General features: G+C 40.2%; 12 protein-coding genes and 4 long non-coding RNA genes across 20 annotated transcripts in view; 4 read left to right on the top strand and 12 right to left on the bottom strand.

Annotated features, from left to right (window-relative positions):
* Window positions 1-548, bottom strand: part of LOC122784503 (potassium voltage-gated channel subfamily H member 5-like) — a 6,055-nt gene extending 5,507 nt beyond the window's left edge. The window contains exon 1 of the mRNA XM_044049804.1: window positions 531-548. Within this exon, the coding sequence (XP_043905739.1) occupies window positions 531-548 (18 nt within the window). The remainder of the gene's footprint in view (window positions 1-530) is intronic.
* A 113-nt stretch (window positions 549-661) lies between these two features.
* LOC122784501 (lysosomal cobalamin transporter ABCD4-like) lies at window positions 662-3,390 on the top strand (the record flags this gene model as incomplete). The annotated part of the gene is made up of 10 exons (XM_044049800.1): window positions 662-834; window positions 946-1,035; window positions 1,381-1,586; window positions 1,847-1,938; window positions 2,049-2,085; window positions 2,338-2,387; window positions 2,495-2,547; window positions 2,626-2,702; window positions 2,836-2,951; window positions 3,109-3,390. Coding segments are annotated over 10 exons (1,005 nt in total), but the record flags the coding sequence as incomplete, so codon positions are not given.
* A 139-nt stretch (window positions 3,391-3,529) lies between these two features.
* On the bottom strand, window positions 3,530-14,344 carry acss1 (acyl-CoA synthetase short chain family member 1). The gene is made up of 14 exons (XM_044048718.1): window positions 13,871-14,344; window positions 13,588-13,684; window positions 12,333-12,532; window positions 11,423-11,598; window positions 11,111-11,263; window positions 10,158-10,305; window positions 9,506-9,643; window positions 8,842-8,934; window positions 6,370-6,482; window positions 5,726-5,852; window positions 5,522-5,649; window positions 4,859-4,922; window positions 4,199-4,320; window positions 3,530-3,936 (listed from the first exon to the last, which is right to left on the bottom strand). The coding sequence occupies exons 1-14, from the start codon at window positions 14,154-14,156 to the stop codon at window positions 3,769-3,771; spliced, it is 2,013 nt and encodes a 670-aa protein (XP_043904653.1). The 5' UTR covers window positions 14,157-14,344; the 3' UTR covers window positions 3,530-3,768.
* A 2,542-nt stretch (window positions 14,345-16,886) lies between these two features.
* On the bottom strand, window positions 16,887-24,196 carry LOC122783832 (visual system homeobox 2-like). Its single transcript, XM_044048719.1, has 5 exons — window positions 23,345-24,196; window positions 22,650-22,740; window positions 22,037-22,160; window positions 19,055-19,235; window positions 16,887-17,857 (listed from the first exon to the last, which is right to left on the bottom strand). The coding sequence occupies exons 1-5, from the start codon at window positions 23,817-23,819 to the stop codon at window positions 17,505-17,507; spliced, it is 1,224 nt and encodes a 407-aa protein (XP_043904654.1). The 5' UTR covers window positions 23,820-24,196; the 3' UTR covers window positions 16,887-17,504.
* Window positions 24,197-26,259: 2,063 nt separating this feature from the next.
* On the bottom strand, window positions 26,260-32,815 carry LOC122784198. Its single transcript, XR_006362149.1, has 4 exons — window positions 32,729-32,815; window positions 31,354-31,514; window positions 27,740-27,787; window positions 26,260-27,409 (listed from the first exon to the last, which is right to left on the bottom strand). It is a non-coding gene; the product is annotated as an uncharacterized LOC122784198 (long non-coding RNA).
* A 31-nt stretch (window positions 32,816-32,846) lies between these two features.
* LOC122783790 lies at window positions 32,847-37,773 on the bottom strand. 4 transcript variants are annotated; one of them, XR_006362087.1, is made up of 6 exons: window positions 37,208-37,372; window positions 36,802-36,866; window positions 34,450-34,794; window positions 34,153-34,240; window positions 33,706-33,783; window positions 32,847-32,878 (listed from the first exon to the last, which is right to left on the bottom strand). It is a non-coding gene; the product is annotated as an uncharacterized LOC122783790 (long non-coding RNA). The 4 variants fall into 4 exon arrangements; XR_006362088.1 differs by lacking the exons at window positions 36,802-36,866; window positions 37,208-37,372 and adding an exon at window positions 37,379-37,773; XR_006362086.1 differs by lacking the exons at window positions 36,802-36,866; window positions 37,208-37,372 and adding an exon at window positions 35,026-35,428.
* Window positions 37,774-40,561: 2,788 nt separating this feature from the next.
* On the bottom strand, window positions 40,562-43,328 carry eif2b2 (eukaryotic translation initiation factor 2B, subunit 2 beta). Its single transcript, XM_044048560.1, has 8 exons — window positions 43,076-43,328; window positions 42,222-42,342; window positions 41,874-42,025; window positions 41,476-41,639; window positions 41,269-41,364; window positions 40,979-41,116; window positions 40,828-40,894; window positions 40,562-40,753 (listed from the first exon to the last, which is right to left on the bottom strand). The coding sequence occupies exons 1-8, from the start codon at window positions 43,245-43,247 to the stop codon at window positions 40,596-40,598; spliced, it is 1,068 nt and encodes a 355-aa protein (XP_043904495.1). The 5' UTR covers window positions 43,248-43,328; the 3' UTR covers window positions 40,562-40,595.
* An 866-nt stretch (window positions 43,329-44,194) lies between these two features.
* Window positions 44,195-49,496, bottom strand: tmed10 (transmembrane p24 trafficking protein 10). The gene is made up of 5 exons (XM_044049729.1): window positions 49,227-49,496; window positions 47,567-47,687; window positions 47,200-47,273; window positions 45,902-46,028; window positions 44,195-45,498 (listed from the first exon to the last, which is right to left on the bottom strand). Exons 1-5 carry the CDS (start codon window positions 49,401-49,403, stop codon window positions 45,377-45,379), a joined length of 621 nt encoding a protein of 206 aa, XP_043905664.1. The 5' UTR covers window positions 49,404-49,496; the 3' UTR covers window positions 44,195-45,376.
* Window positions 49,497-54,976: 5,480 nt separating this feature from the next.
* LOC122784300 (proto-oncogene c-Fos-like) lies at window positions 54,977-57,533 on the bottom strand. The gene is made up of 4 exons (XM_044049504.1): window positions 57,230-57,533; window positions 56,532-56,759; window positions 56,318-56,425; window positions 54,977-56,199 (listed from the first exon to the last, which is right to left on the bottom strand). Exons 1-4 carry the CDS (start codon window positions 57,362-57,364, stop codon window positions 55,522-55,524), a joined length of 1,149 nt encoding a protein of 382 aa, XP_043905439.1. The 5' UTR covers window positions 57,365-57,533; the 3' UTR covers window positions 54,977-55,521.
* Window positions 57,534-62,797: 5,264 nt separating this feature from the next.
* LOC122784299 (proto-oncogene c-Fos-like) lies at window positions 62,798-66,294 on the top strand. The gene is made up of 4 exons (XM_044049503.1): window positions 62,798-63,050; window positions 63,408-63,629; window positions 64,403-64,510; window positions 65,047-66,294. Exons 1-4 carry the CDS (start codon window positions 62,919-62,921, stop codon window positions 65,764-65,766), a joined length of 1,182 nt encoding a protein of 393 aa, XP_043905438.1. The 5' UTR covers window positions 62,798-62,918; the 3' UTR covers window positions 65,767-66,294.
* A 2,908-nt stretch (window positions 66,295-69,202) lies between these two features.
* On the bottom strand, window positions 69,203-80,827 carry LOC122783929. The gene is made up of 3 exons (XR_006362115.1): window positions 80,664-80,827; window positions 77,543-77,627; window positions 69,203-69,291 (listed from the first exon to the last, which is right to left on the bottom strand). It is a non-coding gene; the product is annotated as an uncharacterized LOC122783929 (long non-coding RNA).
* Window positions 76,799-87,982, top strand: LOC122783927 (jun dimerization protein 2-like). 2 transcript variants are annotated; one of them, XM_044048896.1, is made up of 5 exons: window positions 76,852-76,916; window positions 78,035-78,087; window positions 85,737-85,954; window positions 86,581-86,685; window positions 86,879-87,982. In XM_044048896.1, exons 3-5 carry the CDS (start codon window positions 85,760-85,762, stop codon window positions 87,068-87,070), a joined length of 492 nt encoding a protein of 163 aa, XP_043904831.1. In that variant the 5' UTR covers window positions 76,852-76,916; window positions 78,035-78,087; window positions 85,737-85,759; the 3' UTR covers window positions 87,071-87,982. The 2 variants fall into 2 exon arrangements, with proteins under 2 accessions (XP_043904832.1, XP_043904831.1); XM_044048897.1 differs by lacking the exon at window positions 78,035-78,087 and having other exon boundaries at window positions 76,799-76,916.
* Window positions 87,983-88,927: 945 nt separating this feature from the next.
* LOC122783928 lies at window positions 88,928-91,482 on the bottom strand. Its single transcript, XR_006362114.1, has 3 exons — window positions 90,605-91,482; window positions 89,872-90,082; window positions 88,928-89,191 (listed from the first exon to the last, which is right to left on the bottom strand). It is a non-coding gene; the product is annotated as an uncharacterized LOC122783928 (long non-coding RNA).
* A 1,030-nt stretch (window positions 91,483-92,512) lies between these two features.
* Window positions 92,513-101,115, bottom strand: LOC122783926 (dihydrolipoyllysine-residue succinyltransferase component of 2-oxoglutarate dehydrogenase complex, mitochondrial-like). Its single transcript, XM_044048894.1, has 15 exons — window positions 100,956-101,115; window positions 98,782-98,815; window positions 98,061-98,103; window positions 97,663-97,727; window positions 97,325-97,399; window positions 97,106-97,161; window positions 96,900-97,008; window positions 96,366-96,506; window positions 95,443-95,516; window positions 95,241-95,338; window positions 94,963-95,093; window positions 94,759-94,832; window positions 94,592-94,675; window positions 94,339-94,506; window positions 92,513-93,577 (listed from the first exon to the last, which is right to left on the bottom strand). Exons 1-15 carry the CDS (start codon window positions 101,016-101,018, stop codon window positions 93,443-93,445), a joined length of 1,350 nt encoding a protein of 449 aa, XP_043904829.1. The 5' UTR covers window positions 101,019-101,115; the 3' UTR covers window positions 92,513-93,442.
* Window positions 101,116-102,013: 898 nt separating this feature from the next.
* On the top strand, window positions 102,014-106,441 carry LOC122784500 (prospero homeobox protein 1-like). Its single transcript, XM_044049799.1, has 4 exons — window positions 102,014-103,177; window positions 103,360-103,461; window positions 103,726-103,920; window positions 106,274-106,441. Exons 1-4 carry the CDS (start codon window positions 102,014-102,016, stop codon window positions 106,439-106,441), a joined length of 1,629 nt encoding a protein of 542 aa, XP_043905734.1.
* Window positions 106,442-106,711: 270 nt separating this feature from the next.
* ylpm1 (YLP motif containing 1) lies at window positions 106,712-126,780 on the bottom strand. Its single transcript, XM_044048893.1, is given in 24 exon segments — window positions 106,712-109,102; window positions 109,600-109,791; window positions 109,951-110,078; window positions 110,645-110,696; window positions 115,266-115,340; window positions 115,439-115,522; window positions 115,592-115,675; window positions 115,756-115,932; window positions 116,054-116,173; window positions 116,310-116,372; window positions 116,474-116,619; window positions 116,793-116,983; window positions 117,092-117,115; window positions 117,213-117,393; window positions 117,492-117,581; window positions 117,673-117,817; window positions 117,919-118,042; window positions 118,287-120,658; window positions 120,660-120,993; window positions 122,517-123,031; window positions 123,298-123,486; window positions 123,915-123,953; window positions 124,850-125,068; window positions 125,895-126,780. Coding segments are annotated over 23 exon segments (6,102 nt in total). The 5' UTR covers window positions 126,498-126,780; the 3' UTR covers window positions 106,712-109,102; window positions 109,600-109,644.
* Between the last annotated feature and the right edge of the window lie 13,183 nt (window positions 126,781-139,963).

The raw sequence follows: 139,963 nt of genomic DNA, 5'->3' as shown, positions 1-139,963 counted from the left end.
TCATAGTCTAGTATGTCGTCCAAATATTGACAAAAAAGTCATAGGTTAGTATGTCGTCCAAAATGTGACAAAAAAGTCATAGTTACTTTACCCCACAGAGTGGTAGTGAAGTATTGTTTCTAGTGGCTCTGTTTGTCTGGCTCTTTGTTTGTGTTTCCACACTTGCCAATATGACCAACAGAGGCCGAAACAGTCTTGTTTTGTGAATGGGGTGAAGTCTGCCATCTCTGATTGCCTTTTTAGTTTGCTCTGTTTTCACCAGGCATTAAGAAATGTTTTGAAAATGGGAACTGCAAATGAAGGAAACTGAATCATGTGATCGATGATGAAATGTTTTCAGGAAGCCAACATGATGGAAAGTACCAGCTACGCCTAAAAAATAAATGTTGACACATGCTACTGAAGATGTGCAGCAATGACTTCTTTCATGTGCATAATATATCATCAATCAAGAAAGTTTCCATTACATAACCTCACAGTAAATGTGAGTATGTTGCTAATGTAACCACTAGGTGGCAGCAAAGGCCTACAAAACAAGAAATATACATCCTGACCTCAAATTCCTTCTGTTGGACTAAGATTTCCCTTTTAAATATCTTCAGAGTTTAATATAGTAGCTTTACAACACACACAGAGGCAAATCATTAACAAGTATTAAACTATTCCAGTGTACTTTGATGTTAATGATTGTGTATTGTATTTTCTCTCTGCTCTGGTTCTCCCTGTCCTTGATCATATTCAGAACGCCTTTGTTTGCATCTACTTGATTAATGGCTTCACACAGCTAATAGACCTGTCAACCACTCTATCAGACGTGGCTGGATACACCCACAGGTACACACACACACACACACACACACACACACTGAACTCCAGGAGGACAGATAGGACAGTAGCATTGGTACATGCCATCCTCCACTATCTCTGAATCTGTGTGTGTGTCAGGATCGGGGAGATGAGGGAGGTGATGGACGACATCCTACACACGCAGTGTGACTATGACCCAGCGTCGGGAGAAAGCTATGACTTTGACAGGTTAGCATGTGCACTTTGACACAGATCTCTGCTGCAGACATACATATATATGTATTATATGTATATATATATATATATATATATATATATATACATATAATACATACTATAATACAAGAAAATTATTATTATTATTTTAAGACATAGGACATTTTAGAACAGTGTTTCCCAATCCTGGACCCTTGTCCTGCATGACATATTACCATAGATGCAGGAGAAGACCGAGTCATATGACTTGTAACGGGTTAAGATAATGTGCACAAGATTAGATTAAAATATAAAGATGAATGTCCATAACAGCCTCCAAAAGTGTATTATTTCCATTCATTTCGTCTCTCTTCACAGTGACTTCAACATCCACGCAGGCCCAGTGGACACTGCCTTCATCCTGGACCATCTTTCATATAAATCCCCTTACTCTGATCAGCTGCTCGTGGAAGAGCTCAGTCTGAAAATCAGTCAGGGAACTCATCTGCTGGTGGTGGGGAACACAGGCACGGGCAAAACATCCCTGCTCAGGGTCCTTAACCGACTCTGGGAGGCACACAGTGGTGAGCGAATGTAAACCCCTGACTGGAATGAATGTGTGTGAGATTAGACAAAGACGATAAAGATAAGCAAATCTAGATTTAGATCGAGAATTTTTCTGGGAAAAAGAGCCGGCAGAACTGCTGTATACTTCACCTGAAATGATGAGAATTTTAAATCGAGCTATGATTCCTGCAAAAAAAAGACATTACAACTAATATATATGTATATATTATATCTGTAGACGAGTAGATTTATGACACTTTCTCTGTGTCTTCTTCAGGTTTTGTCCAGATGACGACGTGCTTCGGGCCTAGAGGAACACTCTTCCTGCCTCAGAAACCGTACCTGACCGATGGCACACTGCGTGAACAGGTCGCTCTCTCCATCATGTTTTTCTATAAAAGAATTGCAAATGTTATAAAAATGCTGGTATATAATTATCAAAATACCAGTTTACTCACCTGAACTCTCTTTTCCAATAGGTCATCTACCCACTGAAGGATATTTACCCTGTATCAGGTATCCAAATAAACTTTTATTTAAAGCCAAATGTATTCATTCTGGTGGAACCAGCATGAGATCTTTTGCAGCACAGTGGCTTTTAATCAAATTTAGTGATGCAATAGTGATAAAAAATACCAGCATGAGGGATTGATGTTTCTAATCTGGATTTGGTCTTAGTTTTCCCTGCAACTTTGAATCAGAGCTGCTTTTGTTAAATGACTTAAACTGTTAACTTAATCTGAGTAACATTCATGCTGCAAATTTCAGGGTCAGTAGACGATGACAGAATTATACAATTCCTGGAATTAGCTGGAGTGGTGAGTGACTTTATTTCACTTCTTACTGCATTAACGAAACAATGTGCATCTGTTTTACAGTGGCGCTTCGTCACCTTGTAATAATTTGATTTAAAATGTTTTTCCAGTCCAGTCTCTTGAAGCGCACAGGTGGGCTGGATGAAAATGTGGACTGGAACTGGTAAGAGTAATAAGAAGAAGGGTTAAAAGTAATTACGGTGAGTTGCTGTGCAGAGTAAACGCCATGTTCTCTCCGCAGGTATGACGTTCTGTCTCCGGGTGAAATGCAGCGTCTCTGCTTTGCACGACTTTTCTACCTGCAGCCCAAATACGCAGGTGTGTTTAAAACTGATTCTGACACACAAGTTTGGAGCTAATCATTTAGCATTTAGCAGTTTGCTTTTTATGTTACAGAACACTCTGCTGATGCTTTCTTAAAATAGCATTTTTTTTTTGTTTTCCTCTGCAGTGTTGGATGAGGCCACCAGTGCTTTGACAGAGGAAGCAGAGGCACAACTGTACAAGACCTGTAAGCAGCTTGGTATGACTTTGATCAGCCTGGGACACCGCAGCAGCCTGGAGAAGGTAGATTGATGTTTGTCCCTGACCAGGTGTCTTCAAGACATATAAGGAATGATTGTTTTTGTCATTTTCTCTAATTATTTGTTGTCCAAGTCCCAGTTTTACTATGAGATTAAAGCAAAAAATAAAACAAATCAACTTTTTGTTTGTTTTCTAACAGTACCATGATGTCCAGTTGAAACTGTGTGGAGGCGGCAGATGGGAGTTAACCCAGTTAAAAGGAGGCAGCAGCAGCAGCAGCAGCCTCAACCACAAAGATGAAACCATGTGATCATTTCTATGAAAACCAGAACGTAAACAATCCTGTATTCCTCAGTTTCTGACACTCAAATGCTCTTTGAAAGATTGTTTGTATTTTATATGTATTCACAGGTATTTAAAGGGAACGTCGTTTTATCCCTTGTTGGTTTGGGAAAAGAAAATAAATGGGTGTGGAAGATTCTGTGGAATGCAATTACAGACCCAGAGATAAATGAAGGGTTTAGATAAGTGCAGTATGTATCTAGCAGATAACGGCAGTGTGCAACTATCAGTGTGAGGTCAATGAAGGACAGAAAACTCATGACTCAGTCACTCTCCTGTGCGTTGTAAAAATCACAGTGGTTTATTGCACAGTAGGCTGTGTAATTTGAGTTTGAGAAGACAATAGCTTTGTGTCAAGAGTAGTAGAAAAAACTTCATTTGTGCAATAAAAACAAGAAAACATCAGTCGAACGTCTCGATACACAATCACAATCTGTTTAAAGTGAGACGCAGAACAGTTTTTCACGTGACTCTTTAAGACTTTTTAGAGAGAGCGAGAGAAAAAAAAGTGCTACGGTTACTGTTTGCGGAAGTGTTTGTCGTGACTCTGGATGATCTCTTGAATGACTGCGGGGTCGTCGACTGTGCTGAGGTCTCCCAAGCCGCTTGTGTCGCCCTCCACAATCTTCCGCAGCACCCGACGCATTATCTTACCAGAACGTGTCTTAGGCAGACGCTCGACAAACTGTGACAGAGAGAAGAGACTGAAAGTTAAAATACTGGAAGTTACTATTAAGTGTCTGTCTGTGTATATATATAGTATAAACATAAAATGATTCCCAATCTGAATACATGCCACCAACATAAATCTAAAATCTCATCATCTTCCTATTTTAAGGCAATTATTTAAGTTCAAGAGTAATAAGAAAAATGAAATAAAACAAGAAAAATAGAGGTTAAGAGCCCCGGTGGGGGGGTGGGAGTGTTCAACCAATAGAAATAAATACCTGGATGCAGTCTGGACTAGCGTACTTGGCGATCTTCTGAGAGACCAGGTCTTTGAGTTGCTTGGACAGGACTCCCTCTTCGGCCTCTACGCTCTTTTTTAGCACCGCAAACGCATAAACACCTGACAAAGAAAGCCGTGAGACGGAAAAACTCGCAGTTAGATTCTCATCCAGCCCCTGTGAGCAACGTGTATAATAATGTTATATTTATACAGAGTTAAATCTTTAGATTCAGTGCATAAAATGCTTGAAATACTGATCTTAATCTCTCTCACAGTGATTTGAGTCTGAATGAATGCTTCATTTGTATGTTTGACTGTGACATTTAATATGATTTAAAAAGCAAAATAATAATGTATATTATATATTATATTATTATTATGTCTGTATTCCTATATATGTATATATGTATGTGTATATATATATATATATATATATATATATATACATGAATGTGTGTGTTTGTAATTTACCACAGCTGTAAGATACTGGAAAAGCCTGGAACTGACCCTGATTATCACTCAATAAATGCCTGATTTTTATTTTTTTTTCAATGATCACTACATTATTTCTTTATTATTATTATATATTATAGTTTTTGCGTAATCCTTCTAACAAAGAGAAATCCACCTCTGGAAACCATAACAATGTGTCGCTCACCTTCTCCTTTGATGTCGTGCGAGTATCCCACGACAGCAGATTCAGCCACCTCTGGACACTGATTCTGTTCAAACAAATCACCATCGTCCATGTTAGGATTTAAAGTTCCAGATGGAAATGTAAAGAACTTGGATGATGTCTCTTTGTTTCAAACACAAAGCGACGACCTGAAGTCACTTTTAATCCTGTTGAAACTATGCACAGTAGTTTATGAGACCACCAAAACATTCATATTTTTGAAATCTTTCAAAGGCTTGTTTAAAACTGTAAACGTTACTATTTATTTGGCAAATAACAAACTGAATTCACCTTTTTTATACCCACATTTGAGCCGGCTCACTGAGCTTCTCTGCGAAGTCAGAAATTCATCTAGCATAACCACTAAAACAAATTTTGAATAACTATAATTCAAGGGTTTTTTTAGTAAAAGAGTAAATTCATGATTAATGATAATAATTATAGTTTAACATTAAAAATATCATTTTGATTAAAAAGCTTCTACATACTGGTGTGTTAAAGGCCCACTTCACCCAAAAAAAACTGGGTTTTTTTACAAATTTCCTGAGATAAATGTGTTTTCCATCATCAGACAGTGGATCTGAGATACAAGTCATCAACAGAGGACGTGCATTTGTAAAGCACTGTACATATTTAGACACTCACCACTACATCCTCGATCTCCGCTGTCCCAATCCTGTGACCGCTCACGTTGATGACATCATCGAGGCGTCCAGTGATCTGGTAATATCCGTCCTTGGATCGATGGGCTCCATCACCCGTGGAGAAATAACCTGACGTGAGAAGAGAATGTCAAGTCAACCAGAGGAAGTAGAGAAACACGGGAAGCTCCACCGTGAGGATCTGTACCAGGATACTGCTGACAGTAGGTGTCTTTGAACCTCTCGTGGTCGTTGTGAATCGTCCGGGCCATTCCAGGCCAAGGCTGAGCTATGCACAGAGCTCCGTTCGCGTCGTTGGACGTCAGAACTTTGCCCTGGAGGAAAAATCATCCAAAAAAATGAAATGTTTATTGACCAGATTAAACACTGCAAGTCAGAGAAACTGGTTACAGTCAACAACACATTTGTGCTGAGTCACTTCAAAGACACAATCCTCCAGCTGTGTAACAAATATTGTTGACTCAGCTAAAATGCTTTTGCTGATTTTTATTTATATTTTCACAGTCTGTGCAGAGTGAAGCATGCCACATTTTCGATTTTTGGATTGTATCGGATTTTGCTGATACCGATTCCCGTCCCTAGGGGTCAGAGGTCAGCTCAGACACACTGTCCAACTGTCTGTGGACAACACTCTGAGAATCTGTGTCTCAGTGGAAAGAGGAACTGCACTAAGCACAAAGCAGCAGGACAGATTTTGTTTTAAAAAAGGGAGGGGGGTTTGGCACTGGTGAGTGGGAGCAGAGTGGCTATCAAAAGTGACACAGCTGGTGACTAGTTTATAATCCTAATCTGACCCTTTCCACACACATATGCAGGGTTTAAGCGCCGTACCTTGCTGTCCATGAGCACTGGCTTTATGCCAAAGAAAGGTCTCATAGCCATCCCTGGAATAATCTCTGCGTCTGGTTCTGAGGGCCTCGGGGCGATGCAGATGCCACCTGTCTCTGAGAACACGAGAGGACAAAACAAAAAAAAATAAGCCAGATTAAATATACACAGTGCTGTGTGTACATCATTTATGAAAACAACAACAAACTATGTATATATATATATATATATATGGGTTTTATACACAAAAGATAATGAGGGCACTCAGCAGTCGTCTGTGGCCTCTACAGCCGTGTGTAATCTCAACAGACCATAATATTTGTCAGATTAAAAGACAGATTTGTGAGTGAGTGATAGAGAATAGATCTTATACACATACACATGACTAATAAATATCAAAGAAAACAAAAATAAGGTAAAATAATAACCATTCATTCATACATTCATTCATTCATTCATTCATACCAACCGGGTTAACAGCCTATACTTTCTTCTTTAAATTACCAATTGGGACCAAGTGTGTAGATTAAATGACAGACTTATTTTTTTAATTATAGTCAATTAAATAACTAGTTAATTGAATTAGTTAGTTTGTTTTTTGCCTCAGCGAAGGTAAATCTGCCGGGTGTCGTTGTTGGTGCTGGAAACACTCGTTACAAATTAGGACACAACAGATGATCCACAATAGCACCAGCAACTGTCGTCCATGTTCAGTTCAACTGTAAGCGAGTGTGAGGTGTTTGCTTTTTGTTTTTTGTTTACTTCAGACAGGTTACAGTTACAAAACAAACACACACAGCCAACAGGAGTCGCCATGTTCTCAGCATTAAAGGTGCAAAAGGCCGATTTATTTTTAGACTTTCTTTAGTAACGGGTGGAAAAATCCAGGTATTGGCTGTTTGACAGTTGACTGGACACCTGTCATTAACGGTGTCATTATATTAAAAACTGCAGGTCGTCCACTCCCCTGACCGAGCATAAGGTCACTCGGTTCACCCTGAGTGTGATGGAAGGTCACGTGACACAACTCCCCTGCTGTAAGAGTGGTGCTGTGGCTCCTTTAAGGACCATGTTGTGTGTGTATGTGTGTCTATATATATATATATATACATACACTGGATATGAATCTGACTCTTTCTTTCTTTCTTTCCCTGGGATCACACCTACTGCAGCTTTAAAATCCAAATCTAATTTCCCCTCTCAACAGGCTACTCGCTCCCAGATTAACCAAATGACATTCATGAACACTGCCACAAACTGGTCCACTTAAATACAAATAACAACATAATCCTTTTAACTGACGCCGGGCCATTTGGGTCATATCTGTGTGTGTGTGTGTGTGTGTGTAATTCTCATTCTCATGATGTTTAAAAAGTGTCAATTAATTATATCGTTTTATGGTAATTAATGCAGTTTTGTGCCATTTGGTCAGTGCTAATCTGTCAGTATAAGGACTCAGTCACGTCCTGTGTTCTTCCACAGAATCCCACTGCTTTCAAACATGCTGTTGTCCCATTATCAGCCGCTGTGGTAGCAAGAATAGCGGTGGTTTTGAGGCGACTTCAGTTAATGTTGAAAGCTCCTAAATTCGGGAGTTAAACCCTAAAATAGTCCAGATGGTATATGAGACTCTTTTATGAGTATGTGTTCATGGTGTTACATAACTCTGCGATTGCTTTAAAACCCAACTGTCAGGCTGTTATTACACAACCTGCAGACGTGGCTGAGAGAAAGTTGAGAACCAGCATGAAGCAGCGGGTGAAGTGCGGCTGAAAAACTGAGCGACACAGAAGTGAACCGATCTGCACATTCTACATGGTATATAGATAACAGTATAGGTCACAGTGTACTTTAGAGGTCAAGAGTGAAGTGCAAACATGACAATACGACACAAGAGTAAACATTCACACACTGCTCTGTTTGCCCGACTGCTTCGATGAAAGGGCGGCGCCGTGCAAACAAGTCGAGTGCTAACCCAACGTGTCAGTCAACAGTTTAACAGGAACTACACCTTTAATCCAAACAACCAAACTTCATGTGCTCATTATCACCTCTACAGGCTGCATGAAAACACCATGGAGAACCAGATAAGACGACAATTCCCATGATTCCACGCTGCTTCCCAGCGTCATCGAGCGAGGTCTTTTGTTATTGTGTTGATTAAGAGCCCCGTAGCAGCAGAAATGACATACTGTGCATTTAAAAGAGAACATGTGATAATTATCCATTAACCATGGGGCTGAATATTGTTTTAAACGAATGGTTGAATGAAACAAATATATTCTTAAACGTAGTGTCAATTCTAGACTGATTTTTCCATCAAATTCCATCTTTGAAAACCTGACAAATCTGAGTTCTTGATCCAGACTATACTGTACAACTGTCTTCACATCTGGAGACAATCATCACAAAACATATGGAGAAAAAATGTCTCCTGCAGCTTCTAGAGTAAAACAACAGCGTGTCCACAGTTACCTGTTTGCCACCAGGTGTCAACGACAGGACACCGCTCGCCTCCGACCACGCTGTAGTACCACTGCCACGCTTCAGTGTTGATGGGCTCACCCACTGCAAAAGGACAACAACAGCTTTAGTCCTACATTGTTTTTGTCTACTTCATTAAATGACTTTACAGTTAAAGGAGTGCAGTATAAAATTACCTAACAACATAAGAGTATGAATAAACAACGCTACATCGGAAACGTTATAATGTGGTAATAGTGCCCAGAAAAAGTCAGAACTTCTTATAGTGTCATAAATCGTCACACTGAATTGGCAAAAAGATTTTTTTTTAAAAACATACAAAAACATTATCATATGACAAAAGCTTACAATGGTACTGAAAACCCTAAATACTAAATACCCCACAGTGTCGTGTTTGGTTACAACACCTAAATATCCCATAATATAACATTAGCTAATAATGCCATTGGGTGCCAGTGTGTGTGCGCTTGTGTGTGTGTTCATCCAGGAGAGAAATTCCTCTGGGACCTTCCGAGTACATACTGTGCTATATGCAGTTAGTGTAGTCAGTGTGACACAGTGAGCCTGAAGGGTTTGTATTTATGAAAACAAACAGAAACATGGTGCGTGGTGTTCAGTGGCTCATATGTGGTCACGCTGTTTCCGCCTGGCATACCAGTGCCCAGGGTTTTGAGGCTGGAGCGGTCGTATTTCTGCACCCACTGGTCTCCGTACTTGAGCAGCAGTCGTATCGCTGTGGGCGCCCCATAAAACTGGTTAATCTTCAGCCTCTGAACCATCTCCCAGTATCGTCCTGTGAACAAACACAGATTATGTGACCAAAATCCAACAGTCTGACCTGAAGAATGAGCATAAAAACATCTGCGGTGTTGCTGAAAGCAGGTTCACCTTCGTCCTTACAAGGTTTGATGACACACTTGTGTTTACACATAAACCTGTGGTTTTAGTGTTGGAGGGTGAGGTTGAGTTAAAGTTCAACTATAAACAGCTTTTCATAGACGGAGACACAGGAGTGCAGAGCAGTGGACACAGAGACTTACAAGGTGTTGATTTACATTAAAAACCATGATACCATTATAACTTGTAAGTAGAATTAACACCGGCTTATTATAAACCTTTGCTGACCGATGCAGTTTCTGTCTGAACGTAATTATTTTGCTATTATTTATCAGTTCAACTTTGAGTCTGAATGAGCCACATGTCACTGGTGTGGAGACAATATAGCACCATCAAAGTGCTTATTTGATTATTTATGTACCAAACCGTCTGACACGTTCATTCATGCATTCACACATTCATTCATGTACCTGGGTCAGGGTAAATGGGAGTGCTCTCAAACAGAACAGTAGTTCCGCCGTTGGCCAGCGGCCCGTACACAGCGTAACTGTGTCCTGTGATCCAGCCGATGTCCGCCACACAGCCGAACACGTCTCCGTCGCTGTAGCCGAAGACGTACTGGGGACAGAAAGTGGAAGTGATGAGATGATGATCACGTTAAAAAAAACACACGGAAGATCAGCGATTGCTTGTGGAAGAAAATTGAGTTTTTAAAAGCGAGCCAGTTTATCCTTACAGGCATGGTTCTGATTTTAGCCACTTTACAAAAGACTCACTGCATAAATTCTACACCAGCTCACGTCTCTGAACAATAATAATAATAATAATAATACATCGTATTTTTGAAAGCTTAAGAATATGTTTGCCGGTTTATCTCAGCAGTGGACGTCACTGAAGTTTGTAAACTGTTCACTCTCCCGAACCAAACTGCACGATAAAGATAAGCATTTTTTAGCTTGGTTTAAAAACACCTAAAGATATAATATATATATAATATAGATATAGCATAATATAACATTGACCAACAATGCCATTGAATGCCCGTGCGTGCGTGTGTTGCAGTGTTCTTGACACTTCTGTCATGTTGAGTCTGTGTCACTGTGGTTTATCCAAATAAAGGATTTGAAACACTGAAGTCAGACAATAACACATTTGAACTTTACTGACGGTTTTCAGTTTTGGAAAAGGCTTTCTAATGATGAGAGAAAGCAGCACATGTATTCTTGTACCTTAAGTGGCATATTTCTTTTTATTGGGTGGGCCTTTTGTTTATTGCCTGGAGTGTGACTTCTCAGAAATGGTCCCAGCATGTGAGTGGAGTGTGTAATCTCCAGTGAACTGACAGGTGTTTCCTCTACAGTTGGCGAGCCCCTCCCACACTCTGACACATTAAACTCCACATGCCCACTTGTGTCTGACTCACCCTGTGTGTGACAGCAGCGTACAGCAGATATCCGGCCTGTGTGTGCACCAGTCCTTTGGGCTTCCCCGTGCTGCCAGACGTGTAAAGCATGAACAGAACGTCCTCACTGTCCATGGCAGCTGGCTCGCACACCGCGTCCTCCTTCAGCATCTCCTGCAACATACGATGGGACTTTTTTATAGAGAACATTTTCAGCAACTGCAGAATAAATAACTTTCTATCTTGTTGTTGGCGGTGTGTGACGTGTGCAGTATCACAGTGACAACAAACAAACATTTATGTAATGGTATGAATGGTTTTCTAATCCCTCACCTCCTCCATGTCAACGTCTCTTTCCGTCATGGCGACCGGATTCTCTGTCCTCATGCTGACAAACACGTGCCGTACGTTGGGGCAGCTCTGGACCGCTGTGTCCACCGTCTTCTTCAGCTGTGTGAGTTTACCGCCTCTGACGCCCTGATTCACTGTGATGACGATGCTGGACTGCGCTGGAAATGCGATGTACATTAAAGTCAGTGGGTTCATACGGAGATCTATGCGAGACTCAACTCTGTTTACTTTCAAGTAGCAACCAATCATGACATCGCTCCTAAGAATCTGTAGTGTACTGATGATGCCAGCTGTCCGTCACACTGCTGTCCGCTCATTTTATCATCTGTTTTCATCAAATGGGAACGCAATTTACAAAGTGCTCCCATAACAGACTGGAAACTAGTAACTGAGATCATTAACGCATCAGGAAGATGATTGTTTCACATAATTATTCTCTATGGGTTCTTCACTACAAGTGGCTACTTTAATAAACATGTAATAATTTGATCCTTTGCCAATATACTGGTTAGTGCATCTTTAGTATGTACGGTGTAAAGCAGTGGTCTCAGATGTGCCACTACAATCGATTTCATCTGGTTCGCCACTTAAATGTTTGTTTTTGATATTTATAGATTTATTTTGCATCACAAATAAGTTCTTTATTGTGAATCATAAGTCGTTTTATATCAAAACAAACACCTTTGTTTTGAAATTATGTAAAATATGGTCACAGATGTTGCTTCATGATGTAATATTGTGATATCATGTTAAGCTAATCTCGTCCACCCTGACTGAACAGGTGTTTTTCCCCCACACAGTTGGACTATTCTTCACTTGACCTGAAGCACATGTGGCCCCTCAGGTCATTTGAGTTTGAGACTCATGCGTTCACGCTGCTCTGCAGTCTCACCGTCTCTGATTCGCTCTGAAAGTGAGTCCGCACTGAACCCAGCAAACACCACGTTGTGGGCCGCACCAATGCGGGCACAGGCCAACATGGACGCCACGGCCAGAGGGCAAGGAGGCATGTAGATGGTGACACAGTCGCCCTTCTTCACGCCGCGCCGCCGCAACAAATTGCCCAGGCGACATGTCATTTCCAGCAGCTGCCTGTAGAGAGAGAGAGAGAGAGAGAGAGAGAGAGAGAGAGAATCATAGTGTCGGTTTGGAGCTCGTCCACAGGCTTTCATCCCCACTGCTGTTAGTGAAGTTTGTATTTTTTATGGAACTTTACACGGGTATACAATCAAAAATAGGTGCACAAATTAAAAACAACTGCAGGTTTAAATAAATTAGAGGGATTCCAGGTGTCATACATACAAAATGCATGAATGATAAAAATAAATAAAAGCATTAAAGCAGATTTAAAGTGACAGGGGAAAAGAGGTCAGTAATGTACCGTAATGTGTTGTGACTGTAATATTTTTTTAAACAAGATTTTAAAATGATTACAGAAATCAACAGTGTAAGAAGGGTACAAGTGATGTAATATTGTATTTTCTTTCTTTTTAAAAGCTGAATTATGGGCAGTTTGAAGATGGATTACAGTGTTTCTATAGATTTATACGTGTTTTTCCCTGTCAAATAAACATATTATATATTATATCCATTATTTCTGTGGTACAACACTTTTTATGCTTCATTCTCTAGTATATAGTGTTATATAACATCTATTTTATTTAGCTCATCTTTGCTCTTTATCTTATTTTATTGCCCATTCTAGTCCTATTTTGTACTTGTGCCTCTTCTACCTCTGACCCTCTAGAGTCAACTCTAATCTAGTCTAATCTAATGTAATCTAATCTAATCTAGTTGCTGATCTTCACTCAGGTACATGACTTAGGAACATGCACAATTCTTACAGCTGTCTTACAGAGAACACTGTTGACATCATACATTCACTATCCTCTTATCAGAACCTTCACCATCACAACTACATGCCTAAGCATAAACCATTAATCTAAACCTAAGTCTAACCTTAACGCTATAATATTAACCATTAATCTAAACCTAAGTCTAACCTTAACACTATAACATAAACCATTAATCTAAACTTAAGTCTAACCCTAACACCCTGAGGAAGCCCTTTAAATTTGTGAGGACCTGCTCATGACTGAGTTTATCTTGGTCCTCACAAAGACACACAAACACACAGAAGAGCTAACCTGTAGGTGACTTTAACCTCTGACCCTGGCTCATCTTTCTCCCAGATCAGTGCCACCTTCTCGGGACATGTTTGCACGTGACGGTCCAGACAGTTTACTGTTCGTTTCCACGAGGAAAGACAAACACACAAAGAGAAAGGGAGCGGGACACAGAGGGGGAGAGAGGTGGGGGTTGTGGAAATTTGATCCAAAATGGTGACGCAGATATGATGAGCGGACCGTTCACAGCATTCCAGTCACTTGCTGTAAACGTATCCGAATAAAAATGTGACGCGAAACTTACCGGAGACGTTCAGCTTCCCCCCCTCGAACCAGCGGATCCTTCCCCGGCTCAGGTCGCAGTCGTGGACCGTGTGGAACGGACTCATCCAGCTCAGTCTGTGGCGCGCTAACGCGGCCCAGAAAGTCTCGCTGTTGGACACGGAGAACTCGTGCAGGGCGGAGCGGCTCGACACTCCGTCGAAGCCCGCAGACTCCGGCATGAACGCCGCTGTGCTGCATCCTCTTCGACCCAAAACATGTAAATAATAAGACCGAAAGACGCGACTACCGAAGGAAATAAGCGACATGCTGGTGGTGGTGGTGCTGCTGCTGCTGCTGCGAGCGCACGGGGCGATCTGAGGCGTCTGCCTTTACGCAACAGACGATGGGGCATTTAGGGCAATTGGGGAAGTTTCACTGCTCATCTCAAAGGCAGATGAAAAGTTGGAAACTCCGCGGGAGGGAGGAGGGAGGGAGGGCCTGTGGCGTTAAAGGGCCGTGCGTCTACAGATTTCCACGCAGTGTGAAATTGGACCGAGGTTCAGGATCTGTTTATTCAGCTCATGTAGAAAGTGAAAGTAAGTGAGTTCCGATTGGCTGAGTCTTTCTGGGACAAAGGTGAAAAACACTAACCGTACACGTGTTTAAAGATACAGGGTTTATTGGCAACAACAACAACAAAAAACAACTGAATAAAGTTTCCATCATCGAAACGTTTGTATGAGACTGTAATTGCTGTAATAATAAATAATAATACTTGTTTGTAGCATTAGAACAGGAGTCTCAAGGTTAAATGACCTAGGGGGGCACTAGGGAGTTTATAGTTTGGTCAGTCGGGAAAAAAAGCCCAACTCTTTCTTTTGCAGCATGAAGAGAGTTTGGGTTTCCAGTTTCCTCCCATAGTCCAAAAACATGCAATATGGGGGTCAGGTAAAACCAAAATTGACTGTAGGTGGGACTGAATGGTTGTTTGTCTCTATTATGACCCTGTGATGGAGGGAAGAAGCCTTTTATATGCTCATCATGCAAAGGGCCATATTTCAACAACAAACGAGCCCGAGGGGTTTTGTATTTTAAATACTCAGAGAAGTTTAGAGAAGCTTTACAATGAGCCGTTTGCCTAATTCAGACAAGGACGTTGCTTTACGGAGGCCGCAATATTGCGCACTCTGGGATTTTACAGCAGCCCATAAAAGAAAAAAACAACAACCAGAGTGTAAACAAAGAACGGCCTTCTCTCTAGTACATGAAGTCCACCGTCATTTCCTGGTACACTCGTTTATTTGAAGGGAGTACTTTGTTTGTTACCATCTGCAAATACTAAAATGAGAGTGTTTATAATCCCCCATTTCCACAGTTTACAAATCATGTTTAATCCCATCCCTGGTTTAAACCTCATGCTTCATTCTGGACGTATTTTGTCCAATTTGGGCAAATTTTTCCTCTTTAACTGGCCACCATTTTTTGCTGAGCTGGTGCATATGGCTCAATTTTTTTTCTTTTTCTAATAGATCAATAGAACACTGAAAAAATGTTACTAATCTACTTTAACATTACAGATTCATTTTTCTTTTAAATCTCTTAAATAACTTCAGCCCTGCTCAAAACTACCAAACACAAAATCACTTTGAGGATTTGAACCCTTTAAATGCCAGGTTGATTACATGATGCTATATAATATTTTTTTATGAAAAAACGCACACAAAATTAATTTAAATGGAAAAAAAACAAATTATTTGTTATTTAAAAAAAAAAATCTATATACTGTATGTATACACACACACATATACATAGTGTATACATATACTGTACATACATATATGTACATAACAGTGCCATCAAATAATCAAACTGTTTGGTAGTTTTGAGCAGGGCTGGAGTTTAAGAGGTTTATGCAGAAAAAAGCAGTACAAATATTAATCTGTAATGTTTTTGGAAGTAGACGTTTTTGTCCTTTATGACTTAAGAAGGAAGTAAATTAAAGTGATGCCTGAGCGTTAAATGGGGTTTTCACCAGTGGGAATGTGTTGAATGAGCATTCACTCCCACGTTAAATGACTCTACTATGCAGTGAGATCCTGGTGAATATGCTAATTTATTCTTCATCTGCTTTTTTTTTGCCAGAAAATGCCATTGCATTCCATATCATTTACACCACAACATTACATCTTCTGGCCATTAGCATAGTTATTAGCATTAATGTATTAATGTAATCCTCACTTTTCAAAACTTGGCCAGAGCTAAGTATCATTTATTTCATAATTTACTTTTTTTCCCATTCATCTTGGGCTATTAAAAGTTCCCACCAAGTTTTGTGAAATTTGGTGCAACTTAATCTTGGCTTGCTCCATCCATGTTTCACCTTAGGGGGAGCCATAGAGCCCTGGTGCAACGCAAGGCTCAGAGCCCCATGTCAGTATTGTATTTTCACCAGACCTGACCTCAAGAGTCAGTCAGACTGTAAAACTAACTTCATCTATATTGAGTTTTTGACTGAATGGTCTAGTGTGTAACATTTAGGAGAGTTTAGTGGTAGAACCTGAATGCTCACTATGCAAATGAAGGGGAAAAACAAAGAACATCATTTCTGAAATGGGAAGGCCTACATAGTTGCCTAGGGAACAGGAGCAGTGAGTGGAACAGTCCTCTGTCTCTACAGCAGGGACCTCAAACTCAAATGACCTGGGGGCCACATGAGCTTCGAATTTGGTCAGGAGGGACAAGGGTCAAGTAAAAAAAAAACATCTGTTCTCTATGAGCTCAATGTGTCATCATGATATAATTTCAAAATAAGAGTGTCAGTTTTGTGACAGAACAATATATAGTTCATGATAAAAAACACATTTATGATGTAAAATTTATCTATAAATCCTAAAAACGGATAATGAAGTGGCGGACCACACAACCTCAATTGGGGGGGCACATGTGGCCCTCGGGCCGCGGGTTTGACACCTCCATCTACAGTCTCACCATTAGATGTGACTAAACTGAACGTTAAAGCTGATGACAATAAGCAGAACACCTTGTCTGAGAGCGTGAAGACTTTAAATATTAATTTTTAATAGAGCTACACTTACATTTATACAAGGACAGACGTAGATGATGGACGAGACCTTTACATAATTGTACAGCTGGTTTTTGTGATTGGACATTATACTTCTTAGTCTTTACATCACAATTAGTGAGAGAACAGGACTGAGAGAAGACGCAGTTTAACGTCTCCGTCGTCCAAATTGAGAATGTGTCGTGGAGGAGGGGTCAAAGGTCAGTGTCGTGCTCAGCAGACACACAGTTACGAGCGAGTGAGACGTCAGTCCGTCAGACGCTCACAGTTGGGGCTGGTTACTGATAAATGGTATTGATATAATATGCTGCATGGGAACTGAAGTTTGACATCGAGTGACAACACAGCTTTGAAGTTTTGATACCACATACAGAGAGTACTGAGGTGGTTTATCTGTACAAATATTTCCACTAGCAGAAGAAACAAGTAATAAACAACAGCCTCTTATGTCTCCTGTCAGGTTAACTGAAGAACAGGATCTTTTTTTTAATGATTACATTTAAACTGCAGCTTTAAAACTACAGTATGAGTTCACCTTGTGTATTTCGCCCTCCACTGAGGTTAAAGTTAGTCTGAATCCCGTGTCCCCTCCTCAGTCTCTTGTCTCCACCTCCTCCTCCTCCTCCTCCTCTGCCGGGTCCTGTTTTGTCTCCTGATCGTCGGCTGCTTCTTCTTCTTCTTTATGCGTGACGTGGACATTGGTTCTGTTCGAGACGCTGCCGAGCATCTTGGCGCTGTGTTGCTGTGCCTTTGCTCGCAGGACGGCAATACTGTTCTCTCTCAGTTCCTCTCTGGAAATCGGGACGTCGGTGTCCTCCATGTGTTCCTCGTCCTTGTCCTCCATCACCTTGCCCACTGGTTTATCCTGTGCTGGTGTGTGGGGACTTGTGCAGCCGGGCTTTCCTGGAGAAGTGTGCGAGGGGTCGACTGACTTCTTGTGCATACCTAAAGGAAACACAGTGACACAGTGTTTTGAGTCAGACCAACAAACATGTGTTTGGACCCATTCCTTTTCATTTATTATGTACATAAATACAGTAGCACACTCCAGAGAGTAAAACATTCCTGTAATAAATGCATAAATCTATTATATAAAGACGATTTTACATCATACATTTTAATGGAATCCTTTAGGTTCACTTAATCAAAAAGCCGTGTGAAGTCTCTTGAGATAATGTATGATATTTGGCACCTTTTAAATAAGTAAATGTAGAAGAAACATTGCAGAGCCTGATCACTGTATCTTTATATGCATAGCCTAAACACATATAAAGACATGATATCATTGTCCTTACATGTGTTTGTGCTACATCTCTGATGGACAAGGACACTCTGAAAGACAAACCTTTACAGTGTTACAGTGATTTAATGATTAGAATGGAAAATGAATGTTAAAATTGGTTTAACACTTTGTCCTGTACTGTAGGACAATAAAAAAATAAAGAGTGTGTCGGAGAATAAAGAGGGAGGGGAATCTTATTCAATTAGAGTCACCTAATTGATTTCAAATAATCAATTGACATGAGGTGAGAGAGGAGATTTGGTCTAATCTGTCCTGATGAAGTAGGATTATCGCCGTATCGACTGCTGCCTTTTATTGACACACAGACACTTTTACTGGCTTCCGATCATGAGCCGGGCTTAACTTCAAAATTCCCCCTTTTGTCACCGTGGCATGTTCTCACACACGAGCACTGAAGTTGACCAAGAAACTTTTAGTTCCTTTGAAAACCAAAGCTCAGCAGTAAAAGTGTGGGCCAACACGTCTTGAGTAAAGGAAAAAAGGGATTACAAAAACTCTTCCTCTTACTCCAGAGGATCAGGGAGATTTCAAAACAACGACACACACACACACACACACACACACACACACAAGGTTTTGAAACACAAATCTTTCTAAATGCTCACTGATGAGACTGCGGCAGGTGAATTACAAATTCATGCATCTTATTTTGCAGCTCTGCTAGAGTTTGCCTCTATAAAACAATAAAATATAAAACAAATATCTCCATGTGTCATTGTGGGCAAAGTACAGGTGACACTTGGGACAATAGCTGTCTTTTATTCACGCAGAGACGACACCATCCCCGTCTCAGCTGTGACATGTCAGTGAGTGTGTGACACACGTCTGCTGCAGCTCACCTAGTAACCACGGCGCGTACGACTCTGTGACGCCCTCCTTGGCAGACTTGAGGATGGAGTCGGGCAGAGGGATGGAGTGTCGCACCATGGCTCCGTACAGGCCGTACTCGGCCATCACACTGCTGCGACCCCAGCACTTCTCCTTCTTCCTCCACTTAGCTCTGCGGTTCTGAAACCACACCTGCAGAACAATAAAGGATTTAAGGATTTCAGTGTGTGGGTGTGTGTGTGTGTGTGTGTGTAGTGTGTGTGTGTGTGTGTGTGTGTGTGTGAAGCCAAACTTCACTTTCTGGTGCAGTGTGTAACATTTAGGAGGTTGTAAGTGTAATACTAGCAAACAAATGAGAATGTAGGTCAATTCTTCCATACTGGATCTTGACATTTAATATTGCAAAGTCCAATTTCATAATATTTGCAGGAAAGGCGATTGAGATGATGATCTTAGCAGAGAGAAAAGATTTCACTCAAGTCTCTCTTACTCATTTCTTAGATTTCCTTGTTGACAAGAAATGAAACTGGAAAAATCACATAGATTTCCATATGTAATAAGAGATCAAGAGGGATCATTAGCATTTATTAACTTTATATTATTCTCTTACTCTTCTGCGAAAACGATTAACGCTTTAACGTCTTAACGTTTTTGCCTCCATCCTTACCTTCATTATTTAATCACTTCTTCATATCTAATTCCCAGAGAGACTTCATTTTCCTTTTTACAAAACAACAAAACAAAACATGGACAGTTTTCACTTCAACTCTAAAATTAATTTAGCCAAAAGATCATCTTTGTTCTTTTTTTCTTTTTTTTTGCTGTATTTATGGAACAGTAAAGATTTTTGTACTTTACAATTTACTGATTTTTTTTGTTTTGTTTATATATTGTGCTTTTAGGTACTTGTTATAGCTTTTCTAATTGTGCAAATTATTTTTTTTTCTTTACTTTGTTTATTATTTTTATTTTCCTTCTGGATTTTATGTTTTTTTTGTGTGTAAAATAAAATAAAATAAACCATAAATCCTTTCAAAATGTATCTAAGAGCACAAATTGTCCATTATCAGCATTATCAAGTCTAACTTATAACTGTGATTGTGTCTTAATTATAAATAGAACTTAAAGAGTTTGGTTCAGGTTTTTTAAAGTACAGTGAACCTTTAATTTAATGCCTCAACTGTGCAGAAAGAATTCACAACCAAGCTATAGACACAGTTCAATATGCAGCTTTGAGGATTTATGGACTGGCAGAAGGAGCAGGGGTCGTGTTTCATGAGGAGCTTTTTTATGGACAAAAACATAAAGTGAATTATTATTATTCAAAGGAGGTGTAGCCATGTGTGGAGGAAAGCTTTGATATATTGTAAAACTCAGATGAAGGATTAACTTTCTAACTTCCTTATACTCCTTATTGTGTTTGCACCATGCGACTGGAACCTTTTATTACCCGTTAAATAATGACATCTACTGGTAATTTAAAACAAGACTGCCTTGACTTTATAAGAGGATTTTTTTAGTGATTTAATCATTGTTCTTTGGCAATTGGTACAGACACTGTGTGTTCCTTATTACAAATCCAAGTATTGTGCGTTGTTAAAAACAGGTGGCCTTCAAATTTAGTGTTTAATAGGCCATATTTATGTCATTTAAAAAATGTTTCTCTTTGCTGTCTCATTGCTATCTCTCTTTATGTGTGTGTGTGTGTGTGTGTGAGAGAGAGAGTGTTTATTTCTCTCCTCCATGCTCCTCAAGTACCTAAATTGATTTCCACCATGCCAGAGCCTGTAACAGCCTCAGCACGCTTGTGAATATGGATGAGGGAAAACAGGAAATGAGCATCCTAAAAGAGGAAGCTGGATGAGATTGCCAGTGTGTCTTGGAGTGCGTGTGTGTGTGTGTGTGTGTGTGTGTGTGTGTGTGTGTGTGTGTGTGTGTGTGTGTGTGTGTGTGTGTGGCGTGTGTGCATATGTGTGTGTGTTTTTCAGACCTGGAATTAAAAACGATCAAAGCCGAGCCGAGGAAGCTATTCAGGTAGATCTGATGATAACCTCCATCTCATAAAAAACCTCAGCCTCAGATGAGCAATCATGCTCTCTGACAGCAAATGTGTGTGGGTATGTGTGTGTGTGTGTGTGTGTGTGTGTGTGTGTGTGTGTGTGTGTGTGTGGTGTCTCCTGCAAAAGGTGACCCCGGGGGCGAGGAGGCTGATTGAAAAATAAGTTAATTTCCAAGCCCGATCGATGGGAGACTGGAGCTCAAATATCTTGGGAAATTAAAATGCCGGTAGCAGCCAGGCAGGCAGAGACTGCAGCTCAGCCACTGACCTCTGCTTATTAATTCCTGTATAGTTATCATTTCATTTTCAGGGCTGCGGCCCGAATCCCTCACAGGGAGGGAGGTGATAAGCTCTCCTCAATTAACTAATTACACTGCGAGGGTGAATTGGCTGCTAATGTGAGAGCAGGAGGTTTTGTGAGGATGATGATGATGATGATGGAGCAAATGACCAAAGGCTCCACCTGTCTGTCCACCTCAATTCTTCCTCTGTGTGTGTGTGTGTGTGTATGTAAATCTGTCTGCACCACTTTATATGATTTTTTCACCATGCACTTTATCTTCATGTGATTCTAAATTTGATGCATCAACTCCACGCAGACAATTTTCCTTTTAAAAATAAGGATTTTTCAGCCTTTTTTTCATCCACCTCAGTACATTTTGACAATGGAAGCATCAGTGTAATATCTCATATTCTATTTGTTCCTGTATTTGTATGTTTAAATGGTTTACATTATCTTTAGCACTACATGTTTACGTTTACATTACATATGTTAGACTCCTTATTATTTCATTGTCTGTGTGTTTCCATGTTTTATGTTTTATCTCAGATGTACAGCACTTGGTTTCAGCTGCTGTTTCTTTATAAATAAATAAAAAAAGATATATTTCCATCCTGCACAGACATTATGACACATAACACTGATAGTACACACCTGTATTCTGTCCTCGGGCAGCTCAGTCTTCATGGAGAGCATTTCTCGAGCATAAACATCAGGATAGTGAGCTTCATTAAAAGCTTTCTCCAGCTCCTCCAGCTGATACGATGTGAAAATGGTTCTGCACAGAGAGAACATTTACATTCATGTGTATAATTAAAATAAATACTATGACTACATTTTCTAAAATACAATCATTCTCTGCTATGAATTTGAAAAGAAGAAATAGAAATTTCATAAAACACAACTAAACTAAATATATAAAATAAAATACGATTTTACTTTATAAAAAAGAGGACATGTTTTACAGAGGCAAGTTAGGTTGGTCCATAATAAATAACACAAGAACATTTTTTTTATTATTTTCTCTCTAATAAATAAAGAGCTTTTGAACATATTTGATGTGATTTTTGGTTCATCACTACAATAATAAGTTCACTGTTAAAACTGAACCTTTTTATCAAATCAAACTATATGAACATTAAAGAGACACATTATAGGACTGTTTTTGTTGTTTGGAATTTCATCACTGATGACAGCAAATAAAAACAGTCTATCTTTTTTTTTTATCTTGTCATTTGTCTTTTATGTTGTGTTTTTGTTTACATACCTGTGTCGTCTTTTCTTTCTTTTCTTGCTCTGATTTGAGGAGGATTTGGAGAATTTCTGGTCACCGGAGGAGAGACTCATGTCATCGGAATCTGCGAGGGAAACAACAACGAACGAATTCAACAACAGCAACAACAACGTATGTTGTGATTTTGACGCCAAACAAATGAATGAAATTGAATTGAACAACACTAATAACAATAATAATAATAATAATAATAATAATAATAATAATAATAATAACAACAAAAACAATAATAATAATAGGAATAATAGCATCATGTAACACTCGGGCGTCATTTGTTTTCTTGATGTAACATGTTTGGCCCTCGGTTTTTCTGCATTGCGCACATTTGTCCAAAAACGATTATATTATATTAGATAGTCTAAAAACGTTACTACGAAATTTACGAAATCGAAATCATTTGCTTTAATTGTCAATCTTTTACAAGACTCAATTCAACACGCTTTTCGTTATCCTGAAAACAGAGGCTTTATAAAATAAGTAAAAGATGTATTTTAAAAGAAAGAAAACTATTTTTATTCTACTTATATTTAATTTGACTGTGAGTCAGTGTTGGTCCATCACAATAAACACTTCCACATGCACGAGTTCATTTAGAATAAACGTAATAACTGTTCATTTATTCTCACACGTCTGTTACTTGAGGCCTACAGTTAACTCCACACACTCACCGGAGCTGGCGGAGTGCTGCGCATCTATCTGCGCCTCCATGTGCGCGCTTCTGTGCAGCGGCTGCAGGTGCACATTCTGCGCCTCTGACAGCACCTGCTCCAGAAAAGCGGGCTGACTGTAAAACGAGTGTATTCCCTCTGGTCCGAGAAAACCCACACCAACCCCGAGTCCTCCGTGGCCGAGGGCCGACCGCGCGGCCAGGAGGTGCGCTCTGTGCGGCAGAGCCTCCAGCGGCCGCCTCGGTGCCACCGCCACCGGAGGCTCCTTGTTGAGGCCGAGCAGCTCCTGGATCCCGAAGCCAGTGCGTCGGTGCACAGTGGGGGGCATCTTCCAGCCCGGAGGCTGCTGGTGCTGATGGTGCTGATGCTGGTGGTGCTGATGGTGGTGGTGGAGTCCGTGGTTCACACTGACTTGAGAAGCTGGTTTTTGTTCATTCTCAGAGTCTGAAAGCACAGTTCCCTCCTTCCCCGTCATGACTGAGTGAATTCACTTTTTCACCCTGCTGCTGGTGCTGCTGCTGCTGCAGAAAAAAAGAAGACAGCCAGAGTTCCCGGTGCAGTGACACACTGATGCTCCTCTTTTATCTCTGCTCTGCTTTTTATTCAACAGGCAACAGGCGTCAGCCAATCACAGCAGAGGAGAGACAACACACTCAAGTTTCCCTCAGCCTGTTATGAGCTTCATCTGAGCACAAAGCAAACATCTGACCATGGAACGAGACAAAAGCACACACATAAAGACACTTTTACCTTTTTGTCAATGCATCTCTGAGGTTGTGTCTGATTTTATTGACAAGTAATAATTAGTATGATGACTTATTTCAATATAATATATGATTATATATTGTTTTATTTTAAGGGGAAAAATGCTTTTGTTTACAGTTTTTTTTATTTCAATTTGATGAAATTTAAGGCAACCTTCATGTAAATGTTTGGGTTCTAAAACTGATGCGCACAAAAGCACCGAGAGATTATACTTTCACTGCAACTTCATCCACTCACGGTCCCAGATTAAATCAGACAGATTAATCTCTCGACACGAATTAAATCAGTGTAATCCATGGCTCGTTTGTCTGCACTGCACCGAAGGACAGGTTTGATATTTACATTAATATATGGTGAAAAACAAACGACACAGACAAAACAAATCAGAGGTTATTCGAGTGAAAAAAAATCGATGCTGCTGATGAATAATAACAGTTTGTTATTAATAATCCTGTAGTGATGTGTTCAAGTAAATATACTTACTGTTTCCTATCTTACGATCATGTCCTTATCAATAAATATACATAAAAACTAAGATTTAATCGATCATATTAACAGAAAAGATTATAAACTCACATTAGCCAATTTCTCTGTTAATTAATCAATCAACCGGCTTCCGTTAGCAGAACAGTTTCCCTCCCCAAACGGCCGATATAACTCAACACGTGATTTGCATATTCTAATTAGGTTTGCGCACTAAACGTTTTGTCTTTGCGGACAGTCTGCGCATCTGTTGATAGGCTATTAAGCTTTTTTTTCCCCCACAATCTTTGACGGGTCACATGATAAAGAATACAATGTCCCACTTCAGTGTATTTAGGACACACCGGGGACGTGATTACAGATACGAGACAAACAGGCACAAAATGCCGGCGCACAGTGCGGCAGCAGATTTATTTATTTATCTATTTGGCTCCTGGGGTTCAAGTGTGTTTTTTGCGGGAGGTTTTGGTAACGAATGCAACACATGGGTCTGTGGCGCAGACTGAACCTGTTCCAGCGCATCAATCCGATTTGTGAAAGTGAGAGTGAAGTCAGTGAGGATGTGAGAGGAAAACCACTTCACATCAGCAGAGCATCAAACTCAAACCCAGCGGAATGTGAAGTGAAGCAGCTCTGATGTCTCTCCACAAATCTAATCCTCCATAATCAGCCATTATTCAATTATTGCGCATTTTCAATCGTTCGGACGTAATGTGCGGCACACTTATGGACAGCTGGAGCTATAATTACGCGCCGGAGAGTTTATGGAGATGAGAGAGAGAGGACGCGCGCGATGGAAGCGGAGATATGGGCGACTGTCTTCATCAATGCGACATGTGGTGATGAATAAATAAATAAAGAGGTGGCTCCCGTGGGAACCTTTGGCACCCGTGCGTCAGATTGTCAGTGGTGGTCAGATTTAGTGCAGCACGTTTGTTATCTGAGCTGTGATCAGGAGACGCGCAGGTCACGTAGAGGCTTCTCTGTTGTTCGTGCATGCGCGTCATGTTGCGCTAACACTGAGCAGTGAAAGAGGGATGAAAAAATGAATGACGAATGATACGAAAAATCGAGTATTTTGCTATAAATTGAATTCATTTAAATGATTAAGCATTTATGTTTAGTGTGAAAATAAAACTTAAATGAGGGTACACCTATTCTATTTAGCTATACCAGGGGTTCCAGACTCATTTTAATTTAATATTTGATTTGAAGTGGGCCAGACCAATAAAATAATCTAGAGTCTAATAATGTGATTTATTTTTACTCCTCTAACTATCTTTGTTACTCGTTACTACCAAATAAAATCAGAAGAAGAAGAGTTGGGAATGGTCTGTGTTTCTATAGCACTTGATGAGCTGCTTTACACTATCACACATCTTTCATTCCCATTCACATGCTTCAACATGGGGTTGTGTCTTGCTCAAGGACACATATAGACTAGCAGAGCCAGGAATTGAACGCACAACCTTCCAGCTGAAAGACAACTTGCCCTACCACTGAGCCACCATGGCTCAATCTATAACTCCTCACTTTTTTAATGCATTTACGTCTAAAACTTAAGTACATTTTAAATCAGAAAATGACTTTTGACACTTAAGTACAGTAAGTGTCATATACTTTTAGACTTTTACCAATATTATAAAAAAGTGACTTCAACTTCAAAGTAACTTTCTTGTAACATACTTTTACTCAAGTATCCCTTTTACCTACTTCATACAAGACGGGTGAATGTAACAAGTATCTGTTCATAAAACACCTACATGACTAAAAAGTCCTGTCACATGTCATCAATCAATGAACACAGAAAAAAACACAATAAGTTAAGTTAATTTATGTGGTGGAATCAAAAATTAAACTGTCCACAAACCCTCAAACACACTCAACAGTGTCCAGTATAAAATAATAGATAACATATTGTGGGTCAGTCATATTTATGCAGAATGTCTGAAGCACTTTCATGTGACGCTGCATGTCTGATCTATCTCTCCGCCTTTGTTTGCGGCTGCAGAAATGGCTCCGCTAATCCAGCTAATTGCGTTTCCCAGGGCTCAGGGTTTTTTTAGAAGAGGAGCTGGGTCACCAAACAGCCGTTGATCAAAACATCCTATTAAGGGTATAGAAACAAAAGGCTCTCACGGTCCCAACAATGTGCCACAACAGTTTGCTCTGGGGGCACAATGCATTAATTAGGGCAATAACTTCATGCTATTGCCGTTCTATAGTCTCCATTTCTGTATGAGTGCATCTATTTATGCTCTGAAGTTTGCCGGGGACTCTGACTTGTGTGCGTCACATTTCCCCCTGTTGCATGTGCAGATGTGTTTATTTGGCGTAATGAGAGGGAAAAGACTTTGGGAAATGTGGGAGAGAAAGAGAGAGAGACGGAGAGTCCCCCCTCCCTCCTCCCACTGCACAGCACTAAAACTTTCTTGACAAAATAATATTCTTCCGTGTGGCTACTTGTAACAAGAATTGACATAATTACTTGAGCCCATTTCTTGTCTAATTAGCAAACTTCCAGAGTGGACAGGGACTCGCAGTCAGGGCAGGAGAAGGGAATCGGACAGGCATGGCAGTGGCTACACAAAAAGGGGCCCCTGGTTTCAGCATAATTAGGTGAGACAATGCCTCTGACTGTTTTGAGCCATGGCAGCGACTCAGAACTGGGGCCGAGCAGGCGAGTGGACGCCCTGAGGTTCATCTCCCCGAGACCCTAATAAGCCCCTAATTGTCCTTTTTGGATTCACATGGGCTGCACCAGCAGACACGAAGACAGTCCACTCCTGGTCTCCTGCAGAGACTGTTGCTCTCGTCCTGCAGAAAGACAGAGATGTGAGTTGACTTGCTGAAGGCCCTCACTGTTTGGCCCCTGGAACTCCAGAAAGCTTGAAGGCCCAGTGTAATGTCTTGTGACAGTGTCCCAAAAAGTTGGAGACATGCCAACACGCTGAGAGCAGACACGCAGGAGCAGCTGGGCTTTTTAACAAACAGCCGTGATGTCATTGATTCACAGAACTTAGTGGGACTAAATTTAACTGTCCAGTACAATCATGTACCTGTAATTACAGATTTAATGGTTAGAAACTCGCAATTACGACTGCTTACACACTAAAATTAACAATAACACACAGGATTTAGTCTCACCTATGATCCAGTTGTTTAAAGACGGCTGTCAGGTGTGAAGACATTTGCCTGAAAACATATTAGAAGAAAAGTAGACATGTTAAAGTTAATTTCGATTATACTATTGTGTTATTGGTTCAAACTGTATCACAGTGTACTGTATGTAATTGCCCTATAGTAACACCTGTCCAGGGTCCATCACTGGGAAACATAGTGACAAACAATCATCCACTCTCACACTCACACCTAAGGTCAGTTCACCTCATCCCCAAATCTGCATGTTTTTTGGACTGTGGGAGAAAACCAGAGAAAACTGAGTTCAAACAAACAAACTGTGACATTATAGCATTTAACTTTGCTCAGTGAACACTTGTTTAACTTCTTTTTAATGCAAATATGTCATCATCCAACCACATGACACCAGCTCACCGCCCAAACAACCTGCTGAAGTTGGAACTGAAAATGGTCCTAAAAAGAGAAAAACATCCAGTGAGCGTCAGTTAACCCTGGGTGAAAATGCCTTGTTACGGTCAGGGGTCAGAGGTCAGAGGTTAGGTATCCTGTCTACATCATAAAACAGCCAATGAGTGTATATTGTTCTTCTGTAGCACTGTGCAGTGAGTTTGCTTGAATTCAGGGTCCAAATCTACATGCGCCGCACAGTCGTTTAAACACTCAAACACAAACACATCGATCCATATGTTTGAGGCCACTTGTAACGACAGGTGGTTCTCAAGCGATTCAATATGTGACCACTCCGTCTCTCTAACATCCCCTGCAGCCGAGGCCTCACAGTTCAGAGGGACGTCAGTTTGATGTGCCCTCACTCCTTTAATTAGCTGTCACTTAGTGCAAATGAATCAACTCTTCGCCTAATTAAGCAATGCCACCAGGCAGCTCCCATATACAGGCCATTGTGAGAGCAGCATGAGAAAACCACAGCCAGCAAACTCGCTTTGGATCACGGGTGCAACTTAGCGATTCAGATTCTGACACACTGGGTTCAGGGAGCCTCGTGAGTGTGTGTGTGTGTGTGTGCAATATAAGGGAATTGCAAAGTCTCAACAAAAAAAAACATATTTGCACAGATTCTCTACACAAACACATTGTGTTTGATGTTTCTCATCTTCTGACCGACAAAATATCTTTGAGTTTCCTACAATTTCACGTTTGATTCAGATGTGGGTTTTTATGTCAGTGATGCAAATAGAAATGAACGATTTTTTGTAGATATAAAAGACAAACCAGTGTGCTTACTGGTAGCAAAATGGTTGAAGTGATTAAAAAAATAGTTAGTGCAGTTAAATTGGATGAGTTGAATCATAGTTTGTTTTCACCAAAAAGTACAATTAGTTTTTTGTTTTTGTGCAAGCAGGTTCAGGTTCAGGAGTTATTAGCTAATTTAAAAAATAGAGTGTGATAAGAAGCCTTGTTATAAGTAAAATTGTAAAATTGTCCCTGTTAAACAAAAATAAACTAAACTATTTGAATATGCAGTGCAGTGTGCAAAACTCCCACAGGCTTAAGGTGTTTTGGGGGAAACAAACTTGGTGTCCTCTCTACACGTGGATTATTATTATTCTCTACTTGCCTTTCAGAAGATGGTCTGAGGTGTTTAATTAACCAATTAAGACATAAATAAAACATGTACTGTCTCTCTGTGGACAGCTATTTTTGAATAGTAGCATTCATAAATGCATGTTTTTTTAAATTTAAATTCATAGTTTTCATTGCTTTAAGACGTGTGTGCTTTCCACTCCATTTCCTCCAGAAAGTGATTTTTTCCCCCCCCCATGCAAACCACATATTTCATTTACAATCAGAACACACAACTAATCTCTACAAACATCTGTTCACTTCTCACTCTCCACTCAAGCTGCAGGAGTTCAGACACAGTGTCATTAAATGTCTACACGTTGACTTGTACTTTAGAGTATGAGTATAGTTTATAGTTTTTTTGTTTTTCTTCCATTCATGATGAAACACGTCAAACATCCAGTTTCAAACGAACATATGTTTTTTCAAAACACGGAGGAGTGTCGTGCACTGATGGGCTATTTAACACATGTGAACATGAATATTGATGAACGAAGCAAATCTGTTCGGATGTTACAAAAGGTCAAGTGGCGTACTAAATAAACCATCTGCACCGTGTTGTGGTTTCTCTGTGTGAAGGATTCCCCGTCATGTGACGTGATCAGGTGACCAGGACAGTTCACCATAAATCAATTAAAGACAAGATTGTAGTCAGTGGTTTTTAAAATAATGTTGTGATGAGTCAAAGTTCACCTGCAACAGCCTTTTATTGTGAATTTAGTGCAGAGTGTCTCTCAGTGGGGTGGATTTCTTGGATTGTGTTAATCCAAACAACTTTTTGGAGTTGTTTGGATTAAATTATAGTTTAGGTCCTAAACTATAATTATTAAAGGGTTGTTGTTAAAGAAAAATGCAAAAAATATGGCTTTGTTGCTTCTTAGGGCCTTCAATCTTTTGTAGATTAGATTATCTTCTAACAGATAATATTAATAACTTTGAGATCAGGACATGAACAAAATCTGAGACAGTGCTGCAACCAGGTTCTTGGATTCTGTCTTATTTGACATGGACTGACTCTTTATCACTTTATTTACACATTTAACAGGTTAACTAGTTAAACTGTTTGATTAAACACATGTATTTAAAGCTTATTGTGTATATGATAATATTGATAATGTTTAAATGTCTAAATAATAATAATAATACTAATATGTTGAATCAAGTATAAAATGTACATACAATGAAAAAATTAAAATATTATTGGTGTAGGGAGAAGGGGTGGTGCATAATTTAGATTAAGTCAAGTTTTTTTTTTTGTCATTTCTATTCTCAAAATAAATCATCACCATCAAATATTTGGAGATAAAATAATCCGCTTCAGTGAAAGTCAGCCTCTGTCAAATGTTACACTCAAATAAAAAAATTTTTAACACACAGGTGTCTTTTAATATATATTCATTGAATGTGAGTCTTGCATACAGGTGCATCACTACATGACGGCCTGACAGAACATTATTAAAAATTATTTTTGCTTTTCTAATAAAGTGAATCCAGACTGTTTTTAAACTGAGTGGAATAAAACCAGTTGTGTTCAAATCCTCACTGACCACAGTGTCAACAATGACCACTACATGTTTGTATTATATGTAAAAAAAGAAAGTGCATGTTTCCACTCTCAGAGCTTCGCTTTTTTAAACAGTCTGGTGGACGTGTGTGTGCGTGTGCGTGCGAATGATTTGTGCCATGAAGAACTAATCTCACTGACACGTGAGTGGAGCAGCCATGTTGCCTCCCCCTTCCTCCCTCCTCCTCCTCCTCCTCCCCACCAGCCACTCTGGACCATTTCAGGCAGTAATTGTTATTTAATGGATTAAACATTTATCCTTCCTGTGCAAACCCCCCTGAGGGCCAGATGACAGCATCACCATGTTCACACAGCTAAACATCCCCCCATCACACACACACACACACACACACACACACACACACACACACACACACACACACACACACACACACACACACACACACACACACACACACATACACATCAACGCTCATTTGATGGCTGTGTTTGTGCTTAAAATTCAATTACCCACTTATTGATAGTTCTCTTGGGTGCTAAAGAAGTGGACAGTGTGCGGCTGGAGGTGTGGATGATTTCCCAGGAGGTGTCGGTCTCCTCTGCTCATCTCCAGCTGGATCTATTTCATGGCTTTACTCATCACATGCAGATGGAGCAGCAGCAGCCGTCATACACCTGCACACACCAGCGCACGCACACACACGCATGACAGCATATACACAAACACACACACACACACACACATAGTCATATATAGGTCACTTGTGGGGACCATAGACTTGTATTTGTCTCTTGGATATTTACACTAACTCTTCACTAATATGACATAAAAACACACAAAAGACACAAAAATACTGGCAATCTCTAGTTTGCTTGCAAACATTATTGTAAGATATTAGTGATTTTTAACTGTTTTGATAATAAAAATGAATAAAATGAGATTAAATGTCGCTGAAGTATACAGGGATACTTTTTATTTAATATGTTTTAATAAAAGTGGTGAAGCAAATAATTCTTACTTTCACTTATTAAATAATATATATATAATATATAATGTATATATATATATATATATATATATATATATATTAAAATCAACCCACTCACCATTTACTTTATGAAATACCACATAAAGTTCATTTTAAAAAAAAATCTTCAATGTCTTGTTTAGTCAAACAGATGGTCCACAACTAAAAGATATTATTGTACATTTGATGTTTCATGTGCTTTAGAAAAGCTTATTTAGGTTTACATTATACGTCACATAAAAGCATTTTTTTTCCACTAAAAATAAACTATTTTACTTTCCATAATAAATTTGTGTCAATGACTCTTGAATTCTTGTTTATTTAAAAAAACTTGTTTATTATCACTGATCAATAGGACTTGTCACAGCAGACATTTTGACTGAACAAGATTAAAGCAAGTGTCAATGTTTGCATTTGCCTTCCATGAAAAACAGCCTTTTATTCACTCTCGCTCTCTGCACTTTCTCCAAAACAATCTCACTTTCATTGTTAAAAAAACAAAAACAAAGCATCACTCCACAGAGCCACAGGTAGTGTCCCACAGGTTAGACACGTGTCTCAAAGTCCCCTGAGGCCCCCGGGGGCCCCCCACACAGGAGCATGCAGCCTGCTGCTGGCCTCATTTCCCGCTAATTACAACACTCGTCCCACTGCTGTCCCATGAGACGCCACCACACTGATGACAAACGCCACAGTTTGGAGCTCTGCATCAGTGTGCAGCAGCTGGGGCCGACCCATGGCGGCACGTTAATACCCGGGGGAAGGGGTTGTGTGTGTGTGTGTGTGGGGGTCAAAAGGAGCAACAATGGCATGTGTGTGTCTGATAGAGAGTGTGTGTGTGTGTGTTGTAGTAGTACTAACTTAGGTATATCTGTGTCCAAACTCATGTCATCTTCCACTGCTTTATTCTCCACATGAGGGTCGCTGGAGTCGCTGGTGCCAATCCCAGCTGACATAGGTCCAATCTTGCATAATCCCTCAAATCTGCATGTTTTTGGACTGGGAGGAAACCTGGAGAAAACCCACACACACAGGGAGAATAAGCAAAAATTGAATAAGCTGATTTAATATATAGACATTAATGAAAGGCCTTTTTATCTGGAAACATACTAATACTTGCTCTACCCAGTGACTGTGTGTCACTGTGTGAAAAAAAGGACAATTGTTTGTTTATATTGTGTCTTTTTCATTTACATTCTACATGTTTTAATTCAAATGATTCTCCTTTGAGTATGATGGTGGGATAGGGAGGCATCTGTATGGTAGTGTTTTTTTTTTTTAACCAAAAATGTGAAAATAAAATGGACTCTATTGTGCACAAAAGTGTAATACATGAATTTTCCGGCTTCATTGTCAAATTGTGTCAAAGTGCAGCTCAGATGTCTCTGAGGACATGAGTGGATCGATGAGCTTGGTACATACTGTACTCCTGTCTCTCTCTCTCTCTCTCTCTCTGTGTGTGATTGCACTGAGTGTTCATTAGTACAGGCTGCTGAGCTTTAATGGCCTGCACACTTCTGACAGCCGTAAATCTCCAGACTCCACCCAGGTTTGCTCTGTCCCATCAAAGCGCTGTGAAGAATGAAGTCAGCGTGATGAAAAACACAGTGAGATTTATCTGCTTCCTCCTCCTCCTCCACACACCGAGATGAGCTCATGAGTAGAAAGAAATGACAGGCGAGACCTCGTTGAGACACATCACCCCTGAGTGTGATGGTGCCACTGAATGTGTCTGAGATGCTGATGAGGCCAAAGAAAAGAGCCTCATCTGGACTCTGTTCTACTGACGCAGGTTTGGAGGTCAAAGGCAGAGCAGGGAGGATAAAAGTGAGGTTCACCTGAAAAACGGGGGTTCAGACGAGAGTGTATCAGGAGGCAGACCGGAACAAAGGCCAGCAAAAGGTGATGGGCAGGACCTGTGTGAGAGTGGTACAGTTCAATAACAATATTTATCATGATAGAATTTCAACATCAATATAACAAAGGCTGAGTATGTATATCAAATAATGTTTACATCATTTATTTTAAATGTTTTTAATTGTGAGAGATGTGTTTTCCATCCGTAAAGTTTCACCTAGGGGCAAATAAAATCGACCTTAAATAAATCTAAATACAGTAAATATCTGACATTTTAAAGTGACAGTTATCTCTACATCGACTGAAGTAGAGTTCATCGTGGTGACTTTGTTTAAAAAATGTTAAAAGTTCTTCTTTAAAAATCACATAAAATACAAGCATGTCATGTTAAGTATAGTTCACTTGTGTATGAGTATGAGTACACTCACCGGCCACTTTATTAGGCACAGCATGCATCTAATAAAGTGTGAAGAGTTGGGACCAACAAGGCCTTGTTTCTCGTTTTTGTATCATTATCTGTAAAAACAAAAAACAGATGCGTGTAGATCTAAAAATGCATTCATTTGCTGCTGCTATGTAATTAGCTGAATAAAGTGGCTGGTAAAATGACATATGGCATGAAGATATCAAAGTCTACTTAACGCCACTCTAAAACAATAGCACAGATGACTGGGTTTAATGTTGCTTGCAAGTGTTTTAAATGACATTACATTTGAACCTCGTACCTGTTTTATCATGATAGGTGTCATTTCAGCTTGAACACATTTGTTTTTCACACAAACTGAGACCAGGTACAGACGGTCAGCTGCTCACAGGTGCTGCCTTTGCTTTCCTTGAGCAGAGCAAATTGTTATGAAATCAACATAATCACAGTTATAACAGTAACAGTAAAAACAGTTGGGTGATGTCATGATCATGACCAGTGTGTGAAGCCATTCACTGTGACCTTTTTGTCTTTGCAAGTTCCACATCAGGAAATGTGGGTCAGAGAACAATGCACTCTCTCTGTTGGACTGTAGCAGCTCTGACATTCATCTCTGCACACTCTCACGTCTATCTTTTCATTGGGGCTACATTTTCAAATCAAAACACCACATCGTTAAAATATTAAAAAGAAACACATTAAAGAACACATTTACACATCTACTGGTTTTGTTAAAGTGTGTGATCTTTGTTATTTTGAATGGAATTATTTGAATAAACGACTCTAGTGTGTAAAAACAGTTTCCACCTGGAATGTGTCTGTTGTTTTCAATACTACAGACACATTTCCTGTGTTTTCTGGATGTATTTATATTTACTGTGCTGTTGTAGAGATTTCTGAGGTATTTGAATCACACATCTTGTTCAGGTGATGATGACGTCACGACAGTCAGGTTAAGACCTCGGTGAAAGCATGACGCTCTCGCCGGGTGCGGTGGCGCGCGCCTGTAATCCAAGTTACTGGGAGGCTGAGTCTGGCGGATCGTTTGAGCTCAGGAGTTCTGAGCTCCAGTGGACTATGTCGAGCGGGTGTCCGCACTAAGTTCGGTATCGATATGGTTCCCCTGGGGGAGCCCGGGATCACCAGGTCGTCTAAGGAGGGGTGCACCGACCCAGGCCGGACACGGAGCAGGTCAAAGCCCCCGTGCCGCTCAGTAGTGGGATCGCGCCCGTGAATAGACACTGGAGAGCAGCCTGAGTGAGACAGCGAGACACAGACTTTTTACATCATTATCACCTTCATCTCTCATGCTTTACATTTTTATTCAACTAAACCTACACCACTGTTTCTCAATCCTGGAGACACACTGTCCTTTACCTGATTCAAATGAATGAATCATTACCAGGCTTTTGTTGATGATCATTTGAATCAGGTGTGTTGGAGCAGGGAAACGTGTGGCAGTGTGTCGCTAGGACCAGGACTGAGAAACACTGTACTACACCACACACTAACACAGTACCAACACTGCTCCTTTATGATTTTAAACTGTATGATCGTTCAATAAGTGTAAAACCATAATAATACGCCTGAGGATTATTATGAATGCTGACTGCTCTAATCTTAAATCTAATCAGACACTAACTGCAAATCAACAGTAAAATCTTCTCTCACTGATGAAACAAGTGACACTCCTCATTTGGTATTTTACAGTGTTGTGAATGTAGTTTTTAAGTCACCTTTCATCAACAGCTGACAAAAACGTATCAGCTAAATGTACCACTTCTGCTTTTTCCACCTGCAGAAGAGGAGCTGTGATGAGAGCGGTTGGTGTAGTAGCTGCTGTCCTCCAGGTGGAGGCGCTGTAGGCCTACACAGCTTTGTGTAGGCTGATGTGAACAAAATGAAAGAACACGGTTAACAGCACAACACACAATGTGTGACGTGTAGACGTGATAATGATGTGTGTGTGTGTAAAAAGTCTATGTCTCGCTGTCTCACTCAGGCTGCTCTCCAGTGTCTATTCACGGGCGCGATCCCACTACTGAGCGGCACGGGGGCTTTGACCTGCTCCGTGTCCGGCCTGGGTCGGTGCACCCCTCCTTAGACGACCTGGTGACCCCGGGCTCCCCCAGGGGAACCATATCGATACCGAACTTAGTGCGGACACCCGCTCGACATAGTTCACTGGAGCTCAGAACTCCTGAGCTCAAACGATCCGCCAGACTCAGCCTCCCAGTAACTTGGATTACAGGCGCGCGCCACCGCACCCGGCGTGAACGTCACACTTTCTCAGAGATTTTGATTTTCACTGTGGTGACCTGATCATCACAGAGAACTATGCAGCGACATCTCGTGGCATTATGATGGTCTCTGTTTCAATATAAATGGATATCCAATCCAATGTTCATTTTGGCTCCATTTTCGTCAAAACACCAAATGGTTAAAACATTAGGAAATTAATATGTTTACACATTCAATCCTGTGCAATAGTCTTAGGCCACAACTAGTTTTGTTAAAATGTTTGTTCAATTTTGCGATCTTTTGAGTGGAATTATGTAAACAAACAACACTTTAGTCTGTAAAAGCAGTTTTCAACTGGATGTATATTGAAAAATAATTATAAATGTCATTATAGCAGAGGTCTCAAACTCACCCAACGTATGTGGTCCATCACTGTATATGAAGTTATACCGGGAACTGGCCCTTGACCCCCTCTATCTGTACATTATAAACAGAATATAACACTTAAAATGGTGGTTAGTTATTGTCAGAAACAGTGATCAATATGTTTATTATTATTATAATTATAATAACAATAATAATAATACATTGGGCTATATGTATCATATTTAACATTCAATTCATATGAGCTTGTTTAGTGTTTTTATTACAGCTGCCCATGTTATTTACTAAACGTTTGATTTTCATAAATGTTTTTTATTGTCAACTTGGTAACGTTCATAACTTTACTTTGTAATTCTGTGAAATATCATCATTAATATTGATGTAGTTTTATCATGATGAAATATTGTGATGTAATTTAAGCTCATATCACCCACCTCTCATGTGCAGTTGTTGTTGTTGTTTTCATATGAGGGGCCACTCATGACGAGACTGGACACTCATTGGCCCCCAGGTCATTTGAGTTTGAGATCCCTGCATCATAACATTATTTAAAAAAACTAATCTAATAGTGGCTGAATAGAGAACAATGTGCTCCACATATTTACTGTGCTGTTGTAGAGATTTCTGAGGTATTTGAATCACACATCTTGTTCAGGTGATGATGACGTCACGACAGTCAGGTTAAGACCTCGGTGAAAGCATGGCGCTCTCGCCGGGTGCGGTGGCGCGCGCCTGTAATCCAAGTTACTGGGAGGCTGAGTCTGGCGGATCGTTTGAGCTCAGGAGTTCTGAGCTCCACTGGACTATGTCGAGCGGGTGTCCGCACTAAGTTCGGTATCGATATGGTGCTCCTGGGGGAGCCCGGGGTTACCAGGTCGTCTAAGGAGGGGTGCACCGACCCAGGCCGGACACGGAGCAGGTCAAAGCCCCCGTGCCGCTCAGTAGTGGGATCGCGCCCGTGAATAGACACTGGAGAGCAGCCTGAGTGATACAGCGAGACACAGACTTTTTACATCATTATCACCTTCATCTCTCATGCTTTACATTTTGGATTCAACTAAATCTACACCACTGTTTCTCAATCCTGGAGACACACTGTCCTTTACCTGATTCAAATGAATGAATCATTACCAGGCTTTTGCAGAGCTTGTTGATGATCATTTGAATCAGGTGTGTTGGAGCAGGGAAACGTGTGGCAGTGTGTCGCTAGGACCAGGACTGAGAAACACTGTACTACACCACACACTAACACAGTACCAACACTGCTCCTTTATGATTTTAAACTGTATGATCGTTCAATAAGTGTAAAACCATAATAATATGCCTGAGGATTATTATGAATGCTGACTGCTTTAATCTTAAATCTTCTCTCACTCGTGAAACAAGTAACACTCATCATTTGGTATTTTACAGTTTTTAAGTCACCTTTCAACAGCTGCCAAAAAAACTTAAAATCCAAAGACAGCTAAATGTACCACTGTGCTGGTTACTGATTCCACCTGCAGGAGAAGAGGAGCAGTGATGAGAGTGGTTGTTGTTGTAGTAGCTGCTGTCCTCCAGGTGGAGGCGCTGTAGGAGCAGCAGAGCTGCAGCTTTGTGTAGGCTGATGTGAACATAATGAAAGACCACGGTTAACAGCACAACAGAGTATGAGTGATGTGCAGACGTGATAATGATGTGTGTAAAAAGTCTGCGTCTCGCTGTCTCACTCAGGCTGCTCTCCAGTGTCTATTCACGGGCGCGATCCCACTACTGAGCGGCACGGGGGCTTTGACCTGCTCCGTGTCCGGCCTGGGTCGGTGCACCCCTCCTTAGACGACCTGGTGACCCCGGGCTCCCCCAGGGGAACCATATCGATACCGAACTTAGTGCGGACACCCGCTCGACATAGTCCAGTGGAGCTCAGAACTCCTGAGCTCAAACGATCCGCCAGACTCAGCCTCCCAGTAACTTGGATTACAGGTGCGCGCCACCGCACCCGGCTATGGATCTTCTCCTCCACAGAGGTTTTAGCCTGACTGTCGTGACGCCACCATCATCATCATCAATTGGACACCATCTGATTAGTTTTTTTAAACAAAACAACGCTATGGTGACATATATCATTATTTCTCAATCTCACAGGAGGTATGTCTGCAGTATTGAAAATAACAGACATTTTGCAGGGGAAAACTGCAACTAAAGTATCGTTTATTCCCATAATTCCATTAAGAAAATGAGCGATGGCCTAAGATTATTGCACATGATTGTATGTGTAAATGTAATTATTACCTAATGTTTTAACCATTTAAGGACTTGATGAAAATGTAGCCACAATGGACATTGGATGGATATAGATGGATTTAGTATATGACAGATTACAACATTTCTAAATATTATTAATCTGAGAGATATGATGCTTTATCATCAGTGATCGTGAAGTCTTCCTGTCTGCAGTTTTATCTACCACCACTAGATGTCACTGTAGAGTTATATGTGGTGAGAGAGTTAAAACCTCTGTGAAATTGTAACATTATAGCCGGGTGCGGTGGCGCGCGCCTGTAATCCAAGTTACTGGGAGGCTGAGTCTGGCGGATCGTTTGAGCTCAGGAGTTCTGAGCTCCACTGGACTATGTCGAGCGGGTGTCCGCACTAAGTTCGGTATCGATATGGTTCCCCTGGGGGAGCCCGGGGTCACCAGGTCGTCTAAGGAGGGGTGCACCGACCCAGGCCGGACACGGAGCAGGTCAAAGCCCCCGTGCCGCTCAGTAGTGGGATCGCGCCCGTGAATAGACACTGGAGAGCAGCCTGAGTGAGACAGCGAGACACAGACTTTTTTCACACGTCAGCACTACACAAATCATTACGTCTGCACACCACACACATCTCTCATGCTTTATATTATTATTGAACAAAACCTACACAACGCTGCAGCTCTGCTGCTTCTACAGCGCCTCCACCTGGAGGACACCAGCTACTACACCACACACTACCAAGCCTATGATCTTGCAATAAGTGTATTATTTCAAGTGAGGCTATTTAGCTGATGGCTAGAGATTAGCCATTAGCAACTGAATTTGCACGATTTAAACTGAAGACATCTAACTGTCATCAAATCAAAAAATCATACTGTGAGAGATCCTGACGAAAGAGCTTGTAAAAGTAAAAGTTAGCGCAGGGGTTTGGAGGCAAAGGAAGAGTCCTGCTCATGGCTTCATAGCAGTTCTCAAAATGCCATACTTTTTTACAAATTATGCAAACCTGCATTGAAACACAGGTTGTGCTTTTGAACGAAAGGCTGCAACCTTTAAGAGATTGTGAATCAATTATCATTTTGATAATCAGTTCATCAGTTTGTAATATTGATTATTAAAAACTGAATACTTTTCATTTGTGGACAAAATGACACATCTGAGAAAACCACCATTACAAGGTTTGGGAAAAACCAATCAACCTTTTTTTAATATTTTTGATATTTCATTGTCCAAAAAATTGACATACTAATTGATTACGAAAATAACTATTAGTGGCAGCTAGAACAAAGATCATCAAATCATCAAAAACAAACTACATCAAATGCAACCTTTAACTTTACTAAAGAACCTATGCATTGCAGTATCTGTAATGAATATTCTTGGGCAGATAAACTATCACTTTTCTTAAGATGTTTCCTCTAGGACAAAATCAGGATTAAAGTAGAGGAGATCAATAAATCACACTATGAAAGGATAATTATATAAGTGTCCAACCAATGATCCCTAGAGAACAGGTATCAGGTTATAAATATAAAGATGACTCCCAGTCTCATGGAGATTTATTTAATTTATTTGTTAATGAACCTGATTAAAGTTCGTGGTCTTCTGGGTGGTAAAGTTCGCTCATCAGTCGGTAGATATATGACGGCGCGTGTCCTCCGATGTTGGAGATGAAGAGTGTGATGAGCTCAGGCGGGACATAGTCAAACACCGGACAGTGCACGTTCACCTTGGAGAGAATCTCACCTTGAAAACGAATGGTAAAATGTGAGTAACTCATAGGATTACATTTATTTTAAAAGCAGTTCTGAGTGTGTTACCTTCAGTGAAAGGAAGCACCTCTTGTGGAGAGACAAACTTGTGGAAAGTGTCCTCTTCGTTTGGGAACTGAGGACACACAATGATTCCCGTCAATATTTATTCTCAATGGAAGAGATGGGAATAGGACTCAGCAGACTTTTCTTTTCTTACCTGAGGCGAGAGCTTGAACATGGGAGCACAAACAATCAGAGGTGTCGAATGGTGCTTGGCCGCGAGAGCCAGTGTGTGTGTGCCATTGACGGCCCTGAGACCTCCGTTAGCTAGAACTGTCTGTGTCCCGATGATGACCTGAAATGATCACAACCACTCAGATTAACCCATGTGCTGTGAGGGGACAGGTTATTTTTCTCATCTTTAACAGACGTATAACATACAAATGCTGAATGCTACCTTTTCTAATCCAAGCTGTGACGGGACGTGATTTCTGTGGTGCTTTTTACCTTATTAACACGGGATATAACAGCAAATATGGCAGCATCTGCGATGACGGTCGTCTCGATGTCAGATTTGGAGAGACTGGTGGCCATTTCATGCCCCTGGTCAAAGGGAAACACGTGAGATCTTAATTATTACAACTTTATCTCATTTTGGTGTCTTGCTAATATTAAAATATAGTTTAATATGACACATTTCTTCTCTTTGGGTACCTGGCAGAAGGGGGCACACTCTGCCACAATGACGTGAAACTTGCGTTTGCGTGCGGCGTCTTTCAGGAAGGCCTCCACGGTGCGGGAGCGACCAATCGTCATGATGACTTCATTAGAGTGAATGTGTTCCAGGGCCTGCATGGCAATGTTGTCAGTTGTTCCCTCTGGAAATGTAAATGGTGTGGGGAGGGAAAAAAAGACCCCGTAAATGGACAAATTAAATAAAGAGATCACGGCTAGATCACGAGACAAACCATTACATCTGCAGATGCAGTAGTCTACTTCTGTCTCAGGTCAAATGAATTACATTATGCTTAATAATGTTCAAAAACCTTGCCTACCATACCTTGTATTGACAAATATAGCAAGATGTCTATTATTTCTTTTAAATAATGTACCCAGCTCAGTCAGCAACTCATTTATGGCCTCGATGACGTTGGCTTTGAGGGCGGCAAAATGCTGTCTGAAGTTGTCCTCGCTGAGTCCTCCAGAGGTGAGCAGCTTGTGAAGGGATTCCTGCTGGTCTGCCTCCTCACTCCTGCCTCGAGATCTTAAGGAAACACAAACAGCACACTGAGCCAAATCATACCAGCATAAAAACACAGTTAATTATTTGGATTAACACTCTTTCTGCTACAGAATTCTTCTATAAACATGGCCCCGCTTTTGTATTTCTAGCAATAGATAGCAAACGAGTACAAGAATAATCAATGACATCAGCACACTTTCAACAGCTGTTCAATCACCTGGCATATTCCTCCCGGATGATCTTCAGGACTCGTCTGATCATGTTACCAACTGTGGTCTCCGATGGCTGGGCTGCAGACATTCTTCTCCCCTCTTTACGGATTATTTCCATCAGATCCCCTAAGGAATAAAATAATATAGCGACACTTAGATGATGAAAGTGGTGGCTAATTCAACCCAGGGTGGTTAACTCATATTCCCACATGTCACTTTATTTTATTCTTCCTCTTCTGTTTTAACTTTATATCAATCCTGGGACTATGAGGGGTCAATGGGGAGCTTCAGTGTCCTTCACTGCCCTCTCTCTTCCATGATTACATACTGCATATCTGTAGAAAACAACTTCAGGACCACAATGTTGAACCAAAATGGAGCAGATGAGGTGAGGTAGGAGTCCCAAACAACTGCGCTATGTATCTCCCCCCTACTAAATTTCACTGACAATCATTCATGTAAACAAACTTCTTTCTTTTTTTTTTAAAGCCACCTCAGTCTCTTGTTCCCTGTGCCAGGACAATTGTAGGTCAGTTAAAAAACGTTATGAATCATCCTACCACAATAACATGTAGAAATTGGCTAAGAACATTGCCTCTGACCCTGAACCATGAATGCAGACTATTATCATCCGGCCGGAAGTACAGGGTTCCACAGATTAATAGGGATAAACTGAAAAACGGCCAGTCAAACTTGAAACTAAACATAGAAAGTTAAGCAGCCTTAAACAACAACAACAACATCTGCTCATCATTCAGAAGTGTCTCGTGACATCAGAAAACAAGGGGACAACATGTCAGTCTTCGTGGTAAAAGTTTACACTTGTATATGAAGTGAGGGGTCGATTAGCATAACAGACCTGCGCTGCTCCAGCGGGCCTGTGCGGTGATTCTGCGGAGCAAAGCTGTCGTTTCTCGGGCCGTCTCTGCCGAACCCCGCAGCGGTCCTGACCCGCTGCCTCCACGCTTCAGGTCGGACAGAAACGCTTCGATTCTCTCCGTCAGGTCGATTTCTTTGTCTGGACCCGGCATGATGATTGTTGTAGAGAGAGCAAACTATTCCACAGCCTTCCACCATGCAAACGTTTATGTGCGGAAGGACTTCAGAAGCACTTCCGGATGAATGAGACAGCGTTCTCATTTGATTGGTGGAGCGTTTCCGGACATGTTGCATCATGTTTCCTCGGTCAGCGTGTTGGTCGAGTGAGGTTGTACCAAAATAATGCAAAATATGGTGTTCAAATATTTAAGTTTTGTCATCATTTTCAGGTCACACATTAAAATTATTCAAACTCCACCCATTTAAGACTACCCTGATAATGTAAATCTTGTACTGTATTTATCTGTAATACTTATTAGGATGAGCAATAAATCATGTATTGTCACATCTATACTACAGGTAAGTTTAACTTATAAAATTAATTTACTGGGTAATTGAAACTTCAACACTGCTTACAGTAATAAAATAAAAGTGAATTCAGGTGTAGATATTTACCTATTGTCTCCAAACTTCAGACACTATCTCTTGTTGCTTTAGGGAGATTTTCTACATCCATCCATCCATCATCTACCACTTTATCCTCCACCAGAGAGTCACGGGGGTTGCTGTGCCAATCTCAGCTGACATAGAGCGATAGGTGGGGTATACCCTGGACAGTTTGATTGCTGAAACTAAAAGCTTACCCTAAAATGTATTTGTACCAGGTAAAATTCTTTAGGACAAATTGATCATAAAATTACAAAATTACAGGGGTACCATAATCTTGTGGAAAGTACATTTATAGATTTAACAGTATTGATTATATACACAATAAAAAAAATGCATTTTTCTCTTCTCCACACAAAATGCATTTCTTCTGAATGTAAATGTATCACTTTTTGTCTGACTGTGCACATGTGCAACTATTTTTAAGAAGTCCACAATTGCCCTTAGACCAGAATAGCATCCACATGCAAGAAATGTGTTGACTACACATAACTAATGTAAATTCATCCAATATTTTATTGAATAAAAGCCCAACATAAATTTACAAAATGTATCAGTTAACATAAAAATCACTGATTGCGCACATAGCGCATGTTCCTCGTTAAAAATGTACCCACAACAGATGCCTTAATTAACCCCCAGTCCAAAACAATCGGAATATTAGCAACTCCCCTCACGCTCATGTAACCCAAGCCTCATAAGTATTTTCCCACAAACACAAGCACACTTAATGGATCTAGAATTACTGTAATTTTGAAGTTATATTTTGAAAGATAAATTTCACCAGTGTGTAAAGAAAAGTAGTGCATAACTGAATAGATTTTTGGAAAGCCTACTTTATACTTCCAGTCGAAAGCACCACTGCAGTCTGCAAGGAAAGAGAAAAACTTGCTCACAGAAATCAAGTAATGACAAACGATGCTGCAAAGTCCTGCCATGGAGGCAAATTAAAGACAAAACTAGAGTGAATAGAAGTGACCTAATTTGTAAGAGAATATCACGCTGACTTACAACCCCCCCAAAATATAGCTGAAGAAGCAACTAAATAGCATTTACAATATGAAAACAAAATAAAAGACACTGTTAAATTTAGCAACCAAAATAGGGACGCAAATTAAGCGACATAAATACAGATGTGCAGTGGTTGACAATTTTCCCAAAGTAACAAACCACTTTTTCAAAACAGCCTTCACTTCACTTGCTTGGCATGGCAAAGAATGTGTACATCAACAGAAGGGTGAGAATACATTCACTCATGGCACATCCATTCAAACTAAGCACAAAAATCGTCACTGTTCAACTGATTGAAGGGACACATTCTTATTCAGTGAGCTGCAACATTATAAACAGTGCAGAGAGAAATGTTAAGTACTGTGGGAGAAAGACATATCTCACCAATTGAGTGATGTATGTCTCACAGTTTATTTCCCTCTACAGTGCTTTTCATGTTTCAAACTCCAAAATAAGCAGGTGAATCTTTTTTTTTCTTCTTCTTCTTCTTCTTCTTCTTCAGTGGTCAACCTTGGTACTCTCTTACAGCGGCAAAAACTAGAATTTGAACCCCTCAGCCCCACTTGCTGTTGTTTGCTGAAGCTCGTCCAAGGAGGGTGGATGTTGGGATGTGTTAGCTGACCAGCAAGTAGTTTCTTCAAAAGGTAAAGAGCTATGAGCCACTTTACTCGATCAGCTTCTTTGCCTTGAAGAAGCGCCTCAGGTAGAAGACCTGCCATGTAGCCAGTCCAATGAGACAACACATGGAGAATATGCTGAAGTACAGCACACGTGTGTTGGTGGACTCTGGAAAGTGGTGAAACAAAGAATGTTAGAAGGGAAACAAATCTGAAACATTACATATTTAAAACGTGTTGCCTCCAAGAGAGCTAGAGTTTGGCTTGGGTCATATTTCCAATTGTCTATATGTCCACGGTGGTCTACTATGGTCCATGTGACATTACTGTCGTCATCACCCACCCATATCTGCGTGCACCTTCACATTTTGTGACAGCACAACCTATTCACACATATGAAACATGTTCCCTGTAGCACAACACTTACTTAAGACGGTTGCTTGGGGTTATATGAGGAGATCTGCTATTATCAGCACATGTACAACAATGACGGAAACAATGACCCAGGCATGAGTAATTAGCTTCATCAATTTACTTCTTGTGGTTACTTAGATTATGCGTTGTATTCTTACCATTGGTGTCCCGCATCTCCTCCTCTCTCTTCTTCATGTAAGCAAAGTCATTGACAATGGACTCTGACAAGTCCTCCAGTCGCCTCAGCTCAACCTCAAGAGGCTTCAGCTTCTCCACCTTAGCGATCTGTGGGGACAAAACAGAGGCCACTAAATCTTCTTGAATGTGATGCCAGAAAAAAACCTAATGGGAAAGAGGTAAAATTACAATTGAAGCAGTGTTGTTGCAAAGTTTGCTCAGCAGATGTCACTCTTGACCATGTGAACACCTTGCATTTACACCACCTGTGTTTGGCCATGCACTTATCTTGGGTAGACAGGTGAGAATGAGTCCCTTTGGACTCTGAAGTAGCTGAATCACATAATGTAAGATCATTATTAAAAGTCTGGTGTAAGCAAGGACAGTGACCATTGCATCAGCATCATAGATATTGCTTAATAAAGTCAACCAGACATGTAAATGAACCCTGGTGAGCAATCAGTGAAGAAAAACTGGATTCGAGCTTCAGCCAAGCACACATTCTCAAAACCAACAGGGCGCAGGGATCCAGTGAATTAAAAAAAACAAAAACAACTGGCACACCTGCTCATATTAACACACTCCTCTACAAAGGTTAATATACACACCTTTCTGCTGACTGACATAACCACCTCACATCTCATTCAATATACACCCACGTACACACTCAGCATAAAAGGAACATCATGGTCAATGCACCATGTGTGGAAGGAGGGGCAATTCTCAGCTAACAGACTTTATCACTTCGAATGAAGTGTTGCCCAAGACAGCCAAGTTGTAGAAGAACTACTAAGTAATGATGCACAGTAATGTGTCCTAAAGCAGTGAGATACTAAATGATGTGTGGGCAATGATTCACAGCCATTAATTCTACTCTTTATAAAGTAGCACACCTTGATATTGGAAATTTTTCACAATTTACTCCTGGTAATGCCACTGGTAAAGCAAAACATATCTGCATTGTTGCTTTTAAGAACTAGAGTTTAGTGTGGCGTGAACAAAACATACTGGATCTGGAAAAGTCCTTCACAGCTCAAACTGATTTGTTCATTAGATAAAAATTACAGGTGAAGGTTTTGCATATTACATGTCATTTTATTATATTAATTTGAGCTGTCTGGAAAATGTAAACGTCTTTTTTTAAGACAATTAACTGAACATATGATGCAAAACTTCTGCTCCAGGACCACTGTCATACATCCGCCGTAAAGAAGCTAGAAGAAGATTCCCTCTACATAATATTTCAATCTCCAAAGGCACGCATGCAGCTTCAACTTACCTCTTCATAGTTTTTGGCTTCCACACCATGTTTCATGTCCAGATTGACCAGCTGGTCAGGCACTCGTCCAGTCCCTGATTAAAAAAAGCAGAGCTTTCTAACATCAAATAAAACTACCTGAAATAGAAATTTTGATTTTTGGCCACTCGGTCTATTTCAAGAGCTATTGAAGGAATTGACTGATATTCATATACATGCCAAAAAGACTGTACATTATTAATCAATATATATTTTTATACTTATTCTTCATGTGTGGTGACAACAACTGCTTCATGATTTATGTACATATTTTTTCAGTGATTTGCCTCTCAAAATGAAAGGTTCTTTGAATAAGTAAACTTAATGTCTGCATGAGTAACACACTTACCCAAGGGTGATTTGCTTTCAAAGCACACCTCAAACATGTCGTAGTCCTCTGTGGTGAATGCAAACTTTCCTTTTGTTGCATCTTCCTTGGAGTAAAGCGTGTGACTAGAGGAATCTGTGATCTACAAAGTTGAAAAATATAATTAATGAGTAATTATTGACTAAATAAGATGCTAAATATATATAATAGGCATGGCAAACTATTGACGAAAAAATGTGTGATTCCTATGACAACTGTAATTAAAAAAATAAATGAATAAAATCAGCTTCTAAGAATGACTGGAAAGATGCTGGCACACCTTATGGCACTAAGTCACTAGAACTGTATTATGACAAGGTAGAGAGCAATTTTAGATCACTCGTTAAATAATGATTTTACTCCTTGCACAATTACCGCATTGATGAAAATACACTACAATCAACTTATGAGTGGAGGGTTTTAGCAATGTGTGATAACATCGTATATCTTCCCATGTCTTATTTGTGAATGAGTCTTTAAATATTTAGTGGGAGGGGGAAGAAGCCTTAAGATGTTTGTTTCACAGACAAGTTGGGGCATCTTAAATTTGATAATTTGACTTAGATTTGCTGCTTTACACCAATTTAAATTATGGTTCAGTGAAGTTTACAAGCTACTTAATGAGTTTTAAAGGGAGTTACAAGGGCAACAACAATCAACTGTATATGAAAACTACACATCAATAGTCAGTAGTAACAGCTGGTGCAAAAAACAATATATATTGTGACATTATTTTCCTTCAATAACAAAAAAGAGAGATGTTGCCTCCAGTGTCATACGTTTCTCATTCTATCATTTGCCATTTACTAAAAGTTAAAAGCCACAATTAACTTCCACAACCTTTACAGTAATATCATCCAGCCCTACTTAAAATAAAATAATAATATTAATCAGCACCAAGGAACTGCAGTCTATAAGACTAAAATATTTATTTAAAAACAATAAAATAAATGTACTATTCTGGCAAACCATTGATGTTGTTCTCTGATAGCTGTTACAACATTGAAACTGCGTTGATAACCTTTTAAGCAAATAACGTACTGGTCAGTTGGGAATGTGAGGGCAAACTCCCCTGAATGGTGCACGAAGTTATACTATACATGTGTTATTATTTCTTTATAAAACATGGAGCAGAAACTGCACAAAACTGAAGAAGGCTAATGTGCTAATGCGGCTAGCGTGTGAATGCCAGCTGAATGGAGGGTTAAGACTGACGTGTAATAGCAGCAACGCCGAACAGATGGTCTCGTTTCACATGAACATAACACACAGCTGAGAAAAAGACACACACACTCAGTGACACAACAAACCTTAACGTGTGACAGAGAAGTCTAACTTTGTGTCAAAATACCAACTGTGCCTTTAAATACACTAAATATTGATGTTAACGCATCCGTTAGCTAGCCGATTAGCTACCTCAACCAGGAAGGCGAGCTTTTCCGGGGCCTACGTTAGCTATCATATGCTAACGAATTTGTCCCAAATTACAGCCGAATGGCAAACGTGTGTGATATTAAGTGCGAATTTCACTTTTCACTGCTGCCTTGGCTAAACAGATGCCCATATAGGGAAGTAAATTCGACTTCGACACAATCCAGACCAGGCTTTTAGCCGCAGCTTTAGCCGCAGGTTGAGTGCTCACCTTCAGATTAGTTTTTGTGTTCGACTGTTCGGTGATTTCATACTCTCCCGTGACCAGGACGTCTTTGTGGATCTCCTCCCGTAAACACTTTCTTGAGTTGACCGGTAAAAAGAAAGAGATGGAAAATACAGATTCAATAAGAACCGGTAACAGCAGTAGCGCAGCGAGTCGAGCCATGGCTGCTGTCCCTCAACCAACCAAACCGTGCCAGCCCACAGGCTTATGCCGAGCTCCAGCTCACACAACCGGTCTGACTGGGCACTCGAGCACCGCCACTGGCCTGGAGGTAAAACTGCGTGCCAGACAGGGTTCTCACTCTCCTAATGAGGTTACGATGAGGTCGAATTATTTGCATGGAAGGAGAAAAAACCTGTTCGCGTGGCAGGTTCTCTGCCTGTCAAGTCAGTGTTGGACTATGATCAGAGCTTTGTACTTGCTTTGTACTTAATGCTTGATCTGTAAGCTACTGATTATCCACTTAACCACAGACATTCCTAATTACCTACCTACTGACCGTTCAACCTACCTTCCTACTTACTGACCATTGGACCAACGGATAAAACTACCTTCTTAATGATTACCTTCCTGTTCAACCTATCTTCCTACTGATTACCTACTAACCTACCTGACTACTTACCGATTATATACATGCCTTAAAGAGCACAAACACAGCTCCCCCTGTAGCCACAGGTTCTTATGTCAATGCATTTTACAGATTTCTTAACATACAGACACCCCATATTATTGCACTGTCTAACATTACCAACAAAATTCACTATGGTAATCAAAGTTTCTGGGACCCACTTGGGACCTAAGGCCATCTCGTGGGTAAAATCAGCCATTAGACCATTCAAAATGCACAGTGTGGAAAGACTTGTGTGAAGGTTGAAGTTTAGTGTCATTAAAAACAACATCAGGTTGACCAAGGGCTTCAGAATTTAAATTGCACACTGAGTTAGGGTGGGGAGATATTTTTTAATGCGGATTGACAAACAACTGCCCCTTTTTCTGGTTCTTAACTCATGTGATGCAGCCAGGTTCTTTATGACCGAACGTTATATGGCCTGTTGTTTATATTTTGTGTCATAGTTGTCAGCTTCTTTCAAGATTGAATAAATAATAAAACTAAGTAATGCTTTTATAAGATTAGAAATCATATATTTTTTCATATTGTTCCTATAACTGTTCACACTTAGCTCACAATTAGATTTATATCTAATATTTCTTCAATAGTATGTGAACGTTAAATCCAGATTATCAAACAGACATATCATACTCCATACTGGCTGGGGTGCTCTGAAAAACCCCAAAAGCTATTATTTTTCTGTCAGCAGCTCAAGGATTACCCAATTACTTATGACAGAGCTGTCCAGTTTCCAGGGAAACATCCTTGTTGCTGATCCTATGAGACGCGAACATGCGGCTGAGTGGGGAGTCTGGCACTAAGTGAACAGTAATTATTGGATAGAGAAATCCCTCAAGTACTGTAGCTTAGTGCGTCAAATAACGTCTAAGAATAGTATGTTACACACTCCACCTCCTCCATGTTACAGCGCTTTAAGACAAAAAAACTTTATATTCATAAATGGCTAATTAACATTTTCACATACATTCATTTATGAATGTCATACCTTCTCATTCAATATTACTCGGTTTATTCAAACATTGCTTTCATTCCTTTTCAAGGGCAGTATAATTGCAGATTAAATAATTCAAGGGTTGACACACAGACAGACAGTGAGCTACTTGGAAATCTGATTCAATAAAGCGGCCATTGATTAACTAACCTTTTCGTCACCTCTGGGCACTGGTTTGGAATTGTGTGTCATTTATGACCGTCCTACATTACGGATGTCCTTAAATGAGCGTGCATGCCGATGCCAGTGTCTACACGCCCTTCAGCTGACATCTGTCTGTCTGTATGTGGGCTGCTCTTGTTACTACTTCTGATGAAATTGCAAATACAATGCTGATTATTAATACATAGTGTCAAAGCCAGGTTTGATTTGTCATACACTGTTGCACACCCATGAGCCATTGAAAAATAAATTTCATAGTACAAGCCCCACTTTGTCTGTTGGTGCATTGTCTGTTCAATATGTGCCTGTTTGTGGGGTTTTTGTTTGTTTCAATGGTCACATTTTTACATCACACACAAGTACAGATATTGAAATAATTAAATAATAATGACATTTTAAGATAACGACAGATTGTAATAATTCAGTCGGCAATGTGTGAGATGAGTCGGAAGTAACTCTTTAAGCTATATATCTGTCACATTTTCATTGTCGTTATACAACCCGAAATTGCGAGGTCAGATGAAGGGTCGATCACCCACCACAAGACAGAGACCCCGGAGGAAACCCATGAACCAGCTTTATCCAGCCCACCACGTCATCATGGGTTACTTCAAGTTGACGCTTGCTCAGCTTTCCAGACAGATCTAAGATGTGATATTAGCAGGTGTGACGATGGAATCAAAAACAGAAAAATGGTCGAAATCTGTTCAAAGTCTGATATGGTGAGGCATGACGAGACAGAGTTACTGCAAACACAGACCACACATTTCAGTTTCACACATTTAACTAGTGAAACACGGTCAGACTTTTTATTTAAGTCACAGGACAGAGAATCTATCAGTGAGATTACATTATCACAACAAAGAAATTGTATTCTCACAGCATTTTGACATTTAAAATGTAAATTCCATGCAGGTTGCACATCTATTCTTTCTTTTACTTGTAACCCTTCACTTGCTTCACCTCTGTGTTGTGTGGCCCTCTGGAAAAACACTGTTGCCCACACCTACTTTACCAAGTAACGTGCCAAGTCTGAAGCCGTTACAGGCAGACAAGACAGACAGACATCCCTTGCATTAATAGATCTATTCTGTGTCTCTGCTGGAGCTGACATGTGCGATAGAACACACAGACACATGGAGAACGGCGTGTGCTTTGTCGTTTGCTTAATTAAATATAATTTGGCATAATTGTAGATGCACCACTGCATATCTGTATCACTCTGTCGCTCCGTCACGGGGGGGGAAGAAAGACATTTCAAGCAATCTTTCTTTCTTTAGACTCCCGTATCCTTGACAAAAGAAAGGTATCAGGGGACGAGTTTCTCTGAATTCGGAGCCAATGCCACACTGATTTCTTGTTGTCGTGGCACTGAGGCGAACTCAGCTGTTTCATCATCACTGTGCTCACAATTAAACCCAGGGAGGGATCTCTGTCTGCCTCTCCCTCCCTGCTATCCTCATACACTCATCATTTTCTCTTGTCCTCCCACTCCTCCTCTCGCTCTCGTTTCCTCCTCTCTTTTTCTATCAGGCGAACGCTGCCTGGTTCCTCCCCTGGGTTGCAGCATTGACGCAGGTTGGCGTCATAGTGGTCTAATTTTACCGCTGTTGATGCTGATGTTAAAAGAAGCAATAGGCACCTGCTATTTCTGCTGCTACCCCATCTCCCTGAGGCCGGCAGAAAGGTATTAATAGACAGCATTATTAGGGCCTGCATGGTCGCACTTAGGGGCTTAATTGAGGAAAAGGGAGCCTTACTAATGTGCACAGGAAAACACATAGATACTCAGAATTCAGCGGTTACGCAACCACGTAGCAGTGACAAAACAAGACACTTCTGTGGAAACATAATCCAAGCGTTGTAGTGAAACGGGGAGGTAGCTGGAATAGGGCAACTTAACTTCTATAAAGGATAATAAATGTTTTAATCTTTTGATTTGTGATAAGTTCACTGTGGAAGAGGAGGCCGACAGGAAGTGACACAACCGCTGCCGATATCTCGGCCGCGTTGCACACAAGGGTGTGTTCAGACTGGAGTGGCTCAAACGTCAGCATATTTCACTTAGTGTGAGAGAGTAGTCTTCCATTCAGAGTGTCCCACATGTGCACGCACGTACACACACACACAAGCATGCTACGCACTTCCTGTGTAAAACCATTAGGCAATGTGCTTTCCAGTGACACTTTAAGTGGGGCAATATTGATAAAAGGTGGAATGAGCAAGTGAGGTGAAAGAATGACAAATACAAGGGAGCGGGAGGATTTTTCTTTTTTCGAAGAAAAATTTAAAAAAAAATCACAAACTGCGTAACAAATGCACTGTTGCATAATTGGCATGTTTTTTGTCCATGCTGCCAAATAACGCAGTCATGGAACATCCACTTGAATAAAGCCCAACATTTGAAATCAAATTACTGTCTCAGTGATGTCTTCATGTTTAAAGATAAGTCATCTAACCATTTCCGGTTAGAACAGGAGTGCATTTGTGTGTACAGAGCTTAACATGCACAAGAACCCTCCCTTACATGCACCTGAGGTTGCACTTGTTTGTTTAATTGCAATTAAAACAATGATAATGAAGAAGACATGTCTAAACATTCAGACGGAGATGGGCACTTTATTAGGTACACCTGTTCGACACAAATATATGATCTCTCAGCATCAGAATGAGGGAGAAAGGTGATGTAAGTGACTCTGAATGTGGCTTTGTCGATTGACTGGGATTCTCAGAGACAACCCTCTTTAAGATTTACAGAGAATAGACACGATAAAATAGGACAATATCCAGCCAACAGTTGTTCTCTGGGTGAAAATGTCCTGTTGGTGCCAGAGGTCAGAGGAGAATAATAACTCACCACTTGTTTTACAGAAGGACTACAGCAGCAGACGTGTAACCACTCCTGCCACTGTGACATGTGTACCTAATGCAAATCATGGTGCATCTACAATTAGTACTTATTCTTTAATAGCAACAAATGAAAAACTATATATTATTATGTGTGAATTATGTTCCTATGATATTCCAATTTAGATCATTTTCACATAATGTTCAGATCTTAGTCTAACCAGACATTTTGATGTGATGTAGACACCTGTCTGTCTGTCTGTCTGTCTGTCTGGGCTTCCCATCAGCTGTGGATTTACTGTAGAGTGTGCGTGGCGGGGAAATAAGAGATGTAAGAGAAAACCACTCTGCAGAGAATCACCTCCAGCTGTCTGCGAGCTCAAGTCCACTTCCAAGAAGTGCTAATGAAGGTCAGGTCCAGACTGCAGTCTGTGTGTTTTAACCAGGACACGGTTTCTCTGTCTTTCCTTCTCTGTGTTGTAAATCACGTGCGACATTGGAGAGTGTGAAGTGAAACCTACCGAGACCACAGTAAGCATGAAACCGACGTCTATGAGGTTCAATGTAACCGAGAGAGAGAGCACGAGTCGTCATGCAGCGACGACACATTACAAAACCAATCACATCTATTTCCTCTGTGCAGCAGAAAATGTCACAAACCAGACAGAATAAAAACCTCAAGACCCTGAAGAAAGAGGGTGTCTCTTACTGCGATGCACGTCCGCTCTCCACAGCCAGACAACAGCCCGCCTACTACTCCATATTTGGGCATGGAAGTTTCAACGTCACCGCGCTGGGTTTGCAGAATTAAAAAAAATAAAAATGGAAAGAACGCACTGACGTCAGAGCCCTGACGTTTAGTTATCCTTGGCAACAGACGGAAAATAAATAGAGCCAGTGGAGGTGCAAGAAAAAAAACGTCTATTCCTTATAGAGACTAATTTTAGACGCAGTTTTAATTATGTGTTATGACAGAGCTGCTGCACTGTTTGACTATAATTTACACATATAGAAAAATGACCATGTTTGTTTGTGTGTGTGCATATATATATATATAAAATGGTAATAAGGAGATCCACAGATAACGGGCCAGACAAAGTGAGGTGAATTTAAATATCACTATATATTTTTTTTATTTACATCTCTTACAAACAACATTCATCGTTACTCTCTGTGTAAAAAAATAAATTGAAAATTTCATAAATTAAAAGCACTAATGTTTTCACAGAAAACTTCATATACTAAGATAAGACCACTCAGACCATGGTTAAGACAACGCACAGCAGTTATTGTTTTGTTTTTTTGTTGTTTTTGTTATTTTCACAAAGGGTTCACAATTACTCTCAAATTTCCATCAACCAGAAAACAAACTGGATCAATAATATAGCTATTGCTCTGAACACACAACACTACAACAATGTTTCTCATCTAGCACCATTTAAATCATATATTAACTTAATTAAATCACTAGGTGGTATTAGTTAAAACATGCTTTTTAACTTGCTACATTGGTGTAATAGGCAAGTATAGATAAAGGCAAATAATGTAGTAAATAATTTTGTCCATTCCATAGCCCTATGATCTGCACATTCGTCTCATACATTGAGAAAAACGTGCTTGGTCGGAAGTATTATTGTTTCTGGAAGTCTTTAGAGGGCCAGCAGGGTGGGTGAGTTCAGGGAGTCGGAGGACTGGTCATTGCTGCTGCTTCCTCTCCTGTGGGCGACGCCACAAGTGGGGAAGGTCTCCGCCTCAGGGAAGCTGAACACAAATGAAGAGGTGTAGGTGGTGCAGGAAGGGGTGCAGGTCACCACGGGCGTGCACAGGGGCTCAAAGTCACCGGTATTGGCCGAGTTGTGAAGCGGCTCCCAGTCCTGCACCGTGTACAGAGAGTTGGACAAGTCGACCTCGGGCACCGACCGCGCCGTCTCCACCTCGGTCTTTGCCATCAGGTCCAGAGATTCCTCCAGGACTGAGGCGTCCAGATCCGCCAACTTGACCGTGCTGTTGGAGACGGTGGCGGTGGGCAGGATGGAGCTGCTGCTGATGCTGCTGCTGGAGAAGATGGAGTTGGAGGTTGAGGTGAATGTTGGCTGCCCTGAAGTGATTGAGGTGATGGAGGTCTGTGTTGAGGAAGACACCCCAGTGGTGAGGCAGGACTGGGGAGGAGAGATGGAGACCATAGGGAAGTCTGTGTCCAGCTCTGAGGGGATTTTGCAGATGGGCTGATGGGCAGCCAGAATGAACTCCAGCCTCTCCTTCTCCTTCATAAGATTGGCAATATCATTCTGAAGGTTGGACTTCTCATCCTCCAGCTGATCAGTTTCCTGAAATTGTCAGAGAAAGAGAAAGGGGAGGCGTTAACTTGGCTGTTGGATTGCATTGCTTTCCATCTTGGTGATAAATACGTGTTGATGAATAATGATAAATCAATAGGGTACTTACAGCTTGTAGAGTGTCGGTAAGCTCTCGCCTCCTGTTGCGGCATTTTGCTGCAGCCTGCTTATTCCTCTCCCTGCGAACCCTTCTCTTCTCTTCCTCCTCGTGTGAAATCTGCACAAAAACAGGCAACAGTTAAGACTCGAGCTCTGTGACATGACGCCGCAACAAGGAACTTGTTTGGTAAGACTTTGGAGTCACACGATTGAGTAGTAATTACCTGTTCTGCTCTGCCTCTCTTGGTTGAGCCGTGACCCTTGGATGCTGCGGACCTCATGGCTGGTCTGGTGTAGGCAGGACTCGGGCTGGAGCTGTAGGGATGAGCTCTGTTAGAGGGGGCCACCGAGGAGATGAGAGGCTGGACCATCCACTGCAGGTCTGGGCTTGTGGAGATGGCCGTGACAGTGGGGATGAATGAGGCACTTGATGCTGTCAGGTCTGTGAAATCCTGGAGGGAATGAAGCAAAGAGGGGCTGTCAGTGCATTTGGTAAACTTTAAAAAAAAGGAGGAGGGAGAGTGTGCAGCACTGCAGGATGTGTGTGAATGAATGAAGCAGAGAGACGGACTATAAAAAGCTGGCCGATTTAAAAATATCCCTGTGATGTCAGCTATGACGTTACATTCTCCATTGAGTTTCCAGGTGGATGAACGAAAACTGCCTCTCACTGCAGGTCACCGTGCACACACTGACTTAATTATTTCACTTGCTTGTTTTGATTGTTTGTGTGTAGTTATAGCACCTTTGTTATCTAGAAGTTATTTAGCTGAAGACTACAACTGTCCATCACTGCATCTGCAAACTGTCATATCATTCACAAACTTCTTCTTATGTCTTGCATGCCAAACAACTTCATCTTAAATGATGATGTCACATATATCCATATAATGAAATAATGAAGAATTTTCAGTCGACGTACCTGAGACTGAGGAGAGCCCATGCTGGAGTAAGAGCCTGCTGGTGACGGGTAATATCCCACAGTGTCCGCGGACGGGGACGCGGTGCTGCAGCGGGAGGAGGAATCACACTCCGCGTTGAAGCCGGTGAACATCATCGTTCCCAAGAAGACGAAAGCAAAAGAAGGAGAAAAATGGAGGTCCAAGCAAACTCTACTGTCAGGGTGTGTGTGAACTTGAGACGAGTAAAATCCCCTTCGGTAGGTTTGTGAGTTGTTAAGTGCTGCTCCCGCTCTGTTCTCTCTTGTTGTTGCTCTGTGAGTTCACTCAAAGTTTGACTGCCAGTTCAGGAAACAAGGAGCGCTTATATAGCATGAGAAGACCTGCTCTGTGACGTCACAACGGGGAGTGCTCTTCGTGCGGACACCGAGGGAGGAAAAACACTGAAAACAGCGACTTTAAAACGAGTAACTCCCCAAACCTTTGCTTCTGCAATGTCAAAATACACTAGAAATCTAATTCACACTATGTTTGTGTGTCGTTGCACCGCGAAAAGTCACATTTTAATCGTGTTTTCTACGCTCACCCCTGAAGGAATGGAATATTCCAGAAACGGGATCCCCAGTACGTCATATTCCAAATATGGTGCATCCTGTAAAAGGGGCGGACTCTGCTGGGAAGCGCACATTCCGAGTTTGGCGGACAACGACATGACGTTATGTAAGACAACAAACACACACACGTACACACACACAGGGCTGCTGTGAAAAGTGAATAAAGTGTGATAACGGTCAACAAAAGCTCATCCCACACACACAGACACTCAATAAAGTTGAATATTTTTGAACGAAGTATAACAAACAAACAAACATAATGAACTGCTACACAGTTATCTTTGCCATGTATTCTTAAACATATCATTATTATTATCCACCAATATCAAGAATGTGTTTCACATCTTCATTGAGATATAATTATATGGGGTTTCAATACAATTTGTGAATTATTTTGTATGCTTTACTGCAGTTTAGTGACTTTTGCTGAGTCATTCATTTCAGGCAAACTTTATGACAACTCTTATTACACAACATAAAATGTGACACCAAAACACACAGACGTACACACACTATAGTATAACAAACCCATTCAATTTTCGCATATAATGAAAAAAAAAGAGTTTCGAGTTTGACTAAATATTGAGTCAAATCCTAAATACCAAGCACCATTGAAGATTTAAAGGTGGTTATTTGAAAAATGCCCATTTCAATTTAAAAAACAACAACAAAAAACCTGTAGTCTAAAGCATAGGCTTTGTTCATGTGTAGGCACATCTTTAAACTGTAATTTTACTGTAAATATACTGTAAACTGTATTTCATTGGAAGGACACAGAGGAATGTGTGTTAATTACCACGCCATGCAGAACAACTGTGTGCAAACACACACCATGGATGCATGTCAGTGCAGACACACTTACGTGTGTACTCTTCCTCCAGGCACTCATTGTACCTTTATGTGCGCAATTGGGTGAGGGTGTGTTGGGTTACAGAACGAGCTGATAACTGGTTTGTGAAGTGTACTTTTCCACAACAGTGTGAGCAGTGTTCAGACTTGCCCACAGCAGAGGTGTTTCCCTCTGCCAGGAGGAGTGTGGGAGAGGGAATCCTCAAACCTCACCCAAGAGAAAACACATGAATTGACTTGTAGCTGCTCTTATCATTGTTTACCTGGATTACTCAGTGGCTTTACAATATAAACAACTTTAATTATACACACATAGAGAACTGTCTTTAGATAAGTTGCCAACTGTAGTTAGAATTAACTTCATTCATTGTAAGTGTTATTTATTGAAGCGATTGCACATTCACATTTTTGCTGATGCACCATTGTGTTTGTAGTTGTATTTGTTGCAGATTTATTTGAATGCATAGAACAATACATATCATGTCCCACAAAGACAGACATCATTTCAATATTACACAATCTCACCTTCTGTTATATTTCTATTTTAAAAACATGACACCTCCAAACTATTTTTAAAAACTACCACTTTACTGTGTCAATGTGTCGTTAATAAAGGTAATCAAGTGCCAGTCATTGTGTCATTGTGTGAAAGTTCTTCAAAGTAGGTTAAAGGGGCAGTGTCTTGATTCCCGCGCTCGTGTTTTGTTTAACATTCCTGGTTGCCGAGGCAACACTCCACCCCTTCGCGTCAGTGACGTGCTTAATTTGCATGGCAACGAAGATCGTCTGTGTTGTGACGACGGGCCACTCAACCACGTAAAACGACACTCCCGCGATGTAAAAAACACGTCATTACGTCAACCGAAACATCTGGGTGTGGGGAAACAGTGTCAGAGTGAGAGCTCCTGTCAGACAGATACTCTCTCCGTGGAGTCAGTAACCGTGTGTGTGTGTGCGCAGTGAAAGAGGACACCAAACAACCACAGCAGTGTCTTCTGGGTTGTTTGATTATTTTGTTTGAGTGGTTGGCAGGAGCAGCCAACCATCGACTCTGACCTGAACTGTGTGTCCTGAACAAAGTGTGTTTTTAAGTTGTTAGGATGCAGGAATCAACAGAATACACTGAATTAAACGTGCATTTGTACGGTGATGTGTTTGAAAACGTTCCTGTTTTTTTATCCAAGTTTTAATTCTGCACTTCTGACATTGTTTTATGTTCTGACAAATGATCTGAATTAACATGGATGGTTTTATTTATTCTGCTGATGCCTGTGACCTGTATGTTGCCTGTTTTATCTGTTGACACTGTGAAGCACTTTGTCATTTGTATTTCGCAAAGTACTTAGCAGCAGGATAGTGTAGTTTTATACAGTGCATTTCTGTACAGGAAAAACTTCCAAAACAAAACAGCAGGCAACACAGATGACACAACAGGTTTCAACTATTGTTTGAAAACAAATTCAGTTGGAATTAAAACAGAGACAACAAACCATAAAATAACATTACAACTAATAAAACAGTTATATAGCAGTTACAACAGCTTTTAATACACTTTTCAATGGGAATTAAAACGAAAAAAGATAAAAACTATAAAAACAACAACATTACAGCAAACAGTTTTGTAACAATTTCATTGGTAATTTTAAAACAGCTTAAATAGGAATGAATGGAAACAATTTAAAACTGTTTCAAAACAAAGATAAAATCATAAATTATGAAAGAAATGATAAACATCATGATTATAACAAGTAAATATATATAAATAAATAAAACACAATACAGTGGAGATCATTCAAAGGTCCTGTAAATAAAACTGAATAATAATTAATAACCATTTCCGATTAACTTGTTCCTTATCTGACTGTTTATTCTATTGATTAACTTTATATGTATTTAATAGTCTTTTGTCCATTAAATGTATATCATAATTATCTTGTTATAACACAAGCCATTCTAGAGCAGCTGTGAAGTTAAATCCATTTACCTGTTTTACATGAACTTTGAACACTGACGTCACAGAGTCTAAAAATAAACCTGCAGTCTGTGCGCGATCACGCTCAAGTTGCTCTGATGAAAACAACAAGGCTTTGAGCTGTGGTGCAGAGCGTCTGCAGTTGTATGCGACCTTTGACCCCCACCACCACACACCGCCTTGAAGCGCTCAGCGGCAGCAGTAGCAGAGTTGACCACCATAATGATGTGCCGGTAAACAAGCTCAGAGGGGGGCAGAGACTGCCGGGAAGCAGAGGGGAACGCAGCCCCTCTGAACACAGCGACGCCCCCCTCTCTATTCACCATCCACTCCTTTCACTTCAGTGGATCTGTGACGTCACCTGAGACCTAAATATAACATTTTCACCCACTTTTCATATAGAGGAGCTGATGAATGCAGTGCAACAAAATAATGCTTGCATAATAAAGTGCACCAGCCGTGAGTGGGAACAGAATCAACCAGTTAAAGGTCCATTTATAGAAAAGCAGTAACTATAGATGATGATATACATGATATTATATTATATAAGTAGCAGATGTGGGTTAAGTGCAGTGTTTGTCCTCCTTTATGTTTCAACAATAGTCTCATGTGTCTGCTATCACACACACACACACACACACACACTGGTTTCCATTACTTCAGAGGACATTGCATTGACTTGCAATCATTTCCTTTCCTTTAAGACTTACTCTAATTTTCACTACATGGCCTAATCCTAACCCTGAATTTAACCTTAACTTAACCCTGACCTTAGCAACTTTGTAACATGTCCTCACCCAAAACATGTAGTTGTTTATGTTATGGGGGCTTGGTCTTTCTGTCCCTATAAGAAAGACAAGTCATCATAATTTGACCATGTAAACAGATTTAAATACACACACACAGGAGCTTAATTTTAGCCTGTTTCACTTTGTTTCGTGACTGATGTGTGAATGAGTGAGGGAGGGGGTGAGTGGCACACACACACTGGCTTCCATGACTTCAGAGGACATTGCATTGATTTACATTCGGGGAGTAACTCTAATATTAATCCTAATCCTAACCTTAACCTTAACCTTAACCTCACTCTAAAACATGTCCTCACCTTAAAATGTAGTAATTCACCATAAGGAAGACAAGTCCCCATCATGTGAGCAGATTTAGGTCCCCACAACATAAGGAATACCAGACAAACACACACGCGCGCACACACACACGCACACAATCTTCTTTTGCGCGTGTTTCACTTTCTTTTGTGACTGATGTGTGAATGAGTGAAGGAGGGGGTGAGTGGGACACAAACAGTCTATGTCCTTCTGCGCTCCGAAGCACCCCCCGCCCTCCCCCCTTCGCCACATTCTTTCCCCGGAAACACCATATATGGTTCGACTGGTCCATTCTGGCGATTGGCTGCTTTTCTCCAACGACAGTTCTGTTGCTGAAGTCCTCATCATATGCAGAGACAGGTGAAAAGTAGTGGGATGTATTTATCACTATTGACTGTACAATCACCCTGTGATGTGATGAGAGATTTATGCATGAATCAAATCATCATCACCATCACAAATGATGAGTGGGTGAACTTGTTTAAAACATTGTATTGTAGTCGTGATATAATCCATCAGCATTGTTTCATAATAGGGGAACAGTAAGTACTGAACCTTGTTTTAAATTATTTATTATTACCATATACAAAAACATGAATGGAAAGTAATAATAACCTTGTCTCACGCGCAAGGACATTTCTGCCAACACACTTGAAATGCGTCTCGCGCACACAACGTCCACATGAAGGGAACATGATGTATGATGCAGATGCTGCATACATGAAGTGACGTAGTTCATTCACGGCTGTGGGCACCTCGCAGACGGGGGTGTCGCTTCATGTGCGCGCGCGCTCTTTTCACGTTTGCGTGGATTAAACGCGTTTTCTAAAACAAAAAAAGGACCTCTCATTATGGACATTCGCCCTCCTCTAAGGTTTTTAAATGTCAAACTGGAAAACACCTCCTTGCTCCCCCCCCACCTTTCCCCCTCCCTCCCTCCCTCCCTCTTTGAAATGGTTCAGTCTCACCACACAGATTTCATTCATAAAATTCCAGCTCACTATAAAAGGCGGGCCTCACTATATGTGAACAGTTATCATCTATGAACCCGGCAAATGGAATACAAGGCAGCATTTTTTATATAAATAAAATCTATCTAATTTAAAAGGAGAAAAGATAAACACAGTTATTCCTTGTATTCAGTGATATTTAAAAAAAATTAGATGACAACATGCATCCAGACTCCAGCTCTGAGTTCGACTCATCGTCCAGCTGCAGCACAGCATCGCCTGGCGGGGACACCCCCGGCTGCAGCCTGCATCCTCCCCACTGGCTTTCATCATCAGTGGACAGCAGCGTCAAGGTATACAGGAGCAACCCGGCATCTATCAAATAATCCCACACGGAATCACATCCTGCAGGATAATCCATGCATTGTTAATTAATCCATTTTACAGACATCATTTACATCTTAGGTTCATTGAGAAATTATTCCACACAAACACATAATGCAGCGATGATGCCTCATTTTCAGCATTCAAACTGAAAATATTACACCTCATGTCTGTGACCTTTCGTTTTAGAGTGACGATGATGATGGGTGAAAGGGATTTGAAAAAATGCACAGCCTGTATAGATTGTGGACATTTTTTTCCCATGATTTGCAGCTAAAGGTCGCGTGAATTCTTAATATCACTTGTGTTTTGTCTCATGTCTCCAGGACAGTGACACTCGTGCAGCAGACCCCTTTGTTCCGACCGTGACTACAGTCTCAACCTCGCCTGATCTGAGGTGGATGGTGCAGCCGGCAGTCATCACATCCGCCTCTCCGTCACGTCCTCGTGCCAGGACCAAGACACGGTGCACACCGCCATCACCACCTCCACAGCCTTCAGGTGCAAACAAGGCGAAGTCCTCCAGCAGGAAAGCACAGAAGGAGCAGGTATGAAACAAACAAACAAGGATGGGGAAGAGGAAATATAAATAAGACGTGCTCTGCACATTCGCACTGGGGGAAAAACAAACTGACAATACCAATAGAAGAATGTCATAATAAATAAATACCAATAGAAATATGAACACGGTGTGCAAATGTAATAGGAACATGGTAAACGTGCAGAGTCAGGCACTTGTACTATAGTATTGTACTATATAGAGTATAGGCAAACAATAATAACATAATATGTAAACAGCTATCAAAGATAATAATAAAATACAAAAGTATTATTATTAGTATTAAGTATTAAGTCATTTATAAAGGAATAAAATATCCGTATAACCGAGTAAACCAAGCTTAGTTTGTAGTATCGCGATATTTGAACAGGTGTTTTTACAGTTAAGGTAAAATTAAAGTAGTGAGCAGCAGCAGCAGCAGCAGTGTAAGTGTAAGTGACTGCAGGGAGAGTAAACTGTCTAATTGGTGCCTTGAGTCATAATTAGTGTTGGAGTAACGAGCCCCGTGTGTGTGTGTGTGTGTGTGTGTGTGTGACGGACGAAGAGTTGCATAAAACGCGCGTTCACGTTGCTGCAGGCTCGACACTGTGGTGGCGCAGCATTGTAACGCCTGAGCTGAAGCCCACAGTGTGTCTGCAGCAGCAGAGTCAAGTCAGCAGCATTTCCTTTGGCAGGCGACATTGTTGCTGGAAAAAGCCAAGTGCTGATGCGGCTCGACTCAGCAGAATGCGCCTTTAATAGACTATTTGTGATTGATTTCAGTCTTCCAGAGAGGAGGAGGAGCGGCGGAGGATAAGGAGGGAGAGGAACAAGATCGCTGCAGCCAAGTGTCGTAACAGACGGAGGGACCTGATAGACACGCTACAAGCTGTAAGTGTCGAGTTTTATCAAATCAGAGCGAAAAACAGTCACACAGCAGCACGCGCGCGGTCACACCACAGTCTTAGTGTGTGTGTGTGTGTGTGTGACTTCACACCTGCACTGATTCATGTGTTTAAGGGATGTAAATATACTCATTTGCATGTGTAGTCTCTACAGGCAGGTGGATGGAACAAGATAAAACAAAGGCTATATACAGAGATGATATTAAAGGGCCACTTCACCCCAAAAAAACAACCATTTGTTTTGACTAATTTCCAGAGAAAAACGTGTTAGTCATCATCAGACTGTGGACCTGAGACACGTTTCTCATTCCCACAACAACAGAGGACAAAAGTGTATAAAAATAGCCATAAATTGCATTTGAGTTGCAGTAAAAAGAGAATTTTAAAATCTTTGGTGCCCTATTTTACTCGAGCCCCCTGAATGAAATGTTTGTGCACACCCCTGTACAGCAGAGACGGCTGCAGCAGCAGCAGCAGCATTGTTTTCACGCTTCTCTTTTCTTTCCTTCCTCCGCACCTCAGGAAACCGACCAGCTCGAGGAGGAGAAGTCCAACCTACACACGGAGATTTCAGAGCTGCTGAAGGAGAAGGAGAGACTGGAGCAGGTCTTAGCCTCCCACAAACCCTCCTGTAAGCTCCCTGCAAATAGTGCTGATGATGATGTTGATGTTGAGGAGGAGGAGGAGAATGAAGATGGCGTCAACACAATGCTGCAGGATCCCCCGACCTCCCCACAGCTGCTGTCCATTATAGAGGACGGAAAAACACCAGGGAGCACAACAACAGTTGGAGACGCCGCGATTGGCCAAGACATGGATGATGTCCCTTGCTTTCCTGCCGCAGCCATTTTGGGGAACTCCAACATCCTCCTTTGTTCGCGCGCGGAGGAGGACGACGACCTGGAGGACTTGAGAGGAGATGACCTGGACGACCTGGTGCCCAGCCTGGAGATGGCGGTGACCTCTGAGGCGCCCGCGTCCGTCCCCGACGTGGACCTGAGCGGCCCCCTCTGCCTCTCAGACTGGGAAACCCTGTACAAGTCCGTGGCGAACGACCTTGAATCTCTGAGCACACCGGTCATGTCTTCCAGCCCCACTTGTAGCAATTACCGCACAGTGTTCTCCTTTAATTACTCTGAGATTGATGGCTTGGCTGAGGGCTGCGAGAGCTTCAAAGGCAGCCTGGGAGCGACCGAGTTAATGAAAGATAGTCTTAACTCTCCCACTCTTCTGGCCTTGTGAATGGGGAAACGAGCGTTATGCAACGGTACTGTAAATGTATCACAACCAGCCAGCAAAATCTGACCCAAGTAACCTTTTGTATTGTAAGTTTTGGTGTTGTGCAAAACCCGGATATCAAAGGTTGTGTGTGCGACACAAATGTTCTGTGATTTCTTCCACGCTGCTGCTGCTGCTGGAGCAGTGAGACGAGACTTTGTGCTGGTGTCAAAAATGCATGCAAATTACATGTTGCGTGTTCTCCAGAGTTTTTAAAAAACAAAATGTGATGTGAAGTTCAGTCATGCTCAATAACCTATACTGTGTGTGTTGAAAAAGTTGTGTTGTGACAATTGAACAAATAAAAAGAAGAAGAAGGGTTATACATGTGTAGCATAATGTCGCTGTAACCTCATATTTTCTTTATAAAAAAAGGTCATATTGTGTATTTTATCAAGATGTATTTTATGACATAGTTTATTTTTTTACTTATAAAAAATATGATCAGATGCAAAAATTGTATAATGCTGGAAATAAAGTGAGACAAATGCATACGATGTGTTGTTGTTCGTTCAAGAATATCAAGAATTATGACTTAATCATACATCCACAGGCTTCGCAGGGTCAATTTAAGGGGTACTTTAGGGCCAAATACAACCTATGGAACCGTAGGTGATGTTAGCATCAAAGGTAAAGGTAGCAGGTTGTTGCAGAACACACACTGAGAGACTGTCATCACACATTTCTGACGCTGACATAAAGTATATTTGATCACCAGACCAAACCTTTGAACCTCTCATGGTACGACTTCACGTTGGCCATATTTAAAACTGTAGTGCAAAACTCACTCACTCATCTTCTGCCACTTCATCCTCCACATGAGGGTCACAGGGAGCGCTGGTGTTTAGCAGGGTTAAGATCTCATGTTGACAGCTGACATTCCCACGCTGCACACGGGAAGTGATTGAGGCCGCAGCAACATATTTCCTAGTAAAACAAGATGTACCAAGAGTACAACTATGAGAAGACGGAATCAACAAGAACGCAACATCCGTCCATTTCCCGGTTACTGATCTCTGTTCAATCGTAAATATCACACATTTGATACTTAGGATTTGAATTCGGCAAATGGTGATGCATCCGACGATGTTAAAATAGCAGGACGCAGCGTACAAATAAGGTCACACGAAGACCAAACAGAGGCAGAATAATAATATCATCGACCACAAAATTCACCAAGATGTACGCACTGCACCTTTAATCTCAGACAGCACTAACTCATATAATATACTAAACTGTACACCAGACATTAAAAAGACTGCATTATACATTCAGTAACAGCAGTGAACCTCGTGTTTTACGATTCTTGATGAAATCCAGATCACTTGAGTCTGTGCATGTGGATGAAGACTATGTGACGTGCGTGACAGATAATTTCAGCTCTGTGTGTCTCTGCAGGTGTCACTGTGTCTATTTTTAGGACGCAGCGTTACGCAGAAAAAAACGTACATTTTCACCCACGGCGGACGGAGTGTTTAAAATGAGTGGGAGCAACAGCTCAAACAAACAGCAGCTCAATTATTTATTCATTGCTCGATTTCGGCTCCAAGGGAATCCGATCACACAACAGCGGCGGCGGCACAGTGCGTTCTGTGCGTGACGTCAACACGCGAGTGCCGTTTCGTCGCACTTCCCTTGACCATGTTTGGGTAACTGCAGTTGTTTTGTTGCCATGGCGAGGGTTGTCATAATGTTTCGGGGCGGGGCGGGGCCGGAGCGTGTTACCGGAAAATGTCGAGCAGCGCCGAGCGGGAGAGAAGCTGAACCGCCTGAGGCGAGGACGCGCGCCTGATGAGAACGGGGTCTAAATGTGTAATTTAACTCGGCCAACGACAGCTTTACCGGAACACACAGCGACAGGACACCGATGCCCCACAGCCGGTGTGATTGTAGCAGCGAGAACAACACAGCAGGGGGCGCACTCCTTGTAACCACATCTAGCATAGTTGAGTTACATTTTATTATTTGAAGTGACTGAGCAGCTTCGAGAGAAGTGCACTCTCTGTGGTCGTCTGTAGGGGGAGCTACAGAGCGAGGAAAAGACAGCACCAAAACACGAGAGCCTCTATCTCGAGTGACACACTGTACAGATGCATTTTATATGGATTTTAATATAATATAATAATTCTTATTAGGATCATGGTTAATTTAGAGTTTAGTTTTATCCTGAATTAATAAAAGTAACTGGAAAATAAATGAATAAAATGGAGGCAGAGTCCCTAAGATGTCAGGTGCCAGGTCTCCCTTAAAAAGTAGGTACTTACTCTCAATAGTTTTATCCTGATTAAATAAAAGTAACATGAATAAATAAATAAAGTAATAATAATAAACTGCACTACCTGTGTTAAAGCAGAACACACATACTGTACATCCTGATGACAAAACATCATATATTATTTATTTATTATATTATTATTATATATTTAGTGTAATACCTCATCTTAACCTCAATAAGACTTTCCTACAATCACTAATTTGTTCAGAATAAATGTGTAACCCCACTGCATGTGGTAATAATATCCAATTAAACTCAGGGAACAGCACATTGCAAATCATGTGTACAACTGGAAACACAAGATTGGCGTGTTGACTCATATTAGCGCAGACAGACTGTTTGTCAGTATAAACAGTTAAACCAATTACACGTCAAATTGTACATTACAAGCGTCATAAAACTATAATTATTACTATTATTTACAATTAAACTCAGAGTCTCTGACAGCCTCAGTTGACACTGTTGTAGATGAAAGAGTGGAATTATCTCCTGTGAACTTACACGACTAATGACGTTACATGTTTAAATGACAGTTACAGTGTTCTTGTGTTTGTTACCTCTTACAAATACTTTATCACAAAATTCTGTGCTTATCTATCTGTACTTTACTTTGTTAGTTATATTTCTAGCAACTTTTACTTTTACTCCACTACATTTCCTCTAACTACCTTTGTAACTCGTTACTATCAAACACAATCAGAAGAAGAAGCGTTGGTATTATGGTCTGTATTTATATAGAGCTTTTCTAGTCTTGATGAGCTGCTTTACACTATAGTTCGCTTCAACACGGGGTTAAGTGTCTTGCTCAAGGGCACATATAAGACAAGCAAAGCCAAGAATTGAATCCGCAACCTTCTAGTTGAATGACAACCCGCCCTACCACTGAGCTACCATGGCTCAATCTTAACTTTTAATGTCATATACTTTAGGACTTTAACTTAAGTAATATTATAAAAAAGTGACTTCAACTTCTATCAAAACCTGGTGAGTGAGAACCTCATTTCTGAGGAACTGGTTAAATTTAGAGCTAAAGGGTTAGTTATTAACTGGTTATGGTTCTGGTTAAGTCTTACAGTGTCCTAAGAAGCATAGCTGTGTGTGTGATGATGTCTTGGTACCGATTTTAGAGGGATGATGGATGGGCCTGTCAACAGCTCTGATGTCTTCTGGCTTCAGTGTCTGTTCAGCACCGTGAGGCGTCTCATCTCCACGGCCTGTTTCAGAGTTGTAAAATGTCACATACGGAGTTGTTCACAACCAAACATCAAGCCACAGTGAGCTGAGGGTCAAGAGTTTCTTTTTTTTTATTTCGAGCCGAGGTATGAGAACGACCGCCTGCCTCTGGTGCTCGAGGAATTATCTGTGCCCTGTTTCTCTGACTGAGAAAAAGGAGCAAAAACACATCATTTATGTATGTATTTTATAGCTTCTTCCTGTTCTTTTGTTGAAGTTGTTTTTGTCGTGGAAATATCCAACAAATCTCACATTTATTTAAGGAAAAATCTGGTTGTTTCAAATGAATAAGAAATAATAAGAATTATAATAAGATCACTGCTTAACCAACACTAAAACATTTGTTTTTATAAAGAGATCAATCAAATAATACACTAAAATCAAATTAAAATAATTGTAATGCTGAATAAATCAATTATGTGGAGTAAAATGTGTTGTATCACATATTTCAGAGTTGTCCTGCAGGGGAAGTACAAGAGGCAGCTGTCAGTGTTGTGTTATTACTCATTTTAATTATGTAATTAGGACACTGGCAAATACATCCATTAGATTTATAATTGATTAAATTGAGTCGAAGTTACAAACAGTTATTATTTCATTAACTGTCGGGATCTTACATCAAAATCTGACTTGTCGCAGCAGAAAAAGCACAGACATAATCGAGCTTTTGTCTCAAGTGATTTGTAGTTGTCTGTCCTAAAGTTTGTGGTTAAACTTGGTCAGAAATAAATAAGAAGCTTCTTACCACAGAAGTGACTTAGTTGTGAAATAAGTCGATTAAACCTGGATTAGGTTTGTAGCTTATGAGCTAAACATCAACAAAACACATAAAAGGGAGTTTTAATGTGTGAAGTTTCACAGCTGAGGTAACTCTACCTTACTCTCACCCTTCGAAACACCAGCAGCCTGTAATATGTCTCACATTGCATGGTTACAAGCGCTCCATTCTTCTGTTATTTGTTGTTTGCTTAGTGTTTCCACCTCTGTTATCTCATCCTCATACACAACCCCCGACCACGCCGTTTCCTGCTCGCCGTGATATTTCCAGGGAAGTGTTATATTTATGTGGATAAATCAACGTCATGCGGGGTGTGGGAGCTCTGGGTCACCGAACTCCCAATAATGCTATGAGAGAACAATCTTGTGCCGGTGCCAGAGATGGTGATGATATCAGCTGGGACGTGGCACCACCCGTGATACAGCAGAACAAACAAAACAAAACATGATCTTGTGAGGTGGTGGTGCTCTATATTTATTCTATCATACCATTAACAAATATAAAACTGCAATTCTTCGCGCAGGGAAAATTTACTTTTTATAGCCTTTGATGAATCAAATGACGAATCCATTTGTCACGGTACTAATACAGTAACCCTGGGAGCTTTTACTCAAATGGAAACTGGATCAGGAGAAGGAGGAGGAGGAGGGGCTGACATAGTAACTGACAGACTACTGTTGTTGTGAGAGGATGATAAGGAGGAAGAAAGAGGGAGGTTTAAAGTTGGCCGCGGCACACGATTGGTCGCACAAAGTGACTGATTTCCGTGAACGGATTCAGCCTCTGTCCATTAAAGACTTTGTACAGTGAAAGAAATATCTCTTCAAACTAAGATGTGTTATTAACCACCGTGCGGAAGATGCTAAATGTTTAAAAATTAGGTTTTAAATCATCTGCTCTGAAATGCTGGGGGTGTGTCCACTGGAGGAAACATACACACACTCAATGATTCATTCATTCATCCAATGTCTATTGCTTGATCCTTTATTGTCTTTTATGTGTAACTTATGCATTGTTAACCTTTTTGTTGTTGCTTTTGTATCTTGTGTACTGCACTTCTGGTCTATCCCTGTGCTTTAAAAATATGCTTTACAAATAAAAATTGAGGACCAATGCCAGAACACCCATGTGCACACCTGATGAGAACATGCAAACTCCACACAGAAAGGAACGTCGGTCAGACCGGGTCACCAACCCCAGGTTCTTTTTGCTGTAAGGCAACGGTGCAAGCCACTACTCCGCCATGTGCCCTAGTGGGGACTGTTCATCAGTGTTTCTGCTGAATATCAACGTAAACACATGAATACAAAGGTTCCTGTTTGACAAACATGTAGAGAAGCAACATTTTCACCAGTTTGACATCAGACTATACACAAACACAGAGCTGCTTTATCTACAGTCCTGCTCCCTCTCGCTATACAATCTTTGAAAAGTTAAGATTTTGGTTCAAACTTTAAATTGTGGACATTGGGAGTTCAAAATTTTTTTGTGTTTCTGCAAAGTTTTGGGTCACTTGGTTAACTCAGTTTCACCCGCTTTCTCTGGTGTATAATCTTAAAGCTAGGGTTACAGTGTGGGTACGTGCAGCCTCACAGCTCTTTCTCCTCTGCTTCATTTCCTCATCTTTAGGGAATTTTAAAGAAAGGGAAGCTTTTCTGTGTGATTTTGCATCGAGGTAAAGACACATGTTTGGGACAAAGACAATCTCACTGTGCTATTAAAAGTCTAACTATGATTTCAATGCGTCATCACCGCTCTTATTTAGACTGAAAGTTTTCCCTCTGTACTGTGTAATTCTTTACTTCACAATTGTATTTTTATCCCATATTTTTAGGCCACTATTTTCGAACACATAATGTGCGACGAGGAGAATCTCTACATTTGCTTTACTCAGTCTCTTTACAGGAGAAGATGCATTAACGAGACATCTGTCATGTTCGTAGAAATGTTTGAGAACAAACAATGAGCAAAAATATGAATTTCCATTGACTCTTGATTTGTACTAGTCATAAAATGGGAAGTATCGCTCTGTAGTAATACACAATTTCCAAATGTTATTGCCAAAACGGAAACATGCCAGGCCTGTATCATACCGCTTTTAAATAACATCCATCTTCACGCTTTATCAGACGCACGTTGACGTGATCTACAACTGTCTGAGATGAACTGGACAGAAGGAGAAAAAAAAGGGAAGGAAGGAAACATTAAATGGAACAGTGGAAAAAAAAGAAAAAAAGAATTTGTTCATAAAGACGGGGTATATGTGGTGGATGTTGAGTCACCATTTGTGTCTGGATGGTTCGCTGGGTATTTCCACAAAATCTGTGATGTTGGATATTACTTTAAATCTTTAATTCTTTAGTCCGGCTGATTGTGTGAAGATGATAAGATTAAGTCAAACTAACATTTTGTAACATTTTTAAGTGAAGCTTCCCTTTACGGTGTTATAGATTTAAAAGACAATGGAGTAATACTATTAAAATATTAACTACCGTACTTGTATGCACGATATGTACCGTTGGTAACATTAATGTATTTGAAAAATTGGCATAGAACACAGAGCAATCAACATTAGATCTACTAAATTCAGCCTTTCTGAATTTATGCATTATTGCAAAGTGTGATTTCTATTTGAAAGCGGTTAATTCTCCTACTAGTAATGTGTAGCTGAATGTTATCATGCTTATATGACCACCTCTAAAGAAAAGCCAGAAGAAATCTCTGGTTTGCTGGTGTAAAATACACAAAAATGCAATATAAGTGTTACATTATTTCTCTTTTTTCCTGGTGCCCACACACCAAGAACTGAGCACGGCTTTGGAAAAGCTGTAAAACCTCAAATTGCTCTTCCTCCCCATTCATCATTTGGGGCAAGCTGCTGGAAACACCAGTTTAGAGGTTTTGAAGCCGAGACGTTCTGCAGAATTGGTAGCAGACAAAATTAAAGAGGATATATGAGCTTGAAATGTGACTGTGAGCATTTACAAAAGGGGTGAAAACTAAATAAATAAAAACAAATTAACATGCTCTGAAGGCTTGGTCGGCAAATTCAGACTTCACTTTTTAACAGTGTTATTATTATTGTTATTATGGTTTATTATTGCTGGCAGGGACATGGACCTGCACCGTGTGTGTCCACGCACTGAGTGATGTCTCAGAGGAAACTCAGCTGAAACTCTACACCTGCAGAGGGGGAAAACGTCCGTCTCGTCTTAATCACAGACGTTTTGTGAAATCTGTCTGCCCTGTTGGTTCAGTTCTGCTTTATTAACCCCAAATGTCTCCGCTCACATTTGTCATCTTTGTTGAGAGTGACTGTGACACACCAGTCCCCCCATCCTGCCGACCCCCATATGCGAGACATAAATCACAGCAGAACCAGATTAGAATCTAAAAAAAGAGTTGGGGTATTTTGGTGAGCCTTTAATAACTTGGCCACTTCTTCTTGGTGGAACAGTTGAGGGAGCATTGTGCAAAACCAAACCAGGACTAATGGTAACGATAAAGTACAAAAAAAAAGGGGAGAAAGCACAGGAGAATGAACTATTACTGCAAAATTACAACGATACTTATTGCGTTGCAAATTCTGTTCTTTTTAAGCTACTTGGATCTTTCAATGTCATATATTATAACCAAAAATGTATTCGAGCCATTTACAGTGCTAAACATTACAATGGAATTTACTGTGAGACCAAAACACAACTGGGCAACACAATTTCAAAGTAAAAGTGTTTGTTTTTCCATATGGAATGGCGTAAACGTCACAATAAAACATTTATGACGCACAAAAAGATAGAAATAAATCGAAACCTTTTGTAAATAATGATGCGGATAATTGTATTTAAAACAGCTTAAATATATGTAATTTAATGTTTAAATGTAATACATTGAATTATCCCATAGTTACAAGTGTACATGTCTTATTGTTACTATTATAAGAATATTGCTAGCAAACATATTCAGTATTATATTCTGTCTGTCACCTCGGCCAGCTGTGCCTCAGCCACACACACTGTTTACAAGGAAGACGAGGCTGAAGGCCATGTTTTCATTATAACATCATATTAAGTGTGACCTCTGATGGAGAGGGTCAATTTTTCTCCTATTTGTATTTATTTTGCGCAAATGATTTGGTTTCTGACACCTGCAGTGATATTGGGTGCATATTTTCTTTAGCCCCCTTTTCAAATGTAATATTTAATATGTGAATCTTTGTAGAGATCAATGAGCATCACGATGATCATGAGAGACAACATAACAACTTTATATGAGCAGTACAACAGGATGCAGTTGGGTCTGTCCACACTAGAGGGAGGCAGCAGGAAGAGAGCATTCACATCAGGTTTTGGTGGAAGTCTCTGGAACCACCAGACAAATTACGTTTTCGTGCAAATGTGAGTTGTATTTTTTTTTACATTTGAAGAATTGTGTGACAGTGTAATGAACAAGAAGTATGTAAGAAAATACTCTGCAGCTTAGAATACGCCTCTTTAAAAACATACTCTGTAGCAGCTGGAATAATAGGATTCGGTCCTTCTGGGATAAACAACACTGGCTGTCTCTTTGTGCAATAAACATTTGGGATGAATCTGTAAAAAAACCCCCAAAAAACTAAGTGACATAAGTGCATTTAATACGGGGCTTAACTGCAATAATAACCGTTGGAATACTAATAAGAGTTTTTTCTTATTCTGCTCTTTTCATCAAGAAAACAGGAAGTGATGACTTATCTCTACATTGCAAAAAGGGAACTGAGGTTATTCCTTTTTTTGTTAAATTACATATATATGTTTTCATTTGTAAGAGAGTAGTGGCTGGTTAGAAATTTAATTGACTTTTTTCATATCCCTCCCAAGGAAGTGGCTTGATTCGAGATGAATGATCAAAGACCACATTTAACAGAACCTCAGTTAAACTGATATTTTGCTGATTCACTTGGGTTTTAAAAGTATATTTAACCAGATAAACACCTCCTGAAAGTGACCAGACCCCAAACCACATCCTCCCTTTCACTGAAATAATTATACATAACCTAATCTGACACAGGAACCGCTGATAAAATCGAATAAATAATAATAAATAATAGCATGTGCTGCAGTGCGAGAATGCTCAATGTCACCGGTTCCGTATCTGGGGGTCAGGATAACAACATCAATCAATCAATCAGACAAATTAATCTAACGGATCAAAGATACTTTATCGTTTCCACCAGGTACAAGTCTTTAAAACACCTGTGCAAGAAATCAACCTGTTTCCATGCTTAGTAGTGGAATAGATGTTGGGATGAGGATCTGGAGTTAAAACGAAAGGTAAAACTGATATTTCTGTTACGGGTGATTGTCCTTGTAAAGCTAATAAAAGATGATGTGAAATATGTCACTTTCCACCGTTCATACAAACTAAAACTTGCAAGGAGAGACGTCACAGAGAGTTTGAGCAGCAACTGACGAGACTAAAGCTGCACTTTGGTGCAGCTTATTTGTTGTTATTGTTCTGCCTCTACGTGGTCCTGAACAGAAACAATGTGATATTATTTGTTTGCTGCGTCCTTCATCTAAATAGGAAGAAATACTACCAGACCTGACTGAGGGAGCAACTGTTTGAGTACACCAGCAGCACTGGGGCAGGCGGGGACAAGAAGTGTTTATGCTGTCAAACAGCGTTTTTTAAGCAGTCGTATTTTTGTCTGAAAGGTTTTGTGGGCCCTTCTTGTGTCTTTAGTCATCTCACTTCCTGATCTAAACATGGCGGCTATACTGAAAAACACAAAGTGAGTTGTATGGAGCTGATCAACTCATTTGACAACAGTTTGAATGGAGCAGACATTAGTTTGTATTTAAAAATGTTTCACTACAGTTTAGTGTTTTTGTCAAGCTTGATTTTTCCACTACAATTCTGTGTCATATTAGAAATAAATTACAAGTCTCATGTTTGTCAGATGGTATAAGGACCAGTGGTGGGTCAAAATATTGATTTGGTGATATATCATCCCCCCATTTTGCACAATAGGATAATCCATACGCCAGGGCAAATATCGATATATTAATTACCAAATTAAGGTGCTCTAAAGTGAACAGTCTCTGCCAGTTTAACTCACTGGGCGTTGCTATTTGGGCAGAAGTTACCTGGCCGAAGTAGAGGGAGTTTACAGCGGGATAATGTTGGAAAAAGCTATGTTAAGAGATGCTCCATCCATGTTCAATACATAGACTTTGTTCTCCAAACTAAAAAATCGCCCTTGAATGACAGTGAAGATGACTGCACCGGATATTATGTGGGCTGTTTATAAGAGACCCCCACAAAGATCAGATTATAATCCGAACCCTGCCTAGTCCCTTACTCTAACTTTAATCATAACAACTAAGTTCCTAACCCTAACTTTTACCATAACCTTGAAAAAGCACTTTTAAGTTTAACAAAACAAAACAAAACAGAATGTTTGGACCTCACAAAGATATAAATACAAGTACACACACACCCTCTGTTTAATTATACACCTGCAGGTGAGAGGAAGAGCGAACTAGTTTGTTTATATCAATCACTTTATTTTATGACTCTTTTACGTATGTGTGTTTGTCTGCGACTCTCTCATTAAACCTTCCTGTCCCACCGTCTGTTGTGTGTGTTTTTGGTTGCTAGGGGGCGGAGCAAACAAGCCTGTGTTGTCTCGCGCCCTTGCTTACGTCTGGGACAGCACTTCCGCATTCCTCAGCTCTTGGGTACTTAAACGGGCTGATGCAACGACTTCGGTTAGTCCCCAAACCTACACCAGACTCCTGACTCCCGCACTGCCCCGCATCACCACTGCGGACCTTGGACGCCTAACAGGTAAAAATGGTGTGAGTGTGAACAACTTGACCGTTTTGCTGCTACTGCTGTATATTTTCTGTGTTTTTGGTGCTAGTTGTTAGCCTAACATTGCTACAGTCTCTTCTACATATTTATAAATTTGCATCATTTCGGTTTGTCACCACGTTGTACAGACTCCACACATTTGTGTCATTTAACACAGACGTAGACGGTGTATTTTCTACTACTTTTTACAGTTTTCCCCGTGCTCTTACCACGGTTTGAATGGCGTTAGTTCGATAAGTACAGTGTTGTTACAACTGTTGTAGCAACTGTCGCCTCAGTGCTCGTTATTTACAGAGCCGTTAGCTGAGTTTTAACTCTCCAGCTTGTGTTGGACTAGAGGTATTTTCATCCCGACATTCTCTCATGTCGGTTGTTGCTAAACAGGAGAAGTGTCGGTTTGCTCCGTGGAGACAGTTGTGTAACCCTACACGCGTCACTTTCTGTGTTTTTGAAGCAATTAACTGCTTGCTAAGCCAATGCTGGTGATGGTGCTGGTTCGCCAAAGTACCCTGAACCTGCAGTGATTTGTAGTTTCAATGTAAAAGAAACAAGTGAACTCAACCTGGAGACAGCTGTGGAGTGATGCCACATAAACTCACCCTAATATCGTCATATTCGGCTTGTTCATCCAGCTCATGCACCTCAATCCAAAGCTTCAACTGGAGCTCAGAACTTTGCATTCCTCTGCAAAATAGATAACAAGCAAGAAGTACCAGATTTACAATGACTTGGCAAATTTTTCATAAGGATTTCATAAGGGTATGGCTTGAAAGATTATTTGAGAAGTTTGTGATTATTATTAGTCTGTTATTATCATTATTTTGTCTATTACCTGTATTTACTTTGTATTAGCTGCTAACTCTGTGATATTTGGATGTCTTGAATGTGCTCAGGTGTTTTGTTTAAATTTTTCAGAGGAAAACAATAATTATTTAAAACATAACAACTGAAAAAAATACAAAACACAAATTGGAACCACTGCTTCTATTTTTTGATAACCCATCAATGATTCTTGTGGACAATTGTCTGTGACCAATCCACTTTATACTGATAAGATCTCTCACCTGAATGATCTTTCTACCTCTGTACAGCGTCCAAACACAGTTGCATCATTGACAGAAGACGACTGAACAGTTTTCTCTGAGTAAGTACTGTGCATTTTAAGACAGTTTTGATTAGGTGGGCTCTCTGGAGTGTTACCCTCCTTTCTTTGAATAGCCTTGAATTCATTCACATCTCAGTAATATAAGTGATGTAAATGAAGTGTGACGTACTTGGAAGCCTGCGAGTTTAGCCAGGAATGTGCGCCCAGCCGCACTTATATTTGTAATCTTTGCTTTGGCCCGTCGCATGGCTCATGCTCAGTATTTTTAACTGCATTTTTGTCAATACTGGAAAAGGGAACCTCTTTCTCTCTGTCCCTCTCTCTGTGTGTGTGCAGGACTCACATATGGATTTAATCAGATAGACAGAAACCAGTATTAGACTCCATCACAGCAAAACTAAGTTTTTGCTGCGCTGTTGTGTTGTGACTGAAAATATCACCCCCTTATCCACACCAGATTCCTTTGAAAGATTTAGGTTATACTGCAACAGTAACTATATATTGGCAGTAGTTCCATCCAGTTATCTGTCCTTGTATGGAGGTTAAAGGCAGGCGTGAGAATGGGAAATATGACAGGCGGGGTGGCTCGTGTGCAGGTGTGTGGGTTAGTGATTTGCAAGTTCATAGGTTCAGAGTTTTCCTATAAAGTGAGAGCATGCTCTTCAGCTGGTACATGGATTGCTCACACAGCTACATACCACATTATGTATATATATATATATATATACACAGCTACATACCACATTATGTATATATATATATATATATATATATATATATATATATATATATATATATATATACATATATACATATATATGTGTGTGTTTCCTTTGTGCCTTGATCTGTGCTTGCGTGCGTATAAGTGAACAAGTGTGTGTTACAGACGGTTTAAATGCCCCAGCGCCTGCCCAGGCACATCCGTAGGATAGTTTCTGCATAAACGGAACGCTGCAGTGGATTAATGGGGAAGGGCTGGCGAGCCGACAAGCAGCACGGGGCTGACAGGACTGAGAGGCTGGACGTGGGCGCACAGGGTTTATTTTAAGTAGAAATGCCTTCCAGTGTGTCTCTGGAGAGCCGGAGTTGCCAAGCTGCACCCCACCATGCTGAATAGACAGCAGACGCATTGCAGGCGAGCAAGCCAACTATGCAACAGCGAGGCTCAGTGATACTAACGCCGTGAAGCAGCTATTCACTGCCGTGAGTATCACATTATCAGTCTCACATTGTAGTCCCCATAAGCCTTTCCACATGGCTTGTAAAAACAGTGTGTCAAGATAGCCTAGATGTAGAAGCATACACCCAAATGTCCAAAGGTGTAACCGAGAGAAGTAAAAGTTTCTTTTTCAAACGCCTACACATAGTTATGTTTTCCAGATTTCATGAATTTCTACTAAACTTTTTCTACGAAAAAACAGCTTAGGCACTCAAAGACAGCACAAAGTTTCATCAACCTTTAGCTTGCAAACTTAAGAGAGCAACAAAAGAGTTGAATACGGAGTACGGGAGCTTGTTTAAATCAGAGCAAGTGTGCACTTGACGTGGGCCTGATGAGGAACTATCAGTGCACAAAGTATGAATCAGCATTAAAGTGACAACCACATGTTACATAATAAAGGTGACTGCATCAACAAGGGGCATTTAATCTGATTTGCTGTACTTGTTTGACTAATTTATTGTCTCATTGTCAGGAATTTCACATACAGTCATTTGGATTTTGTCATAGACATAAGTTACATGCATTTTAAATGGCTTTGTCTGCAATTACAATTTTTAATTCATCAAATCCACATCTGAGACAAGCCAAATCTCCCTCTCATCCAGTCATCTCCATGCATCCAAGCCAATCTCTAATCCTGATTTGTAACATGGAGACATATAGTAAAATTATAGTAATTCACCCAGGACCACCCAGATGGAGAACATAGATGTTAGACTGTTGGAATGGCACAAAGCAAGCCAAGCAGGAAGACAGCCAAGGATCACAGTAATATTTGAATGAAGGCAGCCACAGTCCTCATGCTTTGTGCATATCTGCAGGTGCTTTGTGTTTGCATCCCCCTCCCCTCTAAAAGTTCTCATTTTCTAGGCTTAAGTTGACATTAAATGCAACAGTTAAACTTCCTGCTTTAACTACACAGGAACAAAAGATAATCTGAGTGCACTACACTCTAGCTCTGCTCACAGCTGAGACATCCAGACTGTAATTTAATTTTAAATTTATTTTTAAATTAAGCTTGATCATCATCATTGACAACAATGCAAGGTTAAATGTCCGTAATTGTGTTGAATTGCTTTGGGAAGCTTTCACTGATCTCCACAAGTATAATTTCAAAGGCTTCCTTCCATCTGCAGCAGCTGTTCAGCCCATAATAAAGGCCAAAAAGAGAAATGAAAGTTAAAATTAAAAGAGTTTTTTTTTTCCTGTTGTGATAATCACTTCCACTCCCACACACAGTCACCCTCAAGTTTAATGACCAGAGATAACCACAGTGTAATCAGAACAACAGTCTGCATAATGGTGTCTCCTCTGTTTACATGCCCGTGTTCTGTCTTGTCACTCCAATGAAAATATAATTAGAGGTTGGAGGAATGTTGATATTTGGACTGACCTGTCCTCAAGGAAAGTCGGTGCCAACTCCCTTGGTTTCCTCAGAGGATTACGAAAGACTGGAAATCAACACACACAGCCTGACTGAATGCAGACGGTAATGATGATCGCTGAGACCTTGGCCAAAGTTTGAGAGAGTGTGCCTTGGCCCGAGTCTCCCTGCTCATTGTTCATTTTGCAGAACTTGTGTAGATTTAAAGCTGTAAAGGCTTTTTGCAAGAGTTTTGCAAGATACTCCTCAGTGTGTGGGCTGTGCAATGCCTGATTAGTCCAAAATCACACTTAAAGTACCTTGACAAAAGTTGCCAAATAGCATCTTGGAAAGTGTGCATGTCTTTCCTGTAATGTCACGATCCAGTGAGTTAAAGTTGAGCAGAAAGGCTGCACAAAAGAAGTTCTCAGGCAAAGAAAAAGTAGCCAGAAAATGCTTCAGACTTCTGCTTTCAGTCATCAAAATTACAGCACTTGTAGACTTTAGCCATTTGTGGGCTCCTTTTTAAAAAAGCAACAGTATATAAAGATAATTAGTAGCCTTTGAAAACCCCATCTACCCCCCAAACCTCTCATTCACTGTCTCCATAGGGGATGAGGATAATAGAGCCTCCAGTCATGCTGCTGGCATTCACTAAAAGGGGCCAAATTCCTCAGCACAGTTAATTGCTTTCAGGAATCACTCAGGAAATGGACACATTTTGTCTGGCTGAGGACAGATACAGTATGCAAGCAATGAAAACAAAAGATTATATATGTATATGTAGGGGTGGAGTGGCTCAGTGGTTAAGACCAGTACCCTGTGTGCGAAAGACATCATGGTCGCAATGGTCGCAAGTTCGACTCCACCCCTGGCTGATTGTACTCATACCCCTTGTAAGTTGCTTTGGATAAAAAACGTCTGATAAATGACATGTAATGTATACATATATATGTATAAATATATATATATACACACACACACACTTACTGATTGCCTTCACATTCACCTAAAGGAAACCCCCATATGTCCACTCTCTTCACACACACCTCTAGTTATCCAGGGCTCACATGCAGTTAGATTAGTCTTGGGCAGAAGCCAGAACATGCATTGAGTACAGTCCTATATTTCACTACTAATATATGACATTTCTGCTCCCCGCCCTTGGCTTGAGCTCGTCTCGTCTCCGTCAGCCCTGAGAGGCTGGGGTGCCCACACTACTGCTGGTCTGTGAAGGTGTCTTTGTTTGAGGCTAGTGTGGGCCTAAAAAGCGGTGGCACTGGCTTTTCTGCTCGACTGCAGAAGCACAGTAACAGTGTTGCATCATCAAACGCTGGCCACTAATCCTCGGCTGCAGGCTGCGGCTGACAGATAAAAAGGGAGAAATTCCCTACTTTTGAAAAATGTTACAAATCACTTTCGACTCATGCTTTTGGATGTAATTACACCCTGTGAGGCATCTATCAGCAAACTCTCCCCTGTGTTACACAGATACGACTTCTGCAGGGTTTCATGTCTCGAGGCTTCGCGGGGTGTTGGATTTGCGAGGGGGATTTTCAGATGCTTGTGTGGCAGGTTAAAAGGGAGGGAGGAGGTGGAACATAAAGCAAACTTATTAAACTTAAAATACACCTCCATAACGAGGCAGTCTGTTATGTTAGTTTACAACATGACTATAAATTGAATTTTTTTGTCTCGTAAATGATGGTTGCTTCACACGTCATGTCACCTTTGTTTTGGAGGCTGCTAGCAAAACTACTGTGGGGTTTTTTGATTGATGTGATCTGATGTCATACAGACAAATATGAGGTTTATGAACTCAGGTGTACGTCTCCAAGTGTGTGTGTGGCGAGGTCTGGACTCAGCTGCATGTTTCAACAAGCGGTAGTGAGGAATGGGGTCTTCCCTAGCAATATGTCTGACTGAGCAGGGTTCAGTTACAATGTACTGAGAGCAAGTTGATCCAATAGACATAAATTAAGATTACTCCCGAGTTGACTTATTTTTGCAGTGTCACTTTACATCAAAAGCGTGTTTGTCAAGGACGGAGCTTAATCCCAGTCTGTAAACCAGTCCTCAGTGTCTGGCCAGCTTGGATATTGGACTCCATTTTGGCTCTGAAAGCAATTGGCTCAGTCATTCTTAATGGGCTGCTTCAGTTCCTGTGCCCGTGTTCTGGCCAAAGGGTTAGTTTTGATTATATCTTTCAAATTCCACCACTGTTATTGGTGAGCCATGAGCAACGTAAAATATATAGAGGTTGTTGCACTTGTTGGCATGATGATGCATAGATGCAGTGAAGCAGCCAAATAATGTCACGTCTTGCTTCTTCTTGTACGTTTACGGAAGCCGCCGCTTCATCAAAGACTTGACAGAAAACAAAATGGCTCAATCAGTTCAGTCCTACAATGTGGACTCTTGTCAGGCTATTGGAATAGTCATTACTCCGGTTACCATATGGTTTGCTTTGTTTTTCAATAGCCTGTCCACAGAAAGAGGTCTTGGCACCTTTCATTCCTACACTTCTCCTGGGAATTTTAGAGAGTGAATTTTGTCTGAGAGGGACTTTTAACCAGGGCTGTCTTGTTCTTTTCCTCTCCAGCAAAAACAACAGACTGCTGCCAAGTGCAGAGTAAATGGGAGTATATATACAGTTGGAGAGAGGGAGGGAGAGAGGGAGGGGGCTGTGGGGATTTAAATAATAAAATGCCTCATTGGACACTGGCTCCACACACCAACTTGTCCTTGGAGTGAATAAATCATGCAGACTGAAGGTAGTAGTAACAGGTTAAGAGTAGTATGGAGATTTAACTCAAAGACAATTGACTACAGTGCTGCATCTTTCCTTTAGATGTAATGTAAGTTTTATATAATTAATACAGGAATGTCAGAGCCACAAAAATAACTGTCGTGCATCTGCTTCGGACTTGCCACCAGTTTCATAATGAGTTGTAATGTAGGTCATACGATACAAGTAATTTAAAGCAGCACCTCAGCAACACTAGTGACAGTCATAAGTGATTTCTTCTTGCCAAAAAGTGAGCCTTTTTTTCTCTACCATGCACAACAGTAAAAACCCAGTTCAACTATAAAGACATTTTGAGAACAGCCCATGAACAGGGTGGAGTATATTAGAATAGAGTTACATAACCATGCTTTTTTCATTACCTCTTCTATGGCTTTTGTAAAAGAGCAAGTTTTTTTTACGTCTGGAAAAAAAACAAAAAACTGTGTATAACTTACAATACAGTCAGCTCGTCACCCACCAGCAAAGTCAGCTGTATTCACCTCACAATACACGTCTTTGTTGGTTTCATATAAGAGAGGCTTTGTTCAGATTGTGCCCATCCTGTAGAAGTTCATGTTCAGCCAAATGCTCCGCAAGCAAATGTGAATTAAGTTGTCAGAATAGAAGTTACACTGATATTGGGTTTTTTTCCTTGTAGCTTTGCGTTTGGCGAGTAATCCTAGCTGACCGTCTGTCGTTGTGCCAAAGTTGCATCAGTCATGCAAACAGATTTGACCCAAGAGATTTTGTCAGTACAGACGACCCTTTTTTTATCCACACCTAACTTATTTACATAATAAACACACCAAAATAAATCTTATTGTTGTTCATTTTTCTTTGCAACTATCAGACAGTATTGTTTCTATTGGTCAGACTTTATAAAATTCTCACTCTGCCTCTCTGCACAGATTGCAGGGATGGGCAGGATAGAGTTGGCTCATGTTACACTGTTCCTGTCTTTAACATTTGTTTTTTATTTGGCCATCAGAAGTTTTCCAGCTATTGGTCTTCCAGTAATTAGAGAGACATCTTAATTCTCCAGCCACTTCCTTTAGCCCTGTACAAGTTCTCCCTTTTCTCCGCTCTGCCCTTCATTCCTCCCTGATTGCATTAAAAAGAGCTGTGGTCAAACCCTCTAAACTACCCCAAATTGTTGAAAGAGGTGGCGGAGGAGGAATGTATGAGTGTAACCCGCTCTGTTTTGACACAAATGTGTTTGATATCCTTTGATTCCCTTTTCACAAGAACAGAGCGACCACTCAGAATGAAAACCCACTGAGTTAGTCATCAGATGCGTGCGTGTGGGAGATATCCCTCTGTTTATATGCTCAGATCAGACTTATCACAGCTTCTCGTTGCATGTGGAGCTACAAAGATGAGTGTGTAGCTGCTGACAGATTTAAGCGGGCTTTTTTCCTTGCTGGCTGCTGACTAAGAAGATAACACAGCTGTCAAAGCTGTCAACGTTTGAACGCATTCTTGGAAACTGCAACTTGTAATTAAAAAGAAATTTCTTGACAAGGACGGAAAAAGAAATCAATACATTTTTTTGGAGGCACTTCAATACTAAAAGATCAAAAAACGATAAAAGATGGATGCAACATGATAATGGAGGAGCGGTATATTTGTCACGATTACTATTACATTTAATCCACAGTTTTATTCTTTAAAGGGGGTTTATTAGCCAGAATGATATATACTACTCATAAGTATGTTTAAATAAGATGAAATTCATTTGTTATTCTTCCTAGCCTTAGAGTAAGACTACTTTAGGCTAGGGATAGAAATAGGTATCAGGCAGATATAAATCCTTTATATATATATATATATATATATATATATATATATATATATATATATATATATATATATATATATATATATATATATATATATATATATATATACATATATATACACATATATATATATATATATATATATATATATATATATATATATATATATATATATATATCTATATATCTAGACTAATATCGGTATTGGTAGATACTCGAGTTTGTAATATCAGACATCAGTTTCGTCCCATCCCTACTTTAGGCAGAGTCTTACATTATGGAGGCTACCTTTAGGCCACTGTGAACAGGAGTGTTCCATTTGTAACAACCTGCAGTCTCACCATTAGATGTCACTAATTCTTAAACACTGGACCTATAGAATATTAAATATTTTGCCATCTTTGGCCAGAGGGCAACAATTTCAAAAGGTGTGTACGCGTTGCTTTCCAGATTATGTACCATTAATTCTAATTTCTAATCGTTCCCATTCTTCTTCCCCTCCCTCTCTCTCTGCAGCGGCGGTGGTGGCCGTGTCGGACATGATGCCGGGACAGATACCTGACCCTTCGCTGGCGGCGGGCTCCCTGCCCAGCCTGGGCCCACTGGCAGGCATCTCGGCCACCACGCTCACCGATCAGCTTAAGCTGGCTGACTTCCGCCAACTGGGCACCATGTTGTCCCCACTGCATTTCTTAGGGAGGCTGGGGAAGAGGCCACTCGCCATCAAGACAGAGGTGAGAAAAAAAGGGGAGATGGTGCTGATGTAGGGTGTGTGAAAGATGTATATCGGCTCAGAGGGCAGAAACAAAAGATGGAGGAAACGGGGCGGGGGATAATATGTTCACGACTTCTTCTTTTTAAACCTCGCATTAAGATGGATTTAGGGATTAAGGTGACTTTTTATAGAAAATATCACTTTAAATCCCTTTGGGGTGAGGAAATGGGAATGCATTTAATAGACAAGTGGTTTTATTTATCATCCTCTGTTGCCATTTACTCAGTAACTGTTTTTGTAATTAATAAAATTAATGTTTGACAGTTGATTAACCTGTTTATAGTTGAAATATGTCTGCTAGTCATCAGATGATATAACTTCAACTATTTCCATGTTAATGACTATAATAGGATGATGGGAATGCAAACTGTAAGCATATTACATGGATGTTATAAAGTGTATATTAAGTAAACAACACTTGCAGCAATGAGACTTTGCCCCCTCTGGTGCTCAAAACAAGATGGAGGTTGCATAACATTGTCACATGATAACAATTATTGATTAATAGGTTGCAACTTAAGCTCTTTCAATTTTCTTTTCAAATACATAACAGTTATATAATGTCTTTGTCGTGCTTTTTTTAAGATGGATGAAGATGAAGAAAGGAGGAAACGAAGACGAGAGAAAAACAAAGTAGCAGCAGCGAGATGCCGAAACAAAAAGAAGGAACGGACCGACTTCCTTCAAAGAGTAAGTTCATGACTAAAAGTAAACCAGAGCTGCTGACTCATGTTAAAGACAGTCAAACATATTCCAAGCTACCAGAATGTGGCTGATTCAAGCCTGGTTAAACGTCCATGCACACCAGAAAGCCAATATGCTCCAAAAATGTCTGCGGTGAACTTACTCCAGTAGCAACTTATAATTCAACATGTCTGTCCAGGAATCCGAGCGTCTGGAGATGGTGAACTCGGACCTGAAGGCCCAGATCGAGGAGCTCCGAATGGAGAGGCAGCAGCTAATGGTGATGCTCAATCTACACCGGCCCACCTGTATCGTGAGGACCGACAGCGTCAAAACACCCGAGAGTGAGGCCAACCCTCTGCTGGAGCAGCTGTCCGCCGACACCAAGTGAAACAGGGAAAACAGGAACACCGAGTCCCTGAAAGCCAAACCAGTACCACCACAGCAGCCATTTAAATGAAAATCAAACTGGCAATACATTTCTAGTAAAGCACTTGAGCTCCAAGCCGGAGACTTTTGGAGACTCTGCCCAAGGACCTGAGGTTGTAGGGCATCCTCAGCACTGCTACAAGAGCTGGCTCTGTGCATTGAACCACTGGAATTATCCAGTTTCCTCTCCACATTAAGGGTTTTTGGTTACACTTAATGCACTGTGCCTAGCTGTTACATCAACCATCTCTACATAAAAAAGGGACCAATGTATACCATGGAGTACAACTGGAAACAACACTGAGGAAACACACGAATACCAACATGGTGCTCTGTTACAAAAGCCCTGAGTTAAATGTGTGGTGGTGTTTCAGTGCAGAGGCTCTGCGTTTTTTCCTTTTGTGTGCTAGTTGAAATATACAGGTCTAGAGCTTTTAGGATACAATACGCAATAGAAGGAGTGGAGTTTTTTTTTTTTTTTTTGTTTTGGTAATGTTGATTTCTATACCCTGCCTTGACGATGGCAGATACCGGTTGATCCGATTTGTGGTGACGCTGGCGTCATGAAAAGCACATATACACAAAAATGTTTACACCCTTGTTTTTTGGACTTGTTGTCTGTCCATTGTTGTACTTGTTTTATACTGCTTTGTATACATAAACATATATGAGAAAAAAAAAATGCTCGTCAATCACTTGATGTGATTCGTCTTGTCAGTCCTCTTCCAGTCATGTTGCGCTGTCAAACAGCTGAGAAAACAAGCAGGAATCTCTACAGCTGAGCAGTATTTCACTGTCTCTTCTTGACCTTTATCTGCTATGTATGACTGTGTTATCATGAATGGTATAAAGTTTATTTTCTAACTACAAGAAACTGCACGCCTTGTGTCATCTTTTACCCTCTCATGTCCGCTAGTTCCTCCTTTGAAATCAACTTGAAGTCATTTTACTTGTTCCTCTTAAGTTGTGACACTAAACGAGAATTAAACGACAGAAGTTGTGCAATCATGTCACAGCTGAGCCAAACAGCCGCTCGTTTTAAAAAGTCACTCAGAAAAGGTCATTCATCTTTCATTTCTCTCGGGCTCGATTATTGCAGCCGCCTTTGTGCAGAGCTCGGCATCAGAAACACATTATCTTCCATCTGCAGACAGAGCAAACAGCCACTGCCTTTTATTTAAGTCACACATTTCCAAAATGATTTTAATCCTGCTTAAGATTAACACTTAACACTTCCCATTCCCATGTTGTATAATTGCTTGTTATGTAAGATTTAGTACTGTAATGTAATACAACACCAGTGACATTGTTGTCAAAGGAGGAACAGCAGCACCTCGTTTTTACCACACTGACATTTAAGTTTTGGACAGTGGTAAAAGTGTCACGGGAGGGGGTGGGGGCCTTTATAAACAACTTAATTTCGCACTTTGTACTTGGATAAAACCCCACACCTTTTAACATTTATATTTCAGACAAACAAGGTATTTGTTTGGATTTTTATTAGCTAATGAGTCCATACAACTATGAATTAATAGGTGAATTAATTAACCAAAGCTTAAACAGAAAAGTCATAAAAAGTCAAACGAGGTTACGTGAAAAACCAAAAAGAGTCTAAAGATGTAAAAGGACATTGTACTCTGTTGTTATTATTATATTACAGTCATATTTTATTATACGAGACAATAAATTGGGCATTTGAATATAGTGTATGTACCAACATTATAAAACGGTTTACAGCCAACATCTCCATCTACTGGAGGTTTTGTGAACTGCAAGATTTGAGGTTGACTTTAGTTTTTGACAGGTAATTTCTCACACACACACACACAGTTGCCTCCTTCATGAGTTCTAAATGAATGAGTTTCAATGGCTCAGTAAAACATTGAAAACATTTCATTTGTAGATAAAAGCTGTATTTAAAAAGCTTCAGCTGTCACAGCCATACTCGGAGTCAAACTCACCTCTGTGTGCAGCAGCAGCTTTATTGTGATGGATCTGAACAATGAGGAGGAGCTAATATCTGATGAGATGGAGGTCCACCCAGGGTCAAGAGCAGGACAGTGATGTAGAGCGAGACGATGATCTGAAGTCAGATGGTAAAAATTAGAACAATGTTCAATAACAGATGTCTCCCTTCACCCCAGAAGCACCGATGACAGATGTCACGTACATGAAGGATATTCTCACTTTTAATGGGTTAATTCAGGCCCAAGCCATTTTTAATGGTTTATTAATTACATGAATAAGAATTGTTATGTAGAAAGGGGTAAATGGATACATGGATAGAGAGAGCTGCGCGGAACTAATCTGACAATCGTTTGAATGTAATTCGTTTGGGTTTAAAAGTTACACACTACAGCCTTAACCTAATGTGACATTTCTTGAAACAGAAGTGTGCACAGGGACACACATCCAGCCTGAAGACATTTGATATCTTGCTGGACAGAATCAACATAACTGAAAGTAGTAAAACATTTCTTGAGACAATACTTCAAATTTCAACGCACATCACTTGTTAGTCGGTCAGAAAATGTGTCTAAATTGAACTGGACAATAGTGCACAACATGTACAAGAGAATGTTTGTTGTTTTTAAGTTAGCAGGTGCAGCAAATAATAAAATAAATACAATCAAATGAGTAGTGTTGGTGAAAAGGTGTTCCGCTTCACTGTGTACACAGCTGTATTGACAATAAACGTACTATTACTACTACATCTGTCCAGTGTGAACACTTGAACCTCTGACACCAACCAGCTGCACCCACCTCAGCGCTGCCATCTGTGTCCGTCGCTGACCCTCAGGGTCCTGAACCTCATTTGCTCCGTCCAAAAATAATCTTCTGGTATGACAACAGAACAAGAGGAGGAAGAAAAAGAGAGCTGCTTCCATATCAAAGGAGCGGGACGAGAGGAAGAATAGGGCCAGATGCAAGCTGGTTGTTTTCAGCCACATCGGTTAGCTTTGAATGAAATGGCCTGTAAAGGAAACGGCACATTAATGAATATGCACACGCAGCATTACTTAGGCACAGTGCGATTATTATTACTAATGAATTGTCTAATTGTCACTTGTGTGCCTGGGAAGAGCTTTGTATCACCAGTTTAAGTACATGTTTATGTTAAGAGACATATAAGAGACATCAGGTACAGGCATTGATCAATGCCCGGTAACAAAAGCTGTCAGACTGTGAAGTCCTTGTTCACTGATTAACAAAGACATTCTTTAAAGTACCTACACTCACAGATGATGATGATGATGATGATGATGTGTTACAGCGGTTACTCAGTGTGAGGAAACTATCGTCTGAATCGTTGGGGCTTCATTACCTTCACTTTTGCCAGCTCTTCCTGCTTCCAGGTCATGTTCTTCACCAGTATTTTCATTTTATCTCCCTTTTCATCATCATCATCATCACCTCTGTTGCTCTCAGACAGGGAGTACTAATCCCAATGGTCTGTACATGATGTCAGTCATTTGGTTTTTCTCCTTGAGGTTACCGGCACGTTGAAGGTCCCAGGATCTCTCTGTGTCGAGTTTGCATGTTGCATGTCCTGGTTTCTCCTGTGTTCTGGTAATGCTGGCGACATTTCATCTGGAGTTGGTCGCCAGGCGCTGTCGAGTGGCTGCTCACTGCTCCTAAGGTCTAGGAAGGTTCCTAGTAGGGGATGGACAAAAGGCAGAGGAATTTACCCACAGGGATTCATAAAGTCACATTAACCTTCAGGCCTCTGGAAGTCAGTTGACTGGAAGACATTTTGAGGGCCGTCTCTCAAAACAGGCCTACAGATTACAGTACATTCAGAATTTTTTATTTAAAAATATAGCTTTTAAACTGTATCTTGTAAAACAAAAGGATCATTTTGCACATCTATTTTCAGAGGGAGGGCCGTAGGTCCGCGGCAACAAGTTTGTTTGTGGTCCTGAAAGTGTAAAAGATGGAAATACCTAGTAAAGCATTTTACAAACCTTCTATATGGGGTCCCACTTTTTACGATTACAACCGTCATCTACATTTCACACTGTAAATTGTGACAAGAGCTTACACGTCATGATGTGCATACTGCAACGTCTCTGACTCTTTCCTGACCATTTCTGTAACAACTGATATCTCGAGTTGGTAAACCAGACAACTGGACAGTTGTAAATGAATCACAACTTCATTGTATGCATGTCATTTCAAACGTATACACATAAATCTTAAGTAAAAGGCAAAAAAAAGGGGGAAATAAACTACTCATTAAATGTGATTGAAGCAGCAGGCTTTTAGAATAGGTTTGTATGTGCATGACAGTTCTGCATTTGGCAAACATATGAAGACGTTCCAGAAAAGTACTCGCCTTTTCATACGAAAAAACAATAGGCTGCATTCAACTTTTTTTTTACAAGTAAGTCTTATAAAAGGAGAATTCCAGCTGTTAGTCATGCTTTCATCCACTCAAAACACTTTTCTACCGACTGCACAAAAAACAACAAAAAAAACAAAGCTTTATATAATGACATTGATATAATTGGCTGATTTAAAAGACAGAAAAAATAACAGAATAATTTAGGTAAATTATCCCTCTGATGTGCCTTAATGAAAACAAACAGCTAGCTGCCAATTTCTAATAGGCCATCTTTCATGTGAATGGACACAAAGACTTAAAACCCACATCTTATTGAGCAGTCCAATTGGAAATTCACAGATTTCGCCAAAATTTGAAGACGAAACAAAAAACCTGCCAACAGGCCCTTCAGATATCTATGCACCTACTGGCACACGCTGCCAATTAACATGATCTCGAAAGCGCTAATGGAATCTTGAGCGGCAATAAAAGTAAATAATTAAATTACAGGAACCCTTGTATCATTGTTTGCTGTATTCAGGCCCATTAGGACCTCCCGTATTCTCATGGTAATCTAATGTTTGGGGTTTTTTGTGTTTTCATAATGAATTCTGTGTTTTTGCTCCAAACAGTGTTGTTCAGACATTTGTGTAGGTGCTGGCAGAGAAACAAAGACGTACATTAGGACCCATTGTGCGCCGTGATTATTAAAGTAAACAGAAACACTGAAGGGGCATCATACACAGCTGCACACACTCGAGCCCGTGTCTGTGAAGTGGTATAAAGGGCAAAGCAACCCTCAAGACTTTGTCAGAGATGATCACATTATTTGGAGCTTCTCAAGAGGCGAACAGGAGGCCGACTAATGAGGCTTTGAAGATTGGCCTTTGGCACACAATTCATTTGCTGTAGAGAGTTTGGGAGCAAAAACAGATTTGGCATGAGATAAAATGCTTTGGCCAAGATCAACCATGAAGACGTTCCCTGCCACAAACGCGTGATTTTTTCGAGTATCGCTTCAGAGGTAGAGAAACGTTGATGGCAGCAACACAGCATGTATAGTCAAAGTCATGATGGAAATATGTGAGACAGGTTTTATTACATAAAAATGCTTGAGATGTTTCTTTAAATAGATACAAGTATTTTATTTATAGGGTAGCACAATGACAATAAAAATGTGCAAGCAAATTGTGCGCGTCTTTGAATCTCCATCCAAAACACTGCCCATAAGATTATCGCAAAAAAACAAAAAACAGTGAACAGTGAATTAATGTTAATTTTTTAAAGAGCTTTTTAGAATTGATCAAAATGATTGAATTCCAATGGCCGGACAAGGGCAAGGAAAGTTTAAAAACAAGAATGTAGAGTATAAAAGACAAATATAACTGAACCTTCAAGCAGACGCTCACCAGATAAACATCATGGATTTCAAGGCACAGCACCGACAAGCATCTGTTCCGCTCAAAATCCCAGTTTCCAGACTGTAGCTGGTAACAATGACCAGCAGCAAACCAAGGACATTTCTTCACTCCTGTGTTAACATTAAAACATCTTGAATTCATCCGAGTGAGCCGTGCACGGCCCCGGCTGTGGAAAAAGTGGCTCAGGAGGAGGAAGAACAAACTAACGAGCTGGGTAGACTGTTCACTCGCAGCCAAATGTTGCCAGGAAAAGCCACTTACATTTCAAGTGTCAAGGACGCAGCAAGAGTTTATCTACCGCTTCGTACCTGAAGAGCATGTGGATGTTAGAAAACACCTGTGTGACTTGCCTGTAGCAAAACAATTACAAAAGACAAGGAGAAATCTTGTCCTTTTTTGTTTTGTTGGTCGAACATACTAGACGGGCACTTTAAATTCAATGTTGTGTTAAAAACGCAATCTCAGTATCCCCTGTAACACAGAGACAAAAAAAAACAATAGTTGTGTGGGGGCAGGTTTGGTGTGACTTGTGCGTGTTTTGTGGTGTGGAGTTCATTTTATACATCTGAGTAATGTGGTGGAAGAAACATCACATGTCCAGAAGCAGCACTCGGGGATCTTCCACCACGGCTTTGATCTTGCGCAAGAAAGTAACAGCTTCCCTCCCGTCAACGAGCCGGTGGTCGTACGTCAGGGCCACATACATCATAGGCCGGATCTCGACCTGCCAAAACACAAAACAGTTTTATTATTCACTCATGTTTGAGGTCATTAGATTGAAAAAAACTAGATGATTAAGCATTGAAGGTGAAATTATTGCTCGTACATACAAAGATAAATTACTTCCTGGTAATTGTATTTCTTGCAACCTTTTTTGTAGGCTCATGGTTTGATTTAGAAAGCTATTTTCTATTTTACTAAGCAACATGTACACATCCCTTCAGTGGAAAGGTCACTATAGCAGCACCTTTTCAGAGATCAAAGAATGGTCTGTCAAATATTTAACCTGTGTATCATGTCAGGGGGCTTAGGACAGAGAACCTCGATCACAAACAGTAAATATGCAACAACCTGGTGTTTAGAGTTGCACAATACAGTTAAACATAAAAAAAACTGCGATTATTTTATACAGATATTGCAATTGTGATGTGATTCACACTTCATATAATATTTTCACAAAAAAACCCATACAGAATTCATAAGAAATTACTTTTTTTAAGTTAGTAAACAAAACATATTTTCTCATCTGAAGACCCAAGATGTTATTAAATTCCTGTAGCACTGACAGAATTTTATTATAATGACAAACATTTCATCTTTATCAAATGCAATGAACTCATTAGCCAACTATTTATCTAGTGATCCTGCCTATTGGGAGTTTTAATAAATTTAATACAACATGAACATTACATTTCATACCTCTTCTGAGTCTTTCCCCCTCTCTAAACTATCGCTTACCCAGTAAATAAAACACTGTTTTCTTACCTTTCCGTTTATGACAACAGGTCGGTCAAAGATGCCATGCATGCCCAGGATGGCAGACTGGGGAGGGTTGATGATGGGTGTACCAAACATAGAGCCAAACACGCCACCATTGCTGATGGTGAAAGTGCCTCCGTCCATGTCTTCAATAGCAAGCTCATTATTACGAGCCTGAAGTGCAAAATACAATTATTTTTCTTGTTTTCGTCAGAATGTAAGACGCTGGTTATCGTCTATAGTACACAAGCTTGTTTACCTTTTCCCCCAGTGCGGTAATAGCCGTCTCAATGTCAGCAAAGTTCATTGTCTCAACGTTACGGATCACTGGTACAACAAGACCCTAAAGACGGACATTGACAAACTCAGCATTTTATAGCACCATGTGTTACACACAAATGTCAGGTTTAGACTCAAATGTTGTACCTTTGGAGTTGCCACAGCAACACTAATGTCCACATAATCCCTGTATATTATCTCTTTAGTTGCATCATCAATGACTGTCAGGAAACACATATTAAGCACATATTAAAAATACAAATGGAAAGCTTTGACCCTTTGCAGTACCAGTAATAATTGTAGGTAACTTCAAGCTTAAGAAAAGGTTTTGGTAAGTGTGCATCGTCTCACCAGCATTGACAGCAGGTTGGTCCATCAGAGCGTGTGCTGCCGCCTTTACAAACGGCGACATAAAACCCAGTTTGGTGTTATGCTTCTTCAAGAAAGCGTCCTTATAGTTCTTCCTCATGTCCTGAATGTTGCTGATGGAAATGTTTAGTGAGGAAATGTCTTCATAAAAAAAGTCAAATGTATCATATCACCATGAAATATCAATCAGCCTCTTATGTTGAGGTTGCAATCCTGACTGAATCTGAATACAGTCTTTGTTTTAAAAGCTGCTGTCTCACCTCATGTCCACCTCGTTGAAGGTGGTCAACATAGCACAGGTGTCCTGAGCCTCCTTCAGTCTCTGGGCGATCCTCAACCTCATACGGTTCATCTTCACCTGCACAGCAGGAGAGGGGGAGAAAAAGTAAAGATCTGTCAACCAGCAGTTTGACGCTAATGTTCTATAGTGATATAAAATGAATTATTCCTGGTGTGTGTTACCCTGTTTTCTCCTCTGCCTCCTGCTGCAGGAGAAGCTGGTGCTGGAGGTGCAGTCATAGGTTTGACAGCAGAAACTACACAGAAAGAAAAAGAGGGAGAAACAAATTATAGTGGGACTCACAAAGGTTTGACAATTCAAACGTATTTCAAACGTAGGATTAAAAGTTCACGTTCTAACAGATGCAGCAGCGAGGAAATGCAAGCCTATTGTACATGAGGTAGACTCAGCTCTCTCCTCTCTCTGCAGATATATAATACAGTGCCAAGTGCTTCGATGGAGAGACAAGTAACCTCATTTCACAGTGAGCCGTCTCGAGCCCAATCAAGTTGACAGATTTGTGTTTCTACCAAAGAATATCAGAACTTAAGCTGTTTGCATTGACAAACAGAGAGTGGACGTAACATGATTACATTTTAGATAAAGAATGAAAAGTCAGAGGGCTTGAAGACGGAGTGATTGTCTCATCCCACTCTAATGACTGACTGTGGCTGTATTACATTAATAACTACTAGCAGCACTATTCTTACCTAACAATTATTAGAATTGTTCACAAAGTAAAGAAAACCGTGACCTTTGTGGAGAATTTGAGGAGCAGTGACGGCGGTGGCGTGAGCACACAGAGGTGGGTGGGGGTTTTAAATTAATTAGAACAAATTACAGGTCATTATAAATTCGTTCAGATTTGTTATAATTTTTGGAAAAGTGAAAGCCCTATTAAATATACACAACAGTCTTTAATTAATTTAGCACTGCAGCCCTTAGGACCTATACCTACTAACGTGCTGCTATTAATTTACATACATACATTATGATAATGAATACATGCTACAGTAGTGCTGCACCTAATCTTTTTGTTAGCCTGTAAGTCAGAATAAACTTGCAGGGAGTAGTACTACTTCATATGAATTGGAGAGAAACACACCAGGCTTTGTTGGGACAGCCTGTGGTGGCGCTGCAGGCATGGGTGTGGTGGTTGAAGCTGGAGATGGTGGTGGTGGAGGGGGAGCAGCAGCAGCTTGTTCCTCTGGAGCTGTGGAGGGAGCAGCTTTGGCAGCAGCAGCAGCTGAGAAGAGAAGACATTGGACGGACAAATGTGGTATGAATTTAATGGTATGAATGATTCACCAAACATGCAAATTGCTTCAGTGTGTTCACTCGGCTTTCACAAAATAATACATTTTCAATTGTGCATCTCGATCCTTCCAAGTCACAAATACTACACTACGTGTCCTTGTTTCTGTCTCTTTATGCTCAAATACAGAAAAATGGAAAAACTAGAGTCAAATTCCTTGTCTGTTCACTCTGGGCCAGTAAAGCTGATTCTAATTCTGCTGTTGTATCTTTATGTTTGTGTTGTTAATGGTATGGGCCGACACCCGCAAAGTGAAAACTTAAACCGTTCTTCTAGTTCATATACCAATGCTAAACACAATAAGTGATGTTCAGATGAGCACACCTCCTTTCCGGAGCTTGAAGAGGGGGGTTCCTCCTTCTACCTTCCCACCGTCTGGCACCAGCAGTTCCTCAATTACACCAGCTACTGGAGAAGGGACTTGTACCGAGGTCTAGGAGTACAAAGTACACAAGTTCTATACAATGCTTCTTTACCCTCCACAATGTAAAATTTGTACAAATAAGGTTTATTATGTTTTTTATTCATACCTTGTCAGTCTCAATTTCACACACCAACTCATCTTCCGCCACTGAGTCCCCCACAGCTAAAACACAAACCATTAAACCAAGAGTGTTTTTCGTTTGCAGAAATGTGATTATTTTCATTGTTTGTCTTATTCATTAACATAAATATAATCAGATATTGAATACAGGAGGCTAATACCTATGAAATACAGAGAGCATTTTATTTAACATGTAAATACACACCTTTTTCCCACCTCACATCTCCCTCTGTAACAGACTCTGCAAATGCAGGAGTTTTGACTGTGACCACTTCATCCCCTGTACAGAGATAATAACAACTGTTGTTACAATGAGTCATCAGAATCAGAATCAGAATATATTATCCCAAAGGAAATTGATTTGTTACAGTTGCTCCATATCAGACTTAGTAAGTACCAGAAGAAAAAAAAGCCTACACGTTAAAAATTAAAAAAGAAATTAAGATTAAATTTAAATAAAAATAGCACAAAGCCCTTGTTTAAAACAATAATGACAAAATGTACAATGTGTACAGAATCAATATGAGCTGTTGCAGTACATACTATGAACAGCAGATGTCTTGAAGTATCTGATATGGAAGACATTTGCTGATGATGAAAATTCACATCTAAAAAAGGACAAGAAAATCATCAATTAATTGTATTTTAGACTTAACAAAATGCAATTCTAAATATTACTTTAGTGATAAAGCAAAATATGGTTTCATTAACGTACTATGTATTTTCTTCTTGTGTCTAATTTTTATCTAATAAAGCAAAGATAATTATTTTACAATTATATAAAGGAAAATGGTGACAAAATGACTGATTGTTTCAGCACTATGCTATTTAAAAAAAAAGTAATATGCAGTATAAGCTAATATGACAGTGGAGCACAATTATGATAAAAAGACAATCAGACAATGCTCTTCTAAAGATCAAGTGTTTACTGGAATACTTACAGCTGAGAATATCTTGAAAGTGGTCGACTACAGACAGAGCTGCCTGAGGGAAAAAAAAAAAAAAGTAAAAGAAAGAAAATCTACACAATGTGTACGTCCAGCTTCTGCTGAGACTCTGACATGAGACATGATGTAGCTGCCATTGTCCATTTGTTGGCTCCTTCTCAGGCATCATGCTGTAGACGAACCACTCATGAAGCGTTTTTAATAATTAGCAACAGAATAAAGAGAGGTTCTTAAAGCTGCAGTGCGTAACTTTTGCTGTAATTTTTGGGGTAAAAGATTAAGATAATTTATATGCTGCATCCCTCATTTGGAAATGGGCTCCATTAACAAATACTATCAGACCTGACTAAGGGAGTGTCGAGCAGGGGGAAGCATCTATCTCATCAAACTCCTGAACAACCAGTTTTTTAGCAGTAGAATTCACCTCTGAACATTTAGTGGATGCTTCTTTGTGTTTTCAGTCATACTCCACCTGGTTTGCAGCTGTCTTACTTTACCAGTACAATGTTGTTGTTGTTGTTGACTCTGTCTGTCTTAACATAAAACGTATCACTTCCTGACACTAAAGCAAAACTACACTGACAACAAGAAAGTCATGTAGAGATCTGTGTGGACTCATTTGACAATGTTTGAATGCAACAGAGAATTTTTAAACAAATGATGTACTACAGTTTTTACCCTGCTGACAAACTGGCCTGTGTGGTAGCACACTTACCTGATACACTTTGCCGAAGTAGAACATTATGTGCCTGAAAGAGTAAATAAGAGAGAAAATCAGTTATCAATTTGAATTATGTTTGAATATTGTCTGGTTTTATAATGGTTTACATTAACAGAATTTGGATTTTAGTAAAATCCATTTTAAACACAGATTAATGGTAAACTGAGAAGCATGATCTTTTTATTGTGTTAACAGCTTCACCACCAGATATTAGCAATTCTCCTTCAATACTTTCATATAAAAAGGCAAGAAAAATGTTCTACTAATAGAGATCGACCTCATTACTGGAGAGTGAATGTACAATGTCACACAGCAAGCAGAGACTATATAATTAGCATCGTTAATGTAGTAGTTTGACATTTTACTAACCACATTGGTCACTATAAAAATGCATCAAAAATCTGACTTGCCTTATACCTTAGGTAAACTATTTTCTGGGATAAAATCTGACTTATTGCTATGAGTCATGGGGCAAGGAATCTTACATAGACCTACTTTTCTTATATGCACAAGTCTTTGTATATAGATGTAAAGATTTAACTTTTGTAACATGATTTATTTTACTCTAAACAATGTAATGAACAATAATGTATTATCAAATTAAGGAGAGGGAGACTGGTAAAGGTTTACTGTGCTAAACATCTGTGTTGTGAGACTGTATGAGTCATGTATGTGGGTATTGAGGGCAGGGCCTGTCTTGTTCTGGCTGCTCTTTCACTACTTTTTTTTTTTTTTATGTATAGTTGCTTGTGACAAAGGGATGCCAAATGAGGGTGGAGTTGTCAGGACAGCACTTAATCATCCACAATGAATCAAAGAATGGGGAAACGTTCATACCATGAAGGGTCGAGATACAGTTTTTATACATTTAGCTAAATTTTGAGTCTTCTTGCAACTTTAAAAAGAGTTGCTCGAGTTGTTATCCTTTGATTTTTAGTTATCTTGTGTGTGTCTATGTTCTTAAGGGACTTAGCTGAAAGAAAATGTATTTCAAAACATTGAAATACAACACAGTTACAGTCAGAAGCTGGTTTATTACCTCTGCCAATGAGGTTATGTTTTTTTGCCATATTTGGACAGTGAGAGCAGCACACAATTAAAAAAAAAAAAAGGACAGATCCTTATCTGTTCTTGACATTTTGCAATTTTCTGGGGATGACGGTTATGGCCCAAGCAGGAAATAATTGGATTTGGAAAGAGGCATGAATGGAGCATTACAGATGCCAACTGCCATAAAACACCAAAGAAGAAGATAAATTGATTTAGGAGGTGATCCAAATATAAATACGGGATAAAAAGAAGATAAAAACAAATGATAATCTTGCAAGTTAGGATACTGTACTGACTCTGTGGGAAACTTAGAAGTTTTGGTCAAGGTTTGCACGCTCTCTAGTTCTGTTTATTTCACTCAAACTGATGCAGTCTAATCCAAAAGACCTGAAGTAAACTCACTGCACCATGTATTATTATTCAAATGCATCTAAACAGCTACATCTCAAAAGTTGAATCTAGACCTGTGTAAAATCAAGGCAGTGTTATTTTTACCTTGCTCTTTTATTCAAATTTATATGAGCAAGGCTGGGCTATACCACCTCAAATGGAACTGAAACTTAAATGTTTTTGGTTAGCGTTTATAAAGTTGACAACACTGACTATGTGCTCCATGAAGCAGGGAGAAGTAAAAAAACAACTTTTTTTTTTTTACCTGCTCACAATAATAGACAGTTTAACATCTGAGAGGTGAACCACCACTGCACATACACGTGCAGCATTAACCTGTCAATGTTAGGCCAGTGACTGAAGCAGTCTAAATCTAAAACAAAGATTATAGCTACAGATAACATAACAGAAGGTCGACTCGTTTAGCAAGTTTATTCTGACTTGCAGGCTAACTATAAGATTGCGTGCAGTGTTTTATTTTTGTAGATATCTTAAATTTAAACTTCATTTCCAACAGTCAGATAGTTAACAGGACACCGATTCTAGCTCTCGGCAGACCCGGGTCTCGTGTGAAGCTGTCAGAGTGTTTTGTCCTTGTTAGCCGAGGCCCTGCTACTTAACAAGCTAATGTCAGCACTACAGAACAGGACATACAAATGAGCATGAACAGTGTGAGTTACCAAATTGTGTCAGCTCAGTGGTGTTGTTGCCCCCCTCCTTGGACCTACCTGGCTCACCGCTGACACGGAACGGCCGAGCGTCCGGTACACACCTCTGGTTCGTGCTAACATGACAATAGCTGGTGGCTGAAACCTATAGTGGAGAAGCTGTATGTACAGTCTACAGAAGCTCGCGCCGCTCCCAAGCGCGTGGGCGGTCCAAGTGGAAGGAACCACTGCGGCAGGCTGGCAGGGGGTAAGTTAGAAGTACCGAGTTGCGGTAGCAAAAAAAACTGCTCACCATGAACTAGAAACCGACAAATATTGCGAATGTAATGAATTAAAAACGGAAGGTTCAACATGATAAGACAATACAAAAATGTTTAATTATAATTATTTTTACACGTGAACGAAATACATTAGGGAAAAAGACAACAGTGGGCTGCTCCATTTAAATATTAAAATTAATGTTATTTTGTGGCAGGTGGGAATGGGATTGGTTGGTGTATTATATTTGACCACACCCCCTCTGTACCCTTCAGTGAGACGAGTACAAATAATCCTGTCATTTCCCTCTTGCAAGTTCAAGACCTGCAGTCATTTCTGGATCTTTTCCAACAGGTAAGCAGCAAATGTCTTTAATATCTGAACTACAACTTACAATTTGTTGTTTTTAATTCTGAATGTAAAAAAGTGAGTCAGTCCAACACTGCACATTCTGCACATATGGAATACAATAATGAAATAGTGAGAACATGCAAAGGAGTTAACAGTGCTGATAAAAAAGGGTGAGTGTAAAACAGACTCAGTTACTTTGAAATATTGACTTTGCATTTATTTTGATATTTATACTTATTTGAGATCAAATGTAGATCCTTGCAGACTGTCACTCATTATCATGACATTTCCAAAGATTCCTGAAAGCATTGTCATTTAAAAAAAATAATAAAAATGAATGAATTTGTTGTCTTTGTTTTGTTTGTGAAGGCATGTATTCAACCAGCAACATTTACCTTGATGACTGCACTGCAGAGCATCTCCATTCTTTTCAACCCGATCCTGTGCATTCAAATTCAGATGCATCAAGCATTTGTGTGACTCCTCACCAAGACGGCGAGGATGCAAAAATGATCAAAGGGAGTGATTATTACAGTGGAGGTGAAGCTGATTCAAGTTTCTTCAGTTGCAGCCCAGTAGAAGTCAACACATCCAGAGACAGCTCCACAAGAAGGCACCCATCTCCTGCATCCAGTTTCTGCGCTCATCACGACTGGAATCTAAGCAGTGGCCATCAAGCAAAGCGAGCCAGAGTCGAAAATATCATCAAAGGCATGACAAGCTCTCCTGGTATGCACAGCACAGATGTGTTGACACCACAGTATGAGCAGACAGAACACATGAAGGAGGACGAAAGGAATGGAGAATTGCCTCTACATCAGGAGAACGTGGCAAGAAGCGGCATAAGTCACAGCCAGAGAAGACCGCAGCACCTGCGGCAGCTCAGGACAAGGTTTTACCATGTTGATGAAGTAACTACAGACAATAATAAGGCAGAGAAATACCCCACCTGGAATATTTCTCCTGACACCTTTCCAAAAGATGCTTTTACAGACTTTGACCTTGAGTGGCAGAAATATCCAAGCTGGAGGAAGGGGAAGCTCATGAATTTTTTCCAACCCAAACCGGAGAGAGTAAAGCTCATGGCAGATGTTTTAAAGCATGAACTGTCCAGAGCTGTGAGCAGGAGTGTTGACTCAGTTTTTAAAAGTGTGCCTCTTCTACAGACAGCACCACACAATGAGGACGTAGGGATAGAAAAGCCTCTTCAGTCATCATTGTGTGAAGACAAAAAAATAAGACTTTCATGTGATGGGTATGCAAAGGTGCAGATACCAGATGTTCAATCGGAAGCTCTGTCACTGGTTGTACAAAAGCCAAGACTGGAAAGATGTGATCAGCGTATCGTCCAACCCAGATCAAGAGCTCCTCATAATCTAAAACCTCATCAGTCGTTCAGTCATGACTCTGCTTTGCACGACAACTGGCTGCTGCAGAAGAATCACAACACTCCCCGTCAACAAGTCCTCGGAAGCTCTGAGGTTGTCCAAGCAAATTCTGAGATGTTTGACACACAGTGGACTTCAGTCAAAGTGAAACCAAAGGTCAACTCCAGACGTGCGAGGAGCCCGCACACTGCCACTGTGGATCCAGTGCTTCATGGACGCCTGTGCTTCCCTCGTGTCAAGATTGAGTCTGACAGCGTGGTGAAGCATCACCCATACATGCTGAACGTATCCTCTACCAGTTTCTCACATTAGTGTGTTTTAATATTGAATCTTTTTATTTCATCAGGTATGTGCTATCAATAAAGCCTGTTGATCTACATGTGACCTCATTTAATCTCACTAACAAAAAAAACATCCTCAAAACATTTCATTATGTGTTTCATCCTTAAACACTGGTGCATTTTTAGGAGGGTCTGACTACAAACCATTTGAAGAAAGCAAAGCTCATGTTCTTTTACACTCGCTACCCAAGCTCACTGGTCCTGAAGACGTGTTTCCATGACGTGCAGGTGATTAATTACTTACGATCTTGAGCAATAAAGTGTGAAAACTAATTTCTGACTAAATCTGTGCTTTCAGAAAGGATCTTTGTCACTAAACAAACCAGAGACATGTTTATCATTTTTATATTTTATTTGCCAACCGCATTACACATTTTGTAAAATGTAAAAATGTCTAAAACATAAAGGCAGAGAAACACAATATATGTATATATATATATATAAAATCTTCACATTTAATTGACCCAGTTACCTGTTTTGTTACCTCCTCAGTTCACACGCTGCATCACCTCTCAGCTCATCAAGTGGTTCAGCAACTTCAGGGAGTTTTACTACATCCAGATGGAGAAGTTTGCTCGTCATGCACTCGTGGAGGGAGTGGCCGATGTGAGAGATCTGACAGTGGGAAGAGAATCAGAACTTTTCAGAGCTCTTAACATGCACTACAACAAAGCCAGTGACTTCCAGGTGAGGTGCATTTGAAACTAAACAGTGATTAGTGTTGTTCTGAATGTACAGGATATTCATTTTGCTGCAGTCATGTTTGTGCCATGTGCAAATTTAACAGTGTGAAGAACAGCAGGGATCCTGGACTTTGATCCGTCTATCTTTTATCTTCCTGAGGTTAATGTACAGCCTATTATACTGTAGGTCAAACAGTGTATAATACAGCCACAACCAAGTACATTGTGAACTACTTCAGTAAATTGTCTCAAGTGAAGAGCTAAAAAAAGAACTTAAATCCATGCTTCTCCATAGCCAGAGTTCCTGCGCGTGTCAACCATGTCAGCTACGTTATTTTAGATGTGTTAACGCGTACAGAAAATTCCAAGATGATATATCATCCAAAGGAGTTGAAGAGCCATCACAATAGATACATTTACTCATAGTCACACAACTAATGTATTATTGTTATTATTATGGGCTAAAAATACCAAACACTCACAGATAAAGCAACAAAACGGACTTGTATACATTTTTGCTTTGTGTAACATATCAGCAAGTTGAAAATGAATTAACACAGAGAGGAAAATGAATGATTGACAAACCTATAACTAGATATATAATTAGGTGTAATTAAGTTTTTAATAGTCATTACCTCTCATTGAGGACTTTCAGTCATGTTAAGCTCAGGTTTTTTTTTTTCGGAACAGAAAAAACAAAAAAATTGCTAGTGGCTTGAAGTGAAGTACAGACACTTTCTCAATTTAACTACAGTTAAATACTGTTACATACATGTTAAATAGGGTTAGAGTTGTATTTCCTTCATTGTTAAACATATGTTCACCTTGTTTCCATTTCATGAGGCACACCTGTAGTCAAATTCAATTCAACATGCCTGTTCTGCCATGACAACTATTTTAAACATTTAATCCGCAGTTTCCACGATAAATTACATCTCTAATTAAATATGAATTCCCTGTTAAAAAGAAAGAAGATATAAGGCACACATGTCTGAAATGTAGGGATTCATTTTTAAATGAGCTTTAAGTGTTTACCGTGTAAACAATTTCCGTAACGCTCAGTATCTGCCTTAAGAATATAAAACCCAGACTTCCAGGGTTCAAGACAGCTGCAAATATTACATAAGTAGTATAGTTTCACTACAACTTTTTTCCCGATACTACTACAATACCTCTCAAGTATGTGTAGTCGTGGATCGTGACACATTTAATTACGTGTTTGTTGAACTTGCCCCAAAAAAGAATAATTTATTATTCTTTTTTATATAGGGCATGTAAATATTTTTGACAATGAACATTTGACAAAAGCAACAGAGGAGCAGCGATAAAGTGGCAGAGATGAGTGAAAGAAATGTTTTTAGTGAGTCACTGCTGCACAGCTTACTGTTCTCAAATCAAAGAGATTACACCTATTCAGCAGTGACGTCAGGTGTGTTCATGTGGGAGCCGGAGCAGAACAGGCACACGGAATGGCAGTTTCAAATCACACAATTGAAATGCTATAAATTAAATCCATGTGGCTGCCATGTTAGAGAATGTGCCCTTCTCTTTTTATAGCATATGAGATGCCATCTTAAGTTAAAATGTTACTGAACTGGAGACAAAAGCAACAACCTGTATATTTATTACCGCCTATAAGTGGTTCTCCATGCTGTTTGAGTAAACATTAACATTTCATTCATGCAACTGCATTAGAAAGGGGTTATTTAACTGAACATATGTAAAACAAATCAATCATTCAGCATCTTGTTGTGATGTTATATTGATTAAATTCACCTAAATGAATAGCACTGCAGCTGAAAAGGCATGAAGTGTACTCATGTACACAAACGTGACGTCTGAAAACAAGGACTGTCCAAAAGAGAAAGAGTTGATCTTCTGGGGAGCATTAACAAAACAATACAAAAAGCTAAATTCTGATCAGGTCAGAGCTGAAGATTAGTTTTTGTTGATGCTAGTGAATATCAATTCTGCTTATTTGGTCAAATCCTCCTTCCGATTCCATCAACTATTGCAAAAAAAGAGAAATTAACTATATGCTTATTTATTAGGTATTCAAGACAACGTGCACCTTTTTTTTCCAACTCATTTTAAAAATGGCCAGAAAATTGAATCCAGCTGAGCAAAACCATCCTAATAATGGAATTGCAAGGATTAAAGTGACAGGCAGTTCCAGAATATTTTTTAGTGGATTTAATATTGTCCTAAAATGAATCATCATCACCTTAATTATACTTACCTTAATTAACCAGGTCTGATTCTATATTAAAATAGAATACATATCTACAATATTAGATACAATACAAAAAACAGACAATAGGTTTAATTTTTTTTCCCCACCTCCATTGAATTTGTAGGTCCCTGACAGATTTGTCGAGGTTGCCGGGATTACACTGAGAGAGTTTTACGTTGCAATTTCAATGGGCAAAGATCATGATCCATCCTGGAAGAAAGCGATCTACAAGGTGATCTGTAAACTGGACGGTGATGTACCAACTGAATTCAAGAGTCATCAGTCCAGATAAAAGGCCAACAAGAACATGGACTTCTTCCAAGCTTTGGTGAACAAACTATTTTGTTTTGTTAGCTCAAACAAAGACCGGTGAAGAGTGAAGTGAGTGTCTGCACATCTGGAGTCACCATACATGTGGCAGACCAATGGCTATGTTTATCAAATCAATAGACAGACTGGTATATGTATTTTTGCTATATCAGCCATCTATAATATAGCAATAATACATAATGTGTTGAACTGTACATTGTGGAAAAAGGTGAAAAAGTAAGGTTAACACACATCAGGAAAAAAAAATCTTTAATATTCAACAGAGAACATTGTTGTCATTGTATATACAGGGTATAAAAGAAGTAAAATAGACAAATTCATTAAGAGCATTATCATTAACTGTAATGTGTTCACAGATGTAACAGTTATAATGTAATTTCTTGATCTCTTCTTTACTTACCCTATGGATCCATTCATTCAGCTTCTCGGTCATGATGTCGTGAGTGGGTTGTCCCTCGGGTCATCAGGGTCTTCATCAGCAGCATTTTCACTCATAACTGATCCTTGCTTCGTCTTCAGGGTAGAAACGCCAGGTCAAAATGACTGAAGTCTGACAATTCTGGATGCTCCGGTTCCCAAGGATGCAAAGGATGTAGATGTAAAATTTATTTTACAAATGAAAGCACAGTATATTTCCATACAATGCAACCATGATACTACCAATCTAAATTCCCATTTATCTGCAGTATGCACAAATGTTTTTGCATTTAAGGCCCCATTCAGACCTGGTAATAACATCCATCCTGGCATTATGTAAACATTGTGGCGTTCACCTGCCTTAGAGTGTCATAATAATGTAATAGTGACGTTATAAGTGTTTTTAAATGAGTCTGACATCGTTTGTATGTGTGTGCGAGTGACAGAAACAAGACGAGAGGAGCTTGAGTGGACACTCTACACACGCTGCTGTAACATGAAATTTCTGAATGGAATAAAGAAAATCATGTGACCGTCAGCGTGGATGTTGTGGCAACAGCTTCAAATGACTGTATTAGCCAATCTGAGTAGTGTAAAATAATGAAATAAAATGAAATCTGAAACTGAGGTTATCAGCTGAGGAGGCGGTCTCTAATCGGTCCTGAGGATTGATAGCATTCAAGCATGCTTAGAAATCTGGTCACATTCTTCCTCAAACAACCTCTAAATGTGTTGTTTTTTGATCAGACTGAAGACATCATTCAGGGTGGATTGGGAGTTTTCAGACCCGTTCTTGGAGTGATCTGCATGTGAGCGGATCACTCACGAATGGGTCTGAATGGGGTTTCAAACACTTAGTAGAAAATGGTTATTCTTGTGCGAAATGGATCATTTCAAAGACATTAAATATGCCACTGTGTATTTAACATTTACCAGACTAGGCAGTCATTGCAGACTCTGTATAGATCATCTGTTCAACGTGAGCTTGTTCAATGTGTTCACTTATGGGCACTTAAGTCAACATTTACAAAAACTGATTCAAAAGGAGACATTTAGTCATCAAAATGAAGACACTATTCTTGTATTGAAAAGCAGCTGCGATGCGCCATCAAGGAAACAAGCCTGTAAAGGTCCAGTGCTTTAACATCAAGGTTTTCATAGCTTCAGAATAAGTCTTAACATGTATTTAAGGGAAGGGCCTTTGCACCTGTCATGCTGCGTAAGCAGACAGAACAGAAAGATTAGCAGTAGCTTGCGTTTGCCGTTTTTAAACCAAGAAGAATGACACGCCTTGTGGTTGAGATGGCCACCATAGTTCAATGACATGCTTAGGAAAGAAAGGAGTGAGCAGTAGAGTCATCCGTTACAACTACACGCTCACAAATCCTTACACACTGGACCTTTAAGCACTGAATCTCCTAGTTGTTCTGTGTTCATGAATGTATGTCTTTTAAATGTTTATATTAATGCGCTGGAACCTTGGAAAGGTCCATCACTCGAACTGCGATTGTGTTTTTTGTTAATCAAAAAAACTATTTGATGTGATTATATTTGGACACAGGAGTGAGGTAGTTTTGTAATCGTCCATACTCAGACAAATGCAAATCCACACAAGCAGCACACAGAGCCAATGAAAAGACCACAACAAGCCAAACTGAATTCAAATCATGAGCAGCTTAAAATTGTTGTCAAATGTTTCAACGTCTCAGAGTTTTACTAGAAAATTAAAACTATACAAAATAGAAAGGATGAGAACATTTAAAAAAACAACAACACACCATTACTTCAGCTGCACTATGACAAAAAAAGTCAAGAGTGATAAGTATTTGACTAATCTCTGCTCTTAGTGATTTGTGAAATATAATTTTTGGAGCTGATGATGTGCAGATGACAGCCCTCAGGAAGATTTCCCCCGACTTGATGATTTTTGTAAAAAAGTTTTATTGTCTTTTTTTCCAAGTAAGCATTGACCAAGAAACAGTGCTACAGGTAACAACAGCAAATAAAACATGAACAATATATATAAAAAAAAAACATGACTGAAAACATAATATATCATCAGAAGTAGTCGGGAGTGTCTTTTAAAATTAGGTGGAAAATATTCAACCGTATCCTTCTCTATGATTAACTCAGAAATTGATATCTATTGGTGGTTATCGCTCTGATGAGTCTCGAGCTTCGGGGACACATTTCACATTCTGGACACCTGCAGAAAGAAAAATAAACCACTGATAATTTGGCCAAAGACAGATTTGTGTGAGGAATTAATGAAATGTACTTCTGAATGCTTTATGTTATAAAGAAAATGTATTTTTTTGTCAATTGATTTAAGTCTTTTAAATTCAGGTACATTCAGGCAAATTCTTCTAAAGAACTTTAACAAGTCAATGCGTATGTTTTAAAATTATTAACTAAAAAAACTATGCATCAATTTAAACATTTAAACAAACCGAACAATTCTGAGAAGGGATTAACTTTTTTTGCTCATCTTTTATCTTATAAATCTGAACTTAACAGTTAGTGGTATATTTTGACAGAGGGCATGTCATAAGGAAAATCCTTAAACATGTCCTCCGCAGCTCATTACAAGTGGGTAACTGGGATATTGATTCCATTTGTTATAAAAACAAATATGATGACTCGTTAACATCAGTAACATTACGGCAATCCTAACTGTTTAAAAAAAAGGAGAGATAAACCTACCTTTCAAAGAAGCAAAAAAGGGGGGAGAAGATTTTCTTCTTCTTCTTAGAAATACTTGGTGCGGTTGAGAGCTCTTTGTGCCAGCTGACCACTCTCGTCCGTGATTCTCTCCCAGTCCGTTTGACCCACCACAAAGCCAATAGCGCGCTTTCGATCCGCCTCCTTCTGCTCTTCAAGATCAGCCCATCGAACCTAAAGAGAAGGGGGAGCAACCGGGGTGTGAGGTTACGTGCAGATAAAGAATGAATGACCATAATTTGAGGTAAATATGTCTTATAGTCTGCATTAAATATTACACACAACAACACTGCACCAGATATTTTGATGTTCAAATCTTTGTGGCCAAATTACCCGTTTCTTTCCTGGTTGGGACATGCGCGTGGCATAGTCGTCTGGCAGCTGAAGGTAGTCCTCCAGGTCTGCCGTGTTATCACTTTCACGTTTCCTCTTCCCACTGCTACCAAGACCATCCAACTTGTCTGTGTAAATCGAAGATTACAGCTCAGGTCTCTTCAGGCCCTCCAATAAAAAAAGCTTTTTTCATCTTGACATTTAATAAAAAGCCAAATTAAATCAATTGACATAATCAATTTTAGCTGGTTCTCATTCATAAAATCATAAATCCAAATGTGCCAATATCTGGCAAGTACAACCACATCAGTGCTACAGAAAGAGGGACGCATCACTATTCCCTCATTTGCCCAGCATGGAATTTGAAGACATAAAAATGTTTGTTTGTGCACACATACTGGGACTAAAAGTCATTTCAGGGCAAAGGAGGTTTAACAAATATATGAATCTGAAACCTCTTAATCTAGAATCACAACATGAACAATGTAGGTTGTCAGTGTAGTGAAGGTGAAATCTGGCAAACAGTTATCAATATGCGATTCACTGATGGACCGTCTCTCCTAATTGTCCATTAGTGAATCATGCACAAAACAGAACATAGCTTCTACGACAAATATCATGCTCCATTACACCTCTATACAATAACAAATGAGTAATTAAAGTAAGTAAAAAAAACTAATAAAGAAATACCCACCTAGTTTAGCCTCGGATGTATCCATCTCCCATTTACTTTTTGGAATGTAACCCTATATTATATAAAGAAACACTGCAATGGTTAAACATCGGGGTGATACAGGGAGGGGGAGGAAAGATGGTAAGAGAAAGTGGTTGGCTGAAACGAGAGGAGACTGGTTTATCAGAGGTAAAAAGACAGATACAACTGAGAAACGAGTCCAGAAAGAGAGAGATTCAGTTAGTGTAACATACAAAAATAAACCTTTTTTCAAGTTCAGATAAATGTGTTCAGAGAGAGCATTTGTTCTTGGTCACAGAAAAACGGTTAAGTAAGAAGGAACAACAGCTGTGCTCTGTGTTTGGCAACACAATCTGTGTTCCGTCCCAATTCTGCTCTCAGGTCAAAGAATTTAAAAAGCAAAAGTAGTCGTCGCTCAAGCTCTGAACATGACGTTTGCATGTGACCTTATAATCATATTGAGGCACTTTCATATTCATTCCGACTTCTCTATTTTTTCAAATAACATTATTAAAAGCAAAACTGCTGCTCAAATGTTTGCTGAAATCCTAAAGACAAAAGCGCGACAAAGCGAACCAATCCTACGCTGTTGAGCTTCATTATCTTATCTTAGATTAGTAAAAACACAGCATTTCTGAGTAAATTTTTTTGGATTAAGATATGCTTTATATTGATTTACTATAATACAATATATTCATATAATCAACTAAATAGAGGAAAGAGTGTCAACAAAGAGGTCATCTTATATACACATATGCTTAATTTATGAGAGCAAAGAAACATAAGAGTCAAAGTGATAATGAGAGTCAGCACATTTTAATTCCAGCTGAACTACTGTTTGTATAAAAGTATTCCAATATATTATTTGAAGGCAGTCTGGGCTGCATAAACCTGATATAACCTTAATCATGTGCCAGAGCACAGGACCAACAAGCAAAAATATAAAGTAAGGGTTGCATTTATAGGGTTTACTTTTTTCATGGGTGTAGGTTAATTTATCGGTTTAAATCTGTTGGGTTATTTGTGACAGTTTTTGTCTCTATTCGTGACAGTAAGAAAAACTGCAATATAAAAGTGTATTTTTTTTTTTTTAAACTAGTTTTGAGATCAGCTCTGGACGGTGATAAAAATCCGACAAAGTTTTAAGGCACTATAGTGTATTAAGAAAGTATATAATTAAATGAAATATGACAGTACATTTTAAATTCTCATTACACTGCGTGCATACTGAAGAATATATATATATATACACATTTTAGAATAACTTGCAATTTTGACTTTAGTGCAAAACCTGCACACCTATACACATAAGTGTTGTCAATTATTGCTTACAATAAACAGAGGAATCTCCATACAACTGTTCATCCAGTCAATTTGTATTATAGTATTGTATTATCATGTAGATGAGGTGGTTCTTGAGATTGATTTTTTTAAACCATCACATTCAGACACTACTTTAGCAGAGAACATATGTGGCATGGCCTTTGTGCTGCTCAGGAAGTGCAGTTGTTGAGTGGTAACACTTTTTATATAAGATAAGTGTAAGTAAAGCAGTAAGCCAAGTCACTAGCTGTATAAAACTATACTGGATACAACAGTATTATTAGATTATGCAATACATACATGCAATTATGCACATGTGGGTCAAAAATACAAACAGGTGTAAGCATAATAAAGGTAAACAGCAGAAATCCAACTCTTTCCAGCATCTGTACAAGGTTAATCAAAGTTCAACAAAGTTTGACTGTAAAGACTGCCATGGTCTGCTCAAATGATCAAAGTCACTTTCCAAAGACAGACACTGTAATATATAAAAACATTGCATACAGGCTGGACACCTGTGCAGTACAACACTTCTCAGATCTCAATACACTGCAGTAAAATATTACAGAAATCTGGTGTGTGGTCAAGAGTGCACCACATGATGGTGATGCTTCAGCAAATTAGCATGATATAATACCATATTTTCTGTCAAGTAATGTTACCATTAGATGTTGTTTATTCTGTTATTCAAGTCAATACTTTAGCTATAGCCTGTGTGTTCTAGTTGTGACTGAAAGGATCTCTTCTTTATTTGATTGTACATTATTGCAAATAATCTGGTGTGCAACTGATTGCTAAAAGGTTAGGTTTTGCCAATTAGAGAGATTTGATGACTACCTATGATGTGTACTGATATGTTACTGTATTATGTATTTGTTTAATGACACAGAAAACATGTTTGCATTCATTCCCACAGCCACTACAGTGAGTGGCTAAGATATCACATCTTGTTTTGCGAGTATACATGATAAATTATGACCATTCGCACTACTCTTTTGCTTTAAATCACTTGAATTCACTAAGAACACCTTTTCAAGGCATTAGGAAGGATTACAACAAAAGGGGGAGCAAATGGATTCAGGACAACAACATTTAACCACAAGATTCGCCTAATTTTTACTCAAGTTCACTGGTATTTGCTGTTTGAGATTCAAACACAAGTTCTAGAACTGCCATGTTTTTGGAGGCATTATTTGAAAATGCAATGACAACAGTAAAAAAGCCTGGTCAACTTCCAACTCTAACCCAGTAACATTTCTCTGCAATGCAGCAGTTGTAGGCCTGCAGTTCAGACAGTTTAAAGTTTGGGTAGACTTAAAAAATAAAATAAACCTGGGGTTTGGGAGTGCACACATGCACTGTGTGAAACTGCAGGTCTGAACTGGATGATTGTAGAAGCAGGTCTTACATTCGACATTCGCAGTGGTATGATAGGCTCCGCGTAATACAGATTTTGTCATCTGCACATTTCTGCGTTGGGCTTCTGGGATCCTACACGGACAAATGTGAGCGCACCTCGGGTTTGAAGTTCGCATAGACTGTACACGCCAACTGTGCAAGCTTCCTGTGGCACAACACTTTCCAGTTGCTCTCGTAATACTCAAAAGAAACAACAGAGATGGTCACCATGGAAACCTGCTTGAGATTTTGTGTAGAGGTATGGGAGGTACCCACACAAATACAAATCAGTGCTCAAAATACAAGGACATAGAAAAGTGAGACTGAGTGCGCATGAACACTAGACTGATAACGGACCCTCGTTTTTAGTATAAATGGAATCTGGCCATGTACACAGATGCAGAAATGAAAGTATGACCCAGCCTTAACAACAAAGCAGGTAACTTTCATTACATTACATGTCATTTAGCAGACGCTTTTATCCAAAGCGACTTACAAGGGATTTGAGTAAAACCTGCCAGGGGTGGAGTTGAACTTGCAACCATGATGTCTTTTGCACACAGGGTACATATATAGACACGAGAAAACATTATATTTTTCTGGTTATCTAGAGTAAATAAATCTAAAGGCATGTATCTATATATCAGATATATTGATATTTCCATCAGATAAAATGATACATTTAAATATGATAAATAATTTTTTTTAATCACACATAATCACATGTGCATTTAGTTCTACCACTTAGGGAAACCAAAATTACAGTCACTGGACATTATTGTCTAGTGAATTTGTAGTGAACACAAAAGATATAAAGAGCATCATTATGAAGCAATAAGACTGTAGAAATAAACCATTCATCTTTCTACTGCAGAACCATATTAGATTTTATTGGGACTTGAGGCTCCCATGCAATCTTGAACTTTTGAATTTCTCAAATGTATGAGGAGCAAATGTCTGTGCAAAGTTTTTCGGTATGAAGAAGAAAGGCTGAATTTTTTTACCTTCAACTCACTGAAAGCTAATAGTTTTATTACATATTTGTTGGATTGTGTATGAATATCACACTCAACGCTTAAAAAAAGCGTTTTTACATTCACTGCCAACAGTTATTGGGGCGTAGATAGGCACCACTGTCAAGTAGGGAATTCATTCCCATTCAACACATTTGAATCAATGTCAGAAATGTTTTTGGCATTTGTCAGTGAGAAAATGTAATATTTAAGGTCCTGGTTTTTCTTAACACACATTTGTTAGGACAAGTGTTTATTCGGTGAAAGAAAAGAAAACCTGTTGTTTCTGCTGTTTTCTCTCAAATGAAAAGTCATGGTCACAAATTGAAGATATTGCTTGTGTATTACATACAGGGAGAACCATAGAGGTTACGTTGAACCATAGAATACATATAAGTTTTGTTTCTTTTATGAACCGTTACGGAGTGAACTGTTACATATAACTTACCACTGGAAGAAAATGAAACATAATGTATGTAAGGAGGAATTTGTCATTCATTTATTGCTATAGTGTTTTGTTATGATTACATGATCATGGGACCATGACTATGGATTACAATGTTTTGGCCAATGAATGTTGGTTATTTGTCTGCAGCGGCTGTGATCTCAATTTGTAAAATTTTTTGTAAATGTCCTGTTATTACACTTAATTAATTTACTTGTTATGTTTTATAGTCATTGTAAACATACAGAAGAAACCATACATATTTAACCTATTATTTTTCATGAATTTCACCTATCTTGTCTATTTTATTAGTGTAAAAAAACACCTGGTCAATAAAACAAACAATATAATTAACAGACTTAAGTCTGATATAAAATTACTGTACAAGTGAAGATGATTCTGTCAACTACATCGTAATTAAATTAAAATTGTCATGTCCTACCAGATCACCCTCTTCTTCCTCCTCTCTCTTGGGTTCCTTGGGCTCATCATCAGGATTAAAGTCTTCCATTTCAACCTAAAAACATAAACATGTTAGTTTTATCTCAGTTAATAATCGTGGACAATAATGTTACAATAATGGACAAAAAAACTGTTCCATATCGGAGACATCACCTCCTCAATAGCAGCATCCTGAAGCAACGACCGGACATCTAAGCGCACCATATGACGCGGTGAATGCTCCCAGTTGTTGGACATCTGTGTACAAAACTCTACATTAGTACGTGTTCGCTTCCTACACATGGGTTTTAAACCAATCATGCACACCTTCGTTATATCCTTAAGTGTGCGTCCATGGACATTCCTCTTCGCACAGGTCTGAGTGTCTGCAGTGATTTCCGCCAGATATACCTTTAAATTGGAAAAAAAAACTTTAGCACAGGGCCAACTAGGAATAACATTTTTCTGAACCATCGATGAACACAACTTACTTCAAAACCTTTCGTTTTGGCTGCACTCCAAAACTGATCAAAATGTTTGACGCGGTCATTTACAGAGTCTAAAATGATGAAGGGGAAAAAGCCATCATCCAGGGTTTTCTTGAAGGTCTTGAGCATACTGCTCCGGTAGGTCTCTTCCATCTCTGGCTCATACTCATACTCAAGAACCTGCAAATCAAATGTTTGTGTTAGATTATTCCTTACAAAAAGCAGCAACTCATTTACTTTTTATTCAAAATTTACATCCAAAAGTTCTCGCCAGTTTGTTTTTGTTGCATTTTTGACTCACCTTGGCTTTGACTCTCCTGCCCGTGTCTGGGTCTTTCTCAACTTTCTCGACTTCCGTCATAAAATAGTCATCCAAAACAAGAACTCTCGGTGGGGCACCACCACAATCCACTTCCTTGTCCTGAATATTAACAACATTGATATAATATCAAGATAAAATATATTTTTTTCATATATCTATTTGATTTGTTGCATTTAATGATCTCTTAAAGGGCTATATGAATATTGTTAGTAGTTGTTGGTATAATTGCACTCACCCGTATAAGCTTTGCAACATGGCTTTTCCCACTTCCTGGAAGTCCTCTCATTATTATGACAATCTGTTTGAATAAATGCCTTACATGAGCACTGAATATAATAAAAAAACAACAATAAGACGCAGTCACATCAACATATGCTGTAGCATTGATTATTGGGCTACCCGTTCAGGTCGAGATGATCTGCCAGGTAGTTTGAGGATATCGTCAATATTCTTCATTTCTGGCTTCTTCTCAACTCTGGGGGGAGGCGGAGGTGGTAGAGGTGGTGCAATAGGAGGCCGTTCCTCTGGATAACTTCTTCTGTCCACTGTATGTATAGAAATTTATTTATTTATTTCTTTTAGAAATTGCATTTTAATTGTATTTTCTAATTTAAACAAAGCTCTTTGTGGCTGAGGAGAAACAAACTTGTGATGAACTATGAAGAAATTCTTCCTGACAGCTGTGGTTTGAGAACACTTGTTTAAAAGATGTACATACCAAAGGGCGAGGAGCTATGGCTGTAACGCTCAGGCCCACTGCGTTCAAGTCCAGCACGCTCATATGAAGGTCTATCATAGCTAGACCTTCCATAATGATCGTCTCGATCGCGGCTGCCACTTCGGTCACGGTCCCGAGGATCCCACTCACGCTCCCTGTACCCCGAGCGCAGAGAAGATGCCAGTGGAGATCTGTGCAATGGAGAAACGTCAATGTCAATCACCTCAACCAAATTTCTTGTTTCATGCTGGCAAACACTGATGACTAATCACAATGTTTGACACAATGTGATTTAGTACCTTTCTTCAACCACGGACTGTGTGCTTGAATCAAGAACAGACAAACAGAAAATGATATTACAAGTGTATGGAAGCAGTGCACTTCCCGAGTGTTTGGGGAAAAGGAGAAGAAAACTTTTACCTGTTATCTCTTTCTCTTGGGGGATAGCGGTCCCTCTCGTGTCTCTCTCTTTCATATTCAGAGGGGTGTTTTTCTCTGTACAACTCCCTCTCTCTACTGTACTCTCGGCGGTCCATGTAAGGGTCTGATCGCCTTTCATAATATAGGTCTCTGCTGTATGGATCTCTAAGACCAAGAAGCTCTGGGAGGAGAATTTTTTTTAAAAAAATCAGTGAAATATGATAAGTGAAGAGGAAATATCTAATTGAGGTGAAAAAGTTTTATGATATTGAAACTCACCTTTTTCATAACCCCTGTCCGAAGGCAATGGGTCAGGCCTCAGCACGATTCTTTCACCATAAGCCATCCGCTCAACAGTGGCACCAGGTTCTGAAATGAGTGTTAATATCAGCAACTTCTGTAAATTTAAAACGTTATGTCTGTTTGTTTGAAGACAAGTGTTCATCTTAGCTGCTCATACCATGTCCGTGCCCATAATCCACAGTCTTTGGGATCACCGAAGCTGTAGGTGCAGCAGAGAGGACTGGCTTGTAATCTGTGGCACCAGGCTTTGAATCCCAAGGTACAGATTCAGGTGTAGCCGTCTGTGCTGCTGCACTCATGCCCTGAGGACAAAATATATCATAATATGGATCTAATATTTAATTATAAAATTGCGCTACTACAAATGAGGAAAGACAATTAATTGTTAGTATTAACCACTTACCTTCAAAACATTCCTGATATCTGCTGGGATCTCCAAACCAAGAAGACCAGCAGGAAGCTCGGGCAAGACGTCAGTAGGTGCAGACTGTGGTTCAGGATCAGGGGTCTTCACCTCCTGCATTTCCCTGTAATGCCAAAAGAAAGAAAGATGGTAGAAGATGGCAGAAGACTAGAAGTTCCCTTGCATGCAATATAGATGCAAATGTCAGAAAAGCAAAATGTGAATCGAGCACAACTAGTAATATTCCATCCCCTAAACTTTTAGGTAGAAAACTTAAGTAAATCAGCATGACTCGATGCCACACAAGCAAAATGCAGTATCTGTGAGCCATAACACACATTAATTTGAATTGAAAGTCTAAAAATTACCTTATAAGCTTAAGCTCTTGAGCGGCTTTCAAGATGATCTCATGCTGACGTTGAGAAAGAGCAAGTACATTTCCTGCACTTGTGTCTTGTGATGGTTCAACTGAACTCTCTGCTATGCTTTTGACAGGTGCAGCTGGGAGTGATGGTGGAAGTTTTTCCAAAGGAGGGGCTTCCCTGTGCTCATCGTAGCGAGGTCTGCGATCTTCATAGTCAGGAGGATATCCTCTCTCTGGAGGTGGTCTTGAAGACCCGTCCCATTCTGAGGGAGGGTATTCACGAATTCTCAGCTCTCCTCTTGCCCTGTCATGCTCATTATATGGATGTGGGTAACCTTTATCTCTTTCCCGCTCATCTCGCCAATGGCCATCTCTGTAAGGATCTGGTGGAGGCAAGCGTGGGGCATAGTCCCTCTCAGGAAGAGCACCGTCTCTGTCCCTTTCAGACTCATAGTACTTGGCATCATGTCGATAGTCATCAGGAGGATAGTCCCGTGGTGGCCTCCAGTGGCGGCCATCTTCTCCATGACCATAATCCTCGACAAAACCCTCTTTATAGCCCTCTTCAAATTCTTGTTGACCTGGACCTGACCGCCACATCCCTCTTGCCATTCCTCGACCCACAGGTCTCCTTCTCATTCCTCCCCGATCCATTATCTCATGTGGAGGCAGGGGGGGACCACTGTCATGTGTTGGTTCCCATCCTTCCTCTCTTTCCATTTCGTCGTCATAAAAAGGCTCCTCCATAGACTCCATTTTATAGTGTGGTGGTGGCACACGATGCCTACCTCTTTCTACATCAGGATGCAATGGATGGCTGTGAGGATCTAGTCCATGGTAATTGGGATGTCCTGCTGGATCAGTTTCTGCATCATCAGTGTCCATTACATGATCCATTGGCCCAGGTGCTGGATGAGGAGGGCGTCCTCGACCTTGGAGCATGAAACCAGGATGACCACGTGGGGGGCGCCCCCGGCCAGGTGGAAATGGAGGTCTCATTCCTCTCATTAAAGGTCTCCTCTCTTCCCAGTAAGGGTCACCTTCCTCAAAATATTCAGCAGATTGAGGTTCTTCCCAGTGCATGTCCACTGGTTCACCTCTTCCCATAGGTGGCCCTCCTCTACCCATTGGGGGACCCCCTCTAGACATAGGTGGTCCTCCTCTACCCATGGGTGGACCTCCTCTTCCCATTGGTGGCCCTCCTCTACCCATTGGGTGACCCCCTCTAGACATAGGTGGTCCTCCTCTACCCATTGGTGGACCTCCTCTCATCATTGGTGGACCTCCTCTCATCATTGAGGGCCCTCCTCTCATCATTGGGGGTCCACCTCTCATCATTGGTGGTCCACCTCTCATCATTGGGGGGGGTCCAACTCTCATCATTGGGGGTCTCCCTCTCATCATTGGGGGTCCTCCTCTCATCATTGGGGGGTATCCTCTCCCTATAGCTGGTCCCCCAATTGGTTCCTCATAATATTCTTCCTCTGTTGGAAAGTAATTTTCTTCTGGCATCCACATTTCTTCAGGGGGCACCTCTGATTCCTCCAAACCATACTCCTCACATGAAGGATCTTGCCAGTGACATTCTTGCTGGTCTTCCGACATTCCTAAGTCCTCTTCAGGTGGTATACAATTATAGGACATTTCACTCTTCTCCTCCACATGCGGGACAATGTTTGGTCCACTGAAATTTCCACGCCCCCTCAGCCCACGACCTCTTCCATGCACTTCAGCAGGCAGATTGGACTGTCCTCGTCCCATTCCAGGAATAGGCTTTGGAGGCTCTTGTCTTGACAGCATTTGGCCAGATGTTTGTGGCTCCTGTTGTATTCCCTGGGGCTTTGGAAGCATTGGGGCTTTGTTGTTTGTCAATGGTTTGTCTGGTTTATCTGCAGTAGTTTTTAGTGCCACAGTAGTGGCTGGAGGCTTCTTGTTAAGAGGATTAGTATTTTCACTTTTATCAGGAGCATTAGAATCTGAATTCTCAGCTTCCTGTGTTGTCTTTAAGGTCTGGGGAATGGGGTCATTTTGGACAAAAAATCCTTCATCTCCAAGCAAGTTGTCATCTGTCAAGTCTTCAGACCTCACCTTATCATCTGGCCTGGAATCATTTTTTTCCTTTTCAAGCTTTGGTTGCACGTCCGAATTTCCGCCAGTCTTTGGGTCCATGGTAGGTTTAACTGCCATTTCTGCTTTTAGTTGAGGACCCTGTTGTTTTTGCTGGGGCATAGGTGGTCGTTCAAAATGAGTGGGAGGGCCAGGGTGCCTTAGAGGTTGTTCATACCTAGGCTGCTGCCCAAGTCGAGGTTGTTCAAATCTAGGGGGGCCATCAAAACGCTGCCGTGGTTGATCAAATCTAGGGGGACCATGGTTGTTGGTCAAATCTAGGAGGACCATCAAAACGCTGTCGAGGTTGGTCAAATCTAGGAGGACCATCAAAACGTTGCTGTGGTTGGTCAAATCTTGGGGGACCCTCAAAACGCTGCTGTGGCTGGTTGAACCTTGAGGGACCATCAAAGGGCTGCTGTGGTTGATTGAACCTTGGGGGACCATCAAAGCGTTGCTGTGGTTGGTCAAACCTTGGGGGACCATCAAAGCGCTGCTGTGGTTGGTCAAACCTTGGGGGACCATCAAAGCGCTGCTGTGGTTGGTCAAACCTAGGGGGACCATCAAAGCGCTGCTGTGGTTGGTCAAATCTGGGGTTGTTTCCTCTGAGATGAACAGAAACAATAAGAAAATATCAGTTATGGTGCTAAATTGTCTTTAATTAGACTCAGTAACAGCCTTGCAACATAAAATGCAAGTAGAGGTGAAATATTTACTATGCACTCTCGGCTATCCCATTCCACAATGAAATTTAAATACCAAAACGTTAGCCAGGTTTATATACATATTAATAACCCTAACCCTTAAGTTGAGAAAATATATATCATAGTATGTGGGGGACAATGTGATTAATTCATTCACACACACAATTAAACATTCATTAATCTCCTATCCCTTTATCCTCCACATGAGGGTCACAGGGGCGCTGACATGGTGCAACAGGCGGGGTACACCCTTGACAGGTTGCCAGTCCATCACAGGACCACATATGGCGCATTTCCACCAGCTCTCCTCGCCTCGGCACGATTAGGTTGCATCTCCACTACAAAAAATACCTACTTAATGTGGGCGGAGTCATCACTGCACATCTGAGTGAGACTGCGGTGACTTTGTTTTATACGACACACACACACACACCAAAACTTCTGTAGTTGTTAAAGATTAACCCAGGATTAACCCAGGATCGTCAAGTAGTTTTAACTGATCTACAATTCGGCACTGTTCAGCTTGATTTCTGTCCAATTAAATTAAATTCAATTCAATTTTATTTGTATAGCGTCAAATCATAACATACATTATCTCAAGTCACTGTACACAGACAACAAGGAAAGCAGAGAACCCCAACAGTTCAAACAATGAGCAAGCAGTAGGCATCAGTGTGACATGTCTCCAGAGTACCGGAGTACAGCCTCCTACTCCACAGACGACAGCGGCAGTGGTCTTTGATGCCGCTCGCGGTCGCTGGCGATGTCCCTAAATACACCACTCCACTTAAAAGACTCCTGTTAAATATAGAGGTTTCCCTGGTAGTTGTTGGAGATTAACCCACGTTTTTAGGATTGTTAAGTAATTTTAAGTGATCTACAGTTTGGCGCTGTTCGGCTTGATTTGTGTGTGGGACGTCTCTTCCAGTGACGGGACTCTGGCCAGTCAGCGGTGGGCAGTCTGACCAATCATCGCATAGTACCTACTTAAGCACGCTTGGAACCTCGCCGGAGCAGGTACTAAAAATAGTACCTGGTACCAGCTACTATGCTAGTAGAAACGCTACTTAAACCGTGGCGTGGCGAGGCGAGCCGGTGGAAATGCGCAAATAGAGACAAACGACCATCCACTCTCACACCTACGGTCAATTTAGTGTCCAATTTGACTAATCCCCAAATCTGCATGTGTTTGACTGGGGGAGGAAACCGGAGAAACTAGAGAAAACCCATGCACACATGGACAAGATGCAAAATCCATGCAAACTCCAAGAAGAAAGTCTCTTGTTCCAACTGGGTCGTGAACCCAGGTCTACCTAATACAAGAACCGTGTGGCCCCAGCGAAAGAATTTGATTTTCTCCTACTGACAACACTATCTTAACTTTAACATTTTAAAAACACAAGTTGCAGAAAATCCTTACTAACCTTGGACCTTGAACACTGTTGAAACTTGATGGTTGAACAGGGGGAGGACCTGGGGGTCTTTCTATGATGCCAGCAGGGCCACCTCCTTTCACAGGTGGTCCAGCAGGTGATTCTGAATTTGGCCCAAACCCAGCTGGCTGTGGACCTTGAGATCTGGGACCAACAGCACCTATAGGATGCTGTACACCCGAGTTTAGTGACTGCTGGCGCAGCTGCATATCTTGTCCAGGGAACTGGCCATATTGTCCCATCATCCCACTATTATACTGGCCTGAGGCAAACGGCACCATGGCAGTCAGAGTGGCCTTCCTTTCATGAAGGTGGGCATTGGTGGCATTCATTTGCTCCTGCCACTGCTTCCATTGGAGTTCATAGTCCTGCAATTGGTCTTTGTGGGGATAGGTCTGGAACTGCTCAAACCACAGGGCAAATGAGTGCTCCCAGTCTTGAAATAAAGGTGTGAACTGCTGCTGTTGCATTTCATAGTGTCTCAGTTGCATTTCAGTAGACATCGACTGCAACATTAAAGAAAGGATACCATTAATTCCTGTAAGATGATTATTATAAGGTTATATAGAAGAAAATACCAGGGCATGAATTGAAAAAATAAAAACTTATGGGACACCTAGATTTTGCATAGTCTGAAGAGCCCAGCTGTAGCAACTCTCTTTTGGTTTAACTACTCAAACAATCCTTTACTTTCTACTTTCAGTTCATGTACAGGTCAGGTTCATCTCAGAGGAAAAACCAGACTGACAGCAGCTGTCAAACAATTACCTACCTGAAGATCTGCTGGTTGTTGAATCAGCTGTTGGTACTGTTCCAGGATGTGCTGTAGCTTCTCGTGGTGTTGCATGAGAGTTTGGTATTGCAAGCCCACTCTCTGCTGTTGCACCTGCTGCCACTGTGCTGCTGCAGCTTGTAACTGTTGGAGGCGTGCAGCCTCTACTGGGTCTTCCGCGCCTTCAGGCTTAACAGACACAAGGCAAGATTGAAGTAAAGCATGGCATAAAGAAGGTTTTTGACATATCATAGAGCAGTTTGTTATGGAAGAGACAACACATGTTTGAGATGGATGAACCGATTGATAACATCTTACACAGTACTTTAATTATTTATTATTAATATGTGTTTGAACAGGCCAGGACACTGACACTTTACTGCTCTAAAGATGAATTACTTATAACTTTAATTTCTGTAACTCTCACCAGGAACATGCAGCAAAACATTAAAGAGTGATGACAATATATTAATGGATTATAATCACCAATCACAATTAGAAGTGTAAGTACATGCCAAAATTCAATGGGATTGTCATTCATGACATAGAAGCTATTCCAAGAATTGGGGGGAAATTATCTATGGACAAGATGATGGGAGAGTAAGTAGCTGACTTACTGTATCTGTTAATGTAGGTGGTTTTCCTACATTTTCATTCTGAAAATTCATACAAACAATGTAAACAGTGTTTACATTAAATGACAGAAGAATATTTATGGAATATTCAACAATCATTTTGAAGGGAACTTTTTGGATCAAATGTCAACAAATACTTTTGAGTTTAAAACAAAAAACAAAACAAAACATTGAAACCCCTTAAAAGAACAATTTGTTTTAGAGTAATTAGTTTTACTGTACAAAAAACATTCAGGCTTAACTCTATGATGTTACACTTGAAAATAGTCAACTGCACTACCATAATGGTTTGGAAGTACAGCCACTGATCAGCTGCTTTTACTGTAATTGACCCTGATTGAACCAGAACTGACAAAGGTACATCAAGGCAATATATATATATATATATATATATGTATATATATATATATATATATATATATATATAGCCTTGATGTACCTTTGTACATCATGTATATACACACACATACACAATATTTAAGTATTGTGAACTCAAAATAAAGTAACTTAAAATCCAACGTGATCACACGATACTGTTATACAGTAGTGTTATTTTTTGAAAAGGTAAACCAGACGTCTTTGACCCAACATTCAGAGGTGTAAATTCTTGTACAAAACATTTCAAATGTTATATTATCAACACAAGTTTCATTATATTGTACAAATTTACTGAAGTAATACATACATTGATCACAATGCAGCTTGACGATCTGTATCTGTATCTGTAGTGGGCTACTGGGAAGCTTAATTCTGTCTTACTACATAAATCCAAATGTTTTTGTAGCCTTCACAACCCACTGATTTAACAGACTTTCAAGCTAAAGATCAGAAGAAAACAAATCTGATATAGTTCCCCTAAGACCAAAAGAGGTTTGACATCCTCATATAAATCTCTGTAATTTGTTTGGAATGCTTACCCTCAATTCATCAGGTAGTGGCGGAGGTGCTGGGGGCTCCTCTCTTGGTGGGGGTGGAGGTGGTGCGTTTTTTTGAGGTTCTGATGGTGGAGGAGGAACTGCCTGGCCAGAGGATGGTGCCACTGGGCCATCACTCTCTTTTTGACTCTGCTTGGCTCTCTCTTGCTTCAGCTTCTGCAGATTCAGAAGGTGCTGTTTGTACCAAAGTTGCTGTTGTTCCTGGATGAAACAATCACAAAATGTGAGGGTCAGAAAAAGCACATGAGGAACCTTGTTTTCTGGTTTCCTTCAGTCATGCACTTAGTTCTGTAACTTCAGAAGTTGTAAGCATTAAAACTTACAACCTGTTGCATTAACAGATATAAATTATCATCTTCATGAGGTAAATGCATTAAATGCCTATTCACATCTTAATATTGAAGAATACAATTTGGGTTAATCACTATTGTTTTATGTCACTAGTTCACATTGTTTTTCTAATACTCCAATTGAGAGGGACTCACATCCGTATTAATCAATAATTAGACTTTATATAGCACCTTTAATACAGCACAACTCATGAACTTTACATCATACAAACCACACCCCACCATCACTACCAACAACAATTATTGTAAATGTAGAAAAAAACTATTCGAGGGTGGAGGAAACATCAACAGAGGTCATCTACAGCTCTGGCTGTAGAGATTTTCATACAGTATAATATGCTGTATGTTTAAATGTTTAACTTTCTTTTATATATGCCTAAAATATTATGCCCGCTTTTCCAATTTGTATGGAATTCCTAGAATGCAACTTGCTCAGTGGTTATTAAATGAAGTTGCTTTGCCCATTTTGTTTAATTGTTTCTACTCTACTCTATTAATATGCCTTCTGCAAACAATACTAGATTACATACATGGTAGTTGAATAAGCAACAGAAATGTTTCATGAAGGTGGTGATAGACTCAGGTTCAGTCTCAGGTAGAGCCTCATTGATAAAAAAGTATCACAGTGATGTGACTTCTCATCTAAACTACCAGAATAAACTGGTGCAGGACATTACCTGCAGGGATACGGATTTGTCTTCTTCTTTGGAGGACGGATCCTTCTTGTTTGTGTCTGAAGGATTGGGAGCACTGTTGTTCTCTGGTGGCTTTGATGGGGCAGGCTCTGGAGGGGGAGGGCATGGTTGTGGTTCGGGGATAAGCGGTTGCGGTGGAGGTGGAGGAGCATGAGCAGGAGGATGTGCAGGAGGATGTGCAGGAGGATGTGCAGGAGGATGAGCAGGAGCAGGAGCAGGAGGATGAGCAGGGGGCGCTCTGTTCGGCTGAGCCGGAGCCTCGTCTGGGTTGAAAAAGGTCTGAGCTCCAGCTGTAGTGTCTAAATGTCCCGGGCCCTCAGGCTGCCACGGCGGGCCCGCGTAGCCATACGCCCCGGCGTTGTTTCCGTGATGTAAAACTGACTGGAGCTGTTTCTGGTGCAGCATCTGGAGCTGCTGCATCTGCTGGAGGTGCTGCTCCTGCAGGCTGGAGAACAGTGAGCCGCTGGACGGAGCCTCGAAGCCGCCGAAACCCGGTGCTGGGCCGGCACCCGGCTGCTTCCGGGGCCCGGGTCCTCCGAAGTTTTGCGAATGGGGCCCACCATAGTTTCCCCAGGAGGGGTACATTGTTGGACAGTGAGGAACTGTGCTCGGCCTTTGTGCTCACATACAGGCAACCGGGCCCGAGTAGCTAACACGGGAGCTAACACACACAACGACGACCTACCTACAAACTGACAGCTACGTGTCCATGTCCCGACAGAACCTGGTCACGTTAGCCAAAGATGATACAAATCACCCCCGGAGACGAATATCTTCAAAGACAAATTAAATTAAGTTAAGTCTTATAAATGTGTTACACAAACATTCTAACATCACGACGTCGGTGAGGGACCGAAGCAACTGCGGAAATACGTCACACGTACGTATGGAGACTGCTTCCGCTGGCTGTACTTTCTTTTTAAATTAAATAAACTAATCCGGTCTAATAAACAACAAAAATGCAAAGTCGGATACATCGTTATTAGTTTCTTCATAATACCCATAATTAATAATAAATATCTGCATCTTATTTTCCTTTTTTGTTTGTACCCCTTGTTATACCTATTATTAAGTACATTATTCAATGTATTTACGTTGTAGTCAATGATGTAGGCAGTGTTATTAAATATGTTATGATGAATAATGGTAATTCTTTGTTTTCCAGTTGAACGCCATTGAGGGGTTTCTCTTTTTTCTCAAGGCTTTACTTGAATAAAATAAAATGACATTAAAATTTAGTGATCTGATAAGAAAAAAACATTTCAATTTGGATAACTAACTTTTTTCCTTTTAATTCATTTTATATAACCTTGTATGAGAGCATATGTGACTCCCATAAACATTGCTGAACACTGATTCTTCTTTTTGATAATGATAACAATGAATAACGAATGTTAAAAACGAATCAATAAATAACTTATCCTACTACTAATAATAATACTCATATAAAAACAACAGCAGCAGTGATGCCTAGTTGGGCTCCACACCTAAATAATTTAGCAATAGTTTCTGCAAGTCATACATTAAAACCCCTCTAAAAACAATGTGATAATATTATTGAGGGGAAAAAAAACAAGTATCAAATCACAACATGCTCACATGTTCAAATGTGGACACAGTACATTACTTCCACTGGGTCCAACGTTTTACCACAAGAGGGAGACATTCACAAAGACATGTGTGCACCACTGACGGGGGCTTGACTGCAACAACAACAACCATAACAACATTCTTTATGAATTGAACTTTAAATATACAGTATTTCTTGGATACACAATTTGTCAGTGATGTCATATGACAACAATACATACAAAAGCACATTTACACCATTTTTGATTTTTGTAACACACATACACATAACAAGTATTTGACGCACACTGTAATCTTAGTAGTTTTTTGTGAGATCCTCTGTGTGAGTTCAGTGTGTTTGAAAAGACTTTGTGTTTTTGTGCGTAGAAACAGAGAGGGCAGGGTGGGAGGGACAGCAGTGGGAGGTAAAAGACCAGTGACTTTTGGTTGCCCTTGAGGCCTGATACACATAAGAGTATTTTTGTCTTAAGATCACCAGTAAATCTGTATTAATTTTGACCAGAACCACTTAAAAAGAATCGTTAAAGCGGATTAATCAAGCCCGTCCTGTTTAATGTCTCCCGTTAATTAGTTTGTCAGCAGTGTTTTAATATCGCCTAATGACTTCATATTTCACTGATGACATTAAAGGGGTGTTAAAAGAGGGGAAATGGCCCATTCAGGATTCAGTTCTTTCGCTTAAGACGCCCTCGATGAATAAGACAAGGTCATGGAGGCCTAGCCTTTAGGGAGAGATACATTATCAGGGGATGGGGGTGAGGAAATCCCATAGAGGAAGCTCTCTCCCCTCTAAAACAGCATGACGGGCACAATGTGATACAGTTCTGCCTTAGAACAATACACTGCAGAGGGAATTCATGGTACAGCCTAGCCACGCTGTAGAAGATGGCAGGATAACACCACAGCGTGCAGTAGGGACTAATGCCTGGTGTTGACTGGAAGGGAGGGGTGAGACTCATTATTATTATTATTCAATTGTGTGGTGTGTTAGTAATCTATGTATACTCTTTTAAGTGATTCTTCAGAACATACACATGCACAGGAAACAAACTACAGCCTCATATTTTCAAATGCATTAGAAGTTTGCCCTTCTCACTCCTCATCAGCACTTTCCAAAGCTTCCTAGGCAGGAACAAAGAAATCTAAAATCGTAAAGTTGGAGCTCACGTTATTGAGGACACTGCATTTTCTCTGTGATGAAAATCCTATGTTAAACAAAATGCTCAATGGAGGCTAATGGATCCCGAACAAGTCCATGCACTGCTTCCAAAATGCTTTGTTTGACAAATCAATTTTCCCATAACCCGGTAAGGAGAAAAGTGATGCGGATTGATCGCCCCCCCTGACTTTGTTTCCAGAATATTGTTTGATGGCTGGATAGATTAATTGGTATGACATTTGAAAGCCTTCTCTTGACTGTCAGCACCCAAGCCTCTATACTTTAATCGAATCCCCGTCTAATTGTCTCCTCTGTAATACCTCACTTCACAAATTAGTGACGGCGCTTCTATAAACTATTCCCAATGTAAGACCCAAACAACATCGCCCGGCTCAATCAGACTCTGGTTTGAATAGGAGGTGATGCTGGGATGATAAGATAGAGCATCTTAAAGGGCATCACCTAAAGCGCTGTGCCAGCACATCTGACTCTGGAGCACAATAGCTCTGAAACATACAAATCAAACCACAGCAGCAGCAAAGTAAACAGGCTCCAGAATCATCAATCCAGAGTGGCCGTTTTGATTGTTTATTAGTTAGGAGACGGAATTTTGAATAAGGTCAAATATAGTGAGAAGCCAAAATATGGTGATGCACAGTGTTGAGTGTGAAAATATAATTTTATGCAGCTCAACATTTTCACTACAACATAAAATATGTGCCTTATATGTGTCTTTTTCTTTGGTTGCATTTGGACATTCTGGGAAATTTTAGGGGCAGAAATATTTGATTAAAGTATAAAATACTACTTTCAGCAATGTGATAAAGTAAATTCACATTTAATTCCTCTGATTCTGACTGTCATGTATTCACTTATTAAGAATTTACCCACCATTGAGATATTAAATTCATATAAATGACTTCTATGTAAGTAAAAACATTTTTTTTCATGGATATAATGTGGAAAAACATGGCACTATACTTCCCATTAAATGACAGAGTGCATGTATTTAATTTATAGCAGCGATCTCCACTTTTGGAAGAGAGGAACTAAAAGAAGAGATGCGTTCCAGCAGACTTTTTGAAATGCATGATAATAATACTGTTTATTCTGCAGTGTGAATTTCATGCGAAACTCAACGTGTTTCACTAACGAAGGGGAAAAAACGTGACCAAGAATAACACAAACACATTATCTGTGCGTGTGTATCATCACAAGAATCAGTAGCAGTTTAATTTAAAGTATTCATACAGCCAATAATTGTGGTTTATAATTATTTCTCTGCACACAAAAAAGGGAACAAAATATCCCGTGATTCAGAGTGTGGTTAGTGGAGTATGTGCTCCTCACATTCTATCACCATGTATTTATATAATTCACAATGACTAATTGCCCTGACTTGACTTCAACACTGTGGGCTGGGATCCTCGCAGAGCAAGCTGCTTGGCTGCCCACCTCCTTCGAGTCGCCGCACCTCCCTATCACCCCAACACACCCACTTGCCTTTGAAAAACTGTAATTGAATGAGTTTATGTCGTCAAATTGATTAATCATATTAATTTGTACTTATTAGTGGGATGGTTCAAAGCGATGACAATTAGATTAATGAAATTAGTTAATTCTTCTTCCTCACATCGTCCTCCCAACTATAACGAACAAAAAAAAGGAAAAAAAACATAGAAAAGGGACGACTTATGACAAAATTGGCAATCAAGATTTGGTTGTTAATTGAATGTCTGCTTTTATTAATGATGAGGTTTATAAAAGACCTTGAGAGAAGAATATTAATTGATTAATCAAAGTGATCCAAATTAAAGAGGGAGTACACAGACCTCCCTCACAGTTGATTGTGAAGAAAGTGCCAGTGTCTTTTTCAGGATGTAAAAATATAGATACTGTAAACAGTATCTGACCATAAAGTGAAAGTAAAAGTACAAATTTCAACCAGCAAAATCAAATACTGTCACCTATTTTTTTTTTCTGGTTTAGCACTATATTTAGCAAAGACGTTCACTGAAATCATGTCATCATACATTAGTCTGAAGAAAACAGTCTTAAAACAAAGCATGTTGCGGTGATGAAGAGGCTCCACTTGCACAGACCGAGCCCCTCCAGACTTTACAGTAAAGTATGGATGTTGCCTGACCACAGATCAGTTCTGCAGGGAGTCACACGTCCCAGTGGGAACGCAGCCATACATTCATCATGCCCCGTTTGCCCGTTGTGGAGAAACAAAATCCACATAAATATATGTAAATATGAGTAAACAGAGTGCGAGATCCCCTGAGCTGATAGACCGCTTTGAATTTCAACAAGCTGTCTGACGGTTATAAATGATGCTTATGAAAAAGAAGTGATTGTTTGATATGATAACCATGAATCTGATGGTAACGTCCACACTATTAGAACGGCCCGATAAGAGCATTTATGACTATTTGCTCAGTGTGATAAAGGGAAGTGAGCTGTTTGATTAATATGAGCAGCTGGCTGCAGCTCCGGGTTTAACAGACTGTTTTGTTGCATATAACTTACAGTAATGGCCCGGTATATACACCAAAATGTGAACTGTCACACCCGTGAGATAAGCAGAATTATGACTAACGCGCTCTACATTTATGCGGCATCATGTTTGATATGCGTGCTGTGTAAATGTGCGTGACTTATGTTTTCCCTGAAAATATATTCACTTCAATTGCAAGATGCTATCTGTTTGGTGTAAAAGTGGGAAAAGAGGCTATGGTTTCCACATTCAAAAAACATATAAATCTTGCTCATACTTACGCCGCTAGAATGGATTACACACTAACACCTCACTTCGCCCATACAGTCAGTGCATGGGGTCAGCATTTTTCACACTGTTACAGCCCAGCCCTTTAAAATGCAGAGGATTCCTGCCAGTGAAACAATCCCATAGATAAAAAAAGTATTAAGTAGTAAGTGTTAAGCAAGTTTTCCTGCTCAAAAAAGAAATACTACTACTACTCCTAATAAATAATAATAGTGAGCACTATGACAATATCTCATTTTTGCCACACATGACCGCAATGCCAAGTTTCCAGAGTTTTTATGCAAATTAACACCCTCAAAAATGACCGGAAAGCCACTCAAGCCAATCAAGAAAAAAATAAAAATAAAGCGATAAAAAGAAATCTAAAAAATGGGCCTGATGAATAATAGACATGAAAACAAATCAAGTGTAAGCTATTTGTTGTCAGCCCTAGTTGTGATTGACGTCATCTTTAATTAACATTAAGAAAGAAGTTAATAGGAAAATGATGACACCAGCCTCTGTGAAGTTAAAACATCATGAGCCTGTACACTGGACATCAGCAGGATACTATTACCTACTGCAACTCTGGATCCCTAAAGGCTTCTAAAGTTTTATCCAAGACCTGACAACTCATCTTTGGACCAAAACCGCTATGCATTTCAAGAGCTTGATGTCACACTGACAGGATCCAAACGTCTCCATGCAGAATGTATTGACAGCCATCAATGTTTGACTTGATCAAATACTACCGCACCAGTCAGAGGCCATCAGTGGTCAAGGCGTCGTCATTGGCAAGATCTATCGTCTCAATTTACACAGTCCATCCTCTTTAAACTGTGCTATTGATCTTGGCCTAGGTCACAGAGGATTGGCATCAAGGTAGGAGAGCGATGGAGGTGTGGGGGTGGAGGGAGAGTAAGGACAGCGAGGGAAAGGAATAAGGACACATAGGAGGAGGCTTCCCCTGGGCGTCTCCAGTGCCAGCTTCCTCTTTATTAGCATTTGACCCTGGTCTTGGCTTTACTGCTCAATGCGGTGGCCTTATTTTCAGCATATAGTCGATGGCTGTCAATAATTTGAATGAAGATTTGTCACTGCTCTTCACCTGAAGCTCGAAAAAAAACTTTAAACAAACAGGCTTTGTCTGTTTGAGGTCAAAGTTTCCAGTTTTGTTCAGTTGAAGATTCCTTTTCCTTGATTATTTTGTTTCTCAGGCAAACATTTGAGCAAACGTCAATATCAATCAATAACAACTCAGTTTTCCCCCCCAAATCAGTTGTCCCACTTTTCTGCAATGTAACAGGTGCTCTGTATCCTCACACTCACTGTTCAATGGTGGGCAGTCGCCTGTTGCTGTTGTTGTTTTACAGCTCTGTGCTTCAGTCCATTAGCAACACTGCTGCCAGAGCAGAGCAGATAAACCATCTGTCCGGGCTCCTGAAACGGAGAGCAGCCTCTTAATGGAGTGAAAAAGTAAAAGCAATTAATGTCACATTAGCACAACGCTAATAAGGCCTGCCCTGCAGAATGCTGCAGTGAGGGGGGAAAAAAAACCACGGCCATCCCAACAACCTCTCACTGTTGGGGCTGAGTCCTGAACGAGGCCGCGTTCGGAGCATTCATTTCCATAAACAAATCAAAGTCTTTGAGGTCAAAATGATCGTGTGTATGAATGCAAAATAATTGCCAAGTACTCTGTAAAATACTTTTAAACCTGTAATAATAGATTTTCTTTGCCCACTGGAGGGCAGTGCAACAAGCTGTTCTAACACTAATTTATATCACTTCATGCTACATCCACGGCAGTTTGTTTTTTTTATAAATCACCAAACATCCACACTACAGTTTCAAACCTCTAAGACTTCCAAGTTTTGGAAATGATGCTGGTCTCATTTTATTTGTTGTGCCAATTAGTAAATTCTTTACAAAAACAATATCTGGGGAACTAATCTGGAAAAATGCTCCACTATGTTCACCAGCCTTTAAGATGTTAAAGGCTGGGGTGCTGAACTGACAGAGCCCCCCCAACAATTGTAACTACAACTACATCCTAACTAGGTCCACTGTCACTAGTTTGGTTCAGTTTGGGTCAATGAAGGGGCCCCACAGTGTCTTTTGCCTGGGCCCTCACATGTGCTTAAGACACCCCTGACTCTGTGGGTGCTATTGGTGCTGGACAGGTATAATGCTATGTGCCGTCACTGTGCCAACACTCATAAAATGTTACACAGGTATAGGCTTTATATTTAAGGTAATTTTCACATGTTGGCATGTTATGTAGCGCTGAGGCTAACAGGAATGTCATTAGCTTTCCATGTAAAATGTAAAGATGACAAACACACTTAAATTTAATCTTCACTGACCGACACTGTCATCCTCGGGGCCCATGCTGTGAGTATATCTGAAATATTGCTCAAGGGTTTATTTGATGAAAAATATTTTGTTGTTAGAAGACATCAAATCATCTTGTTGTGACGGCAGCAATACACTGACATTTGGAGCATTGATCTGTGCAAAATAATAACCTCCAAGTGAAATCATGATCCGAGCCGTTCCATTTTCTGCCGAGCACCAAAGACAGAATGAATGTTGTGAAATCTGAAAATCAATCAGTGCTCTATAAACAACGTGAGTGTGAGGCATCTCTCAATCAACCCCAGTGTTGTTGTGACCTCAGCGCTCGTCTTTAAACTATAAGTCAAACTTCACACGGCGGCGGCGCTAACCCTTTCCTCCAGAGATTTCCTAAAAACAATTCACGTCCTCTGGCTTGAATGAGCCGGGGGAGCGTGGGTGTTGGGTTAAGCTGTGGTTTAATTGTTGTCTTTTTCAATGCTTAATTATAAAAGCACTAAACCACTGTCACTGCTGCTGTCTAATGCCACAATGTTCTACTAATTATGTTTGTTCATAAAGTTTTTTTTTCCCGTCACACGTATTAACTCAGCGGTGACACTGCCCTTAATTGGATAAGAGGTCATTAAGTTACTTTTGTTTGATTCAAATAAATATAAAATTCATTGTAATCGTCAGCGCTGGTTCAAAACATGTAGAATTACATAAGACATAGCATTTACGGTGCCAAACTGGATATACATTATATAGTACATGTTGCATTAAAGACATCAATAACATGTAAAGAGTTGATTCAAATTTCTTAATGCAATCTTCTTCACACACTCGCACAAAGCAAACTCTGCAAATAATAACCAACTCCCTCCACGTCGAGGGAGATGTGTCACTTGTACTGCATAAAGGAACCAACACAGCTCTAAGGTGCAGGTTTAATAAGGATCAGTATGGAAAGAGAAGCAGAACAAACCTCTAAAATGTCAGACACTGCAGTATCATCACTCACAGCAAATGGCCTTCTTCTTTTTTCAGCCTCTCCCTTTGTCTTTTTTGTTGTGGTACTCCTGGGCCTGCTGCACAGCGGTGATGCTGCAAACTGATTATTTAAAGCAGCTTGCCAGCTTTCAGGTCAACTAACAGAGCAGCGAACTGATGTGTCTTTTCACAGTCAGTGAATGAATAGTTATTCACTGTATGCACGTTTCACATCATCCGATCTTAAGGAGAAACGTATAATATTACGACATAAAATGACCATGATGTGTATTCAGAGATTAAGCAAACAGGTTAAATGGTTAAAAAAACAAAACAAAAAAAACAAACAAACTGGCTTCCCTGAAAACAATTGTGCAGCTATTGTATTTACAAATTACATATTTTTACTTTAACACATGGAATTCCACCAGAGTGAGCTCACTGCTAAGAAAAAGAAATAATGCTACTAATGCGATGATTGTAGAAGATAAACTGACTGAACCCAAAATAAGCGGAAATCCAGATTGTTCGGAAAAAAAAGGAGGAACTAATTTATTTATAAAATCAAGCCGAAGGAAAAACACAACTAAGGGGGCAGAGGCTGGAGTCCAGGGGACTGAAAAAGAGGGAAAAAAACAGGCAATTAAAAAAAGGTATCAAAGGAATAAAAAAAAAAACTAGAGGTAAGAGTCTTGGAGAATCACAGAAATAAATAGGGTCATTACCACACGGAGTAGACATGACGACATGACACGACTGTGGATCCAGAAACCAGAGTCTAAATAGCAGAAGTAAACGAGGAGATGAGTTGCAGGTGAGTGGCTCACAAGCTCCGCCCCGCCGACCAGCCAGCCTCCTGAAACATAAACACTTTAACAAATCATGACAACTATGACCAAACGTAAAAAGCCCCAGTACACTTCTCAAAAATGTCTCAACCCGAGAAGAAGAAAGGCAACAAAGCAACAACATCAGAGGCAACCCAGACAGAATAAATCACCAAAATAAATCGCATTCTAGCACAAGTTTAATATTGAAATGTAAATACGACACACTACATATTTGACGACATTTTAGAAGAAGCTGAGCTTCCCTTGTTGTTTTAGAACAATCACCACTGGTGCAGCAGCATCAAATGTCAGTATTACAGAAAATCTCGCAACCATTCTTCTCCAGTGTTTTGAATTGCTGCAGTGATCAACTTTAACATTTAAGGATACTGTAAAAAGGTTTCAAAAGGTAACAACAAACCCACAACAGACCGTCTGGGCAGACTTCAACTGAACATAAGGCCCAGTATACACTGAAAACACCGCGACACCACCACTGCTTTTTAAATCCCCACTATCCCTGTTCCCGTACCTACACATGCCCCCAATTACCCTATGAGCACCACATGTGCAACACCATTAATAAGAGCCACTAATAATGGGAGCGAACTCCATTGGCCGTGAGTGAGATTTGACTAATTACTGTAATTGTATTGGAGTCATGCTCATTAAATATGAAAATTGTGTCCTGCGAAATGAACGGGGCTTCATGATCACTCTTGTATGGACAGGCAAGAAATAAATTAGGGAACAGTTTCTTGTTGCACAATTAACTTCTGCACACACAGCTACCTGCCGCACCTCCCACACTCGAAGTATAATCTGTGTGTGTGTGTGTGTGGGTGTATTTTTATGGATGTTTGCCAATGTGCTGTTACTTGTTGCTTACACACAAAGGATTCATGACCTCCTTGGCCATGAAATGTCGTAATGTTAATATTGTGCACGGCATGTAATTGCGGTTGTAATGTTTTTTCCTTGGTTTTTATTTTTCAGCTACATTTAATTCGTTTTTTTTTTTGATATTAGTAAAAGCTTGTATCAAGTGCTTGCTCTTGTCTGTTATTGTTGTGCTGTAGACATGTTTAGTAAAACACTCACATAGACCAGAGTCCTGCTGTGTTGATTCCTACAAAATGATGATATTATCTTTGAATGTAGAAATGCTGTATTGTTGTCTTTCAGAGTGTCTGATCACATTTTTTTTTTTTTATCATACATTCATAAGTTATTGCGCACAGAGGATTAATGGCGCCAATCTAAACACAAGTTCCACACACGAGGACGTGACACTGACTCTTCACTGTAACTTTTCTTCCTATTCTTTATACCATCTCTTGGGATTGAAGCAGCTGTCAGGACTCCAGAGCCTAGACAACAACGTCTGGGAGTGGCTACGTCCCCGGGGAGCAGAGCATCTCTTCCCCCCTCTCTAGTGTTTCCGCATGCATGCTCAAGTTGCTTGAGAAATCTTGCAATGCAAATGTGGTACTTACCTTTACCGCCCAGTAACAAAACTGTGTCACAGCAAGAGCTTTCTGTGAAAGCCCTAATTTTTTTTTCTCTCTTCCCGTACAGATCTAGAGGTGAGGAGAGGCAGGTAAACAAAGCATAATGTGGAGGTCAAATGCTAATGAGAGTGCCATTTGTTACGACTGGCTCCCTCCAAAGGCAAAGCAACAACATCAGAGGCAACCCAGACAGAATAAATCATCCAAATAAATAATAAAGATTCAGAGATTTTATGGCGTTCATTGTGCCACCTTGAATGAATTAACCGCACGGACCTAATTTCTCTCATGTGGCCTTATTTGAATTGTCGGCTGCTCGCTTTGAGACGGCGGGACAGTTGTATGTGCATTTTTTTTCACTCCACCACCAGATAACTCCCATCTGTTCACGTGTTAATAGGGTGAGTCAAGAGCGAATCCCGCTACGAACTGTAATGTAACTTGCTTTGGTCGAGATGCATGCCGTAATGCTTGGAGACTCGAACAGATGCAAAGCCATGCGGGGTTTGCAGCTGCTGCGAGGCCTTAGAAAAACCCCACAGCTGTCCCCGCTCCGTCTGAGTCCCCGAGTAAACGGAGACCGAGAGATGGATGTGACTGATGAGGTGATGAAAAACCCAAACAGGCAGGTGGATGCTGGGCATCACAGGTAGTGGAGGAAACCACCATAATGCATGTACTACTGTATGTATCTGACCACTTGTCCTGCCTTCCCTGCAATATCTATGCGTGATCACTACCTATAGATGGCGCTCACTTCATTTTGAAAACAGGGAGCCTTTCTCCAGGCTGTCCATCACATCATAGTGCCACAGTCTGCATGGTGGTGGGGATGAGCTGCGGAGAAAAGGCACCCTTACCTGTCCTTGAGCCAGACAAGGGAGAGAGAGGGAGAGGGGGGAGTGAAAAGAGTAGATTCAGCATGTATGTACGCTGTAGCCAGGAGCCATAAATCATGACCTTCTTCAATTTACACAGGGAGCATATTGATGGTTTCCTATCTCCTTCACTCACTTTCACCTAGTTACATTGTCTAAGACAACACCACTCTGGGTAACCATGACTGACACTTTACAGCCTATTCTCAGTGGACTCTCACCTCAGCCGCTGAATAATCCTGACATGAGGCAAAAGGGACTCTGTGTATGTGTGTGTGTGTGTGTGTTGGTGCTGACAAGTACAAGGTTGCGCGAACAGTGGTGATCATAGATTTTCTCAAAAAAGGGAAGGCAACAAGGTTGGCTGATGAACAGACAGCCGCGTGACAGTGACAATGGGTCGTCTTGAACGCAGACACGTCTGACAATTTGAGGGGAATAAAAGGTGTTTCACAAGATGCAAAGTCACTCTGAGGACAGTGGGCCATGTCCTGATTCCCTTCTACATGACTGAAAACAAAGGAGAGGGAAGACGAGGGGAAGCGCGGCTACTCCGTGGAAGTTCATTCATGTTTTTAAGTGATTATACCTCTTTAATTTAATTAATAAAAACCTGCTCAAAGATCATATGTGGACCTTTATGAATGAGCCTAACATAACAACATACTGACCAACATTGTCTCTGATCCTAATCGTGTTTTAAATTCTGAATGGTAACTAGTGATTGAGACAATTTACAGCTCAGGGAATTGTTTTTTTTTACGAGCGTACTAAATTACGTGAGAAGCATTTCACATAAACTTCCATTAAAATGTTTAATTCTTTTGGCAATTCTTTTTGAGTCTGGTGGTTGACTGCTACTTCTGTCCTACTTCCTGCACTTTGCTTTTCAAACCACAAAACTTCATCCATTTTGTGTCCAGTCTACGCCAGAAACTTGATGGGGAAAAAAATGAAATCAAAGTCAAATACGGTGACTGTTTTGTGGGGTTAATGCTGAAATTGTCCAACAATAAAAAGTATTTCAATTTCTATCTCACTTCTTCACTGTTAATGCAAACACACCTACACACTAATGACTCAAATATTGGCGATACTGATATGCCTGGCAGGACAGACCATAAGTTAATGCACAGCTGTTATTTGCAGCAATAATGTGGAGAGGAATCGGCACAGTCGTGCCAAGTGAATACATAAAAAAATGAAAAAGTGACAAGCCCATTTATTTGTTTAATTCAATCTTCTGTTGAGAGATCTTATTTTTTTTTTGCTGGACATCCTAGTTGATTTTGTTTAGGGCAAGCGTTTGTGGCAGGCTGATTAAACACAGACTTTAGCCCCCCACCCCCCGCCACAACCCCACCCCCCAGACTGGCTGAAGTTGAAAGCCCAGTAAATGAAATGACTTCCACAGGATTGCACCACAAAGGAAGGGAGTGTGTCAGATGTGCATTCAGCCAGTGTTGTAGCCAACACAAGGTCAAACGGGACATTGTGTAGACAGCTAACCAACTGACAGTCGGGACAGGAGGATGCCATTACAACCCAAAGGCACTGCCTTTGCTAAATGTACAAGTGCACACGCACACACACAAAGAGAGCTGCACACACACGACTGATCACACCGGGCGCCGTTTACGCATCCATTCAGAGTGCGTGGAAGGAGATGAGGAAAGCAAACGGTAGACATTGATGTCTCTAATCAGGTAAATAATAAAGCCTCAAAGAGAGTGACGTAAACATTTAGTGAGGGCAACAATCTGCGACTGTTGCACCGGGTTTTCACCATTTTTATTCAACATATTATTGTTTGTTGTTGATGTTTCTCTTCTTGTTGTTTATGTGCCCTCCTCGTTGTGCTGCCTCTTGCGCGGGCCGTCTTTGTAAATGAGAATCGGTTCTCCACGGACTTACCTGATTAAATAAAGTTAAAATAAAATAATAAATAAACATGTTTCCTTAGGCTCGATGATGAAACTAACATTA

The sequence above is a fragment of the Solea senegalensis genome, linkage group LG17 (assembly GCF_019176455.1).
Source record: "Solea senegalensis isolate Sse05_10M linkage group LG17, IFAPA_SoseM_1, whole genome shotgun sequence".
Taxonomy (NCBI): domain Eukaryota; kingdom Metazoa; phylum Chordata; class Actinopteri; order Pleuronectiformes; family Soleidae; genus Solea; species Solea senegalensis.
The sequence above is the reverse complement of the archived record's forward strand: the minus strand, read 5'-3'. Positions and strand labels throughout refer to the sequence as shown.

Coding starts and splice junctions, on each gene's coding strand:
- acss1 (XM_044048718.1), bottom strand. CDS start 14,156: ATGTCGCTTATTTCCTTCGGTAGTCGCGTCTTTCGGTCTTATTATTTA. Junction 8,935..9,505: donor CCTCAAAACCCTGGGCACTG/GTATGCCAGGCG, acceptor GTCCTTTTGCAG/TGGGTGAGCCCATCAACACT. Junction 3,937..4,198: donor CTAGTCCAGACTGCATCCAG/GTATTTATTTCT, acceptor TCTCTGTCACAG/TTTGTCGAGCGTCTGCCTAA.
- LOC122783832 (XM_044048719.1), bottom strand. CDS start 23,819: ATGACGGGGAAGGAGGGAACTGTGCTTTCAGACTCTGAGAATGAACAA. Junction 22,741..23,344: donor GCAGCACTCCGCCAGCTCCG/GTGAGTGTGTGG, acceptor TTTCCCTCGCAG/ATTCCGATGACATGAGTCTC. Junction 22,161..22,649: donor AGAAAGAAAAGACGACACAG/GTATGTAAACAA, acceptor CTCTCTGTGCAG/AACCATTTTCACATCGTATC.
- eif2b2 (XM_044048560.1), bottom strand. CDS start 43,247: ATGCCGGGTCCAGACAAAGAAATCGACCTGACGGAGAGAATCGAAGCG. Junction 42,343..43,075: donor GGCCCGCTGGAGCAGCGCAG/GTCTGTTATGCT, acceptor TTTATTCCTTAG/GGGATCTGATGGAAATAATC. Junction 40,895..40,978: donor TGTTCAAGCTCTCGCCTCAG/GTAAGAAAAGAA, acceptor GTGTGTCCTCAG/TTCCCAAACGAAGAGGACAC.
- tmed10 (XM_044049729.1), bottom strand. CDS start 49,403: ATGGCTCGACTCGCTGCGCTACTGCTGTTACCGGTTCTTATTGAATCT. Junction 47,688..49,226: donor ACACAAAAACTAATCTGAAG/GTGAGCACTCAA, acceptor TCAACTTTGTAG/ATCACAGATTCCTCTAGTCA. Junction 45,499..45,901: donor GGAGATGCGGGACACCAATG/GTAAGAATACAA, acceptor ACCACTTTCCAG/AGTCCACCAACACACGTGTG.
- LOC122784300 (XM_044049504.1), bottom strand. CDS start 57,364: ATGATGTTCACCGGCTTCAACGCGGAGTGTGATTCCTCCTCCCGCTGC. Junction 56,760..57,229: donor TGGGCTCTCCTCAGTCTCAG/GTACGTCGACTG, acceptor CATTCCCTCCAG/GATTTCACAGACCTGACAGC. Junction 56,426..56,531: donor AGAGAGGCAGAGCAGAACAG/GTAATTACTACT, acceptor GTTTTTGTGCAG/ATTTCACACGAGGAGGAAGA.
- LOC122784299 (XM_044049503.1), top strand. CDS start 62,919: ATGCATCCAGACTCCAGCTCTGAGTTCGACTCATCGTCCAGCTGCAGC. Junction 63,051..63,407: donor CAGTGGACAGCAGCGTCAAG/GTATACAGGAGC, acceptor TCATGTCTCCAG/GACAGTGACACTCGTGCAGC. Junction 63,630..64,402: donor GGAAAGCACAGAAGGAGCAG/GTATGAAACAAA, acceptor GATTGATTTCAG/TCTTCCAGAGAGGAGGAGGA.
- LOC122783927 (XM_044048897.1), top strand. CDS start 85,760: ATGATGCCGGGACAGATACCTGACCCTTCGCTGGCGGCGGGCTCCCTG. Junction 85,955..86,580: donor CACTCGCCATCAAGACAGAG/GTGAGAAAAAAA, acceptor GCTTTTTTTAAG/ATGGATGAAGATGAAGAAAG. Junction 86,686..86,878: donor GGACCGACTTCCTTCAAAGA/GTAAGTTCATGA, acceptor ATGTCTGTCCAG/GAATCCGAGCGTCTGGAGAT.
- LOC122783926 (XM_044048894.1), bottom strand. CDS start 101,018: ATGTTAGCACGAACCAGAGGTGTGTACCGGACGCTCGGCCGTTCCGTG. Junction 98,816..100,955: donor CCGTGTCAGCGGTGAGCCAG/GTAGGTCCAAGG, acceptor TTACTCTTTCAG/GCACATAATGTTCTACTTCG. Junction 98,104..98,781: donor ACTTCGGCAAAGTGTATCAG/GTAAGTGTGCTA, acceptor TTTTTCCCTCAG/GCAGCTCTGTCTGTAGTCGA.
- LOC122784500 (XM_044049799.1), top strand. CDS start 102,014: ATGATCAAAGGGAGTGATTATTACAGTGGAGGTGAAGCTGATTCAAGT. Junction 103,462..103,725: donor CGTGTTTCCATGACGTGCAG/GTGATTAATTAC, acceptor TTACCTCCTCAG/TTCACACGCTGCATCACCTC. Junction 103,921..106,273: donor ACAAAGCCAGTGACTTCCAG/GTGAGGTGCATT, acceptor TTGAATTTGTAG/GTCCCTGACAGATTTGTCGA.